The sequence below is a fragment of the Diorhabda carinulata genome, chromosome 1 (genome assembly GCF_026250575.1).
Source record: "Diorhabda carinulata isolate Delta chromosome 1, icDioCari1.1, whole genome shotgun sequence".
NCBI lineage: Eukaryota > Metazoa > Arthropoda > Insecta > Coleoptera > Chrysomelidae > Diorhabda > Diorhabda carinulata.
In genome coordinates this window covers 9936723-10049001 of record NC_079460.1, presented here as the reverse complement: position 1 = coordinate 10049001, position 112279 = coordinate 9936723, and the positions used below count along the sequence as shown (strand labels likewise).

The following is a 112279-nucleotide window of genomic DNA, read 5'->3' as shown; positions in this document are numbered from 1 at the left end:
TCTATGATCCTATATCGTATAGATCACCTATCAACTGATTACTAAATTTTACCCCGAAATAACATATTAATTCCATGCTACAATCTGATTGGTTCGTGAGGTCACGTGGATTGTGAACATTACTTGGATTCTGTGTTGCCAATCCCAGTATAGAGCAAAAAAATAGATATGGAAAAAAAATCAAATAAAAAACAGTAAATTCTATACAAATTTATTATTCATAATGATGGTAATAAATAGAATGAATTTCAGAGGGGGAATTAAAAACAAGAAAAATCGTATAATTATCAAAGTTTTAATCAAATTAATATCAAAAGATATAATATGTCAAAGAAAATTTGTAATATTTAAAATATAGTATTGTAAAACTTATAAAGCTCATAAAGGTCCATCCATAACAATTTAATAGTAGCAGATCAGCTGGTGATGATACGTATAACATAGTATCACTAGCTATTATCTCCTTTTTTAATTTGTAAATCATGATTTTCTGTTTCATCTTTATTCTTGAAATCGTCCATATTTTGATTCAATTTTTAAATGGTCATTTGTTACATTGAACTCAAATCAATGTTTAATTTCTGACTTTGTGCGCAAGGTACCTTTTATTGTGGTCGTAGAGAGTTTATTTCTTAGCTTCGTTTTCATAAGATTAATGGTGCGAAAAAAGCTTTCTACCGTAGCAGTACCGTATGGCAAGTATAGAAGTTTTCTGGTTAGAGTCGATAACATTGGAAACATCGCAATTTCTACAATGGGGGTTTCAGTCTCGTTAAATTTACAGTGGCTTGATAGGAACAGTGTGGCCACATGAGAGTGGGCGTCATGCTTAACTCTAAATCGGCTGATTTAGCATTGATATTTGTTATCATAATAACGCTTATAAAAAAGTAATTTATATTTTAAAATTAAATCAAAAACTTTTCAAGGGCAATAGGAAATTAATTTATTTTGTCTCGTAAACGGTATAAATTAATAAATAACGGCAGTGTACCTAGCTCAATGTTCTTGAAAAAATTCTTGCTATGAACTTTCTCAATAATTAAAAAGTAATTTAATGCTATTTAACTAAAAAAAGGGTTGATTTATTTCATAAAGAGAAAGTACAAAAAATCTTCAAATTTATTTCTTAGTCCAAACAATTTCAGATTTGTCCCAAATCAAAAAAATCTTTAAATTATTTATTAACAAAAAAGTTTTCATGGAATTTTCATTTTGCAACAATAATGTAATATTTATATATGACATTAGTATGATGGGTTTCATAGTTCATAGGTATGCCATAAGCCTTCATATAAACCCGTCGTGCTTCGACGTTACCAAATTCCAACGTCCTTTGAGAGGCCGATCAGCCGCTTTGGCTTGAGCCCCAAGCGAAAAAGATTCGCTTATTTTGGGGTATCCCCCGCAGAAACCTGCCCCGGTCAAGCCATTCCTCCTAGAGTCGTCTGTGTACCAGGTGGCTTAATTATTTAATATAGCGGGCTTGGAATCACCATTCCACTGTTCACGATCAGTGATGTGTGCCTCCAAAACTCTTATTATCACCAGTAGAAGGCGTCATTTGTTCGCTGTCCATCGAAATGATTGGAAATTCACCTTTGGTCTGCGCCCAGATTTTTGCATGGCCAATTGATCCAGCCCGCAATTCTTTGTGGATGTTCAGCCTGTAGGCTCATGGCTTCGAATTGTATCACATGATCCAGGAGTGGAAGGTCTAGTAAGACCTCAAGAGCACTAGTTGGGGCTATACACATAGATCCTGTAATACTGAGGCACGCAAGACGTTGGACTCTGTCCAGTAGCGCTTTTGTTTTTGCTTTCTATGTGCAGGGCCACCAAACGATGGCCCCATATGTGAGAATAGGTTCAACCATTGAGGTATAAATCCAGAGGAGGGTCTGGGGTAAATGACCCCATGTACAGCCAAAGGCCCTTCTGTATGCCCAGAGAGCGTAGGTGGCCTTTTTTATTTTATTGCTCACGTATTCGTGTCAGAGAAGCTTTTTATTCAGAGCTACTCCCAGATATTTTACAGCTCTAGAGTACGTAAGAGTCACACCGCACAAGTTATGTTTGGGGGCGTTCCAATGTTGCGTCTACTCGTGAAGAGGAGGAGCTCAGTTTTCCTTGGGTTAATCCGGACCGGTACCACCTATCCACCATTCGCAGGGCCCTTGTCATGGGGCCCGAGAAGCAGCGGCGTCCTTTCCCAAGCAACGGATGACCAAGTCGTCAGCATAGGCCTGTATGTACAAGCCTGCCTTATTTAGGGCACCGATCAGGTCGTGGACGACCAGACACCACAGGGTTGGAGACAATACACCGCCTTGTAGGCAGCCCCTGGCCACTACGGCTTCGACAATTACGTTGTTTAGTTCAGCCGACACTCGGCTGAGTTCGAAAGGGATGTTGTCGAATGCCCCTTCCATGTCAAGAAATGCTGACATCCCTACTTTACCACTGTCCTATGTGCTCTCCGCATCAGGTGGTGCAGAGTCAGGTCCGTGGACTTGCCAGCCTGGAAGGCGTATTGTTGGGCATTTAATGGTCTTGCTAGTATGATGGAGTAATATTCTTACAACTCTTTTTTCGTGTATTTCGATTAAACACTATATATAAGTACTGAAATATTATAAAATAACATTTAGGGATGTAATTATTTACGGAAATTTTCATTGCTTTCTTCATTCCATGCTTAGTATACTAATCTGGTCAAATTTCACACATTAACACGGTTTCTAAATTGCACACTAAAACTTACAGCAGAAGTATTAACTTAAAATCCACAGTTTTAATATGCAACTGATTTAATGATTGCTGGTGATTTGATTAGTAAACTTGTTTGCATGTTATTTACTTATTTAAAATTAATGGCTAAGCTGATAAATATGTAGATAAGGAAAATCGGCTCTCATTCCTAAAATATAGATATGTTTCAATATATTCATACAGGGTTTGTCTTATTTGTTTATCACAACAGTCCTAAGACTCCCAAAACACATGCAGTATAGACTTTAAAAGTGAAAAATAGTAGGCATGTTTTATATTCTGAAAAAAAAAATAACATTTAATGGGTTTTACTCGTGTAGATTGAATAAAATAGATTTAAGATATGATGAAAAAACGAATTTGCAACACTTTAAAATTCGGTGAGTTATCAATTCAGTGCTGGGTGAAGGACGAGGGCTAGGCCTAATAGAATCAAAAGACTAGTTAAATATATAACAGGTTATAAGACAAGTTATATATAAAAATCTAAAATGTATAAAACTAATACACGAATATTCACATAACAGATATAATACGATATGGTTTACTAAAAATAACAAAAGACTATGAGACCATAAAAAAATTAAGTACATCAAATTCCTAGCATGTAAATTTATTGTTTTACTGCTATATGAATAAATATTACATATTATAACTTTCATTATAATCCCTTATGGCTACATTGGAACAGTCTATCACAGATATGCAATTCGAAAATATTGTTTCCAATTTGAATGTGAAATTGAATGTTTCCTTATTACAAAAAATAGTCATGTCTTTGAATCTTTTCATTTCTGTGAGTTTCTCATTCTCATACTCTAAATTTAAAGGAGTATATCCACCAACATTCCCTAAACAATTGACATACTGTTTTCCTTTTTTTATGCTAGCACACTTCACTGTACCTACAATAGTGGCAGTCGTAGGAGACGGTCGTGTGTGTTTACGTTTCGTGCGTTGTCTCTGCCTGTATTGAATGTTTGTTTTGTTTTGTTTTGTTTGACTTGTTTTTTAATTTTTGTTTCGGTCTGATGAATCAAGGTTTTGTCTGTATTCATCAGATAGGCGTGTACCAGTATATAGGCGACGTGGTGAACGGCACGATCAGGTTAATTTTTGTCAAAGTGAAAGCTTTGGTGGTGGCTCTATCATTGTTTGGGAAAGAATTTATTTCGAGGGTCGCATGGAGTTAGTATCTGTGAATGATGGAAGACTAAATGCTGACAGGTAAATAACCAATATCCTAGAACCCCACGTAGTGCCCTACATGCCTCATATCGGTGTCAACTCTGTGCTAATGCACGATAGTTCTCGTCCACACGCTGCTAGAGTGGTTCGGCAGTACTTAGAAGAGATACCCACCCTGAATTGGCCTGCACGTAGCCCGGACCTTATCCCAATAGAGCATGCCTGGGACCATCTAGGATGGCAAATTCAGCAACATCCGGCACCAATAAGAACACTAGATTATCTTCAAAATGTTCTTTTCAACTCTAACTGGGAAAATATGCCCCAAAGATAAGTCCAGAACCTGTTTAGAAGCCTTCCAAGACGAATGGAAGCTGTAATTAGAGCGGGGAGCGGCAACACACGCTATTAGAAATTCATTGGCTGGTTTTAGTTTAAGCACCGTTCATTTTTTTGTATAGATGTTTCGTACAATTTTTTTGATATTTTCTATGCTTTGGTAAATCAAACTTTTTGTCCTCTGTCGATAAAACTGATACAAAATAAATGTTGCAAAAGCCGTATCTATTGGTGTTTTAATTCGTAATAATAATAAAAATCGAAAAACAGGCCACACATTTTAAATATTTAAAAAATTGGGCATTGGGCACTGCTTGTTTTGTTCGAAGCAAACTAAATAAATTTTTAATGCAATCTTGTGTGAAGCGACCAGTTAACCAAAACTGGTAATTTCGCTATTCTATACATCGTTTTTGTATTTCGAAAACTGATGTTGATATCAAAACACCTGTTTGATAAGTTTTCCAACTTCCTTTTTTTCCCAAAATTTCAAATCTTTGAATAAATTAATATTAATTTGTAGTAATTGAATAACATATTCATAGGCTACACTGTTAATTTTGCTCAAAGCAAAAACTGGATGTCGGGAGGACATAAGTTTGAACCATTTTTCAATTTGGTATAAAAACCAAGCAGTAGTTTAGTACTCTGGCCTTTTCAGTTCAGCTAAATATTTAAGGCCGCTGTTCACCCAGTGGTTAATTACATGGGAAGCCGATGAAACTTTCATCGTAGAAAAATGCACAAACTAATGAACTAAATTAGTTTTTTGAATAATTTCTGGTGGTAATACAATTGTTCGACTATTTAAAAAAGTCAATCTAACGTTTTTAAAGAGATGAACATTCAGTCACATAGCAGTTCCAAGGGTACCAGTCTTAGAATCTAAATGTTAGCCAGGCAATTGATAACTGTAAGATGCTGGTTTAATAAATTTGACTTTGGAGTTCTGAGGAAAAGTTCCTGAAATTCTCTCTCAAAATCTGGATTGATCAATAATAAGAATAATAAATATCAATTTAGACATCAATTTAATAGTAGAAATTGAACAAGAAATTTGTTGGTTAGCATATGCTATAAACGCATATTTTTTAGATTGTATTTGCTATGCATATATATATTTTTTATGAATTGATTAGCTTAAAGCGCTATTAATGTTTCAATTGGCCCACCTAGTGAATTTAAACATGATACATTTGTAAATGTTCATGTTATACTCAACCGAGTTTAGCTGATTATAAGGAAAAATAGGATGAAAGGATTGAGTATGAGAAAAAACATCCCAAGGTTCCAACAAATGTGCTGCCCACGACCATTACAAAGTGAATAAATACCATAATTATACTTTCAATAATGTGTTGCTCACTCAATCCTTTCACTACATAAACACACCTTGGAGGAAGCAAGTGCATTGGGAGTAAATAAAGGAAATTTCCGTATAACTAATAAGTACCCCAAGTAATAATAAATATTCACTTACTTCGCAGAGGTACGAGGAAACTTTAGGTTTCCCATTATCCCTCTCCGCTTTAGTTTCCCACAGCTTTCTTCGTTCAAGATCGTTTGGGAACCTTTTCAGGACGAATCCCTTTGAATCCCCGTTGGATCATCGGAAGGCAACCAGGCATTTCAAATGTAAATATTAAAGAATGACCATATTTTATTATTAAAATTCATCGGTTTCATTGCATATTCACAGGAATAGTTATAAGCGAGGATTGAATAAAACTGGTGATTTTATATAAAAAATATTAATAAAAAAATCTCTTGACGGGACAATGTCTCAATTAATGGATGCTCGACCAATCAAAAAGAAGACACACACACACACACATATTTTCTGGACAAATACTTGGAAAATAATATAATAGTTCAGAAATTGAAATTATATGTTTTTTGCTCAAATTATGACTTAAAATCACTTGTGGTTTCAACATCTGCAAACAAATTAAGTGCCTGATGTTTTTTATTATCGAAAGTAAATCTTTGATTTGGGCTGCTGTCTCAATGTAAAAATTTTTAAATTTCTTGTGAAAATTGACAGTTTATAGTCTTCTAACACTTGAGAGTCACTTTCCAATCAAATTAATTTTGGTACGGTATGAACTTTTTGAGAAACTATTACCGATTTCAACAATCTTTATCACAATACCATTTTGATTTTATGAAGCGCTCCATCAAACTAAAAATACTTACACCTATATATTGTACTAAGTAAATTATAAAAGTATGAGCTACTATTTGAATATTCAAGATTTAATTTTAATAAAATATGCAAGAGAAAATTATCCTTCTTCATCTTTATGGGTACTATTTACTATCAATCCCAAGACAACTTTTTAAGGTGTAAAATGCTTGGCTATCGCCCTTGAGTGAGAAAACTTATTTAATCTGTGTTACATTGTTTTTATAAGATAAATAAAGATAATAGTATACATTTATTTTTGAATTATGAAACAGAACAACTTTGAAATATAAAGCCAAAACCAGATATGGCAAAGATGAACTTGGATTTTTGCTGACAAAAAAATGTCACACCAAAAGGTTTGGCGTAAAATTAAGTGAAATAAGAAAGAAAATATATCTGTTAGATAAATACTTATGAAGAAAGATTTGATATATTAATAATCAGTAAATATACATGAGAACTACTCAAGATGGTTCAACGTTTCCTTATTCAATTTATTAATATGTATGTATTGATTTAAAAATTTTCTGATAAAAATAATACACAATTTTTCTTTGTAATATTTATTTTGTATTTCGACGTATAATTCTAGCTATGGACAATTCTGATTGAATTTTACGATTTCAATTCCTTTACAAATTAACACTAGGTTCTAAAATGCTATCTATATAGTCTGTTCATAACAACTTATTTTGATGTTTGTTGATAACTTAGTATTCGTTATATGAGTAATATATTATACCCATATGGATTAAAAAAATTTAATATAAACTACAGTTATTCAAAAACAAAAAATGACATTGTTCAGTGCCGCCTTTTATTAATTATATTGCTGAGATTATTTCAAAATGTGTCGTTTATAACGAGGTATCGAATCTATCGCAGTTGTTCAATTTCTTATGCTATACTTTTCAATAAACTTTTTTGGATGTCTTGCTTGATTAATTTCCCATCTTATGATTTCTGAGAATGTGGATATCTGTATATATGTTACCGTTAAAACCCGTTTTCAGTTAGTTTTAGTTTAAACTAGGGAAAACTAGTTTAAACCGTTAAAACCAGTTTTTACTACTCAGAACTAAAGGTAACTACATATTTTTATTGGGCAGAGAATACTAGTATAAACTAAAATAAATCTATGTGCCGATCGATACGTTGAACATTTATAATAGATCTTAATTACCAGTTATCATTTGAAGGCTTTTATTTGAAGAAAATATGCGAACATAACAACTGCCATGGTAAATGTTTTTCTCGGAATGTTGTATTAATAGGAAAGAATGAAGAAAAAAAAAATTGAGGTGTGGAACACAGCAGTAATAGGGCATGAAAATAAACAAGGAAAAGACAAAAGTAAAGGTGTTTTGGGAAGAAGTGACCAAGATAAATATAAGAACACTGGAACAAGTTAAATACTACTAATACCTAATACACAAGATACAGATATAAATAACTGAATTGCAAAAACATATTATGCCATGAACAATGAATAATTCATAAATAAAAAAGAAATATCCAGAGACACAAACTAAGAATATTCAAAACAATACATAGACCAATTCTAACATTTGGATGTGAATCTTGGGTATTGACAGAACGACAAAAAAGTAAAATTCGGGTGATAGAGTTGAAATATTTATGAGGAATCGAAGGAATGACAAAAAAAGAAAAAATAAAGAACTAAATATGAAACCTACATTAGACTACATAGAGAAAAGACAATTACAATAGTGAGGGGATAAAGTTTAAAACGGAATATTGAATGACCAAAGGGCTCTGATTAGGCGTTAAAGAAGAAAATTTTCACAAACAAAACCAAATATCCTACACCACTAAGTGGTAGAAGGGCTTACAAATTATATATGGATATATATATATTTTTTGAAGACTGGAATTTCAAGAAAATATGCGTACAGAACAACCGAAATTATAAATGTTTTTCTGGAAATGTGTCAAATTTAGGTATTTCTACCATTTCATGAAGTCTCAAATACTCTCGCAGAGCTGCTTAAAAATGGTCCATTAGCTCAGAGCAATGTAATTAAAATTAACACGAAAGTTTAAGTTGCTCAAAAAAGTGGAACAATATTTTCATTATATTACATTTCAGGTGCAAAATTTTCCTTTTATTCTACTAAAATGAAGTTTTTGAAATAATTCTTTCTAACTAGTAAAATCTAGTATTTCTCAGTCAAAACTAGTATTTTTTAGTCAAAAATGTATTAAAAAATTAGTTTTAACACTAAGGATACTAGAATTTACTGAAACTGGTTATAACTGTAGCATATACATCTCCAAAGTGAACTACAGCTACTTCAAACACAATCATTAAGGCGGATCTGATCATTTCATTTATTTTTACAGGTGGGTCGTACCGTTTTATCTCCTTTCTGTCACTGACGTAAAATGTCGTAAGTATGGAGGGTAGAGGTAAGGAGGACCATCTCGTATGGGGGCTTAGCTTAAAAACTATCCGCTTGTAGACGGTAAATTATAATTCAAAATTTGACCAGAATGACGCTCCTGTCGGACGACATATATGAACTTTGTTATTTTAGATAGAGTGAAGTATGCAGTGTTTTTTTATATTTCAAATGACTAAAGTCGTTAATTAAATATTGGTATACAAAATCTAAACTATTCATGTAGTACAAAATAATTTTGTAAATATAACCTAGAAAAACTACTGTGAGATAACGCTGAATGTTAATTAATTATTGTGAATTTGTAAGAAAGTGTCAATTATCACTTCTTTCTTTCTCTGTCCTTATTCTTATTTCTAGCGCTTTATTTAAAATTTACACTCATGCGATAGTAGCGCTTCCATAACGTAAAGAATTTGATGGACACTTTCTGTAGCACAGAGATGGTTCTCCTTACCTCTACCCTCCATAGTCGTAAGACTAGACTCAATCTTAACTAAAATATTTGCAAAATAATAAATATCTATCAATAATAGGAACCTAAGTTTTTTAATATAAATGCCAGTGTCAGAGCATTATAAACTGAATCCAAACAGGCAATTGGACTAAAATAATATTAAATACGAATTATACAATATCAGCATACAGAGAACCCAGGAAAAAGAAAATTCAAATTTTTTACCTTCACGATTCAGGTAAAATAATAAAAATTATATAATAAAATAAACATAATTTATAAGAAGTGAATGTTGTTTGGTTATTTCAAATAAAACATGTAATATGAAAGTGACAAACATCCAGTAAAGATATTTATAAAGAATAAACAATTTCTGAAACCAATATTCATAATAAGCACACTGCTTACCATTATTATACTTACAATTACAATTACACTACCTGAGGTGCATTTCAATCACCAACCTATCATTTTCAGAGACAGTGTAATTTTGAAAGTTGATGTCGTGGTAGTAAATTATGTTTAGAATGAATTACATACTTAAATTATTGACATTAGGGTGTTATTCTTATAAAACATACCATGTATATTCTATTATTCCATGTCATCAAGTTTCTGTCCTTAATTAAACCATCCAAAATCTCATACTAAACGAAAATAACTTGGAAAACGTGACAAAAATTATGATAATTATACGACGGGTTTCTATTTATGTCTCTAGAATACAAAACGTCCAAAGCTGTCAACGGTGCAGTTAATGATTTTTTAAATTAGAGTTCACACAAAATACATGCAATAAGCGAGTTATCACTTAATGATTTGATTTCACTAATTACAAATGTAATTATAGACTTTTATAGGCCGAAAAAATAATACAAGTCTTCAGAGAGTATGTTTTATAGCTTTCTTATTTAAATGATATTTTACTAGAATATTTTGAACAGCATTTTTTATTAATATTTATTTAGTCGTTTTTTCTATTAATACGTAAATAGAAACCATTATATATAAACTTGATCATATTAACACTTCTAGTATTTTTAAAATAAATTATAAAATGCAATTACCTAATGTTAACTTCACCCACAATTTTCTCAATAAACAGGTCTAAATTTATTTTCTTCAAAATAAAATTATATGACTGAAGTTATGCCTGCACAAATAAATCACATTGAATTGACAAATATCTACATAGAAGAAAAAAAAAGACTTGTTTTCCAAATTATTTGGTTCTATCAGAAATTTGTAGATATTTTGAAATGTTTGTGACATTATTATAATTCTAATCTCATTAAATTATTATTTTTCGACACATCTTGAAATATTTAGTTCTGCCTATTGTTATTTACAAAGCTTGAAATGTAAAATTTCTTGAGTCATAATGCACTGTTATAGATGTATTTCAAAATGTGTTCTTGAAAATATAACTTTATAACTTTCGGGTCCCATATTTCACAACAAATATTATACATAAAAAATCTAAGTCCGATTGCCTATTGGTCAATTATACAACATTATCTAAAATTAGGGTAAACACCCTTACAACAGTCATCATGATTAAAAATGGCAGTGTCATATTTTACACAAATAAAAACCTACACTGCAAAGGCTCCAACTGAAATCACAACTCTTGAAAATAAATGGGTTGACATTGACTCGGTATTTGTGGAACATCATTGAATAATAGTACTTTTTAAAACATTCATGCAACACATACATACATTACATCGTAAGTGACATCCTTTAACTCTCAGTTTTATAAATATATACGCGTTGTTATCCATTTTTCGTTTGTGCATGTTATCACAAGGTACTTTTTTAACGAAGGCAACAAAACATCCACTAAAAATTTTTTATTATATTTTCGAATTTTAATTTATAATCATTTATTTACAATGTTAATATCAACGTTTACACAATAAGCACAATGTAATTCATCACAATACTGGGTCACTTTAACCGCATTCAAAGAATATCGAGTCAATATCTTTTATTTCCGACTCATTTTAAATGACATTCACTCTCCTCAATTTTATATTAAATACAATCATAAATTCAAATAATATTTTATTTGAGATACAAAATCAATAAAATATGCCAACACGGCTGTCTTAGTATTGTCGATATATTTTTATCAATATTTTTAGAATACCATTCCCTACTGAATATTTCAACTAAATGACATTGTCTTTTCTTGTGGAAAATGAAACTATTGATCGAATTCCTTTCACCGAAGTCTGAAAAATTAAGGTTTTTTAAACATTATTTTATAATTCTTTATCGATACTAAGCTGAATTTATAATTAGGTTCAAAGATTATCACCAGTTTATGAAATTAGATACTTTATTATAGCATATGAGAAAATAAGTGTCTTTAATTTTTCTCTTATATTTTATTGGTATGTGGAAAATTGAATTTGCATTTTACATTTAAATCTTGCAAAAGCAAGGGCACTATCCAAAAACAGATTAAGCATCAACGACAGCCGCTACTAATGATAGCTGACATATCACCAAGCCAATGCTGATATTTGGCCCATATAACATGCAAAAACGATCAAAACTCATCAAAAAATTTATCCGAAAATAGAAAGATGCTTTATGTAGAATTTGTAATTTACTACGATTTAATAAAACATATATTCTGAACATCAATTATGTCACAATTGTGAATTATTTCAAAAGTCAGCGCTTTATAAAAAGTAGTTCAGAATTATGAACATCAAATCCTAGAACACTTTTTAAAATCGAATAATAAGAGAGATACAACCCATTGAATGTGTGAATTGAGATTTTTATTTATTATTACAAACTAGGAAGTTCATATTTTCCAATCGGTTATGAGCCGTTAGGGTACTTAATTTCATATCACTACAATAAATGTGGAAAGTTATAAAGAGTAAAGGAGGCTTATCACGTCACATTTATTTTTAAAATGATTTTCTTGAACTCTTCTACTTCAAAAAGATCAACCTTTTTCAATTTATTTAAACCAGAAGGTATACATGTTTTATTGTAATTGAATATGTAACATAAAACCTCAACTTACCTTCCGAAGCTACCCTTACATATGAGGTCGAATCTTTTCAATTATTTTTTTTTTAATTTACTATTAGATCTAGTGATTGATGTATATAGCTATGGACCACCTTATATATTTCATAGTAAATGATATGCTAGTTGATAGCTTTAAAAATTAGAAAAATCTATATCGTAATATATAAAGTAATCTATATATGATAATAATCCTTCAACATAATAATGTAAATATTTTAAACTATGTTACCTTATTTCAATAAATTCATTCTGGACATCAAGCAGATACATCAAACAGAAATGGCATAACTAACATTTTACAAAGCATTATAAAAAGCTCAGTTCAGTGTAATGGTACAGTTACTACCCAACTATTTTACTTTTTCTTACCTTTTTCTTCGACCCATTCAAAAATTCCTTGTACATTTCAGATCGTAAATACCTTGAGTAACTATCACTTTTCATTAAATGATATACGTGGTTCTGAAACAAAAATTATAATATTATGAAAGTACATGGTATAGATACCTATAGGAACATTAAAAATTACTTAGATTAATAAAGCAAGAATCGTGGTTCTAATTTTGTGTAAAATAATTAATTTTCATATTTTTACATTATACTTTGAACAAATTTTCAGTCAGAACACATAGGTATTCGAAGGCTGGGAAAAATATATAAGAAATAATACACTTTGACAAAGACTTCGTTTCTAAATCGTCTTGATTTTAGGTCTCTTCTGTTTCAAAATTAGATTTTTTTATAATTTTTGAAAGACAGATAAAAATTTGACGTTTCGATTACTTTCAGTCTTTATCAAATTATGATTTTGACAGTGACAATTTGCTTATTTATATTAATCAATAGATCACCTACATCATGAACATCAAAATAAGAATAAAATCAAAATAGAAATTTGTTTTAATAATAAAAATGGATTTTTTCTTAGTTCTTACATCTCAAATATGTAGCAATCAATTAAATTATTTGTATTTTTACTAGAATTTATAAAATAGAGCTATAAATTTCACTCAAATTATTTAGGTCTTTTTTATCATTTATAACTTTTCCATTCATATGAATGTGAACCATTTCAAAAAATTCTCTTTTTTTCGTGTATTAGATTCCGTTCCAAGGGTTTTTTTAATCTTTATAATTGAATTTATGTTTTTTTGATATATCGTGGTTCGTTAATGCAGTTTTATTTTTTTATCATATTAATGAATATTTAGTCTATTTTCTAAATACTGAGATGTAAACAGCGTCACAAACAGTACAGATATTTAATATTACTTCTTTTGTTTTTTTGGTGTTTTAGATTTTAATTCAAAATTTAAATTGAAATCAAAGTTTTTGGCCAATGTGAATATTTTCTTGAATGTCATCATCATATCATATCATATGATTTCAAAAAAGGACTTCACACTATATTTCATACATTATTCTTATACTTACTATAAGTGTTTTCCTCTAATCTTTATTATTATTTTTTTGGTGTAACTGAATGATCTAGACTTCTTAGTAATATATATGATATAATCTCAACAAAACGAGTTTGTTGTTATAGGGGATGAAAAATAATAATAATTAAATCAAACAATCATTTAATACTGAAAAGGTATATGATTAAAATTAAAATTAAAGAAATAACAGGCTACACGATGGGCTTGCAACTATCATCATCTAGATTATCTGAAAATTCACTTCCGCTGTCGCCACTTTCCTCTTCAAAGTTTATTATTAAATCCACCACGTTGACTCTAATAATGTATTTGTCTTCAACTTTTGTCACATTCATCCAAATATTTTTCCAATGCTCTACAGTCACCTCATAAAATGTTTTTTCTGTTAATTTCCACACATCATCTAATTTTAAAGTTCCTTTGCAAATAGCTACTTCGTTCTTCACCAACGCCTATATTTTTGGTGGGTTTAGCTCCCGATGATATGGTGGTAAACATAACGTTAATATTTCATGTTCTGCTAAAATTTTATATATTGTATATGTTCTAAAACCTGCCTTGCACATTTTTATAATTGTATATAGTTCAGCTTTGGTTGCTTTCAACTGCAATGCATCCTTTTTCCATGAAGAATTTGGAATGTCTTCTAACAGTGCATTGTGATCAGAATCGTTATTTAATATCAATACGTATTTTTTTGTAGTATCGGGAATGAATTTTAATTCCCTATTTAAAAATTATAAGTGTCTTAGGAATTAATCCTACTTCACCTCCAACATGTAAGATAATAAGCCTTTGACCTTTAGACACAGGTGCTTTTAAGCATTTATTTTTGCCATCATCTCATGTTTTTGGTACTGTATCTGTGAATGTAGATTTCATCAGTATATATAATTTGGCATCCTTCTTTTTTGTATTTCCTCAACTTTCTTAAATATCCAATTCTTTCTGCTTTTATGTCGTATTTCTGCATTAAAACTTTCCTGATATCTTTAGTTTTTTCCATCTTTCCATCTTTTTCCATCCCATTCTTTTAATCAATCTTCTACATGAATCTATTTTATCAGTAAAATTTATCCCAATTGCATTTTATATTGATTCTTTTCATGGTAGGCCTTCTGTTGTATCGCTATGTATTAATAAATAATCTTTCAAATTATTACTTCTTTAAATTCATCAACAGATCCTTTGTAAGTTGATGGTTTGTTGAGAGTTTTCAGATTCATTACACGTTTTGGCTACTCTCTCCTGCAAACTGCTCAGAGGAATGTTTAGGGCATCCTTTTCTTTTTCCATAAATAGATATACACTGAATATGATTTGTCGAGCTTGACTATGAATTATTTTATTCCCAGATTTTGTCTGAAACATAAGATTTCAAAAATTAATGAACTAGCATTTGGAAGTGAATATGAAAATAAAAAAAATACTCTCCCATTATCTTTTTTATTCAAATTTACAAATTCATACACTGAATTTTTAAACCATTCGATAAAGTAATAACTGAAATATTGGTTAAAAATTCTATTATCTGCGCAAATAAGCGCCACTCGAATATAAATCAAACTTCATTTTATCGAAAACTCATTAATACATACCTTACTGTTAAGTAAATTAAACCATTACCTACACCAAATATTTTCCACTAAACAGACAATAGTAACAATTAATAAATATATTAAATACCTACTAAAACTAGAAACTACGAAAAAATTGACCAAAACGAAACAAAAATCTCTGCACTATTAAAATATTTAGAGTCGGAAGAATCCAAGTGAACAAAAGCACAAATGAAATTGAAGTCCCTAAAATTGTTAAGATAAGTAGTAGGTAGGATCTTATTTCAAAAGTAAAATTGTATTCTGCATCGGTATGATTCATAGCTCTACTCAATTTCCACTACCTCTACCATATATTTGTTATCTATCTATTGTACGATTAGAGATGTTGTGAGGGGACTGTATGGATTGTTGACAACTCTTACAATCTCACACTGTTTATAGCTATTATACAATCGAAGGACCACTTGATTTCTCCGAAACAAAAAATAAAAGATTTATATAAAAAACAGTATTAATAAAAATATATAAAAATTTAATATTATCAGTATCACTTATACTAATACTCAACGGTTTGGAAACGCTGCCTACCTCGAAACAAACTGGCAAATATATGTAATAATTATAAAAAGCCCCTGGTAGACTCACCAAGTTATTTTCTATGACTTATCCTAACTATGAACCACAACTAAGTAATGAAGATAACTAACAATCTACAAAATATTGATTATTGGAGAAAATCAATGCAATTTGGTTTCACTTGCCTACCATCTACGAACTACTTTCTATGCCATCTAAACCACACTGTCTGGGAATAAAAATCTGGCGTGATTCAAGACAATTGAAAATCTCCAGCGGAAAGTATAAATTTAAAGTTACTCAAAATTTGATTCTAAAATTAATCAATATACTTCTTTTAAAGACTCCACATTTTCAAAAAAATTAAACTTATTGAACAATTTTATTTCCGTTTTGTTCTATTTATTTAACTACAAAAAAAGAACGAACATGAGTAAGTTTTATCACTTACTTCTTTTAAAAATTTTATAATAAAACTATTATTTTATAACAGAAATTTTATATGGAGAATATACTCACAGCTGCACAATCGAAGCCCCATCTATCAGGTACCTCCATGTTCTTCTTAGTCAATTCATTAGAACGTGAATCAACATTTATAGGACAGCTTGCATCTGGTGCTAGGAATTCTGCCCAAATTTCCATTGCCTTTTCTTGAACCTGACTTTGAGGTAAAGCTTTCAATTCTTGAACTGACTCCCAAAACCTAAATTGAAATTCATACTAAAAACTGATATCATACACATAATGTGATTAAAAATAATATTTTCAGTAGTTACATATGACAATAAACAAAAAAATTTTGATATAAAACTCACCGTAAGTTTTCTCCACTGAATTCCTTATCAAGAAATCGAATGAAATGCTCCCTTCCAATGGGATCATGCAAAAGTTCTTGCAAACTAAATGCCCAACGCTTAACTCGACGTGCTGATATGTCTTTAGCCATTTTATCTTGTTCCCAAAGATCAGGACTGTCAGCTATCCAAGGATTAGGATTTTCAGGAGCTACGAAAAAACTATCGTATTCTAAATATTGCTCATAGTATGCGACAAACCTAAAATACGCCACAATTAGTACATTTATTATTCTACATTATAAACCATTTATATGGTACATATTAATGTTCGGAAAGGTTTCCGCGGTCAGGATTATGAACAAAAGAACTAGGTTCACAGGTTGATGGTAATCCTATTATTTTTATTTTCCATTTTAATCATTTTATATTTTTTGTTTCAGCTTTTCATTTTCTTGTTGGAGGAGTATGCCTTGGAATCAACCAAGGAAAAGGGGTGATTTGTTGTGTGGACTAGGCAGATTGAGACCACGAAATCGGATCACTTTTTACCAATGAAAAAATAACCACCTTATCCCCACCATTCTCTTGATAATGGCTCCAAAGCGGGAGTCGAAACGTCGAGAATTTTCAAAATTCCATTGCAGAACAAGAAAATTTTAATTTTGTGTTTTCCTCGGAAAATTCGCGATATTAGTTTCGTATTATAATCTTAAAATACAAGTAAGTTTTCAACAATTTAGAAAATTATTACTTTATGAACCAGTTTCTTTTGGTATTTATTACAGCATTGAAAATAGATGCAAAGTCGTTCGAAAACTTGGTATAGTATAAAAAAGTTCACAAAATTAAAAAAATTCTTCCATGACTGCTTCCCCATGATTAAAAAATTGTTTTTCGTGATTTTGATACATATATATATATATATATATATATATATATATATATATATATATATATATATATATATATATATATATATATATATATATATATATATATATATATTAATATTTAAGGAACTTACGATTCAGCAGCTTTTGATATTTTAATATTCCTCCTATCAAGTCTACTCTTCAGTAGCTCAATCTGTTTTATCAATTGTTCGGCAGTACTTTTTGGAGCTAAACCAGATGTAGAAGGCGACAATTTGGGAGCTGTATTAACTTTAACACCATGAATTGGTTTGTGCATTTGACATGCCTTTTTTATGTCAATTTCTGTAGTATTCACACAACCTGGCTGGAAAATTAATATAAAATAAACCAAAATAAAATGAAAGCATTTAATTTTTTTAATAAAAATACACTAAAAAAATTAAAAATATATCATTATTCTGAAAAGCTCACATATGATAACACTCACCATTGGTCTATGAACATCCCAAAATGCTCTTTCTTGGCTATCTAAAACCTTTCTTTCCAATTTATCTCTCTTTTTGTCTACTTTACTCTGTGCTTCTGCTTGCATAAATATAAATTCCCATTTCCGAGAGAACATTTTTTGTAATCGTGCCAAATTCTCAGCTTCATAATCTGCTAATTCTAATCTCGTTTTATTTTGCATCGTTCTTTTACAAAGATATACAGCTAAAAAAAATTAAAATGATACTTTTATATTAGAATATATAATAGAGAGTCCAAAATTATATACATTAATTTCTATTTAGTACATATACGAGGATATATTAAAAATTCTTAGCCTACTAAAGAACCAAACCAAATTTCAATGTCAAAATATTTTATTACTCAACATATTTTCCTCTTGATTGGATACATTTATTACAGCGAACCTGCAACGTCTCTAGATCTTTTAAAAAAAAATGTTTCTTCTTGCTCTGCAAACCAGACCTCCACAGCGTTTATTACTTCCTCGTTGGAATAAAATTTACGACCCTTTAAACTTTTTTTCAGTTGAAGAAAGAGATGATATTCGAACGAATTTTTTGCATCGCAGCATGAGATTTGTGTGCAAGGGCGTTGTCCTGCAAAAACAAAACACCTTTCGATAGCTTTCCGCGACTTTTCTCTTTAATTTTTTTCCAGAGTGGTCAGTTCTACCCTCATCCAAAAAATCAATCATGATTACTCCATGGAAATCCCAAAAAACTGAAGCAAGAACTTTTCCAGCAGATTTCTGGATACAAAATTTTTTAGGTCTTGGAGAACCAGAGTTGATTTTGCTTTGTTTCTGGATCATAGAAATGTACTTAAGTCTCATCCATAGTAACAATTCGGTTTAGAAGTTTACATCATTTTCAAATCATGCACAGATCGAACGCGATGCTTCTAGCACGCTTTTGGTCAACATTCAAACATTTGGGGATCCATTTTGTAGCAATTTTTCTCATGTTCAAATTGACGTGAACTGTATGATGAACGCGTTCATATGAAATATTCAGTGCTTCAGATATCCGTTTTAGCCCAATTCGACGATCTCATAAAATCATGTCATGAACTGCATGGATATTTTCAGGGACTGACACAGAAATCTTGCTTTCCCGATCGGTCATCACCTTCAATGGAAAATTTACCTTTTCTGAAGCTTGCAGTCCAATTTTTCACTGTCGTATATGAAGGACATTGATCACCAAGGGTATTAAGCATATCTTCGTAAATCTGCGTACCTTTCAACCCTTTTAAATACAGGTACTTGATGATGGCTCGATACTCTCGATTTCCACAATTTCGGTGGACACCTTTTTTTTTAATTTACTGCATAACTCTGGTTTACTTTTTTGACGTCAAACTTTACACTGACACTTCCTAATAAGTTATTGTTCGTTGCTATGGTAACGCAATATTTTGTTTATGCATGGAACTGGTCTAGGCTAACTAGATATCAATACATCCTCGTAAAAAAGGAGATACCATCCATTAATAGGTTAAACTGAGAAAATATTTAATTAATCAATGTCACCATTTACCCCACTCTATATGAATACAGGATAATACTCATTTTTTTCATAATTTTAAACATTTAAAGAAATTATCTTTTTTTTCCTCAGATTTTCTATGTAAAAAATAGTCTCTTGTAATAGATATCACAGTTTTTGATTTATATAACTCAATTAGTTTGAAGAAATCATGTTGTCTTCAACACATAATTCTTATGCACCATACATACAAGAAATTCAACCATTTCTTACCATAATCAGTATTTTCAGGTTCCCAACAATTTGATGGCCAAAAGTAAGGCGTTTGAAATCTATAAAAAGTATTATCGTTCTTAACTGTGAGCATATGATCATCAATAGGAAAAAAATATCCATGAGATGCCATTAAATGAGCCAAATGTAAAGCTTCTTGTTGATCTTCTACATCTAAATTTTTCATCATCCACATTATCAAATCAGAACCAGTAAAAACAGACGGAATTTTCGACATGAAACTTTTTACTGTACGTACAGGCACACCAGTTGTTTCATCTTGCATCTTTTCAACAATTTTCTCCATCTAAAAAAATATAATACAAATCATACTTAGGTATATTACAAAACTTTGATTTGATTCTGACTTAAACTGTCCATTAACATAAATTATAAAAAGAATAATAGTTTAAGCAAATAAACTAAATTTAAATAGTTTTAGTTTTATAATGCCATAAATTTATTAGTTTCGAGGATTAATACTTCTTATTCTAATATCAATTTTTCCTATAAAGTAATCAGCCCTTTCTTTAGTTGAAGGTATCTGGTTACAATAGTAGTTCTTTGGTAATTTTTTACTACTCTATATCCAAACATTTTTTCAAATAAACCAAGAAAATATTCTGTAACTAATGTGTCTCGTAGTCTTCCTAGCCAGCTCTGTCATGCTTAATCCCAAAATATTATGTTGATTATGAACATATAGATTACTATTTAGTAATATTGACATGTCTTATAATTGATACTAATTGTAGAATTACTAAACAATTTAAACAGGTGAAAAGTGCAAATATAACCACTAACTACATCACCCTTGTATTCCTATATCAATAGGAGAATTCTCTAGTATGGTTAAAAATGATCAAGAATACAAAATTTACACAGCCTTAGCAACATTAATCCTAATATCACCAGATTCACAATCTTACCCCAAAAATTTGTGTGTTTTGTAGCTATTGCACTGATTGGAGACTTTCTCTGAAATACAAGTAGCACAATCGCCTATTTCTGGAGAAATACGAAGAGACCTTGAGGTAAGATCAGGTCAGAGCTGTATCCATGTAACTGATGCAAGTAAGAAATGATTGTTTGCAACTTCTATGACAAACTATGACAAAAGATTTGTTAAAACAACTTCATATTCCTAAGATGTTGTGTGGCACATCAACAAAAAATAGACTACTTCATGGAGTTTAATTTGAAGCCTAAAGTGTCTGCAACTGGAGTTCTGTTAACCATAATATGTAATGTTGTTAGATGAAGCCAAATTTTGCCTTAATGTCAATGACTGACTTGTCTTAGTACACAGAAGAGCAAATGAGAGGTTGACTCAATACTGCTCACAACCAAGGCCTGACCTTTATACTAACGGCCACACTGACATGGTGATCATTGAAAGAGGCCCATAGGTATATTATGAAAATTAACGGTAAAATCACAATTCATATCTTTTCACTTCATTAAGATAATGCTTCAGCTGCACATTGTTAGCATCCAAAAAATCTTGAAGAGATAGAAATCCAAGTGATGGTATAGCCAGCTAACAGCTCTAACCTCAATCCATTAGATCCTATTTAATATGGAATAAAATATTGCTTATGGGTTTCACTATATCCACCTCCCAATTTACATTGTTTCTTTAAATAAAATGTATAAAGCATAATTACCTTTTTGTACAAAAGATGATTAGGTGACTCTTCAGAAGTCTGTGTAGGTTGAACAGTGATTGATTCCTCATTATTTAATTTTGTACAGCCTCCATTATTAGGCTCTGGCTTGCGCTTAGTGGCAGCCTTTTCGGAATTCATAGTGACCATAGTACTATCCCTGGAGGAACACTTTCCTCCTAACCCTTAAAACAAAATATATAAATCACCTTAATTCCTAATAGATTGATTAAACAATTATATTTGTTTATATTGAAGCAAACTAAAATAGAATTATAGCAAATATATAATAATTAGTTTTCACTGCATGTTTCATTCATTTTTCTTATTAAATAATCAACTCACTCCATAAAAAATAGTAACAAAAATTCTCCAAAAGGATATCCAATTTCTTGCATTATAATTAATCTATATTCTTGACACAAGTTACGTTTTTTCGAATTCAAACATATTTATCTCAACTTCTTATTGTGATCAGTGTGTTAGTAATATATGAAGAAAACTTGTTTAAAATGATATAGAAACACCGTGTGACTGTACCATCGACATTTTGTTTGGTTCTGAATTCAGTAGTATTATGTATTAAACTTCATATTTCTTCGGCATTTCTCGGTTTCTTCGACGTTTCTGTCAGATACTTTGGAGGAAATTTCAAATAAACACATTCGGTAATGTTGAATTTTGGGTTTCTGATTAAATGTATTTCTTATTATGAACTAATATTTCCATTGAATAAAAACCTCAAATATTTTTTAATTTTAAACCTAGACAGCAGTGAAATAGAACAGTAAGTTCTGATATATTTCATCTCGTGTCTGTATTGTTTGTAGTTCATGTGCATAAATGAGAAATTTATACTTTTATATCTATGTTTTTATGTAGTGTGTGTATGGTATGTGTGTTTAGTGTGTGTGATGGTGTGAATTTTCAGTTTAAGCACAGTTTAAAATCTATAAAAAGTTAATTCAAAGTATGAGAACATCCTAATTCACTAACTAACGAAGATATAAATAAGATTTGAACAAATGGTTGTAAAGGAGCATATATGATATTGGCAGTTTGATTATTTCACATCCAATATCGCTCACACATCCGTTGTAAGGAAGTCAGAAAAAATTAAACCATATCTATAAAATTTAGTACAAGCAAGAACATACAGAAGATTATCCAGACTCCAGATCTCACTTTTTGAAATATAAATTGAACATGTATAAGTTTTGGTTGGTTGAGATTAATAATAAGATTATTAATGTTTTAAATTTATTTATATAAACTCTCATTGTAATTCATAGAGACACATTGTGTTCATAGCAACATTGGGACGAAGGGGATTATATTTAATAGATCAGTTTAGTAATCAGTTTAATAGTTATCACAGACCAGTGTGGTCTGTGATAGTTATCATTTATCTATAGTCATTAGTGTTGTCAAATGTCATAATAAATAAGAGGCTAGTCAACCAAATGTACGGGTAATATTTTATAAATTCAAAATATCGTAATATTTAACGCCTAATAACATTGAAAATAATCTGTTAACTTTTTTGTTTAAATTATGGAAGTCTTTAAAAAAGATTTATTCATGATTTTCAGGTTGCTTAAATCGTCACTACACTTAGGTTTGGATGTGACTATCCTTTTCATATTTATAGGTTATTGTTACGGATAGCCTTGATTATTTATTTAAATTCATGTTCACTCCAAAACAATCCATATTTCATTCAATAAACAAAATGGCAAATCGTAAAATCAGTGACTTTGCAGGCTTTAAAAAAGTTTTAGATGGAGCGAAAAATATAGCTGTATTAACAGGAGCTGGTGTTTCCGCTGAATCAGGAATTCCAGTATTTAGAGGTGCAGGAGGTTTTTGGAGAACTCACAGATCTCAGGATCTTGCAACTCCTCAAGCTTTTGCTGCTAATCCTGCGCTGGTTTGGGAATTTTATCATTATAGAAGAAATATTGCATTCACTTCACTCCCAAATAATGTGAGCACAATTATTATTAATTTTTTTTCATTTATATATATATATATATATATATATATATATATATATATATATATATATATATATATATATATATACATATACATACATATACATATATATCCATTTTCTTGTCTTAGGCCCATAAGGCACTAGCATTATATGAAGCACAATGTTTGAGAGAAGGTCGGCGTTTTAGCATAATAACACAAAATGTTGATGGTCTCCATCAGAGAGCTGGTTCCATAAATGTTATTGAACTACATGGTGCTCTACATAAAGTTAAATGTACCAATCCAAAATGCAGATTCTTGGATGAAAACTATGATAACCCTATATGTGAAGTCTTTAGAAATAGAGGGTTAGTCAAAATTTTTTATTCACTTGATAAATATTTGCTTTAGATTTTGATTGACTTTATTAATTTTAGTGACCCTGCTGCGGAAGGTTATAATTTACCTGTTATAGATAAAAAAGATTTACCTAAATGTAAGAAGTGTCAAAAACTTGTAAGACCTTATATTGTATGGTTTGGAGAAAACTTGGACTTCAAAGTTATGCAAGCTGCAAGTAAGTACTAATTTCATATATAAGAGCTTAAAACCATTCCATAATCAAATGAAAGTAGTATCATAGTCTTTGAACTTGCTTTTCCTCATGGAAATCCCTTGAGCACCTTTTGAATTTATGACCAACAGCTAGACAGATGCAGCACAGGACTTAATTTCATATGCAGAGAAGCAGTATAATACTATAGTATTATTTATGCATGATTGAATCTTTATATTCCTTGAAATTTTAGAAAATGAAGCTAAATTTTGTTGTCTTTGGAAAATGTATCATGGGTACATGTGAGTTTTTATATCATTTTTTTACTCTATAGGAGAAGTAGTGGAAACTTGTGACTTGTGTCTAGTGATCGGAACATCTTCTGTTGTATATCCAGCAGCCATGTTCGCCCCTAGAGTATTAGAAAGAGGAATGCCAGTTGCAGAATTCAACTTGAATGAAGAACCAGCCGACGAAATGTTTGATTTTCATTTTCCAGGAAAATGTGGTACCACTTTGCCTAAAGCTTTAGGCATTGAATTATAACATTGATATAATTTCATATGAGTTGATTATAACAGACATCTTGGATATAAAGTGAATCAGATATATTTCTCAATGTATGCTTTTTATGAATGAACTGAAATTTATAAATACTGGGAATTGAATAAACTGACATAATGACACTGTAAGACAGGTAACTAGATGGAATAACTAATAGTTGTAATAAGAAACGACATTGCTTTAGTTTCCTAATGTGAGAGTGTGATATAATGTAAATTTGATATGACAGTGTCTAAACAAGTGGACAACTTGAGAGTTTATGAAGAAATTGGCAGTTAATTGAGAGTTGATAAATTTACTCTTGTGAATATTTTTTTACAAAATATACTGAACTTTTGCGAAAAAATGTTGATATAGGACACAAATAATGACATTATAATAGGCTACATAATTTTACTACCAAAAATTGAAGATTAAGTGGATACAAAATTTTAAACATGTGTTTTTGTACACATTTCAATGATCCAAAAAATTAAAAAAAATTAATCAACTATTACAAAGTTTACCTAATCAAAAAGCAATAAACCCAAAATTTTTGTTAATAAGTTTCTTATTGAGGATCCTTCACAAAAGTTGAAAAAAATTTCAAAAAAGTTTAAGAGCTTCTATTTCAAAAAGAATGATGTGCGTCAGCTCTCAAACTTAAGGTTTAAGAATTTTTGTTTCTCAAATATAAATACTTTTATAAAAACTTTTGGTTCATTCCTGTTTAATTAGGTGAACTTTGTAATAGTTAATTAATTTTTTTTTATTTTTTGGGTCTTTGGATCAGAATCGTGAAATATGTGCAAAAACACATGGTTAAAAATTATTTATCCACTTAATCTTCAATTTTTGGTAGTACCATTATGTAGCCTATTATAACGTCATTATATGTATCCTCTATAAACATTTTTTCGAAAAATTTTAGTATATTTTAAAAAAAATATTTGTGGAAAAAATAAGTGGATAACTTTACATGGGTAACAAATTTCCAGATTCCAGTGATAGAATTATTAGTGACAGTCAATATCTGAAATCTCGTCTGCAACTGTAAATATCAAGTTGACCACTTAAAATATCCAAATAATAACTGACTAGTGCAATCCATCAGAGTTCATAAACTTGTAACTTAGTTCAAACATATTCATTTATAACTTGATCCTATTTACAAATTATTTCATTTTTGTTAGAACAAATCACAGAATAATTTATTTTTCTTTTTCAAGTAAACTGTTAATTGGCACCGAACTATCAGGATACATTTTAATTTTTAATCTAACAAGTTGAACTATTCAAAGTTCTATATTGAAATTGAAATTAATGGTTGAAAAAAAAACATTTTTGTACTATATGTTATTATTTGAAGAGATTCCGTTGTTGTCTCTTTTTCTAGGGACGCACTTATATTCACATAATACGGACAATCATTATATCTATTTATTACTCTCTTACATTATAAAATTGAATCTTATATGAATATATAATAGTGATTTGATTTAATATACCTGCAGTGTCAAATAATGTTAGTATGTAATTGTATATGCCAGTATAAACATTTAAATCCAGAGTGTCTTTTAAATTAACATAATTAAATTCAAAGGAAATATAAAGGTAATAGTTTTTTAAATTTAATTGTAGGACTAGATACAAAGCTATTTTTTTATCTTTTTGTTGTTACTGTTGTGATTCTGTTTGAATAGTTGTATTAAACTGTGATATATTTCTATTTAATAAAGGATGATCTAAAGTAACTGTTAGAAACTAATATTAGAACATTGTTGTATAATTTCATTTTTTTTTATTGATGGGATATAAATTTGGGGATTTTGGAGGGTTCTGTTTGGTGGATTTGAATAAATTAACAGACTTAAGTCTTAGAAGTAAATATTTACTAAATAATAAACAGTTCTTTCCTTAAATTACATAAACAAACATTCATAACAAAAAAATATTACAGTAGTCTTAATTTCACCAATTATTTGGCAATAATGAAATGGTAAAATTGCGGCAAATTCATTTAAATTCCAGTAGTTGAGAAAAAATATAAGTTTTTAAAATATTTTTTCAAAAATGGATTTTTAAACAGAATGCCTTTTACATAATATACACTGTTAACTTGTTGGTGTATTGTGCAACAAAATGCTGTTAATACGTATCAGGTACATCTAGATCAATTATAGCTACAATTTAAAACTCTTTGCTAGTTTTGCTAGAAAGAAGAAAATAAAGTGAGCATCTATATCACTTACTCAAATGAAAATTTTCATTTCACTATATTCTGTATAGTCCTATTTTGCAAAAACGTGCGAAAAAAATTGTTGGTTTATAGAAATTGGGTTAAATTCGTTTTATAGATGTTAAAAAATGATGAGTTATAATTTATCTTCAGTATACTGATACATATTACTTTTTTTGCAATAATAGGTCCTAACGAATGCACATTTTTTAAAGTTTCTTAAAATCAGTTCATAAGTAAATACAGTTACCTCAGTTTTTAATCTAATCTAATTTATATATATAACATATTGTTACATATATACATATATTTTTTTTAAAGTAGATATGCTTAATTTCGTCTTCTGCTAAAAATGTAAAGCCAAAGTTATTTCAAATATTTTATTAAATACACAAATTAACTTCATCATTATGTACAAGGTACTGGAAGTAGTTGGGAGTGGGAAAAAACAGAAAAGTTCATACACTTGAGGAGTCACGTTAATCCACAATCAAATGACTCATCTGAGATCTGAATAGCATAGGTAAAAAGTCATCTCATATTTTCTTTGGCATACATATAGCATATAACTGTTTAAATCTATAATTAGGATGATTTACCACTTCATTCACACTTTTAATATTAGAAAATCCATTAATGAAATTTTTAAATATGATTCTGTCTATACCCAGCAAAATATAGAAAGAAAAATGAGAATGAGTGATATTTTGTGAGGGAAAAATTGAATGGTTATTAAAATTCAAAATGTTGGTTGATGATTTTTAGTCAAGAGAAATGAAATCTAATATGTAATATTATTTAAATATACACTTTATTTTACATACTAATAGAATTTATATAGATATATAACTACTTTCAAGCATATCTCAATGGTATCCTAAAAAATAGTCAACAAAAATAGCACTCTAATATTGAGGATTCGGTGAGTGTTGGTGGTGGTAGGAACTAGGATTTGAACCGTTAACTAAAATTTGTGTACTTTGATTGGCTCGACTGTCTGAACTTGTAGCACCACCACCTCCAACACAGGTTCTTCCCGAATATCCTAAAGAATTAGGTTTTTGTGCGTTGTGAAAATTTCCGTTATTATTGCCCCCATAATTGTTTCTAGTACTACTATTGGCAGTGTATGAACTGTAACAGGAATCATCAGATTGAATAGAGGATTGCCCTCTTCTGGTTTGAGATCCTAGTACTCCATACATAGATTCTGGCCGATTACCTCTTGATGGTTTATTTTCTGTTGTTTCTGAAACACTTGGAGCTCCTCTTGTTCCATAAGGGTTTTCTACTATGTGATTTTCCCGTCTTTGTCTCTCAGCTGTAGAATAATTATCACTTCTTTGGCGTTCTGCCGTAGAATAATTTTCTTTTTGGCGTTCTGTTGTTCCGTGGGTTTCAGGTCTGTTAGCAGTGCCAGGAGTTATTCCTCTAACGCCATATACACCTTCCGTTCTTTGTTGCAATTGGTTTTGAACATTTTGGTTATTCACATGGTTATGTTGATTAATACGTAAAGGGTACATTGATTGTGCGGGGACTAAAGGTCCGGCTCTTGGTAACAAATCTTTGTGAATCCCACTGTTTGATTTGGCATAAACAGATTGAGATCGATTCAAGTTAGCTCTTGTTAAGGGAGGCGAGTTACAATAAAGCGATTTGGTGCCTCCATAAATAGATTCTCCACGTTCTATTTTAGTAACAGGAGCTGAATACAAACTACCACAATAATTAGAAGCGGTCGCTCCGATAGGAGCCCTGAAATTATTATAATTAGATCCATGAAACTTTGGCGGTGCTGGTTTATCTATATCGTCGAATGTATCGATATCGTCAGATCGGATACTGGACGATTCTTCGTCTTGAACGTCTTTTATTTTTCGTTGGCGCCTTGGATTAAATATATATTCATAAATTAATCCAGAAACTATACCTCCGCACATGGGACCCAGCCAATACACCCAGTGATTATTCCATTTGTTAAGTACAAATGATGGACCAAGAGACCTCGCTGGATTCAAGTATGGCATCTGAAAATAATAATTCAATTAGCCATAAGTTCGAGCACTGAAATTATTAAATACATGCACGATATTGAAAGTTAAAAATGTCACTTCTTTCACGTACTTATTTATTATACATAAGTTATACCGAGGTAAACGTTTTTCATTCTCACGAAGTCTATGTTTAGGTAAAATTTTTTGGGTTGATTAGATCTTTACCGCCATAGTTTCCCAGGAATAGTTTCGAATATATAAGAAATATATAAGACCTGATATATACTTCAATTTAAGTGCTCTAATCTCAGTTTCCTTGATTTGCTTTGCACAGAAGGGTTCTGATCCGGCAGTTCAAATTGTTGACTGCCCTTATTTACTGGCACCTAGATTAGAACTTTACTAACAACTAATAAAAAGCTACTTTATTTTTATACCATATATAAGTAGAAAATACAAGCGTTCTACATTTTGCCCCAAAGGAATTACGCCTTTATAAACTTCTCAAAATAAACCTTTAGTCTTTGGATGCTGTTACGTTTTCCGTCAAATATTTTTCTATGTTGTTAATTATTTGTTGCGACGCAAATGATATCCACTTCAAAATTCAAAACCAAATTTTTGTGTGATAAAATATAAGTGTCGAGTTTCAATCGTAACACCTTAAAAAGTGATTTTTTGCAGTAGACTGTTTACAAAAAAAATCATTCTTCAAATTTCTTTCATCGTCGAGAAGAGGGAATGTAAGGTATCTTTAATTCACTATTAAGCTGGTAGGTGTTTAGGTAAAGAGACTGTTTAGAACGTGGGACAGATATTTTATTAAACTCTTTAAATTGAGTGGCAAGTCGACAGAAAACTCATTTCTTATTGAACTTGATAGTAGCCAAATAACAGAAATGACTACTGCTTTTCAATAATTAATTAAAGAAATAGGAAAAATAATTAGTTATATATAGAATACCAAAAATATCAACTTACAGATACAAATGAGCAGGCTGAATAGGTCGAACCAATAGTTAATGAGCTGGTTCCAGTCCATTTCCTATATGTGTCCATAGAAATAAAATAGGAAAAGACCACTATGAAAGTCAACATGAATTCTATACCAAATCGTTCCCATGGTGCAATAGCTGCAGAATGTCCAATTGCTGCGGAGAGGTTTCCTTGATATCCAGGCACAGTAACTCTGAAATTTAACAAATTTTACTAAATGGTAGATAGAAAAGCATATCATTGTAAAATATTATTTGTTGTATTAGATTCCCTTGCGTCTATAGTTAACTGTTCAAAGTCATAAAATTGATTGCATCTTTTTCATTTCTTTGACTTCTGAATGTAGTTGGATTCGCTATCTAATAGATCGAGAAATTGTTAGCTTTTTGCTACATTTCATATTTTTTGTTTATAAAAAAATATTCTACTCGGAAAGTAGATAACATCTGGGGGCTACAAAATTTTTAAATTGATTGCAATGTATCTATATAAGTGTGATTTCGTAACTGGTTCTGTACTTCAAAAACAGCAGCCAAATTTTTAATCTTCTGAGTTTCTCCGTTTTTCATATTCAAATTTTATTTTTTCGGATATCAGATATAACTTTTTCAACTTTTTGTCTGATAATGCAATACAAAATCATTAAATTTTTTTTGTGCATGGTAGGGGTAATGGGAACTCCGTGTCAGAGCAAAGGGATCAACAATCTTATGTATGTTTACGCCTAGTTATTTGAAAAATATTTTCATTCGAATAGAATTCTTGATTATCCCAACCTTAAAAGAAATTCTCAAATCATACTTAATCAACAATAAAATTACTTTAGGTGTTTCTTATTTATAGCTTCTAAGAAAAAATAGATAGTAAAATAATATATGCATCCTTAATTAATACTATTACTCCTGTTTATATTATTAATATCTATTATACGGGGGATAATCAGAAAATAATTACAAGCTATAACATTAAAAATTTACATAAAGTCTAAACGTTGTATTTTTTCTGACACGTCGTTTATTTGACAATATTATCTAACATATAGTGTGTTGGCACTCTCTTGGTTTGATGTTGGTGCATTTTGTTGTCATGTGAATTTTTGTCATTATTGCACATTATTTAGCAAATAGTTTGAATTAAAGGCTTATTTATTGTTAAAATCAGTTCTTTTAAGACCTCTATTACCTTTTTACTTAATTTTCATCGACCGCATGACCTTTAAACTCAGTGTAAAATGTTGTGAGACATGTTCATTGCAAATTATTAATATTGTAATATAAATAGATAAAAAAAATAATAATGGAGAATTCACCTTACCATAGTGTACTTTTAGAAAAGCAATCTTCTAATTCTTCAACGAAACTTGACATTTTCATTTGTCTAAGTGCCAATAATATCAATTTTAGTGATAAATTTATAAAACCCGAGTTAATAAAAATTGCTAAAAATAAAGTAAGAGAATGTTCATGTTGTTGATGTGTTTCGAAACTGGCATGAGGCTACCACCTTACCATTGTGAATTAAATACTTTTAAATTTCATTTGGGAAAAATGGAAAATATAATCACATTGGTAGAGAGGCATAAAAAAATTGTGGCACAGAGTTTGGGAATAATTGCGAGAAACAGATAATAAAATACTGGTTTATTGGAAGACACGTGACGTTTGAGATTGATTTTGGCTCAACCCAATTGCTCCCGAGTCGGGTGATGCCCCTGCGAGCTTCTTTTTTTGCTGGGTATCATCGGACCACAGATTCTTTACGAGTCGCCTCAGTTTACCTTCTTCATAAATTGAAATTCTTTTATTCAAATGCGAACAACAACGTTGTTTAGCGACACTTTAAAACGTCCATGGTGTACGCGGATCCTGCCGTCTGCCGCAGGTAGGTTAACTTAACGACGTCCCAAACCCAGTTGATATTTTAGTTACGTCAAACGAATTTATATTTATTTTCCGCAATTATTTAAGAAAGCGTTAAACTCGTGTCGAATTGCCCCCCTTTACAATCAAACTGCCTGCGGAGCGCGGGCCCCACCATCGGAAATACGGAATTAGACAGTCGAGGTGTCTAAAACCGCAAATTGGCAATGAGCGGCCGGCCAGATACGGGCAACGAGAGAAATCAACATGATTTGTTTAAATAATTGTGGGTATCTCATCAGAGCTGTGACTGAGCTATGGTATCGTGCAGTAGGTATATGGTCACCAATGGCAAAGAATGTTGGAATTTATACAATTTCCACCTGATCAATTAATTATCTGAAGCATGGCTGGAGATGTTGAGAGAAAGTGTTTTCCTCCTCCATGAGGCCCCCATGAGTCTGAACCAACGTAGAAATTGTAAAGATCCAGATGGAAAATCTACATCTTAGTTTCGACATCCAGCGATTATTTCCTGTTTGCGGTGCACTTGATATGTACGTAACCGTCTTAATTTTTTTTTTAGTATTTTCTGTCTATTGTATATACGACTTGTATCATTTTTTATCACCCCTCGTAAGTTATTAACAAAATGGTTCAAACAGCATATGTATTTGTTAAAAAATTCTCAAAAGCGTTTTAAATGTTTGAAAACTGCCTTTGTAAAAGAAGTTTAGTACAAGTAACCTCAATGTACCTATTCTCTTGTGTATTATCCAGTTGATTACATAAATTTATTACAATCAGTGCACCGTCTCAAGTACACAAGCACTCTGTTCCTTAATTTGCATGAACTGATATCAAGTTCAAAGTTCATCCTAAAATGTACCAGTCGTTTCAATATATTTTTCATTGTAAGATATCTGGTACAACATTAATAAATTAAGTATTGGAAAACTCTAACTAATGATAATGATCTGCATCATAAGCAAGTCGCAAACTTTGTGTGAGAGTAGGAGCTATCATTTAAGATAAGTATTATAGCGTAATAAATTGTCTGGATATTAATTAATATCTGTGAATTTGTCTGGACAGGAAACAGTGAGAGCGTCGACTCTCCTTTGTTACGGTAACCACATAGGTAGTAGAAAAGGAAGATATTAACGACGATTAATGGGAATAAATAAGATGGTTTATTAAAATGTGTTACTTTTATCCACATATTTTTAGCAAAACTTGCATGATAACACGACATATAAGATAAAATAAAGTTTATAGTGAATTAAATTGTTTCAAACATCTGCTGAGAATGTAGCAGCCGTGTTAGTATTTATTGACTTGGAAATTGTCAACAATGATAGCATTGAAGCATTAGAAATGTGGATACATTTAAGGATGCTTTGAATTATCTGGATAACATACAAAACTTTCTAAAAAGTGTTATGTACAGCCAATAACAGTAGGGAATTATTCAATGTAATGTAAGTATAGGAAAATGTTTTATCTCCGCCATGTGGTGCAGGGAAGTCATTATTTAGTGTTACAGTTTATTATCGATGGGAAAATAGTTGGTGGAAGGGGTTGATGGAAAAAGACAATATTCGAGAATAAACCGAAATGCAGTCAAGTTTTGCACAAAGCAAAGAAACGAGAAGCCAAATAGGCGTATTAATATTTCACATGAAATAATGAATCACTTTCCCACCTTCATTAAAACATGATACCTTATCGGAGTAATTTCTTAGTTTTCATTATTATATTAATGTACCTAATTAAATTTTATATACCGTAGACTTTTAAATTCAAAAAATTGGTACATTAATTTGGTCCAAAGACTATTTTATATTCACTGTATATCAGGGTAAGTATTAAATATCTGCATATAACATGCCGGGCGTGAAAACTTTCATATGTTGGGATTTAAGTAAGCTTCATCTCACATTTCTTTGCTTTGTAACTAACTCCCCTCTACGATTCTAATACTTCGACAGAGAGGAAAGCATTTAATTTAAAGACGTTCTTCTGAGTATTACATAGGACTCAGATATATTAAAAACTTCCCTAGCGATTACGAATACAGTTGGTGAAATACATTCACGATTTTTTCTTACAGCTTCTGATAACTTAATTACGAAAAAAATATATTGAATAATTCATTACTCCAATTCTCTCTTTTGCACTGCCCGAAAAGATTTCGATAACCAAATTATCGTCTTCAGAGACCAAAAGTAAACTTTGTATAATGGCAGTACTGGAGAATATAATAAACGATTCTATAAATTCCAACATAGTTGGGTTCAATATGCTGGGATTTGGCATATCCTTTTTTAAACCTATTAGTTTGCAAATGAACATATTTATGTGAAAATAAAGTATTTTAGTTACGTTATGAATCGAGTCTTTTACTTTCTTGAATATACGAGGTGTGGCCATTAATATACACCCCGCCACTATTCTTATAAACCTCCCATTGATTGAAAGAGTACTGGAAGTTTTGTTCTATCAGCTCCTTTGGACGCCTGTCGATTTCTCTTTCACTGCTTGAACAGTTTTATTTACATTAGGCAAATGGTTTAACACTGGGATGTAGCTGATTAGTTTTTAACTTTCAAAATAAAAAAATCATCATTGCTTCGAATTTTGATTTCAAATTTTTTTGGTTTCCGGTGAAAATTTACCAGGATTGGCGCTTCGTTTGCGAACCATAAATTTTTACAAGTTTTATATTCATTTATATTATTTAATACTCATACTTCTGTTCTTGATTTTACGTCTGCCTGAGTAAAAAACGTATTTTTTGTATAGAAAATATTTTTCAATTTCCATCTAGTTTTGGACTTATTCAAAATATTGACGTTAACATTTTTGATAAATGAATTAATGGATAAAATAGAAATAGAATAAAACCTGTGTTAACTGAACAAACAGATTCCTGTCAATTTTCAGATTTTCAGATATAACTACCAAATCACAAAACCCGACATTAATCTCCGACCAATTGTATCTAGTGTTCAAACCCCTTCTATCCCATTATCTAATTTAAAATAGGTACAATATAAGTACTTATGATTTCTGAAAAATGAAATTATACTTTAAATATTCAATTTTTAATAAAGAACTTCAATTCACAATCAAGATAGGATAAAACAATAGATTAGATTTCTTGGCGTTTCACTATGTATATAAAATCAACGATAATAATAAAACAAAACAAAACCAATTTAATTCTCGAGACATTTAGACTCAAATTAAAAAAAAAGTTCAGTGATTATTAGTTTGGCTAATTGATATATCCAAATATCATTTGCTGAAACTACATTAAGAGAAAGTGATTATACGGAAAAAAGGATAGATAACATATTTAAAACAAAGATAAACAAATATTCAAAATCCATCAACAAACAAAACAAATTCTAAATATCGAAATGTAAAATATCTTTTCTTACTGTATGTACAAGAACTTTCTTAACAATTATTAATTCAATAATTTAGTTTACATAGGGCATACATCTCAATATTTCTAAAATAGATAGATGAGAAGTCATTGATACGATAAAAAATGCTAGCCCAAATAATTGAGAAACTATGAAATAGCAATAAACACAGTTTATAATAGAAATTCAAAAATCATTGAAATATAGTTGAATACAAATGAATAGAATTTTTGGGTATGGTTCATGTATACAAAAAAAAGGAATCTATCAATGATAAGGAAGACCTAAGTAATTTGATTAAAATTAATAATCCTATTTCATAATTATAAATAAGTTGTTAACTGCTTTTTTTAAGAACAAAAAAATCTTGTCCATGTCATTTGATATTTTTAAAATTAGGTGGAAACAATTTCCAGAAAAAAACACCATTTATTAAAATATTCCAGAAATTAACTATAGAAAAGTCTAAGAAGTGAGAAATTTTATTGTTAAATAAGCATCAAAATTTTTGTGTGGGCGGTAAGATCGGTTCTCACGGAATATTTACAAAAATATTGTTATCTTTATTGATAAATATAATTTGTACAATGGTAGAAAATATTCCCACACAATTCACCTGATAATGGTTATCGTCAACACAAAAAAATAGCTTACGGATTATTCGATAGGCTTGACCACTTTAGTACGGAACTCAACAACGTTAAACCAACGGATGTTTTCTAAATATTCAAGATAATGGGCCAGGCCACAACATCACAGGAATATGAAATATGCTCTTCTTGGTAAATAAATACAATTTTATTCAAATCAGTCAAAATAAAATTCAAAAGTAATTGAATCAAAACAATAAATAACATAAATAATTATTTGTTAAAAATAAAGGAACGTGGTTTAATGTGACATGAAACGTGTTTATAATTTATATATATATATATATATATATATATATATATATATATATATATATATATATATATATATATATATATATATATAGATATACGATGTGTAATAAAAAAACGGTGACTGTGACTTTCTTAATGTCAGGAATGGTGCGAAAACGTTTTTTTACCAATTTTTTCATTTTCGGAGGAGCGAGAAGTCGCAAACTACCAAAAACTTGCACATAGCTTCGGAAACATTCTAGTATGATAATTTTCTATTCAAACGAATTGAATTGAAGTAAGCCCCGACCTTTCCTCGCCCTTAACTGACTCTTACAATTTTAATCGCCCATATCATTGTAAATAGTATTCAAAGTTGTACAGATTTTTACATTTCGTGATCTTATTCATTTTTTTTTCAACTTTTGGACAAAATGCATTATTTAAGATCCATTTTCAGGTCTGTTTATTTTCAAAAATTTATTTTTCACTTTTATGCTTTTTTTTGTAGGGTAAGTACAAAATATTTTGCGATCTATATATGACTACGACCTTTTAGATACATTTTCAGGTGTATTTAGTTTCACAACGTTTTGCTAACTTTCCAGTACCCTCTTGTAAAATTCGGAATTTACGGTTGCTTCCCTTAAAACGAATTCTGATCGCCTTGATGATAGACTTTGAGAGGTCGTTTTGGGGCTTAGGAGTCACTGGTTTTCAATAGAGAACGCTGAATTTTCTCTTAACATCTTATACTTATTTTAATATTTTTAACATATTTTGGGATTAGACCTTGTATTTTGTATATCTTCTTACATTACACAAATGGCGATTGAGAAATTTTAGCTGGAATGTTTAATAATATTTAATACTAGCTTTTATCCGCGACTTTGCTCGCATTGAAACCATTAAATACGAGGATATATTGAAAAATTCTGAGTCTACTACAGGACCAAACCAAATTTCAATGTCAAAATATTTTATTACACAACATATTCTCCTCTTAATTGGATACATTTATCACAGCGAACCTGCAACGTCTCTAGACCTTTAAAAAAAATGTTTCTTCTTGCTTTGCAATCTAGACCTCCACAGCTTTTATTACCTCCTCGTTGGAAGAAAATTTACGACCTTTTGAACTTTTTTTCACTTGAGGAAAGAGATGATAATCGGACGGAGGCAAGTCTGGTGAATAAAGGGAGTGTTCTAGCAATTCAAACCCTAAATCACGAATTTTTTGCATAGCAACATGAGATTTGTGTGCAGGGGCGATATCCTGCAAAAACAAAACACCTTTGAATAGCTTTCCGCGACTTTTCTCTTTAACCTTCCATTAGGCGCGCGGGTATTTCTAACGTATTTGGTCGCGTTGTATCTAGCAGATACATATATCAAATACTTTTTTTTTTGTTATTATTATTTTTAATATATTAATACAGCAAATTTTATATGAATACTTCTTTTCTCCATTTTTAATTTAACATTTTTTTAAGTAAAAAAAAATAATTAATTTATATGTAAAATGTGTAAAATTTTAATTAGGTTATCGACAGAACTAGGTTTAAAGTTACATTATTTATTCAAAATATTTTACAAACTTATAAAATTAATCGGAGTAATCACCCTCTTCAATTTGTTTATTACAACATTTATTACAAATCATATTTGTATGAAGTTTTATACATAAATGAATTCCACATTTTTTACAACCATATGCAGACACTGACGTTTTCTTATTTTCTACATAGCATGGTTCGCATCGCTTTCTTTTACTTAGTCCAGGTGTTACCTCTTAAACTTCTTGTTGTGCTTCCAAGGTTTTGTAATTTTTGAGCAAATCTTTGGTTTGTCGTGGAAGACTTTTTATTTGGGCCCTCACTTTTAGTTGTTCGTCTAGCAAGGCTAATCCTAATTGTTTCAAATATTTTCTTGTGACAAACGTATTTTTGTTTCCAAGAAATATCACCTGGCGAGTTGATTCCAGCTACGTTCAGTAAATGGTAAAAAATTACCATTGGCCATCTCTTAGTTGATCTAGCAACATTATAAGTAGCGCAAAGCTTGTCGACCACATCAACGTCGGATTTTGTGTTGTTATAAAATGATATTATTTCTGGCTTTTTTGAAGCATCTTCTTCCACTTCGTTCGACGCCACATGCAAACTGGAACTAAGGACTACGGTTTTTCCTTTTTTCGGGACATATGAAACTAACGTTTCATTTTTTGTATATCCAAATAAACACTTGAAAACAATAAAATTTACGTTTGAATAATTACAAAACGTCGAAATGAACGAGAACTTATCCCAACTAAATCTGAATATAAGCTGCCGCTTTTGGTCGCGCTGTATCTAGCAGATACAAATCCGGCGGTCGGACGGGTTTAGGGTGGCCAGGGGTTGTAAAAGTGAAATCAGCCGATTGTAGTTCTAGGAAAGGCTTCGAGATACATCTGCCGAGAACTACTGCAAATCTACATTTTCTAGAGCTATAACATAAATAAATATTTAGCAAAAAGTTAGCCATGTATCTCGTAGATACACGCGCGACTAATGGAAGGTTACTTTTTTCCGTAGAGTGATCAGTTCTACCCTTATCCAAAAAAGCAATCATGATTACTCCGTGGCAATCACAAAAAACTGAAGCAAGAACTTTTCCAGAAGATTTTTGGACACGAAACTTCTTAGGTCTTGTAGAACCAGAGTGTCGCCATTCCATCGATTGTTGCTTTGTTTGTGGATCGTAGAAATGTACCCTAGTCTTATCCATAGTAACAATTCGGTTTAGATGTCTAATATCTCGTAAAAAATTTAAAGTATCGTATGTTAGTTTTAATACCTCCAAGAATATGTGTACAAAGTGTTATGATGATCGGTTAAATAGTTTTCGCGTGAAAGCATAACCAACAAACATTCACATTCATAATATTAGTAAGGATTATACCAGTACAATGGCCCTTGACTAATTTAAGTTGAGCAGCCTTACGTTTTAATTTTTTCAAAAGAACCGCCATTAAATAGCAACTTGTTATTAATAGTCATTTTGAAATTATGTGTATTAAATTTCGGAGTACAAAAGAATTTTATGGATAAAAACACAAGTAACAAAAAATCATAATACTAAACACATGCTTCCCAAAAAGTACACTCATTTGTTATACATATGTTTACCATGTGTGGTTAGCTAGAACGTTTAGTGTGAGAAATTTATTAATTTGAAATTTTATGATACAAACATCAAATATAACAACATTTATAGATTTAAATATTTATATTTCACGGGTATAAAAATATACAGAGTGTAACTATCATTTTCAAGAAAGTATTCAATTTATTCACAAAACTACAGAAAATTATTAAATATTTCATATTAATTATTCCAATGCAGTTATGGCTCTACAAAATAGAATTTCATAAGAAAATAATATAAAAAAAATTCTAGAGTCAGAAAGAAACGTATTAGATGTCTCTTAAGAGTTTTTTCTCGTTGACTGCCTTCGCGTTTTCCAAAAACTTCTGGGAAGTCCATCAACTCATCTTTAAAGTAAACGTCTATTTGAATATAATACCATTTTCACTTCATTACCTGGAACCTAACCATATGTTTTTTTTGTAAGGTAAAAACAAAATATTTTGTTATTATATATTAAGTTGAAATAAAGAGCTCATAATTAGTTAATAAGATGCATTAGAGAACAAACTAGATCACAATTTGTCAACATGAGAAGATCCTACGCAACAGGAATTTAAAATTGTAATTAACAGTGATACTGATACTATTCAAGTGGTTCATTTTCTCAATACTGTAGTGGTAAAGTCATGGCAAACTTTGTTGAATAGTTGCCTTCAAAATAGTTACCTGATAATGTGCCGAATTGGATCGACATTCTCAAATCAGTTTGTGCTGGAGAGAATAGAAAAAGGGAAAATAGACATACGAATAATAAAAGTAAAACACATACAGAAAAATTACAAAAAATGATAACATATCTCATAATACCAGAGATATTTCAGAAAGAGGTGGATCAAATTGAAGAAATAGTTGGGATCGCCAAGGTTCAATAATATTCAGAAGACTATCTACCGAAAACAAGCGTGTACAAGTCTTAATATGATTTTTTAAATATAAAAACCGATAAACATGATACCAACTAATTCAGCAAATAAATTTTCTTTAATCTGGCTCTAGCGTACTCCCATATAGAGTGATCTTTCAATTTTGATACTTTAAGCTTATTTCACGCGTCTACGCATCATTAGCCTTTCCAGATTAATCATAATCCATGGGAATAGTTTTTCGATTTATAATATTTTTTCGAAAGGGATTTGATCGCCCTTAAATTGTTTGTAAGGTGACAGGACAAAAAACAGGATATTACCCACCCCGTGTTAATTCAATAGAGGATAGTAGAGGGAGGCAATAACTGGCGGATTGAATTTAAGTTCACATTTTCAATGAGCGTGTCACGGTTCATAAGCGAACAAGTGAATTTAAATAGCACGAGGGGATGTGATCAAGTGTAATGTGTAAAATTTTACTTTAGGGAAGGTTAATACTCGGCTCACTACAGAATAGATTGATAATAATCATGAATATACAATTTAAGGGCACTAATCTACTCAATTGATCAATTCATTACATTATTTTTGTGCGTAAACAGTTTGCTGTGAATTTTATCGACATGCGTCGTAATATTTGAGAACGTTCAGTTTGAATAAACAAATAAGTCACAGGAACGTGCCCAGTAGATATAAATCAAACATATATCACTTTTCTAGAAATCCACTAGACTACATGTCATCTATAAACTGGAAATAAGCACCTTAAAATGAAAATAAGTTTTGAAAAGTGAAAAAAGCCATGCCAGGAGTTTAATATAGATAATATTTATTTGTAAAACATTTTCACTACAGCAAACAATGCAAAATTCGAGACGGAATAGTATTTTTACTATGTATTGGGCCAAAATAATTTTAGCGATTAATTAAAGCACGGGTTGTGAATGATCAGTTTTGGTTTGATTGATTCAATATTTCTATCAACGTCACTTTGAATATTGAATTTTGAATCCTACAAATTTAAAATTTTGCACAAGAATTAATACTCAAAACCACCGAAAATCTTAATTAATTTACTATTTATAAATTTGATTATTGTTATATATTTGTACCGCTCATAATATAGCTGACAAAGAGACTTCTATATATATATGATGATTATGAGGAGCGGTTTCTTATTGGGAACGTGTCAATGAAACACCAAAGTATAAATATATATATATATATATATATATATATATATATATATATATATATATTTCTCAGACCTTTTGATATATTAATGGATCTAAATGTTCTTGATTTTAGTCTCTTCTCTTCCTTCCTCTCTTCAAAGAATAATACATTTTGACGTTTCGACTTTTCTTTAAGTCTTTATCAAAATATTTTGAAATGTCAAAAAAACTCTGATTTGCATGTTCTGGGAAAATTTACCATAGTAATGTATATTTTATTTACAACATCAGAAAGTACCTATATATATTTGAACAAACAAAAAACCCACTATTATAAAAAAAGCCAATATTTCGATTGAAAATTAGGGCGCTTTTTCGATATTAATTCAAAATAAGGTGAAAAATAGATATTTCAAATAAAAAAAATCACTTTGTGTTTGGTACATGAAAAGGTAACTTTCAACCAAATATCATAGAACAAATAATTTTTTATAGATAGAAATAAAAAACCAAAAACATGGTTACTTTACTAGTGCAACTGATGAAGTACCACTAACTGTTTCTCAATTTTTGCAAAACGTATAACTGTTATCTATAATCAGCTTTTTCCAAGCATAAATTCCATGATGCATATACCAATAATTAGCATAAGTGAAGAAAATTTTTGATAAGATGGGTAGATACATCCTTAAAGAGTTTGTTAATTGCCTAGTTTGGCTCCAAAAAAATCTTATACCCCCGTTATCAATAAATTTACCTAAGGTTTTTTTCCTAAACTGTTAACTACTAAAGGTTACGAGTATCACTTTCTGAAATCAAAAATTATAACGGCACAAATAATAATATTGAATTAGCTATACTTCACCAAATTTTATTATTTATATTAAATAAAAAAAATCCTTCTCTGCCTGCAAGTTTACTCCGGTGGTTGAATGCATTAAATAAATGAAAAAATAATACTTAGGTTTATGCATATTTTTTGGTAGCCTTGTCGCATGAAATTTCCAGGAATATTTAAACTTATAGATTCAAATAATCTAAATGTTTCACGTAGGCCACTTCCATCTATTTAATTAAGTACAATTGCCACCAGCAGAGTGAGGATCCACAACTTATTTTTATTAGTTGGCAAAATAGCCCATAATTTACGGTCCTCAACATAACAGTATCAGGCGAGGAGCAGTTGTTCGAAGTGAAAATGACAGTGGCTTACAGAAAAAAAGTCAACATTCTTTACACTTATATTTTTATAGGAAGTAGAGCGAGTGTTTAACATCCGCTAAATAAGTATAGATCATGTAACGTCAATAGTTGTCTCAACTTCAAGTTAAAATGAAAAATAAACAAAAAATGTAGTCTTTAAGATATAACTATTAAAAATACTTAACTAAGCATTCCACTGGTGTGCTCGTAAGTTCATAATTCTATCAGTGGTCAAAATGTTTAATAAACTGTATTTATTTTTTGCTGATTACAAATAAACTGACACTGCGAAATTATAATAAAAGATACCAATATATCCAGTGAATTTCAGCGTAACAAATATAATTCAGTATTAATATGACAGATACACTCAAGGAATTTTTATGGCTGGGATAGTAATTTTGAAACGTGTAAGTTGGTAAGAAGCTATCCAACCTACTTCGATTGTCAACCAAATACACTTGCATTGGTAAAGATATCTCATAGCTATTATTTTATCGAATATTTTCCACAGGATGACAGTAGCCTTTTCTCCAGTTGCCCTTTGTTTGCTGATGGCGCCACATATCTCGAAAAGTAAGGACTAGTTCATAACTTTCTCAAAAAAATGAACTATTTGGGCTGTGTTATTCAGTGAAAGTTGTCTCTTCAAATGATGGTGCCAAAGATTTATCGTTCTGCGACGCCCGAGCATTATATATATATATATATATATATATATATATATATATATATATATATATATATATATTCTTTTATATTCAGAAAGAAACATTAAAAGGTCCAAGTTACTCCTTGTATCCAACAAAATTAGATATAGTAGTGGACCATGTACACTATCTTTGGGGACTCCAGATTTGATTGGACGCAGTGCAGTTTGTTCGTCTTAGTTTTCAAAGATAAAATTTTCTTTTTTGGGCATTGATGATTATTCTCAGTACGGGCAGCGCATGGAAGAGGAACCTTTATTAAAAGATATAAGCCGTACAAATTATGTAACCAAAAGAAGAATGAGTAGAAGGACGGCAGTTGTTCAAAGTACCAAGAACCAATTTCTAGATAGAACGAGGAAGTTTGCTAATTTTAAAACTCTTTGAATAAGGTTCGTTATTTTACTATCCATTCCTACTTTGTCATTCTGGGATGTTTATATGCTATTGTATAAATCCGTGACGCAAAAAATGAACATCAAAATATGGAAAATTGTTGAAGCTCTTGTAATAAAAGTGTTCAAGAGTATTCATCAAGAACGCATATAATAGAGAAGTAGTAGTATGCTATTAATAATTCGAAGTACCCCATCTTGAAATATAAGCTATTGCGGTTCACCTTGTTGTCTAAAGGTCAATAAAGATTTAGTACAAAATTCAAAATAAAAAATTTTTTGAAACAACAAAGTAAGATGAATTTGAATCAATAATAATGCTACGCCACTGTAGAGCTTCGAGGATAGACGTAGACCTTATAAGAACTGTAAAGGGCATAGAGGGGAGGAGGTAGAAAGGAAATACCGAACAAGTGGTAGAAAAAACGCCAGGTGATAGATATATTCGAACACACGTGCTTGTATTAGAACCCAAGATTTCAGCTGCAGACTCTTTGCTGGTGGCAAATGTTTTCTAGACATTGTAAAGTACTTTTATAGTGGGTGTAAAATTGATAAGATGTATGCGGGTGTTATTCTTAGATTCATTGTCTCATCAAAAATCGCATTATAACTTTGTACTTAAAAGGGGATTATTTAGGTCCCCTTTAAATTTGTTTACAAGACACACAGTGGTACATAATAAATACTTTTTATGTTAACTACCGAAGTAGTTGCATATAAAATGATAGAAAGTAAAGCGAAAATAAGAATTTTATTAATAACGTGTATTTACAATGTTACACACAGCCTGATTGTTCATAATTGTTCATCACTTTCAATCCTACGGAATGTATGTATGTGGAAGGCCGAATATTCAAATTAACAAAGGAAATCTATAAAGCAACTGCTGAGCATTTATGAGAATTAAAAAAACGTATATGGAGGGAAAAAGTAATAACAGATAGTAAATAAAAAGTAGTTTCAAAAGGGTGTGTAATGTTATTACAAAATACCATGGATATGAAAAGACGAGGAAGGCCAAAAACAAAATGAAAAGAGGGAGGACACAATCAGTATAATTGAGAACGGATATAGAACAGGAAAATTTGGTAACTGGGCTAATGTTTGTATGAATATGTGGTCCAAGCAGTTTAAACTTTTTAATTTTGATAACTCGAGTGATGGATAAAGAACAGTCAGCAAAAATCAGGAATTATTGAAATTGTAAGGTTATGATCAATTTTTAAATAAAATGTCTCAGAAGTATCAACCTACTGATAGAAATTCAGAATTTCAGTTCTCTATATGTGGACTAAAATGATAAAGCGTTGCTGTTAGTTCATATTATAGAATTACCTAAAGTATTTCATAGTTTGGTTCAGTCCTGCTGTTAAATTTGGAACTTAAACAAGATTTCTCGGAATACAAACAGAAATTTTGCAGAGGACCCACAGATTTTTATTAATCGGAATTATAATAGTTGCAAAGTATCGGTATCTGTTATTGTTTGGTGCAAAAAAATTAATTATAGTTTAAGTTTACTTGAATTTCTAGAGTATGTAAGTGTCTCAACAAGCAGATCAAGGACTCTTGCTGAAGAAGAAGAAGAATCGGTCCCAAAGTTTCGTATATATTCTTTTTGTTTGCAATCTAGTGCCCTCAGTCTCAAACTTTTTCAAATAACAGGATTCATCCACCCAAAAGTAAGGAAAGTGGTTTGTTTTGTGAAGCAGAAATACATGGGAAGAGGAAACACATCACCACAGTAAAATTAGGCAGATAATTCTTTCATTCTTATAAAGCGAAATTGTTCTTACTTAATTGGAGTAAATCCTTGACAAAACTCATAAAAAACCCTTTCTTATTTCCACTTTTTTCTTTATTGACATTCACTTTCTCCATTGAACAATCCATTGTAATTTATCCTATGAAAATTATCTACACAGAAATACAGTGAACAATTTTTTTTGTGAATGACTTTGCTACCAATTTTGTTAATAGTCAATGCATAAGGACACAATAATGAATAAAAAACGAAGATTTTAATCTTTGAATTGATTACAAACAAAAACACAATAAATTAGGAATGAGTTACAGGACAAAAATACCCACTCTGAAATCAGTAAATGGACGTAAGCAAATGTACTTGGAATTCAAAATTTACAACGGAAATGTACCGTTTCCTCTTCTTCAAATTTTTATGATCGAAGGGCGTATAGCTTGTCAGAAACCTGAATTGTGAATGAAGGGTATATTTTAGTATATGTTATGTAGAGCTATTTTTGAAAATTAATCGTCCATGACAGGACGCGAATAGCCTTCAGTTGAAAAAGTAAAAACGTTTATGTGATTATTTGCATTGATTTTTTTGTTAAAACAGCATTCAAAATTCACTAATACAGAACTACATTTACATCTCACCGTACTAAATCATACAATTGCGTGTACTGGCATAAATAATTCGCCCGGCGTTTTAAATAATCGAAATTTCTTTAGAAAGTGTCGTTTTCACTGCAACTAATTTATTGTATTACTTCTTTTTTTATTTACGTTTATATTCAATATCAGAGATAAATATGTAGTATACCTATATATTCATTAATAAATCTAGCCAATAAATTGCTCTGCATCTAATAAAATTTATACTATTTATACTGTTTATACAGAAATTTCATTGAGTTTGATCTTTGATGATGATATTTTCCTCTGCAGGGTATGATCTGGGATGTTTTACGCGTTTATATGCATCTGGGTTCCCGTAGGTTTGTTACGTGTGGTATCCCTTAGTCGACTTGAATATAAATCGCTAAAATAAGATATTTTAAGAAGATAAATTCAGTTCAGTTCAGCATTATTTCTATCGTCGGCTATTTGGCTGATGAACAAGTTTACCAAGGAATCCGCAGGAACACCGAAACTTTTAAAAAAACACAGTGTATATGCTGTTCCCCTTTCCCAGGACAATTAGAAAAATTTATGAAATTTTATTGATTTAATAAAATGAAGAGATTCGATATTAGCGTCAGATTTTGAATCAGTGTATATCGCTAGTAAGCTGCGAATCTCATTATCATATGATTGTATCACATTCAATAAATGTATGTGAAAATAAAATATGCTTTTTTAATAGGGAATATTTGTCTAAACATTTTGAAGAAGAGATGTGTATAAATATATATGCATTGTCTTTGCTAACTGTTCTCAAGGACATATCTTCTTGAAGTAATTGAGTGTGTCCAATTCTTCTCCTACAATGATGGTAATTCCCCAATACTAAATTATTTAATAGCTGTTTCAATACTAAGATTATCAGCATCATATCTCGTTTGTTTTATTGTGATATTTTTATTTTCGAGCTTTATTATATTCATTTGACAAAAACTTATTTATCTTGGATGATTGATTGGGTCCGAATTGGCATTTCAGGTATAAACTTTACAGAAAAATATCGTACTACAGGGGTCCGTTCCTTCCCAGTTATGAAATTCAAAGAAGTATTGATAGATATTTACGGTTAATCTTGCATTATAATACGTATGTATGGCTGAACGCTGTCTGGTCACAGTCTTGTATTTCGAGAGCACATGAAAAAATGTTTCAAATAATAATTGTTGAAAATTTCATGTGTAATTTATACAGTAGGTAGGTGTTGCATCATTGGAGTAATAGACACAGAGATAAGACCTTTTTTACCTTTGATCTTCTACAAGCTATGACAATAACAAGAGATTTCGCCCCCCCCTTATTCACCAGATTTGGCTCCGTCTGACTATCATCTCTTTCCTCAACTGAAAAAAGGTTTAAAAGGTCGTAAATTTGCTTCCAACGAGAAAGTAATAAAAGCTGTGGAGGTTTGGTTAGCAGAGCAAGAATAGTAGATATGATAAAGAACGTATAATAAATATGTGGAAACAAGCATTAGAAAATTATGGTGCAGAAATTTGGAATAATTGCATGAGACATATCGAACAGATAACAGAAGATTGGTTCATTCGAGAACAAATTTTGGTCGATATAGATGATGTCGAACCAAGAATAATAAATATAAATTACAACGGCTCAGATTGGGAGAGTTATTAACCCAAAAACAATATTTTTTGGTAGTTTTTTTTCAGTTATTGGTACTATGAAATTTGATATTGTGTAAAGAATAATAAAAATTTTTTGGAGATGTATCTATTGTTCTCTCGGAAAATAAATAACAAAATTTTAATTTGATAATTTAGCAAAAATGAGAAATATTAGTTAAAACGTTTATGTTTCCTGTCATTTTGATTTAATTCGGATGCATATGGTTGATGATGACATCAGTCACATGTGTATTTTCGATGCATCGGTTTTTCAGTTTCCTCATAATTTTAATAAAAACAATGGACAATTGAACAATGCCCGTGTAAAAATGAAAATATACATATAACATCTAGTCGACAATGGGTTTTTAAAAAATTTTAAACACTTAATTGAATTAGGGCCGTGTTTCAACTATAAAATCTCATGGTGAAGAATAACTTTCCGACATGCGGCGATGGACACGTGACTAATTCCCATTAGGAGTGGGAACACCGTTTTAGAGAATGTGGATTTGGGGTTAAGGGTGGGAATTGAGGGCGACTAAGAGGCTACTCGCGAGCGAAATTGAGAGATGATACTTTCCCACACAACCGATGCCATTATTTCCAAGGATAAAGATAACCAATACACACGAATCATTTTGTAAGGTTTCTATGAATTGAAAATGCAATCATGCATTGAAGTAATTTGATATACCTAAATATTATTTGCATAATATAAATCCCAATTACTTTATCGTGTAATTTAGATTTAACTGTAATAATTCACATTATTTGAAGATTGTCAACGCCATTATGCCATTTGTCAACCATGTCATGATATTGATAAGTCGTAATAACTTTTTTCACAAAATTACTCATATTTTTTTGTTGATTTTGTGTATTCAGCACAAATAAAACAAAATAGGTATACCTGGAAAAATAACACAGCCTTGTTGAGCCGTGACTAAGAAATGCGAACACGCTTCATTTTCAAGGCTATACTGAACGTGGTTCTATATTCCACGTGAATTTATTACTCTTACGATTGTTTATTAGGAATGCTGTTTTTGATGGTAAAAGATGTAATAATTCGTAACTATTTTTAATTTTAACCTCATTTATGATAAATTTTTGGAATCCAGTAACACCATATAGGTACGTCAGTTAAATCAATTTAATTAACCTTTTGATGATGATTCTGTATTATTCAACAATCACCTTTCATGGAATCAATCTCCTATCCAATTGAAAACATCATTTAATAATCAGATAAACATAATGGCGCATTCTATATAAATATGATCAGTCTGCTTCGTTATTGATACGTGCTGAAGCGTTTAGCCAAAAAATCCTCGAACGGCGCTGAATGTGTATTAACACGACACCTATATAACTCACTACAAACTAAATTTAAATTTAATAATAACCCGAGAAAATTTAAATTGACAGAATTTGTGACAATCAAATATGAAAAAGTTTCATTTATCATTTAAAGACACGTTACTTATGACATGGGCCCTGAGCGACACACTTTGGGTTAATTTATTTATATAGAAATATATATTCTAGCGAATATTCTTCGTCATGGTAAGAGTAAGTAATATGAAATGGGCCAAAAAAAAAGAAGCAAACTCCATCTCTGTGTACTTTACTGTCCCGACAAATGTCATACCCAGTAAACTAACCAACAACTTTTAAAAATTCGGAGTTACACCAGCGATTGCTAGGGTTTGCCTCTGTCGGCCATTTGCCAATTAGATTCTTGAATCTTGAGTATAGCCATCAGAAATCTGGTTTAAATACACGGCAAAGTCATATTATGTACTTGCAAAATGAACTGACGTAACACTGAACTGTATTAACATTAGAATAATTGAGGAAATGAGAGAAACAAAAAATACATCTATTTTAAGTATTTTTAATTTAGTGAGGATTCGAGTTGTTTAAGTAATTTGTGGGTTAACTTAAAAACTAAAAACAACGAAACAAAGTAAAGAAAGTCACGTAAAAAATTATATGGTACGAAAAAGGTAAGCACATGTTTTTTCGCATAAAATAGAAAATCAGTTCGCCAATTCCCTAAGGTCCCAGTTGAGAAACCTACTCTAGATTAAATTAGAAGGAAGGGAGTAGCAAACTGCAAACTACCCATGCCCTTCATGCATAACTGCGCCAGCCCATGTTACCGAACAAGTTTTTAAGTGGGGTTAAATCATATAACCACACTTTTGTATTCGAATTATTCTTTATTGTCACACGTCGACCGCATTGCTACTTATCATAAAAAGGGCTAACAAACAGGACAGGCTTGAATAATAACAATTAAAAAAATTATAATATTATTATAGTAAGTGTTATAATGGAACTATTTTATTCATTTTTCTAAATTGTTGTTAATAACACGTTTGGTTAACAGACAAATGGTTCTAATTATTATCTTAAATGGGGAGAAAACTTCCGTGAATATTGGGCACTTATTTCTTTGAAATAACAATTCGTGACATAGAGTGGTAAAATACTCAAAAGGGTTCCGTATGAAACCGATATTATGTTCCGTTGAGTTTATGAAATGAATCAAATATATTGTGTAGTAATATTACATTATACTAAAAAACTAAAATAGTTTGTAAGAGTTTTGCATGTGCTAATAGCTATACGCTATTAGCAATTAGCAATTACCATTGCGCAATACGGCGGTTGTGTGTTGTTAATAAGAGTGTGAAAGAATTGAAAGAATTTTTCAATTTCTCCCAAGTTAATAATAATACATGAAATGAAAAGGCTTGTATCTGGTACACGATTCCTTTCTATTGAAAAAGTTACCTTAGGTATAGCTTAACATAAATCTGTGGCTTAATACGAGGGTATACAGTTGAATACGTGAAATTTAGATGTGAAATGAATCAAGCTACACAGATTCTAACTATGGAAAAACCTTGTAATTATGTAAATGCGGAAAAATATTGGCAGATAGTCTGTTATGGGCTGAAGTCTCGTCAGACCGTGCTAAAGCAGTTTCAAAGTTTCAAATTAAAAAAAAATCACGATGTATAGGAACAAAACTTGATTCATTTTATTATTTAAACATTAAGAAAACAATGTATTAAGTGGCAGAAAGAAAATTGAGGCGAAAGCTTGAAAAAGTGAGCTCTAATAAAAGATTTGAAATCGTGCTTAACGCGCTGGATATTTAACTATATATTAATTATTAATATTTAAAAAATTTCGAAATTTCACCATTTTTAGGAAATCATGGTATTTTTTGCTTATTATTGTTGTATAAATCAAATTTTATTTGAACATTTAGTAGTATTCGGCTTCTTCGGCTTGTAACATTTAAAACGAATAGCTCAGAAAATTTTAAAAGTGAAAGTGGGCACGTATCAGATAGAGCGGAGAATTTTATAAAGCTTGTAATCAAATAGTTGTGACGAGAATAGCGTATTTGGTGCGCTCAAGAGATTTTTTTGCAATTTATACAGTTTTAAGTCTATGAATTCTGTCGTAAATAGTGCCCGATTCGAATTATATTCAAGAATTTATAAAGTAAACTACTTAGACGAACCAATCTAGAAAAAAAAATAGAGAATTTTGATGCTTTGGCTTTACTGCCCAGCAGCATTTATTAAGAACAAAATATATTACTACAATTTGGAAAAATGCTTACAAAAACTGCCCAGTACAGTAAAATATGTACTTGACACTGTAATTATTATAGGTAGAATATCATAAAATATTTAAAATTTATTTTTACTTCGATGTGTAATAATCCTATTATATTTCAGGCGAGGAAATTAGATATATTAAATATGATTTTCTATTTGAGATATAGAAACTTCTTGAGCTCTTAGGTTGATTTGTATTTGGATTTTATTTTATCTTGACGTTTCGCTTCTGACTAGAGTCATTATCAAATGAATTATCATTAAAATGGTTAAAACATAATTAAAAATGTGATATAAATTAGATGAAATATGAAATAAAATTTTTGTTTAAATTATTTTTGTTTAAATGCCTCAAAAAGTAATATCAGAATGTGACAAAGAAGAGTAATATTAGATATCAATCTCCCTACCTTGATACTCAACGATATATGTTTTCAAATTTAATTGATTAAATTATAATAGTTTTTTATATCTTGTCTATCATTAACTGATAATTTATTTTATTTTATAAATATCATTTCTTTGATTCTTAATTTTTCATAAGTTTTATGTTGAAGTAAGATTTTGGTGTTTTTGAAATCAAATTAATGTTTTTCATTTTGTTAATATTCACGGAACGCGGTTGATGCATTTTTAGTATATTTGTGCCCATTTATCCTATTTTCTAGATATTGCATAATCATTTCTATATAATTTTTTGAACCCATAAAACATGGTATAGATTAAATAACATGCACTTTTTTGTATTTTTTTAATTTTGATTTTGAATTGGGTGTTATGATAGAATATATTTTAGTTTTTTAGATAATTGATTTAAGTGTAAGTTAAAGCTATTTTTTTCTCCTTGATTGGATTTGTTTACGAATAGGGATTTAAGTTATTATTATATTATCGTCCAGACCACATTTTTTTGTAGATAATTTAGTTTTAATTTTATTATTAGTTTTATTGAGTGTTATATCAAGAAAATTTATATGGTTATCGTTTCATATTTCTATTGTGAATTGGGTTAAATGTATTAAAAGCATCTAGGAAATCATTACATTTACCATATGGAATTGTAGCTAAACAGTCATCAACATAGCGTTTGAAAAATAATACATTGAATTTTATGTTTTGTAATACATTTTTTTCTACATATTCCATCACAATTTATGTAGTAGGAAGAAATTGGAGATCCCAATGTACAATCATTCAGTTTTTGATAGAAATTATCTTTTAATTGAAAATAATTATTTGTTTGGATGAGCATTATGCCTTCTAAATTCATTGTAAGTGAGGGATGTATGTTGTTCAATTGAAATCAATCCATTTTTCTTTCAAAACATGTGCTATTAAATAATTTGGAATATTGATGTACACTGACACGATTTCTCCCTCTCTCTCTCTCTTTCACTCTGGTTTTCTAACAATATATCCACAATATAATAATTCCATATTTATTCCATAATTGAACATCGCTTTGAGTCGAATAAAGAAGTTTAAATGCTAACGCTCGTGTTCAAACTTTCTGCAAAGGCTTTCGTCACCACTTTTTTGTCTATCACTTGAAACATTGTTTTCTCAATGTTTAAATAATAAAATAAAATAGTTCTTGTTCATGAACCTCGTATTTTTTTAAATAAACTTTTACATACCTTTGGCACACTCTAGTGACACTTGACCCCTTGAATCCGTGTACCTTATAATTTTCTTCATACCTGAAATTCACGTCGAACTGCTTTCACCTTCGCGATGGCAGATAGGCAGATTTATATTTAGCTCTACCTAAGGTACCTATTTCAAAAGAAATGAAGCGTATACCAAATACAAGCCTTCTTATGTACCCAGTTCCTCGTCTACAAGGTGTATATGTAATGGTAGAAGATCTTTCAAATTAAAAAAAAAATATAGAAAATATTCGAACCACATACGAATTAATATATGACTAAAAATATTCAGCGAACAAATAATCAATAATAATGTCTAAAAAATATAAAAATTTACGTATCAAAGGATATTTACACGCACGCCGGACCTGTACAAAAGGCCATAGGGATTCAACTTGCCACTTGTTTATCCCACATTGTTAATTTCATCCGTATGGCGGTGCTCGCAACACAAACTCTACTTGTCTTCGCACCATTAAAAAACACACAATACTTGCAATTTGAACAGTTGGTGTAACAGAAATAAATATACATCACATTGAACGTTATATGAGAAAATTCTATTTTGATACGTTTGTTCTTCTGTATCAGAATATTGTATATTATAACCTGCAGCATATTGAAAAATGTCTCATATACTTACATTTGTATTATAATGAATTGAGTCTTTTCATTCGATCCCTAATATAATCTTTCCGTGAGCCGGTTATAAATATAAAAAAATCTAAATTTAAATGTCATCCATTGTTTAAATGATACGCCAATACTGTATTTGCATAATATGTACAATAAAATATTTAGTGTCCTAAATTAAAACCCAGAGTATCATTAAAGATGTCGCCAAGTTTATATTAACAGAGAAAAAACTGTAGATTTGATGGATTTGAAATTCTCTTGCCATATAACGGGTTTTCCAATAAGAGGTGTTATTTTTATATTCAAAGAAAAATGCTATTTTTTGAGATAAATAATCGGATGTTTATTTCATTATAAAGAGGAAGGTATGCCGTTAATAAAGGAACACAACATCAGCCAAATGGCCGCCACGACTGCGCTTACAGGACCATATCCATTTCATGAAATTTTCCGTAACCAAATTGCAAAGTGGCTGCCCTATGTCCTCGATAGCCTCACGAATTCCTCCTTTGAGGTCTTGAATCGATACTGGACTGTTGGCGTAGACCTTATCTTTCACGTGGCCCCAAAGGAAAAAGTGGCAAGGTGTTAAATCACAAGATCTCGGTGGCCAATTGTGATCACCTCTTCGAGAGATAACACAGTCCGGAAATTTTTCCCGTAAAAGATCGATGGTTTCGTTGCTTGTGTGGCACGTAGCGCCGTCTTGTTGAAAGTAAACGTTCTCCAAATCAATACCATCCAATTCCGGCCATAAAAAATCATTAATCATCTCTTTATAGCGCAATCCATTCACCGTAATTGTTGCTCCAGCCTCATTTTCAAAAAGTAAGGTCCAATGACACCGCCGGACCATAAACCGCACCAAACAGTCACGCGTTGAGGATGGAGAGGATTTTCAACAATAACTCTTTCCTGGTTTTCCGAGCCTCAGATTCGACAATTTTGTTTATTGACGTAACCACCAAGGTGGAAATGGGCCTCATCAGTTAAGATGATTTTTCGATGAAATCCCGGATCATTTTCATGTATTTCAAGGACCTAATCAGCAAAGACACGACGTTGTTGATGATCGGCCGGCTTGAGTTATTGTGTTAACTGAACTTCATAGGACTTAAGACCCAAGTCTTTATGCAAAATACGGTGTAATGATGTTTGTGGAATGGCTAACACTTTGGGCTACAGCAGCAATATTCTCAGTTGCACTTGAGCGACCTGCACGGGTTTTATTCTTCACATCACTAACTTGTCCCAACAGCTCAAATTTTTCCACTAATTTCTGTATTGCGGTCCGAGAAGGTGCTTCACGTCGACCCAAAAATGTATTAGTTTTACGAACCGTCTCTGCCAAACTTTCACCATTTTTATAGTGAATTTTAATAATTTCAATGCGTTGTTGAAGCGTGTATCGTTCCATTCTCATTAATGGCATAGTAGTATAACATCATGACGGCTCTCTACGCGGACGACACTGCAATCGCCACCAGAAGCACTCAATCAACAGAAGTAACAAGAAGATTCCAGTGTTTATTAGAAAGAAACTAATATAGGGTAGATGAGAGGTGAAATACCTGAACCGAGAACTGATATCCAGTTTAACGTGGATTTCCTAGTGGACGAAAAAATGAAGGTAAGAAACATCAACCTGAGATAAGCAGTAAACGCTTCTCAGCACATCAGAACTCAGCGTATCTACCAAGAGAGAAGAGATCATGGACGAAACCGCCAGAAGATGCGACAGGAGGGAACTGACGACATATTACATTAGTAGACAGTTTCATCAAGTAGCAAAAAATAGACACCTGAAGAGATTTTTAAACCAGTAAAAATTGATGAAATTAACCGAAATGTGATCTCAATGGCCAAATGACCTCAAATGAATTGACGTGAACCGACATCAATCGTGAATAGACATCATAAGACATCGACCAATATCAAAAAACAATAGACGTTCAATGGCGGTCAATTCATGTCATTTTTCATTTTAAAAACCAATTAATATGAGTATTTTCAAGAAATGATGAGGACAAAATTATTAAATAAATGAAATTATTGATGTTTTTCTTGTTTTATTTTTCATGGAAACTTCGTTTTATAAATTAACGTTTTTTTTAACATTTACTGCTTACTAACGGCCAAAGATGAGATACAGTCTCTTGCGCCGAGAGTGCGAGGACTTTTTTACTTGTTTTTGAATGTATGGGAGCTTAGCATTAACATAAATTGCAAAAAAAATTTTTCTACGACAGTATAAATTTTTACTGAAATACTTATTGTTAATTTGTTATTAAATATATTGAAATTGATATTTTAGGGGACCGGATTTTTCAACTAAAAAAACATCCGGATCCTTTAGTTGAGACACTTGGATTGTTTGTTGAGTGATGTATACTCTTACCATCTGCTAACTCGAAAGCCAAGATGGACTTTCGGTACCACCTGCTCTTTTCAGCTGCTGCGATAAACATTCTTTTACTTCGGGTCGCCCTCATCTCTACGAGGTGATCGAAGGCAAAGTCTAAGTATCGATGTTTTCTTATTTGTTTCAATCAAGTATTATAGTACGGAATCATATATATAAATATTATCATTAATTAATAACCATACCCTTACTGTTTTCTAGGTTTAAAAATTTTGAAAGGACAAAAATAATGAAAAAAACGTGCATTCTAATATATCTCTGCGCTAGGATGTTAAGCAAATAAGTTGGCTCATATAAACAAAATTTATCTTTAGGTGGGTGGAAAAAAATCCGAATTCATAGAAATATCGATTTTATTTATATATAAAAGTGTAAGGCAACTTGACACCACTTTTCCGCTACTCCACCTCATCAAGACCATCTCCAATCCCATCGTGCTGTATGTATTTATAATATATTGATAGATCCTTCAACATTAGGACATAAAGCTGAACGACGAACAGTAATCAAGATATGAAGAAGAATGGCAAGATAAAAAAGGTACCATTTCAGTATTTAACAGAAAGATAAAGAATTGAAGTGTACTATCCTAAAAAGAATAGGATGATAAACCGATAATTCAATTAAACCCATGGAAGTAGAAAGATGAGTGATCAAAAAAGAAGAGGATGCTAGGAAGTTTTTCCTATACTTTGAGGAATGCATTTTGGAAGGGATACTTGTTGTGTGTGACAATAATATTAATAGATATATAACCTCTCAGTTCCTTATAAGATAAAGGTAAATAGAAAAGAAAAAAAAAAGTAATTTTACAAATACCAGATAGCGAAATGAATATTTTTAGTTTGAATATGTAGTGAAAACAAGTCCAAACAATATGTGTTTCATGTTTAATTCGTGTATTCAGCCACAACTACTCTTTCGCCACATTTCCATCAAAATAGAATTAAATTCCTAATAATATTTACAGTGGTGAGACTAATTAAAAAATCGTAGATGTCTGCAGAAAAAAGGTAGCTGTCAGAAAAACTTCCTACAATTTCGAAACATTTTGTTAAAATTAGCTATACGAAAATAAATGTACAGTTGAATGTATCAAAGTATAGTAATCTTTTTCTAATAATGTGCTTTGTACAGGTTGTTGAACGGTTCGAGCATAAATAGATCCATGGCAGTAACTAAAAACGTGTTTAACAGTCATTATAAGTATTTATATTAAGTGAATTGAACGTAAACATCTGGCTGATTTACGGTGAAATTGGAAAATATCTTAACACATCTAGTGAGTTTTCTATTTATTATTTATTTATTAACGTGATTTATTAAGTTCGTTTGATTTTTATTTGAGTTTATGGATAGCTTTGTGCAAACAATAACAAAATCCTCACAAACTACATCTAACTCAGAAACCCTCAAAACTCTTATTTTAAAGAAAATTCGGTGAAAATTATTGATTTATTATTATATATTATATATATTATATAATTATAATAAGGTTAAAGTTGATAGTATTTCTTGTGCAGTTTTTGAACAATATTTAGTAAAACTTTTCTTGGAAGCCACCCGTTGAGTTTTCATCATAGATTTCAACAATCTCTCTGATGAAGAACTAGATTTTCTTTTCTGTGGAAGCGATTGTAACTATGTCTTTAAATGGCTCTATTTTCCGATCCAAATCTTAAAAATTCTTTGCGAAAATGTACTAAATCGTTTTCAAAATATCCATCTTGTAATTTATTTCGTTTCATAATGAAATCCCAGTCTTTATGCATAACTTCCAAGTATGCATTTGAAGTCTATTCGAGAAACTCATATTTTCTTTCTTCGAGGAATGCTTAATACCGCTTCCAAACGGCTTCATATGTTTTGAGCGTGATCAGAGGCATTAATCTTCGTTTGAACGAATCTGTACGATTGTAAGACGTTTTCAATAGATGGTTACCAACAAACATTGCTAGTTCTAGCGAAAAATCGAAGGGATTAAACCACGTCATCAAGCGTATAATCTCTAATCTATATGTTGTAACTTTGAAAGAGTATTAAAGAAGGACAAGAAGAAAAACCGGAACAGGAAGAAGATATACGAGAAGAAATAGAAAATGAGGATCTCGAGGGAGAATCAGATGATAGAGACATCTTTGAACTGATAGGGATCTTTAATAACCTAATAACCATAAGAGTGCAGGAGAGAAAGGGATCTCAGCAGAAATTATTAAATACGGTGAGGAAGATATAAAGAATAATACAGAAAATTTGGAATGAAGAAAAAATGCCTGAGAGAGAGGAATTATCCAATCCAATATCCAATATTGAAGAAGGGAAAATTATAAAGCTGTGTCACTTCTTGTTGGTGTGGTGTACTAAGTTTTGGTTGAAGTCGTGAGAAACAGACTCAACAAGTACCAAGAAAGATTAGTCGGAGAATACCAAGGAGGTTTCAATTAAGGAAGAGGAATAATGGATCAGATATTTACCATTAAGACGATTATGGATAAAAACTATAGGCGAAATCTAGGCCTTCATATTATGTTTATAAATTTTAAGCAGGCTTATGACACAATAGATAGAAATAAAATGTATGCTGCCTTTGACATTAGATAATTCACACAGTAACGACTGATGGAATTGCATCAGAGAAATTTAGGGTTGGAAAGGGATTAAAACAAGTAGATACAATATCGACAGCGGCTTTTAATCTGGTGTTGGAAACAATATTACGAGATAGCAGGATACAAACAACAGTGCTCATTTACCACCATAAACAGCAAATCATGCAGACGATTTAGCTTTAATAACCAGAACAAAAAACGAAATGGAAAGTGCATTATGTAAACTAGAAGAGGCGACTGCAAAATTATAAATTAAGAATAAACCGAGAGAAAACAAAGTATATGCTGTTAAGATAAAATGGGATTAATAGAAAGGAGTATATAGTAAAATTTGTAAATTCGAATACCAGGAGCAACACTATCAAATAAAAATGAAGAGCGCACAGAAATAGATAAGAGAATAGGTAAAGGAAAGGAAGTCGTGGGATCATTAAGTAAACTGATGAAATCAAAGAAGAAGAAATCTATCTAGAGGAGCCAAAATTAGAATATACCGAACAATAATACGACCAATAGTTACACGCAGAAGTGAAACATGAACAACAACAAAGCCCATGAATATGGGAAAGGAAGGCGTTGAGGAAAATTTTTGGGAGAGTAAAAAAGTGAAGGACTATGGAGAAGAAGAATTAACGAAGAACTGAAGGATTTGTATAAATATCCATCAATAACAAAATACATAAAAGCCCAAAGAGTAAAATAGTTTGGGCATACTAAAGATTTGCGAAAAGGGTCATTGAAGAAGGGGAAGGAGATACAAGAAGGAGGGGGAGACCAAAGAGAAAATGATTAGATACATTTTTACAGGAGAGGTAGAACCAAATTGAAGCGCAAAAGTACAAAATCGCAACCCGTGGAGAAAAATTGAGAAATTAGTTGAAGACCGATGAGAAAAGAGAAATAAGTCATAGGCTTTAACGGTCTGTAGTACCTACTGTAAATATATATATATATATATATATATATATATATATATATATATATATATATATGCAGTAATATAGACATGCAGTAATTATAATTTTTCAATTTCTATTGGCTGATTTTATCATGAATTATGTGACCATTATATAAATTTCTTCTGCAGATTTGTATTTTTTTCTTTTGTGCTCGAACTTACACGGTTTATTGCTAAGAAGTGGATCGTTGCAAGTGGATATTTCGCTTACATAGTAATAAAATAGCGTGTTAACTAAACGTGTCATGCAGTTATTTCAGTCTGCGGTTCATTAAAAAAAATAAACCAAGATTTTAATTCCTACTCGTACTTGTAAATAAATCCTCACTAATAATAAAGCAGGTGTCGTCAACTCTAACAAAAGGTTGTACACTTGCAACTTGCGAAGATAATTCAATAGTTCATCATTATTTTATTTTATCTTTTTAAAGTGCTAGTCAAAAGTTATTCACAGTTAAATGTTGAATTCAAGAAATATTCTTTATTACATTAGGTATCTTGTTAATAAAAGTTGAAAAATTGTAGTTTTCTATCGACACAAACATTGTCATCTGACATAAAGGCACTGAAGAGATACATAAGATGAATCAACAGCTAATGTCAGTCAAATCAGATGCAGAAGACATCTGGAATCTTCTCCATATTCATTGGTGTCAAAAACTATTTCTTTTGTATTATTTATCCCTAATTAATATTATTACTAGTGTCCTTGATTCAATGATTTCCTTAAAAAGAATATTAATATTGTAAATAATCATAGAGGTAATGATAATGAGTTTTAATAAATTCAAAAGTTGATTTTATAGTTCTGAAATACTGAGGTGCGCTCCTACTTCAGTCAACGGGCTACTCTATAATTTCTTTAAGGAAAGCTTGATTAAATTTGAAACCTGTTAGAACGATACCGCCTCCAATCTGTCAATAGTGATACTCATTACATAGTAGAATATTGACATTAAATCTAAACAGTTGTTATCCAACAGGTGTGTTAATTTAAGGCACAAACATCTAGTCCAACGTATCGTAGGGATCTACCCCCTAGATGTTTGCGAGAATGTATTCTATTTAAACACATCTTGCGTTTGACAGCATGACGATCTTGGTTTTAAAATCAGTGGCGTACTCTAAAGATAATTTGTATTTCACAAGATGTGAGGCTTTAATCCAAATTTTGCACATTGTTAATAGAATTGATACGAATATCTGGATGTATCGATATAGTTTTCAAAGAAATGCGGCCTGTAAGGAGTTTCCCAAATCGAACTAAGGTTCTCGGCTAATTAACATCTTGCCTCTTTAGTGCAAACATATTAGAAGTTTCATCTAGGTGGGAAAGATAATAAGCTCGTAAAGACCGTCATTTTGGCATTGACTCAAAACTGTCAATGCCAATTGTTCACGTCCGCGTTTTCGAAGTCAAATATAACAAAATTCTCAACCATTTTTGTCTGAAATATATTTTTTCAAATCGAACTGTTTTTAATATGGAGACAGACCGTAGAACAAGATTAGCTATTTACAGCAGAATGTCAACCGTAAATCTCCTTATATGTAACATCTGTGAATCTTGAAAACTATATAGTTTTCAGTAACTTGCATTTGTTATCAATTCGTTAAACAAATAGATATTTCATCAATAACCTGTTAAATAACGTATTAAAGAACTAGTGGGAGTATTCCAATTATGTCCAAGAATAAAGTTCTATATGATTAATCGAATTGATTTCTATAAAAAAAATTTGATAAAAAGAAACCATGAGCGTGAAGTTTCTTTTCTTCTGTAACGACTTCCACTCACTCCAGTTCATTATTATTATTTTTATCGTTAAGAATATTAGTCTCCAGATCTTCAAGGGTTTCGGGTTCAAAACACTGAGCATAATCCGATGAATAATGCAACACCAATTTCCTATATCTACAGCGTGAACCATCACCAGTCTTACAGTTGCAAAATGTTGTGAGAAATAGTTCAAAAGCAACTAATATTGTGGGTTCCAAGAATTTATACTTCAAAATTTGATATCAATCCTGTAGTTCTAAATCATTCATAAAATACACGGTTGATTTGTTGAACCATCATAGTTGTTGGTCATAGATTTGATAGATAACTGCACAGGTTTATTAACCTTTGATAACTTCAGAGAGAATTGAGTGTAGTCACAATTATCAATATTGTTGTATCAGATTTTGGAAATTTAATAAAACGCGTACTCAAGTTTAATGTAATGTGAACATTTCCCTACAAACTGTTTCACTAATACTTAATGTGCTTGAGTATATGAAAAAACGAGCAAATTAATATCTTCTCCTTTTATCACAGCAGTCCTATATAATGTTTTGATTATTCAATAGCTGGTTATACGATTTTGCATTATGCTGCGCATCTTTGCGCTCTATCCCCAAAACAGTTAAATGAATAAACAATGTTTCAGACAAAAGTTGTATAGAATTTTGAATGAAACTTTCAAAATACCAAAATGAAGGTCTACACAAGTTTTCTCTCCCGGGGTCGATTCTTATGTTTGATCTCATGACTGCTTCTCGGGTTATTGAATCAGAATATTCGTTCTGGTACCCTAAAGATAATACGTTTTGATTATACAACGATTATAGAGTTTACATTTAATCCTATCCAACTTTAATGGATAGCTGTCACGCGTATATACTTCAAATTGTGTATTAATGTACATCTCGACTGTTATACCTTTTTTTTTTCAAATTCAATATTCTTCGTTAAAACATTTATTCCTGCTCCGCCACTTTTTTCGGTTTACGAAAAGTTAAGAAAGAAAAAAAGAAGTATGTATTAACTGAACGATTCTTATTACAATACAGCATATTAGTTCTTCATAACAAATACTTAATTACTGATTAGTACTGGGTATTCAGAAATTAAGTGTGGGAAACTGTCAACTAAAATTCTTAAGTACATTTGAAATAGAAGAAGAAAAATAACTTCAGGGTTCACGATAAACGCCGCTTTTTTCAAGAATAACATTATCAAACCCACAAATCAAAATATACATTTAATATATAAATAATCAAAATCGCAAGATTGTTAAAATTATGTACCTACCTCTGTTTTTAAAAACGTTGAAAGACGGATATTTCAATTTGCACGTGTTTAGTATCATCTTTAAATATTTATCTAATATGTTTTTCTTTTCATGTAAGATAACGTTCGCAAATATAAACAAAAACCATTTTTTTGATACCATGTTGATCAAAGATTTGTGAGGTTTCTGACCCCGTTAATATTTCTTGTAGAGCACGACCTTGTATAAAACGACAGCTGGGCTGCTGTTCATTATTTTCATCTTCCTCTACATTTAAACTCAGGTAGTCTCAAGTCTCACAGGTAGAAAAAAATGTTTAGAATCTTTTGTTAAATTATGCTTCGGACATTTGTCCGCTTCCATGTAGTTTTGCACAAATTAACGATAATTTGCCACGTTTTTTATGAACGTTCCAATTTTCATATCAATATTTCAACGTTGAGATGAAAGTTGATGACAAAAAGTTTTTACACTATGAATATCGGCGGAACTTATGAGGTCGGAGTGCGTTATTAAAAACAAAAATTCATCAGTTTTAAATTAAAATTTTACAAATGTAATGTTGCAACGCATCTATAAAATGGAATAAATCATAAATAATAAATGCTATAATCTTTTGAAACAATAGTTTTTTTCTGCTGCAAGGATCGCGGCTATCCTCTGCATCGTTATGGAAGGTGAGGTAACCCGGGCCAGTTTTAATTTTATTCATTCGCCGTTTACATCCATTTTGACCATCATTTCATCGAGAGTTTATTCTTATACAGAAAAGTCGCATCTATCTTATGAGGCGAATAATCCACTAACTAAACTTTCTTTCAATCAAAACAATAGACTATAGGTAGGTACTGCAAGAAGAACTAACCTAAATACAAAAATACTAATGATTGTGAGTTGGTTATCGGTATAAAAAACATTCCATTAGAAATGATGATGCTGACCCTAACTCTTTTCCATTTTATTTGTTACAAACTAACTAAAAAGTACCAATATGTAATCAGAACAACAGAAAAATTAACGTGTAACAAAGGCCAGTTTACACGCTACGTCTTGTAGGACATGACAAATCCTATTCAATGATGACACCAGCGTTGTGTTGAATCGAAATGAGATCCAAAATCAGATTGGAGGACCAACGTTTTGCGAGAATTGATAGGACTAAACTAAACATGTAAACATCTAGCCTCAATTAACGACTAGCTCACCTCCAGTTCGCTTTCTTGTAAAAAGTGGAAAACACGTAGTGTGTGCACATTGAACAAAATTTAGGTACAGTTTGTATTTTCGACAAAAACGTTCAATAACTTGTAGTTTGTAAACCGGTTTTAACACGTAGTTTACTCAATAAAAAATGGAATGACTTTGATTGAAATATTTCTAATGACGATATTATAAATGTCTTTATTTTCAAAACATTTTAATCCTGAGTGTGATTCTGTTGATTTCTTATAAACTTAGGTAGGTTTTTTAATGGAAAGTACTGTTTCCAGTTCAAAGCATTTGCTTTATTGGAAGCACTTTTCTCGGATGAAGTTGTTTAGACTTTATTACTGTTTCTGCGGCATATATTGTGGAATATATACGGAAAAATTCACCTGGATTACATTTAAATATATTTTTAATGCTTCATGAATGTTAACAATCTCAATATGCGGTTTGTTGATAGACAATGTCAAGAAAATTCCATCATCTCCGATTTAGATTATTAAAAAATGGGTGTTCAAAAACCACACATTAAAAAAAATTATGTGGTTTTCAAAAATTCCCTGGACTATTTTGTGATGATGTACTTCCATTCGATTCTGTGCATATTTTTTACATCGGAACAAAATAAAACTAACTTTCATTAGATATAGTAGAACATAATTTATTATTTGTCCAACATTATCGCGGCTATATGCGCCGATACTGTACCAAAACACCGATATTTTTTTCTGTTTCGATCTCGCTTATTATCTATATGCAATATGCAAACTCCATAATATCACTTCCAGTTTATATTTAGAGAAACCATCGTGGAACGTTTGATGAAACGGAGAATTTATTATTTTTGGGCAGTACCAATGGGATAATTACGCCCAATTGAATTTTTGGTAACTGTCGTCGTTATAAATTATGTATCCATGAGAAATTAGAATTACTCTTCTATATGTTAAATATGCGTTACCAATTCAAATAACATTGAAAATGTTCACTTACCCATATAAGAAAGCAGCTCCAGCAATTCCTCCTCCGCACTGAGCAATAATAAACAAAACTGCTCGTAAAATCGATATCCTTTTAATCACACCCATTGCTATAGAAACAGCAGGATTTATATGGGCACCTGCAACAAAATAATTTGTTATATTATAAAATACGAGCTTAAAAAAATAAACATGATTTTACTTTGCATACTAGAAGCATTGATTGGACAAATAACGTATAAATAGTTTGCGATCACCCACACTATACAGGCTTTTTTCTAAAAGCCTGCAAGGTATAACAAACTGAAATTAAATAAAAACATTGGCAAACGCAATCAATTCTTCTCTCTCCTCCAATTTCAATATCAAAATATAAACTTCGATATCAAAACCGTTCGACAGTCCCATTAAGCATCCACTCCTGAAGAATTTCCACATGTGGATGCAAAATAGAACATTTTACCACACCCCATTCCGACAGGAACTCATCGACTTCCTCTCTACATACTTCTATGAAAGATTCTAGGAGATTTTCTCGTTTTTGTGAGTTGTTTGGAGTCCTAGAATCTTTTTTTTTTGTTTTGATTTTTTGTTTTTGTATCTTTTCCGTTTCTGTAATTTCAAACTAATCTAAATAACCTATAGATCAAGTTGTTTCTTCGGTCTCTTATGTTTCCTATAGTTTTCTTTGCTGTAGTAGTTTGTGAGCTCCTCAAGTTCAAAATTTGGATGTGTTTTAAGCTCCTCAATAGCTTTTGCCTTAATTTTTTTTCCGGTACCGTTTCACCATATAGTTCTTCGCAACTTACGTTTAAGTAAAACCCTTTTTGTTGTGTTCTTGTGATGTTTTGTAGAACCTAAGTTTTGAGTCTATCTTCAATTCCTACCGATCATCCCGCCAATTCTTGCGCTCGCTTTTTTCACTTTGTCCATATTCTTTGAAATTGAGTCATTGGTCCAATGTTACCTCTAGATATTTGGCCTTATTTGCCCATTGTCCACTGGATTTCTTTGTCATTTACTTTTATTTTATATTCGTGTCGGTGGCTCGTTCTTTTCTTGTAGACGAAGGTTTGCTTTTGTTAATGTTAACCTCATTTTTCATGTTTTACACCAACCGTCGATTTCATTTGCAACGTTTTGGAATAATTTTTGTTATGCTCTTGATTCTCACGCATCTCGTTGCGTAAATGTTATACAGCGTGGGCGATATAACTATTTCTTAATGTTTTCGCCTCGGATTTCTCGTTTGTCACCTTTACTTGAAATTTTTCCAATTTACCTTTTTAAATACTTGTATCTCCATACTCTATTCAGTTCAAAAAGGAGTGTACATATAATAATATCATTGATGTATAGATGATCTTATCCAAATCCCATGTAATTCATTCTACACGGAGAAACAGTACAACTACATACTTTCACGATCTATTTCCTCAAAATTGATATTGAAAGTCGTTAAATTTTATACATAGTCAAAAACCTGGGTTATAAAATCTTTTTTACAATGCATCCAAAATTACTAACAAATTCATAGAAAACTGTTTCACAGGTAGTTTTCTAAGAATACCTGTAGTAAATTGAACTTTCCTTTTATCTTAAAATCAAAGAGATATTTGTATATTGAATTTTTCTTTAATAAAATTCCATGTTTGTATGTATGTATGTTTACGAATAAAAATAAAAATAGTTCATAATTTAATAATTGATTGTTGTCTATTTAGTGCAAAAGAAGCGAAACAGGAAAATTGAATGGTTCTGGTCGTCGTGCAACGACTGATTGGAGGGCACGGTGTCACCTCGTATTATTTGTGTTTGACAGGCTTCATTTACTTAACCCAATATGTCAACATTTGTCTTATTATGGCCTTGTGCAATAAGATTCTATTTTCTTAGGGGTAGTAAAGATTAGTTCCCAGGCAACTAATTCTCTATTTTCAAGTCAATTTCTAAATTCCTACCACAAGTTCGTTCAATTTTTAAATGAATTCCTAAATCTGTCGAGTGAGATTTCAGATATTTGTGTTTTATTTCCAAATAATATGAGTGTATTTCTTTTTCTGAACGGAGAGGAATATTTGATGTGTTCAATAAATGGTGGTGTTATAGGATCTGAATTCTGATCAAAGGTTAAAAATAGAAGATTTTTTGAAAATTGTCTGCCCTTTGCTACCTAAAATGTTTTATATTAAATTATTTAAAACGAAATAATGTGTTATGTAAGTGAAGACATTTATTCACTTTTTTAAGGGATAATCACCATTTGTGTTTTGATGATTTTCATTGTGCTTTTGTTTTAAAGCGATTTTTCTCTTATTATATTTTAATTACATGTAGGCATTTCGAACAGTCAATTTATATCAATTAAAGCTCATAAACTGATATTGGCGTTTGTGTGTGAAAGCAGATGTTGCACATTATACTTGTTTCGCAAATAATGAAAGTCATTTATAGTTTGAGTTTGTATGTTTATTGTTTCAATTTAAAATATAAATCGGTTTATATGCTAGAAATCTCCATCCTACGTTTGCCGAGCAATGTTTCATTTACTGGCGATATAATATACATATATTAGTTATTTAAATCACTTTGTTTTTATTCATTTTCCACTCTGTAAGAGATGTTCATCCATGTATACTTAGTTATTTTACTAATTTTTATTTTAATTGTTATTTGTAAATACTTCTCTCGTTTCAAACCTACAAGTATCAATTGAAATCTATAAAAATTGTATAATTTACTTCATAAAATTTCAATTACATAAAAGATAGTAGTAAATAATTGTTACTGTACACAAAGAAAATGATTTTACCTATTAAAAAATAAAAAAAGTATCTAGAACAGAAAACTTTAAGGTCAGTCTATCGTTCAGTGTTACTAACACTAAAAGGTTGTAAAAATCATATAAAATATTTGAAAGTATATTATATATATATATATATATATATATATATATATATATATATATATATATATATATATATATATACTACCTCAAACACTTAATTTAAATTTAAAAAATTAATGGAAAAAATATTGCTATTATCACAAATGTAAATTATGTTGAATAAAGATCCAGCTGAAAAAGATGGGGAAGGAAGAGGAGTAAAAAAAGAAGCGAATAATCAACAAATATTTTCGGGTGGTACATTCTTCGCTAATAAACATTGTTTTATCATAACTAACTGAAGATCTATTTCAAACATGAATATATTCAATGAAAAATTATGAAGAAAGCAAATCGCCTCTTTTTCACAAAAAATATCTACTATGAAATGGAAGTTTCTTATAAGAATTAAGATAACCTATTAACCGAAAAAATCGTTATTTTATTTCTACATATAAATAAAAAAATTACCTGAAATGTGCCCAAAACACTGTGTAAGTGAAGTCATTGCAAATCCTGCTGATAAAGCCGTAGCTAATAGGACAGATGAAATAGGAGCTCCGACACCGGACCCTGCAGCAGCCCCGCAAACGACAAAAACATAAATAAATGAAGATAAACACTCAGATATCACGGCCCGCCAAAATTCTAGAGTTCGGATTTCTACTTTAACTGGCAATTTGGAAATTTTTGTAGCTTTCACTGTACCATTTCTAAGATTTTCCAACTTTTCAAACATTGTCACTAAATGATACTCGATGTTTTGATCACTTTGCAAACTTTGTTCATCCATTGTTACGAAAAATTATTAAATGCGGGTGTTTAATAAAAAAGTTATAATATAATCAGCGACTCAACTGTTCATTCTTTGATAAACCAGAGCCCTAACTTTCTAAAGGACACCGACGTAGTGAATCAACAGACATAAACATTTAAAAAGAATCTCATGTGGCGCTTCTCCCACTATTCGCTCGACTATCCAACCACATTCTGCGTGGAAACACAGAAGCGACGAAGTGCATCCCTTTCGAAAAATGCCGTGTTTGATATTACGTTAACGGTACATATATTTAATTTTAAATAGGTTTTTTTCAATTTCCATATTTCCAACATTTCTATTATCAATTGAAATTATTTATGGTTCCATTGAAATTTATATAAAGTGGTGATTACTGCCTGCCAATACTACCCGAAAGAAAATTGAAAGTATAAACTAAACATTCAATTCTTAACATTATTACATAGGCGGTTTATACATTTTTAGATACAAGAAAACTACCAATATTATTAGGAAATTGATTTTATACAGTCTAGATTATTCTCAAATAATTGAACAATTATTTCATCTATCTCCAGAAATCATACATGGTCTAATAATGCAAATAAGGTGGACGTTGAAAGATTTTTACATTAGTTTCATGTAAAAATTCAACTGTTTACAGTGCACTGTGTGAGGATGCATCATCGTAATGTATCACTAACTCGCTAATTTTTATTGACTTAATTAATTAATGCTAAACGTTTTGTTAAGTACCAGTTTTCTACAACGGTAGGTACATTGATTTTCAAGCCCAGTTGATTGCTGTATCTAATCCTGTAATACGAAAGAAAACTCTTACATGGTATATATGATCATTGTATAAAGAATATTCTTTATACGTTTCTGTTTCTGTTTCAGAAAAAATACGATGTCCACCATTATTTCACATTTTTAAAGCTTCCCGCACGATTCTGAATCTGCCTTTGGGAATAGTTAAGCGTATGTGGCACCCAACGAGTAACATTTTTTTTCACATAAAGGTGATCATATTATAATTGAATTCACTGTTTCCTGAATTGCTTGGACCTCTCAATGTTTCCAACACTAACTGTAGAAGAGGGCTTACCAACACGTACCTCATCACCAAGCGATATTTCTCATCTCTTAAATTGGCTATATCTACCAACAAAACGCAGTTGCTTGTGAAGAACTGTCACCACCAAATGCACGTTGTAACCATTCAAGAGTTTTTTGTTCACTTAAACCGACTTTTAAAACATATTAGATCATAGAAAGCACTTGTTCCTTTGACAAATTGATATTTCGATTGCAAATCGAATATAGGTACCAATATTTACTCTGTAATAATAATATTTTGATAAAGACTGAAGTATCAATCTTTCAAGAATTATTAGATAATAAAAACTAATTTTAAAACAGAAGAGACCTAAAATCATATCTCAAATCAATCAACAAATAAAGCAGATCCTTAACATCAAAATGTAGAGCTCCTTTTCTTACCATATGTACCTACGAGGACTAACTAGTTATCAAATTATTTAAGTTAATATGAAATTAGATAGTTTTAGATATGTTATCAAAATTTTTAGTAATCTAAAATATTGAACATAAAAAACGTAAAAATGAGAAATATTTCAATAATAAACAATTTAAAATCTTATTTTTGTGGCGACCATACCATATACACTTTTTCCGACATATTTGAAAATACATAATACAGGTACACATTTTTCATCCTTCGACCGTTTTCCCGTATAATATATATATAAAATAAAATAATAAAATATATAAAATAAAATCAATAAAATAATATTTCTACGCCACCTGGCTGGCCGACGCCTGATCTAGGGAATTCCAAGTTGCCTTTTTTTGGAAATTCCAAATTGTCTTAATTTTCTAACGACACGCAATTACCCTAATCCTCTCCAATAATAATCGTCCACCCAGCATTGCAGCGAACGCATCTTGAACGATGTCTAGTCGACTCTAACCAAGCTATGATGCTCTTTGTATTCAATTCAAAGTTTTACTGCGGCCTTAGTGCGCATTTAACATTATTGTATTAGTTTAACATATGAGTTTCTAAGTAGTTAATTGAACTATGATTATTGGATTACCTCTTCCTCATCCTTGATCCTAATAGTCGCCCCGTATTTCATAAATTTCAACGCATTTATGACCAATTTACATTGGTAATTTCTTCTTTGTCTCTATATCTTTCTTACAGATTTTTTCATATCTTTCTGGGTTTGAGATATTTTCAAACACAATTATTTTTGGGTTGATGTTTAATTATTTTCGGCTTCTCAAATGGAATTCGAATTTTTTTTATTTCAAATTTTCAAAATGTTTTCTAAACTGAACTTACATTGAAAAATTACAAATAAAAACATTTTGAAAACACAATTCAAAAAAATGTTATTGATATTATGAAAAAATTTCCACTAGAAAAATTTCAAAGCTGCCATCTATTGACGAATAGTCTCTTTATGTAACTTATAATAACAGATCCCATTGTTAATAAAATTGAGTTGTCATTAAGCCCCTGTTTGCATTGTTGACGCTGATAAATGTACGTTTATGTTTTTTACTTATAAATAATATTTGAAAATTCAAAGTGAGAACATCTTAACGTATCTCGGAAATAAAGTGAATAGATTTAATTTAACCATTATCATCCAACAAATAAAGATTCTGCATCATGTAAAGACATGGAGCACAAAACATCTGTGAAGAGAACTTGATATTTATGTTTTTAGCAAGAGTAGATGGTGGTTAAAACACGCCCACTGCAGTTAATTTGTTAAAATAATGATTCATTATCTTGTTGAGTCAACTAATCCCCTGTAATAATATTAACATCTTATTCAGTATGAGAAAAATTTTTTTTCACCAGATATTTTTGAATAAGTTTTAGTGAATTGACAGTTCGATTTCTCAGTTTGATTAGTGGAGTAAAGTGACAGCGATAACATCGACATCCACTGCTAGATCCGAGCGAGACGACCGCACCTATCATTGTGCTTCGATTTTGTGTATAATCGTTATGATAAACATTTCATAGATATTTTGGTAAGTTTATCTTTTCGTATCATTTTGTTATCAAAAATAATCTGTATTGTTTCATTAAACGCATAGGGAGTGCTTTACTTATTTATTTATATCTGTTTTTGACACCTAACTGTTCATTCAATTGCTCTAATTTTAACTGTTTTTTTCTCAAACAATGTAAATATCTGCTGAATTGGCCAAATTATTACTTACAATTTAAAATTTGTGGGATGTTTGAGAATAAAACAATTATAAAATTCTTTGGATTGAAAATAAGAATTATATTATGAATTTGAATGATTCATGTAGGCACCAGTTACCTTAATTATATGGGTTGGTTTACCTTTGCGGCGTTATAGTACATTTTTTTATGTGAACCACGAATATATTTTTCTGTTTTTTGGGACCAAAAGTTATTTTTAATATCATCATTGGTAATTATAATTGTAAAATTATACTTTATGAATAATGTTGTCATTTAAACTGTTGAGAAAGAATGAAGTCATATTTATTTTAGTCAACTTATTTCAATTTCACCATCTTTGCACTTCTAATTTGTACTCTATAGGAATGAAAATACTATATACATTTCCAGTTTTGCAGGCTGTCCTAATGTGGTCCATACATTTTTTTTATGAGTAACTCATAAATTCTTTAATAGTAGGTGACTGACCAGTATCTAATTGAGGAACAATACATGTTTATTTAGGTAAATGGTTGAATTGCTATTGGTATATATAGTACATACTGTAAATTACATAATACCTATTAATATTTCATTAAATCACAATTAAATTATTCTTATATTAAGTATTAATTATATTGAAGTATTAATAAAGTCATTACAAAGTTAAGTAAGTGAAATTAATATTCTGATTCTTTTTAACCAATTCTCTGAATACAATAATATATTTGCATTACCGTCCTCCTTTAATATGATGGTTAGGTCTTATATCGATGGGGTTTGTGGCATCTCATATATTTCTATTTTACAGCACAGTAGATATATATGGGTATATTACTTTGAAATTTTTATGCTTCTAAATGTTCTTGATTTTAGATCTTTTCTGATTTAAAATTAGTTTCTTTTATAATTTTACCACTTTTTGTGTAAAATGCGTAACTACCAAATTATTATCAAACATATTCATTGACATTTAAAACTAATTAAATAACTTTCTAAATGTTCAAAAATTCAACGCCAAATACCTATGACTGAACTAGTACAGAGGTGTAAAAATGAATTCACAATGTAGAAAAAACTTATGATTAATAATAGTATAAAAAATACTGAAACTAGTCAAAAATATAATTATATATCTTCTTTTACAAGAGCACAACTAGACCTAGTTGAGATATATATGGGTATATTACTTTGAAATTTTTATGCTTCTAAAAGTTCTTGATTTTAGATCTTTTCTGATTTAAAATTAGTTTCTTTTATAATTTTTTTAAGACTGATAAATATTTGACATTTCAACTTCTTTTAGTTTTTATCAAAATATTACTTTGTAATGAGGTATTAAAAATTCTTAAGCAAAATATTTTCACAATATTTTACCACTTTTTGTGTAAAATGCGTAACTACCAAATTATTATCAAACATATTCATTGACATTTAAAACCAATTAAATAACTTTCTAAATGATCAAAAATTCAACGCCAAATACCTATGACTGAACTAGTACAGAGGTGTAAAAATGAATTTACAATGTAGAAAAAACTTATGATTAATAATAGTATAAAAAATACTGAAACTATTCAAAAATATAATTATATATCTTCTTTTACAAGAGCACAACTAGACCTAGGTTGAGATGAGACCCATTAGTGATAAATGAGACCAAAAAATATGTTATATGTATTAAAAAGTAAAAACCAATAAATAGAAAAGTTTCAAATATAATAGATTTCTTCAACTTGTCATTCTTTTCATTTAGCTTTTCACTTAGTTAAAAGGTTACATAAAATAGTAAGAAGCTGAAGGAAAGTAAAAAATTGCTTAGATTTGTTACTAATTATCACCCATTCCTTATTTGAAATAGAATGTTATGCACAATTGCTTTTAAATCTGTGAAAGACCCTGGTTCATAGGTTACCACATGTATTTTTTAAATGTGTAAAAGTTTTCCATTAATATGAAGAAATAACTAAAATCTAATAGGCCACTGAAATAGACTGGATTTTACTGCTCCCGGTAATTTATATAGTTTAAGAAAATATATTGTTATTAGAACTAAGCAGAATATTTTTAAAACCCTTATGTTGTGCTGATATGTATACTTTTTGAATATAAACATTTGATAAACTGAAATGTGCTGAGACTGTTGGGTATAACTGTCCAAAAGTGGTATTCAGTTTCTGAAACAAGTCACTTTAACTAAGTAGAAGATGTACTGATATTAATTTATGTTTTCTTTTGGATATTTTTATTCTGAAAAATAATATGCATATTACATAATATCTAATTTTAAACTTATCCTATGAATAAAATTGATTATTTTACTAAATTTATGTTTTTAGTTATACTGCATTAGTAATTATACAGTAGTCAAATTGGAAATGAATCATTTATATGATATAATTTTGCATATTTCTATAAATAGTCATGACAAAATAATCTCATGTAATCTTGTATTTATTCAACTTGCCTTCATAGAAAATACTAATTAATTATTACATAGTAAGGGATGAGTCTCTGTGTATATGTAGAATATCCCTACTGTTTCTGATTTACCAATTGTTCCATTTCCAACTTAGTCCTAGTAAAGAATGGCATCAGGCTCTAATAACCTAAACTTAACTTACAAAGGCCACCAGCTAGAAAACTACGAGAAAGCTATTTTAGGCTACCAATGTTGAATTCTGCTTTTGAAGTTGTGTTTAGTATAGATAAGATTATGGTGTTTATGTGGTAATTCCATATTTTTCTAATAGTGACTTACACCTGTGAACGAGCTATATTTCTAAAAATATAGAGTTTAGGTGTTAAGCTTATAATTTCAATAATGTTCATGCCAACAACTTATTAGCAGATCTGAAAAAGATATATCAAAAATTAAAAGTAATTAACACTGAAATCACTCATCAATTCAAAGCCATTAATTTAGTAGTTAAATAATTTGTGTAGGAGTACTATGACTCCTTCTGTTTGGTTAAAATGATGTTTTGGTTATATTAATTACATTTCTATTTTAGTTTTATGAGTGATGCAAATAAAATATGCTATAAAATATTGTCAACATTGTTTACCTATATGGAGATTTTTATTTGTCTATTAATATACATAGATTTTTACATACACATTTAGAAGAGCTATAAAAGCCCATGACTTGAAACTTCATTTACAGTTTTTGTATTCACAGCTATAAACAAATTAGTTCATACTTTCTTGTTGTATTAGAAGTTACATCAACTTAACTGTTTATATCTATATTCTTTACTTGGTTCCAATAATTGTCAGCTATTCTTAGTTCCTATGATTAACCTTCACACCTATTTACTGCTTTCATATATTTATTTGTTTCAGATACATTTAGTAACATATAAACATGAAATATAGTCTAGATTGCTTTCTCATATTGACATTGTACATTAGTTGGACAATAGCTAGGGAAGGTAGTTATGTAATCATTTTTTATTAATTGATAAACTTACATTTTTTAATCTTCAGTACCATCACCTCCATATATTGTGAAGCAACCACCTACTGATGAAGTATTATTTCAAGTTGAAACTAATGGTGAAAATGATAAGCCATTCTACATTGAATGTGAAGCTATAGGGGAACCTGCTCCAAAGTAAATATATTTGTAGATTTTTATTTAAATGATTTTCATTTTTATAACTTTTAAGATACCACTGGATTAAAAATGGTAAACCATTTCAATGGCAATCTTACGATGATAGAATATCACAACAAACAGGACGAGGCACATTATCCATTACCAAGCCATCTGATGTAGATCTAGGTCAGTATCAGTGCTTTGCAGAAAACCAGTATGGTATTGCTACTTCCAATTCAGTATACATGCGCAAAGCAGAGCTCAACTCATTCAAAGCCACTCAACCACTGACTGTAACTGGTAACGAAGGTGAACCATTTAACCTTACTTGCCAACCACCAGATGGTTGGCCAAAACCGATAGTTCACTGGATTTTTTTATACACTAACGGCGGTTTCAAAACTATTAATAGCTCTCGTATGACACTAGATCCAGAGGGAAACTTGTGGTTTTCTAATTTAACAAAGGCTGATGTTACTGATACTTTTATGTATGCTTGTGCTGCAACTTCACCCACAAAGTATGAATATAAATATGGCAACAGAGTATTGCTTAATGTAGTCTCTTCTGGAGTCTCAGCCTCACAAAATAAACATGAACCTGTTAAGCAATATGTTACTAGAAAAAATGAAGTTGCTTACAGAGGAAAACGTGCTGAGCTATTCTGTATATTTGGGGGAACGTAAGTAAACTTAAGGCATGTTTTGATAAAAATATTTCCAAATATGTATATATTTTAGACCACTACCACAAACGGTTTGGAAAAAAGGTGGAAGATTGGTACAGAGTTCAGATCGAATAACACAAGGAAATTATGGAAAATCTTTAATCATAAAAGTTGTGGATTTTGATGATGAAGGAACATACACTTGTGAAGTCAGTAATGGCGTTGGTGATGCAAAATCTTATTCTATTAATTTAAAAGTATTAGGTATTTATACATCTTTGACTATGTTTTGTGTTTTTATAGATTTGAGAATAAAACAAAAACTAACTAACATAATTGATATATTTTTAGCTGTTCCATATTTCAAAATAGAACCAGAGAAGGTTAATGCTGCTGAAGATGAAACTGTTGAGTTCAACTGTGTTGCTGGTGGAGTACCAGAGCCTCGGATCAAGTGGATCCATAATGGAAAACCTATTGAAGAATCCGTTGCTAATCCTAGACGGAAAGTATTCGCCAATAAAATTATAATTGAAAGACTGCAAAAAAATGATACAGGAAATTATGGTTGTAACGCTACCAACAGTTTAGGTTATGTTTATAAAGATGTCTATGTCAATGTTTTGGGTTAGTATGGTTGTTATTGCAATTATTTCAATGTCTCAGTGAGTTTGGTCTATCTACCTAATAAAATGAATGATTCTAGTAACGCAAGCGGAAATTTTTCTTTTATTATTGTTATACTATTTCGATTTGTCTTGATTTATGAAAAAATCAAAAAAACAATGGATGTGACAAAGAAAATTTAAGGGGAGAAAGGATAGCATTAATTAAATTATCAATTATTCAAATGAATCTATATATGAAAGTTTATTAACAATAAAATATATTAAGACAAATTGTCTGAAATTTGAATTGATGAAAACACCTTTGTTAGCAAAATAGAGTTTAATTTTCACTAAACAGTATATTTTACATTTTCAAAGTTATAATCTGCTTGACATTATTCACATAATTGGATTTTTCAAATCTATAGCAGAATTATGTTGCTGGCATGTTTTCTATTTTTGTTTTCTAGTTATCTAAAATGGTCCAGTCAAATCATCTTACACGGTAGAAATTTTAGAAATTGATTTGCTTCTTTCCTCATACTTGAGACTGAGGATTTAGTTACAATGATAACAAAAGTTATTCTGGTACTATATTATCTTGGCAACTATACTACACTACAATTTGTAAAAGAAAATTTGGTTCTAAAGGAATTTGCGAGACAAAAGCTATTTACATTAAAATGAAGAATTCAGCATTCCTAAAAAAATATACATATATATATATATATATATATATATATATATATATATATATATATATATATATATATATATTATTGGACGAAAAAGAATTTTTTCAAAATTCTATTTATAAGTGTAAATAATCTTACATATGTATTGAAAAAATGTAAGAACTACAATGCACATGAATAAAGGTTGAGATACAAACCATTGTACTACATGGTCTTAGTTTCTATTTTTTTATAAGACCATTTGGAACTACTATAGTCTATTTCAAATTCGGCTTAACCATGCGCTGTAAGGGCAATGGTGCCTCACCTAAAATTTTTAGACCTTTACAAGTATATTTGTTTAATTTAACGCATTAGTATTTGCTGTTAAGGCGTAAATAGTGTACTCAGTATTATAAGATTAGTACTAAAATGGCGACATTTACACCAACGAAAAGATGTTCCAATAATAATAATAATAATCGTCCATATTGGAAGCGAAGAGGGATTTTTAAAAGAAGGTTTGCTGACCTTTCAGTCGTGTCATATGGGGGATTACCATGAGGGCATGGATTCGGATGTTTTTGAAGACTATTTTGGTGAAATGATAAAATATCTTCCGGCTGATACAGTAGTAATTATGGATAATGCAAGTTATCATTATCGACGCATAGAGAAGACTCCAACTTTATCTTGGAGAAAACAAGAAATTATTAACTGATTAACCACCCAAAGTATTGAGTTTGAAGGTAATTTGATAAAAAAAGAACTATTAGCTATAGTAAATTTACACAAACGTCGTTTTATGAAATATGCCGTGGAAGATATAGCAGAATAATATGGTGTAACTGTGCTGCGTACACCGCCATATCATTGCGAACTAAATCCTATAGAACTTATATGGGCGCAAGTGAAAGGATTAAACCATTATGGAGGTGAATTGGCGAAAAGCAGTCCAGAATGTCATTAAAGAAGAGGAGAAAATGTGGGACCTTGACTACTTGATCGATCGGACCGTCGCGTCGACCTGTTAATTATAACGTCAAGAAGAGATGACAGTTCCTCAGATGACGAAGAATATTATGATTTTTTATAATTTATAATATACTATGTACATAATGCCTAATTTTTATGTGAATGGATAACAATAGGCTAAACCCATATATTGACCCTAACCCGGGTGGTACTACCTGCACTTGATAAAAAGAAAGAATTTTACAATGAAATCAATGCCAAACTATGAAAGTGGCTTGAATATTCGTTGGTTCACTCTGTGGTCCCTTTGCATACCGAATGAGATTTTATTACTCTATACCTTTCTTAATTAAACTATAGCAAACTGTGAACTTCAACTTCAAGTTTTTACATAATGATGAATATGGAATTACCATACTGATGAAACTTCCTAAAGTTATTCTGAAAATTCACAATCGTAGTACAAGTCTGTAATTGTCAGAAAAGTAAAGATCATAGTAACCAACATCTCTCATGTAGCTTAGTGGTTACAACGAAATTATTATACATCCTCAGGATATATGTATGGAAAATTATTGTGTTGATTTTCTTATTACTTTTAAATTTAATTTGGGTATTTGTGTATTTTCAGCTTTATCTCCAGAAATCATAGAAGCTCCTAGAGATACTCAAGCAGTAGATAATCAGAATGTTACTTTAACTTGTAAAGTTCTGGGAGCACCCAAGCCCAATGTAAAATGGATTCAGAATGGACGAGAACTCACAGGGGGTAAATTTGCTGTTCAACCAAATGGGGACTTGGTTATTGATGATGTTCAGTTTGATGATAGAGGTAACTACACATGTTATGCTGAGAACAAGCTTGGGAATACCACCGCTAGTGCCAGACTAGATATAAGATGTAAGTTAACATAGTTAATATATTTGGGGGGATTAAAATAAGTTCTATTGTAGCTCATACATATATAACGGATGGTCCTGAGGATTATGAAGTAGAAGCAAGAACTCCAGCCACATTTAGATGTAATGCTGTAGCTGATGAGTCTCTTAACTTAGATATAATTTGGTTGAAAAATGACCAACCCATCGATTTTGAAGGCGAACCGAGATTTGTAAAATCATCCGATTATTCTTTAACAATAACGAAAACGCACGAATTAGATTCTGGTACATACACATGTTTAGCAAGAACTGAGCTAGATGAAGCATCAGCAAAGGCTCAACTAACTGTTCAGGATGTTCCAAACACACCACAAATGCTAGGTGTTGAATGTCATAGCAAAGACGCCACTATAAGCTGGAATCCTATGGGTGACAATCGTGCTCCCATTTCATATTATATTTTACAATATAATACCAGTTTTATTCCAGAAGAATGGAAATTTTTCAGCCAAGTTCCTTCTGCCGATACAACCTATAATGTTCCTTTGAAACCATGGGCCAACTACACTTTTAGAGTTATAGCTGTCAATAAAATTGGTCAGTCAAAACCATCGATGCATTCTGACGTTTGCACAACACCTCCCGAGGTAAGCTGAGACAGAACTGTAATTGCACATGATGATTTCATTTAGTAACATTTTCATATCGGGTGTGAATGTTTTACATGGTTTTGCCTTGAATTAATATTAAGTTGATAAATTCATTTTTCATTAATTCACTTTCTTATAAGTAAAATAAATACGGATTTAATAATTCTTTAACTTTATAAGCATTTATAACACAATCTTTTTTCTGATTTATGTTGGTATTCATCTCATTTATCATTGATCATGCTTTGTGTCTAGATATAAAAGAATCTATTTCTCGACAGTGTATCTCATAATTCAAGACATAAGGGGATAAAGGTCATATGTCACATAGTTATTGTTTGTAATTAACATTTGAGAGTTGTTTCTCATCTTTTTTTTTAACATATTTTTCCAAGATAGACTAGAGAAGTAATTTTTTTATACTTAAAATTTAATGGGAAAGAAGTTAAATATTCTGAATTTTGTGAACATATTTCCTATATCCACAGAGATTTTTAAAAAGTGTGACAGAAAAGAGAATAAAAGTGTTTTATGTATATAAAATTTGCATTTATTTTTCACCTTCTGCTTACTTTACCTGTAGAACCAAATATAATTGATATAAATTTTTAAAGGGAAATTCCAAAAATAAATGAAAAACTAGTATGTCTTTTCTTTTTGGAATTTTCCTTATTTTACGAGGCATATTTTTTAAGAAAGTACCGTTTTGGAATTAAAAAAATAAGTGCAAAGATATCGCAATAATTTTATTTTTACATGAAAGCCTGTACCTTAATCTACTTTTCTACATTATATCCGTGAATATTGAGGCACTTGCCATAACATGGCACCAGTTTTTGAATACCCTCCTCATAAAATTCTGCCGCCTGACTTGTTAACCACTGTATCACAACTGTTTTGACTTCGTTATCGTCTCGAAGACGCTGACCGCCCAGGTGTCTTCAAGTGCAGGAACAAATGGTAGTCGCTGGTCGCCAGATCAGGGTTGTAGGGAGGATGATCTAGAGCACCAAATCTTCATTAACGAGTGAAGGACGCCCACGCCGTTCTTCACCATGCACATTTGTGCGGCCATCTTTAAATGCTCTCATCCATTTCCTTACCATTCCATCACTCATAATGTTTTGTCCGTAAACTTGACAGATCTCACGATAAATATCGATCGGTTTTACGCCTTTAGCACTAAGAAATCGTATAACAGCCCGTTCTTCACTATCGGCGGGACTCACGATTGTCGGAGGCATCTTAAACACTCAGTAAACAACGTACACAATGAAGAATCAGACTGTAATGGCGTCAGTGCGTAGACAAGGGATGTAGGTAACCAGCGCGCATGTGCGGAACGCAGACCTTGGGGATGCGGCGGCGGAATCGCAAAACGGTACTTACTTGAAAAATATGCCTCGTAATTTAATGTGCTTTCACAAAAAGACCTGTACTCTTTAGGGACAAAATTGATGTGATGTCTCAAGTTCTCAATCTTTTCCAATTTTAAGGAACCTGTCTTCTTCAGTATCTTAGATCTTTCACAAATCAATTAGCTGGAATTCTTTATAATTATACAATTACTATGCTTAGTACATGGAGACTTAATTATATCTAGATTATAGATTGATATTACCTTAGAACTTTTTATATTTTTCCTATTAGAATCTAAATAGCTACTACCAACAGGAAGTTGGGCTCTATTTTTTCAAAATTTTTAACCACGATAAATTCGATAATTATAGCTTTTATTCGACATTAATCTTACAAAAGCAACAAAATAGTGAATTGAAATTTTTTTAGACCTTCACAGAATCAGAAAAGATAACTTTGCTATTTTATCATTATTAAAGAAGGATTTTGTTCCTAAAGATCAGTGCCGGATTAAGCTTGGGGCTTGGGGGGGCTATAGCCCCGGGCCCCAGGTCCAAGAGGGCCCCATCATTTGGAAATCATTCTGTATTTTTTTATGTGTTGATACCACAAATCTAACGTATTGATATTATTTTGTGAATTTTTCCGGGTTTTCTAATTCCTTAAGGGGGCCCCGTCATTATTTTAGCCCCGGGCCTTATAAATCTTAATCCGGACCTGCTAAAGAGATTATGTAGTCCATTCCGAAATTATACATTAACATTTTACGCAGAAAGAACGCTTTTGATGTTCAAGGCTTTGGCAGAGGTATTGCTTGTTGTAGATTCATTTTGATGTAGCACATATTATATATTGATTTTTGCTTTAGGCCCTTCAGTATATTTCCCAAAATTACACGTGCAGCGAGTATCGTTTTTTTATATAAGAATAATTGGTATAATTTCTTCTTTTTGAGTGATATATTCAGTCTTTGTCAGACTCGCTGATTTATGTTTTCTCTGTTTCTCTAAGGTTGCGTTCCTTCTCATGAGCTTTTTCCTTTTTCTTCTGCGAGGATATGCACCTCAATTGACCGTTGCATATCTTTTTTTTTTCATTTTTTTCTACTTTTCCACAAGCCATTTTTTATAAAAATGTTTCCTCTCAATATGTTCCTTGTTCACGTTTATCCCCGGAAGACGCATATTTGCTCCTAAAATCAAAAGTATAGTTATTTTTCTGTTGGTGGGTAAATGTCTACTCAATCTTATCAGAGGATAAAAAACACACATATATAGAGACATTAGGGCACCACAGTATATTTAATTATATATTCCTACCTTGTTTTAAAATATTTGCTTGTTGCATCTATTCATTCTCGTTCCTTTATTCTTCATATTTTTTTATCATTGAAACTTGACAATCCTAATATGTTTATTGAAACTATATACATACTAGCATTAAATGCTACATGACCTCAAAAGTTACAATTCAAAACACTAAAAACCGGATTATCGAACTGATGAATGTGGATAAAGGTTATGTGTCCTTAAATTTGTACATACGCCATGAATCCACTAGAAAGTGAAAATCTAGTATGACATTATTTTAATTTTTGTAAATATGTTGTTGAAAATGCGTAATTTGAAAAATTTGATAAGCATACTAGTATATTAGAATATTAATAAATGGATGAAAGCATTTTTCCTGAGACGTGCACATACCATCTTTATCAACTTATTTCTTCAATTGTTCTATCTAGTATTATATTTTCAGTTTTTCTTGCTTACTCTCAATTTTTGATGCTCTAGTCTCTTTTTTGCTCTAAATATAATATAAAAAATATTTGTGTTTGAAGGTGCCTCACAAAAATCCGGAAAATGTGAACGGAGAAGGAGATAGACCTGATAATTTGGTAATAAGTTGGACCCCAATGCCCCAAATAGAACATGGCGCACCTGGTTTCAAATATCGTGTAGGTTACAAAAGAGCTATCGACGGTGTTAATTATGAGTATGTTGAAATTAACGATTACAAACAAAGTAAATATGTTGTTCCCAACCAACCTTCCTATCAGCAATATAAGATAGTAGTCCATGCGGTAAATGAATTGGGAGAAGCAAATGTCGCGCCACAAGAAGTAATTGGTTATTCTGGAGAAAGTGAACCCGAAAAAGCTCCCACTAATTTTACATTATTGGCTGTTCAAGGTCCAACAACGGCATTATTAAGCTGGGATCCTGTACCTCTTGAATCTGTGAAGGGTAACTTTCAAGGTTACAAAATAAAAACTTGGAGTGATACATCAAGTATAACCAAAGAAATTCAGGTGCAAGGAGGAAGTTCTAAAGCTTTGGTTTCCAATTTTGATCCGTATACCAAAAATTATGCTGTAGTATATGTATATAATAAAAAATATAATGGACCTCCCAGTGAAACATTGTCATTTGATACCCCAGAAGGAGAGCCAGGTGAAATGCAAGATTTAGAGGCATATCCTCTAGGATCAACAGGATTCATGCTGAAATGGGAGAAGCCTGATAAACCTAATGGAATATTAACTGGTTATAATATTTATTGGTCTAAAGTTGATCCTTTCATGAAAGTTGATGAACCAAATCCCAGAAAACCGCAGATAACTGATCCGAACATTAAGCGAGCCAAATTGGGGAATCTTTTACCTGAGACGAAATATCGGTTGTACATAGCAGCAACCACAAGAGCTGGAGAATCAAAGAGATATTTTATTGAAAGGACAACAAAACCTGCTGGTGCAATAAAACCGTCCAAACCAGACTTTGATTGGGAAATCATTAAGCCTGGTCCACCTGCCACTGTAAGAATTCACTGGCTCCCTGCTGAAGATGGAAAAGGCGGTACAAGTTTCTTTGTAAAATATCGAAAATCAGGGGAAGCCAGTTGGGAACAATCACGTTTAGAAGAAAATGAAAATTGGATAGATATTGCTGGTCTAGACGACTCTACTGTTTACGAGTTTGTAGTTACAGCTTTTGACGGCCAATCTTCAGCACAAATGACTGACAGTGATGTTAAAGAAATTAGCACAAATGATGTCGACGGTCCAATAATTAGAGCTAAAGAAAATGTTGCTACAGCTGGTTGGTTCATAGGAATGATGCTGGCCATTGCTTTCTTACTATTAGTACTTATTATTGTTTGTATAATAAAAAGAAACCGTGGAGGCAAGTATGCAGTTCATGAAAGAGAACAAGCTAATGGAAGACATGATTATCCAGATGAAGGAGGATTCCATGAGTATTCACAACCGTGAGTTAATTTTTCGCATTAATATAAATATAAAATGGCCTTTAGTAATGTAAAAAATAATCTATTATACATTATATTCAATGAAAATTATAGTTTTTTGTTCAACAATTGGCGTTACTGACGAGTGAGATCTTTAAGCATAGTTGTCAAAATTTATTATTAGCGCTTGAAGACCAAGGCTTAACTATAAATAATTTCCTATTAACTTAATAGTGTAATCGTAGAAAATATCGAGGTAAAATTATGTTGAAGTTCCATTTTATTTGGAAAAATGGGATATAATTTTCCGGAAGATAAAGTATCGATTCTAGGGACAAGTACACTCCATTCAAAACATTCGCGTGCTTATAAAATATATGTAAACCCTGAAAATAATGTATTTAAATTCACTAAACAAATAGTCATCATCATTTTGTTAAAGTAAGAAATAATACATGTGGATTGATTATTAAATTATAATATTGAATTTAAATGTAAATCTATACCCCCATATACTGTCAGGATTCCCCGCTTTTATCAATGCCTTTAGTATTACCGTAAATGTATGTTAACCAATGCAGTCAACCAAAATGGTATTTGATCGGATGTTGTCCACCTTTTTATTTAAAACTAGTTTTTGGTTGGAATTCAAAACGCATTTCAACAGTTTCCGCAACTTCTGCTTTTTCAATGTATATATTTACACATTTGCAAAAAACATCTCATATGAAAACTCGATAATAAAGTTTTGTATGAAGCATATACAAATAAAAACAAAAACAATCATTTTTTTTTAATAAAATTGTGAATGTTTTTAAATCAAATTGAAAGAATCGCCCTATATACATGTGAAGATTTTTCTACTACATGTATCTCACATTTAAGAGGAAATGATGGAGCATTGATAAATAATTATATATTCAAATGATTGAACAGTTGATAATGTTAACATTTGATTAGGTTATAGTGAAAATTTCAGATAGATCCCTGATATAAAACTGAGAGATATAGAAAAGTTTTTTTACGTCCTTTACTATTTTCATGAACAATTTTCAAGATTTTCAAATTGCCTCAATTATTCACATTTTTTTATTTTATATACTTAATGAATTTTAATTATTTTAATTCTATCTACTTATTTTTATATAGATTAGACAACAAATCTCATGGCCGCGCTTCAATGAGTAGTGATCCTAAAGTAGGTCCAGAAAGTGATACAGATTCTATGGCTGAGTATGGAGATGGTGACACGGGTGAGTTTACCTACAAAGTTTGTATTAAACTTTTAACCTAAACAAGTAATTATGAATTATGAGTAATTTAAGTTACATATTTTGTATGGGTATCTCCAAATAAATTGAATTTTAATTTTAAAATAGTAATATAACAATAGTAATAGTAATGACATCTTGGGATTATATTTTATAAACAATTTGCAGGGTCTCATTGACTATCAAGTGAAAATACCGCCTTTCATATACGGAGTTATTATAACTTCAATATGAATTATTGATGAATTGCAAGTTTATTACTATTGTGATTTTTATACTTTTGTTCCTTGAATACAACTTTTTGTAAAAAATATGACTAACAACTTATCATTCAAAACATTGTGCTGTCCAAGTATTGTAAAAATTGTTTTTTTTTGACCTCAATTAATCAGAAGTAAATTTTTCATATATATCACTATTATATTGAAATATAAATTAAAATCAATAATTTGGAAATACCTGTTCTTTAACTTCTTAATATATGACAGCATGTGCGAATGTAGTAAAAAAATGGTTGAAATTTCCTTATTTTCTTTATCTTTTTGTTATTTTTTGTTTTATTTTTTTATGAACTCTGTAGAGGGTATGAATGAAGATGGGTCATTTATTGGACAATATGGCCGAAAGAAGGGTCAAGGAGAAACAACGTCACAAGGATTCGCAACACTAGTTTAATGTGTAAGATTTTTTTTCGGCATACAACTAACAAACGTGTGTATTTAGCTTACTAACAATATTAGGTAATTTTAAATATATTAGTAAAAATTTCTGTCATTACGCTTAGATCTGATATATTGCATAGATAGTGCAATGATCCGTTTTTTGCGCATTATATTGTTGAACAGTGCTAGTTTTTGAAACTGTTATTTAAATGTCTCTCTTTTGGTACATAGAAAGTATTTGTATGTCATAAAATAATCTCTATATGGTATATGGTTTTTAAAGCTGGGCTGAATGTAATCTGCATCCTGTAATTTCTTCCCCTCTAAAAATCTTGAATAGAAGAACGAGGAAGATCTCTGTATATTCTAAAGTCCTCCGTCGTGTTTTCGAATAAATCCTAAATTACTGAACGGATTTTCATGCAGTTTTCACCAACACATAAGTGCATAAGGATATTGCTGTAGTTCTACAAAAAAGTCCATGATGGCATTTCTCTTTTGAGGATAGTTTGATATACCCACTTTATTTGGACTATAAAAATGTTCAGCCATACAAACGGTTACAGTATTAATCATATCAACTTGAATTCTTAAGTTGATACCTAGAGCATTTTATTCACATATATTTTCATTCAGTCAACTGTACTTAATAGTAAGTCAGATATGGAAAAAGTAATCGTTATTAATATTCACTTCCTTTCAATGGTAGTATTCAAGCGTATTCAATTTATTTTCGAAAATCTATAAAACATATTTGAAGTTATCATATAAACTGGGAGAGTATTTTGGCGGCTTGAATAAGTTATAAAAGTATTTGATTTAGCATGTTGATATAGAAGAGTGCAACTGTTTCACCTTTTTGGTAAGTTTTAATGCATGTGCGTAAGTTTAGCTATTTAACAGAACAAAACAAAGTCAAAGTGGTTGTTATAAAAAATAGTCTCTCAATCGCTCCAAAAAAGTTTATTTAACAAAAATTAAATTCTTTGAATACCTGTCTTGTGTAATCTGTTTAAAATAAAATTTCACCATATAATATTTTCATAACTTAATAAAAATAGAATATTAATAGAAAAACACTTCAAAAAGAAAGATAAAACAGTAAAAGTAAAATTTTACAATTACGCTATCTAACGCACGTTTCGATAACCATGTTATCGACTTCTGAAAAGTGTGTTCAGTATGAATATCACCAACGGTTCCAGAAATTCCAACTTATAATTTAAGACTATATGGACTGGGCCGAGGTTTTAGTTGTGGCCTTTGATATTTTGCAAGTTACACATCTCTGCTTATAAATTGGATTTGATTGATTGTTTTTCATACCAATTTTTGAAGTACCACCCTTCAAGTACATTTATGGTGTCTTCTAAGAATATAATTCAACATCGATTTTACATCATCCTAATAGTTCAGATTAATCATTTCATATAAAGTAAAGTGAAATTATAGTTGAAAAATATGAATGAAAAAAACGTGACGTGCATTGAGATAGCTAATTGTGATTAGATTTAATAAACTTTGAGAAAATATTCACTTTTCTTTCACGGTATCTAAAACTTTTTGATTATCACCAAACGTGTTAATTGAAATTTGTTTGACTTTCACCAAATCAGTGAACTAATTATTATTTATTTAACTGAAAATTAACACCTTTGACTTTATTTTAAATTCATTATGTGAACCGGAGTGGTTAAAATATTTACTAAAATTTTTTGAACATAGAACTAAATTTGCAATTGTTGACAGGTCGCTTCACAGAGGACGGGTCCTTCATCGGGCAATATGTGCCTAGTAACATGAAGCAGTTAGGTCTTTCTGCGGCTATGCAGGGAACAAATAATAATGCAATGGGCACTTATGTTTAGATAATATCGTGATTGTGGAATAGCTTTATGTGTCGTATCTCAACTGAAATTTTCTTGATTATCCAATGAATGCCAATAGAATGTGTTCTTTTCGCAAAGACCGTGATTGTTTTACATTCATTTCGTCCATATCAATAATTTCTAGTTATCATAATCAAAATAACTAAATAATAATGTAGTAGTGTAAGAGAATTTTTGTTAAATAATTAATGAATCGAAGACACTTTTGTAGTGTTGCGTAGAAACTGATTTATTTTTAAATTTTGTATTTTTGCTCAGCTCTCTGTAGCAACATTAAGTACTCAATCGAATCTCATTATATTGGTGCAAATTCTTCTCTATATTACTTAAAAATGCGTCTATATTTAAAAATTTTTCCATTGAAATTTTCTCTTGGTACAATCTGATCAATATGTAATTGAAGATAATCATATTATAATCAATAATAATCCATAACATCATATTTTAATGCCTATTCGGATTTTATCGAGCCAAGTTTGATAATTATCTCCTTTTTTGAAGTTATTACCATTTAAAGTGTTGATAAGAAGAAGAAGAAATTCTTTTTTTAATCATTTACTGACACTGCCTTATTTATCAAATTTATTTAGAGGTTAACTGTTTTCGAAGTTTTATTAACTGACTAGATTTTTTATTTAAAGTGAGAACAATTGAGTTCTAGAGCAATTCACTCCGTGAACTTATACAAGAGAACAGAGTTCTTTTAAATATTTAGTACTCTTATAAAACAGATAAATAGTTGATGGTTTATAATATAAGCTAGAATGAATTGCTCAAAGACATATTGTTGAAAAGTTGCCATTTATTGGACGTGATTTATCTCACTTTTTTCAGTTAATCTTGACACTTCATCAGGGTATTTTTAAATAAAATGTTTCTGAAGAAACAGTATAACACACCATAGCCCATCTTGTTTTTGTTTTCAAATTCTAATTATTCAAGACAGTTTAGAAGTGAAGTAAAGCTGATTAAGAAATATTTAATGCGATTCTGATACTGGAAACAAAGTACACTAAATACTCACATTTTTCAAATTTCAAACAAAAATATTATATTCTCTTGGTTTCCTTTCAAAAACGATTTTATTAATCAAATTTGAGAAAGAAGTATGAATTTGATTGTTCCTATCTTTACTTTATGGAATGTACCCCCTCACTCCGGCTTTGTTGTAAACTGGTTTTTATAGAATAAATATTCGTTATAATTACTAGTTCAATAAAGAAATCGGTTTCGTTATATCTAAATAAACTTCTTGTTGACTTGCTCTAGTTAATTTGGCTGTACTTGTACTTCTTAACTGTTATTTAATTATAACTAACTTTAAGTATTGTTTTTTAATATTTAATAATTTTAGTACAGGATAATATTTCACAAAATAAAATATATTCTTCCAAACTTTCTATTTGGAATAAGCTTGATGCTTCCTGCTCTTCTAACCTACACTTTTTTGCTATTTTCTGATATATTATCTGAACTGTACGCTGGTACATTTCTCAACAGGGTTTTTGATTATTGTTAGGCTGATCTGACATTTGTTAAGACGAGCAATTTATTCGTACGGTGTGTGTTTTAACTGGTGAATTCGTGCTTAGTGATATGACTAAATAATTACAGTGGCGATATTAAATATGTATTTTACATTATAATCGAATAAATATCTATATATATATGCATCTAAATGTTCTTGATTTTAGGTCTCTTCTGTTTTAAAATTAGTTTTTTTAATAATTTTTGGAAGATAAAATTTGACGTTTCAACATATCTTTGTCTTTATCATATTGGCACTGACAATTTGCGTATTTATATTAATCAATTGTCAGTGTCAATATCATATTTTGATAAAGACTTAAGGAAATGTCGAAACGTCAAATTTTATTATATATAGTCAAGAATATTTAGAAACATAAATGTATATATATTTATATGAATTGTTAAGAAGTCTTTGCCAGCTATATTATGAGCGGTTTTTATTGGGAACGTGGCAAGAAAACACCAAAGTGGACTAACTTCAATATATTTTCCGAACTTAAATGTTTGGTATTTTATTGTCATAACCTGACAACAATCACATTTATCACCAAGTTGGCAACGACTCTTCTCAAAACATTCAGTTTAAAGTTGAAAGATATGATAACTGCTGTTGTAATTAGTTGAGTTGTAGAACTAGATTCTCCAGTAGTTTGTGTATATTTCTTGAAATATTTAGCAAAAGTCTGATTAGTCCTTATTGAAGATCCTGTACATATATAAATATATATCATAATATGTAAGTATGTATGTGAGAATGGGGAAGTTGACTAAAGATTTATTAATCTTGACTATTTTGCCAATGCCTTGTGGCAGTCTCTGCTATCAATTTTAACTATTCTAGCTTTACATTTCATAATAAAATAGATTCTAGAAATAAAAGTATAATCTAAGGAACTCCTGGTTTGTGAACTAAATGTCTCTCAGATCAACTTGAAGAATAATTTATGGTATGCAGTGGCAGCTGTATCTCTGCTATAATGGCAGCCTAATTTCCAATACTGGCCAGTATTATTGAGCTTTCGTATTAACTTTTATATAATATTGTCTTAGAGCACATGAGTGAAAATTTTTATAGCAATAAGTAACTAGTATGCAGCTAAACTCATTACTAATTATTATACCAAAGTGTTCCTTTCGAATTAACTTATTTTGATTCAAATAAGTTTTCAGTTCATTGCTATTTTTTTACTTAAAATATAATTTTTGAGACTGAATTTTATAAAGTAATGATTTGTGGAGCTAGAATTGGCAATAATAGATCTATAAGGAGTATAGTAAAATAATTTGTCTTTATTTCAGATAATTCAACTGTTTTATTCTTTTGTTATTGATAAAATGTCAATTACAAACAAAATTCGTAAGGTGTGGTTGTGAATATGAACTTTTAGAACTCGATTTTGAATATTTTGAAATGAGACAAATTGTACCAGTTGTGTCACTGTGCACTGAAAATTACAAAAAAAAATTTCACACTTCTATTAATAGATGGCTAAATTACTATTTGAAACAAGTAAAAATACAAAAATGTCAAAAGAAATATGAATAATTTTATTTGGATGTGTGACAGATTTAATAATTATGCGAGTCAAAGCTATAAAGTTTTTGAACAATTGACACATCGTAAATTAGTATCGTCTATAAAACATTTATACCGAAAACCTTACTATTTTAAAAACTGTGTGGACAATGCTTACACTTAATTCACATTGAATCAAAGTTACCTCCTGTGTCTTGTCCTGTTTTTATAGACAATTTTTACAGACCGTTACTTTTTATTTGCAGAAATTGTTAGTTATTTTCATTCAGATTTCTTAAAAAAATATTGTTTGTCTTATTTATCATTTACCAGTTTCCCTTTCTTAAAGTGGTAAATTTTATTCTCGAAATCAATCTTTGCAACTCGAATTCAACTCTCCACCAAAGATTACTGCAATATCTCTACTGTCATTTTATCTTAATACTATAGTGTACTAGTGATGCAATTGGTCGTTTGAATGTGCAGACTAACAGAAAGGCGGTGCTAAAAATGTTGTTATTATTTCGGTAGCATATTTATTGCTGTTATGTTTAACATCCTATGTCACAAACGTAACTTGGTGCACAAAGCAAATGCAAAGTCATATATATTTCACTATAACATATTTAGATTTTCTATACTCTTTACATGTTTGGTAATGGAAATTTTATTCTAAGGCATTCCCACAGTGAAGTGCTTTTCATGAGAATTATAATGTCTCTTATTGATGCTTGATACATTCCATTTAGGTACTTTCTTCTCGTTGTTTTCTATAATCTAGCCATCCAAATTGATTATGCTTCTTGATTTTTTGGTGTACAGAATATTTCCTGAGGATTTAGTTTATAGAATTCAGTTTACTTTTACTCTAGGTATTGGGTACTATTACCAAAACAAATATTTAGCCAAAGTGCTCATATTCCAGTGATTGTCTAATGCGTTTCCAACTTGATGCACATAAGATTACGTTTGCTATATGCCGGATGATAAAAGCTTTCGTAAGAATGATTTAACTTGGGCCAACTTTACTGGTTAATTTTTATTTTAAATTCTTATATTCTTAGAACTGCTTTCCGTATGTGTGAGGTATAAGGAAATATTTTCTAAGCACTATATACGATTTTTTATATGTATGTATTTGCAAAATTGCAGAACTATTGCTTTGCACTATTGTTGGTTAGGTAATATATTTTAATATATTTGTAATTATTACTATATATTATTATAACTGCGTTACTAGTTATTTGCGAAAATTAATTATATTTTTTGTACAAATAAAGTTACTAGAACTGTATCAAACACAGCTGAAAGTTGTATGTATGTATATATATATAGCGTGTTTCTAAAGGTCTCTAAAAATTATCCTGGATTTTGATATAAAATATAGTATCAATTGGTTTTTATTAAATAAAATACTCAGAGTGGAATATTGGTGCGTAGAGAATGACCTAAATAATTGAATCAATACTCGGTTGGTACTTTTAGTCATTTTGTAAATTGTAATTTGGAAGCTAAATGAAGAAAGTTGAATATCCGTGAAAGTTAATTAAAAATGTTGTAAAATTGATTATCTCTTTATAACAAAAAATTATACTATGATATCTATGTCCCCATCTCTTTCTTTCTCTAAATACTTTTTCACTACTTGTTTTTCTAGTCAAAAGACCCATTTATATGAAAAAATCCACCCTCATTAGAAAATACGAAGTTGTAATCTGGCCTTAATGTGTGGGTAAGGGAAAATATATTTTTATAGATTAAATAAAGACTTTTGGAAACACATCTGTATATTGTAATTATATTTTTTTATTTTTTTTTTGCTTTATAGTATAACATTTAGGATTTTTGTTTACCAAGGTATAAAGTATAGTGATTTAGGAAACTTTTTTTCTCACCATATTAATGTATATGGTTAATGTTTAGTTGTAGATTTTTTATACAAAAACTTATTTAAAAAGTAATGAAATTGTCATATTTTTTGCACAATAAAATATTATTATTAAATTAGTTTTTACTTCATGTCGATGCTTATCTTCAATATGATGCATAATTTTCTTCCTATTAAAATTACAATATGCGCTGACCCACACCTAACCTAACCTAACTTAACCAACTTTCTATGTCACACTAATGTGCTTATATTTGACGCAAATTATATATGGAAACAGAAATACAGGCTCGATAAATAGAAGTAATGGGAAAATAAACTGTAATGATATGTAGCTTTTAATTTTATTTTGTTATATGCTACAAATATTGGATGGAATCTTATGAGACCTTCTTCAAGTCATACATTCGTGCAAGATATTTTTTATTATTAGTTTTTATGTCTCACAATCTTTGAAGTATTAATGTAAAAATACCGATAGAAGCCAGCACTAATGGATTCGGGATCTGTCTGAAATACGTTCAAAATTCAGGTTACATGAAATTTGAAATTCGAAAATAACTCAGATATAGAATTTGTGTCATGTTAATAAGCCTATTATGTGTTTCGTCAAATATTCCTATTTCGTTTATTATTTTAGCTTAAGAGTACTTCCATAAGTTGAATTAATTTGTTGATTTTCAGTTTGAGTATTTAGACAAATTTCATTTCTAGTTTTTTACCTTCTACCACATCCAATGTAATCAAATCCTTTTATGGTGATATTATTTTATAACCGGCTTCTTCACCTTTTTCTTTATTCGTTAGAGATCTGGTGGCGTCGGACTCGATATTATTTCCTCACTGTATCAAAGTATTAGTTGTAAATACTTTCACTGAGACTGATTTCCTGAGTTTCCAACCAGGGACTTGTAGTTATCCTGCGTGTAAAATATTGTTGACGTTGCAGAAAAATACTAACAGAAATGAAAGAAGGTGAAGCGAAAATCTTTAGCATAAAAGTCAAACGTATGAAAAATCAACTTTTATTATAGGAATATTATGATCATATAGAAAACTTAGATGTAGACGTAGATTGTCTCAGAATGTTACCGTTTGGTGACCAACTATGTATGATTTCAGTTTGTAAATGAGAAAGTAATAATCCCAAAACAAAAATCTTGATTGTTCTTCGAAAGAAAACTACTTTTCTCACTTCATGCCCACGACTCAACAATATTAAATTACATTGCCTCCAAACAACGTATCGTCCATAGGCCCTTTTGCTAATATGACATCTATGATAGCTCGAAATTGCAAAGGGTATAAGCTGTTGACCTGTTTTGATCCTGTGTTGACCCTCTTTTATTCGCTGGCGCTACAGCCACTTGTGGGTCATGGCCTGTTTAATAGTTTACAATATCTCCGGTCTTAAGTTACCATTGGCTAATTTCTCATCCACGCGATCTTGCGTCCAATATTACTCAATCGATAATTCTTGTCTTAAGTTGGCCGCCTCCAAGTTCGCTTCGTAATAATAATGATGGGGCTCTATCAGTATTCATACGTTCCAGGTGACCTGCCTTCCTCCATTTTTGCACTTTCACCATTGCTACGATATTAGGTCCACCAAAATCTTTTGCCAGGTGAAAATTGTATCGACACCTCCGTCTTCTACTATCACCAGGTTGGTACGTCGAACTTTGAGAGAGAGAGAAATGCTTTATTCTCAAAAAATTGTTACAATTTGTAGACAATAGCTTGTCAAAACTAAAAAACAAACACAAAAATAACTAAAGATAAAACAAATGAAATAAAATTTCAATATATTGAAGAATATATTGACAATTATAGGTAATAATTAATAATTATAGGTAATAATTAGTCCATAGCAAAAATTAAACCAGTATATTGAGCCCTTAATTAATTCTGAACTTGGAGTAGGTAGGTAAAGGTCTTGCTTCCCGTTTCTAAGTGGATAGCCGTGGTAACCGATCTTTTTGAAATTGGAGAAGCGTGCTTCCGAATTAGGCAAACTGATTCAAAGATGAATAAGGAAGGAAGAGTAAGAATTTTCAATCTTTTAAAGAAGTCCCAGCAGTGAGCCCTGCTGTTAAGTCCGAGTAAATATCTTAACAGCTCTTTTTTGCAGTTTGAAGATTCACACAAATAGAGACGCACCACACGTACCTCAGAAAGGAAGGGCATACCATAGATGCGACTCAATACGGGCATAATGAACTGTGGATAAGTTCAGAACAAAACAGGAGAAACTTATTTTTTTAGATAAGGTGGCAATATGTAACTCCCATTTCGAGGAATTGTCCACAACAAGCCCTAAAAATTTCACAGGTTCATGGACGTCAATGTGGTTATATTTAATGAAAAAAGGCAGCAATGTATTTTTATAAATTAAAACTATAGTTTTAGAAACGTTGAGACACAGAAGATTAGAATTGCACCATGATTTAATGGGTGATTAGTACACTAAATATGGTCCTATGAAGTGCTGTGAGTTCAGGACTGCTCCGAGAAAAACTAGTTTCGACAAATAGACATATTTTACCACTGACGTCTAGATAGGCGATGTCGTTTATAAATAGAAGAAACAAAATAGGACCTAGTACTGAGCCTTGGGGCACTTCACATTCTTTTGACATCGTTGTATGAACCCTTACAAGCTGACTTCTGTTTGTAAGGTATGGTTTAAACCACACGAGAGGTGTTCCCCCTAAAACCGTAGTACTGCAATTTGTTGATTAAAATATTATGATTAACAATATCGCACAAGCCTCAGAAACATCACAAAAAGTACTTAAAAACCCAAATTATGGGTAGTAAGTATTTTATATTTAAACAGAAATTATAAATTTTTGACCAATCTTGCTATGATCTTAGATAACGTGGGAAGGAGTGCAATTGGGCGATAATTCGACGCTTGATTTTTAACTTCTTTGCGTTCGAAGTTGAGCAGTAGGTTTTTAGGGTGGATGGGTGTTTTTGTTAACATTTTTTGTTCGGCAACAGTTTCGAGCGTGGATGTCTAAATAAGCCATAATAGCAGACTTATTTCGGGTATTGTAGTACTGTCGAGTCATGTCAGTACTTCAAGATAAACAAATATGTTAACAATATCTAAGAAATGACCTCCAATGTTTACCGTATTTTTTTGTTGATTATTTCAAAATAGATTCGAATCCTATAGTTTTATACCTATGTATATAATTTCAGCTTGTTTTGTTTCCATTATAGTTTTCCTGTTGTTCCATATGTTGATATGAAAAACACAACTTTAAGCTCGAGGAGGAAATTTCAACCAACTTTTTTCTCATTCCGAGACTCTGAAACTAGGTGCTGTTGTAGTTGCAGTAAGACATGTTAAGATGGGGTTAAAACAAAATCTAATAGAAAAAATAATAGTTTACATTAAGCACATTTTTTGATAAGAAGAATAGGAGATATTAGAGAGACAAAATTGGAATGCACTTAAGGATAAGAAAATAAACTTAACAGCTTTTCGGAAAATATGATCTTGGATCAGATAGATCGTCCAACAGACGATTGCAGATCCTAAGCCAGAACAAGAATTTCAACTGAGGTTCTAAACGCATCACGTTTTCGGTGGAAATTTCAAATTTAAACTCAATCTACAAAAATTTTATTAAGCCAGAACGAGATTTTTAACTGAGTTTCTGAACGTATTTCGTTTTCGGTGGAAATTTCAAATTTAAACTCAATCTGCATAAATTTTTATTTTTATTACTTTAATTTCGAGCGTTAATTCATAATTTTTTAGTTGTTTTATTCTTTTCAGTCGTGTTATAGATTTTAAATAGTTCGATAATAATTATTAATCGATTATTACTAATTTCCTAACATTTCAATACCTATAAGCTATTTTTATGTTAAAAAAGGAGTACAAAGATCACAAGCCTTAAATTAATAACTTAATGTTTAAAAGAGGAACAAACAAAACAACCACTCAGGTGCTCTCATTTACCTATGATGTACTAGAGTAGAAAAGAGCCCATATGGCTATGACCCGATAACTTTTTCGTTCTCGAACCGTATTGACTTGATCAGTTTCAGAATATACAGATCACGATCGGGTTAACCCAAGGGCGGATACAGGATCTTGACAAAGGGGGGTCATTAGTAGTCCTCGCCCAAAAACTTGGCATTTTAAGCTTTTTACCCACAACATATAAGTTAATTGTGTTGTTTTTGACAGTATAATGACGATTTTTATGCAATTTTTACTTTAGACATTAATTCCTCATCAACTTTGAAACAAAAAAAATAATTCTATTCTCAGTAGTCGAATGGACTGGAGCTCCATTAATATTTTTCTGTTCGTTTTCACCTTCCTCCATCGAAATCCGAGTTTATGAATGTTTTTTCTCAAAGACTCTTTGCATCCCTGATAGTCCATATCTGCTACACGTTCTTGAACCTTCGCTGATAAAAAATAATTATTAGTACATTTTGACTTATTTCTAAAATTACTTCTTATCTTCGCAAGAGGAATCCTTATTCCATCTGCCTGTATAAATCTTAAAACATTGTTGACAATTTTTCTGCTTTATCCACTCACAACCTTGTTTTTCACTTTACTGTTCAAAGGCATTTTCAAAGTAACGAACACAGAATTATCACAACAGTTCACTAAATAATTTCTGCACCCACTGTACTAACCGATGTTGACTGCACGAGATTCTCGGCATTAATGAACTCTAGCCCCACTCCGCCGACTTGTCTACTGCGCATCCAATTCTCAGAGGCAAAGCTATGTTGGTCGATCTGTATATAAATTTCAAATACTAGATACATATATGTATGTATTTAAAAAAAATTTAATACAAACTGAAAATTTACCTTTTTGCGCGATAAGGATCTACAGTTTAGCTGATTGTCATTGGCCATATTTGTTCGTTAAATACGTTCCCGCTTATTATTATATTTTTTGAATAAATATCTAAAAGTACTCCGTGAACAATAACTATGAGTGGACCTTATGACGCAAAGTAAGGAAAAAATTGACTCCAAACTTATAAGAGGGATGACAATAATTCTTCGAAGACAGCTAAACTTACTTTCATGCCTTCTATATCTAATTTTTTACCTTCTCCGGTGTTACTCGACCTCTTTCAATTTGTACTTAGTTTCTATTCTTTTTAATACTAGCTATCCTCAAAATAATGACAATATCTTCCACGATGATTATTAAAAAGTGCAATAATCAATTCAAAATGCCGGCAAGATTCCAAATGCGTTTACTCATCCATTAAAATAATGAAGTTAATCGCTGGTTATGTATTTAGGCATATTTCCGCTAGAAAATGCGATTGAAGGAGTTTGCTTATAAATGTCGGATTAAAGCATCAACACTGATGAACAAGTTCAATGGAGAGATGAAACGCGTGTGTGATTTTGTACATTCGTCACTCTTATATATTCAATGGTGGTGTTGTTCTGTTCTGCTTTCTGCTTTATCATGAGCTTGTTTTATACTAAAGCGCCATACCGTAACAATTACTTGAACGCTCCACTTATTTTAGTCTAATCATAAACGGATTAGTAAGGATAATCTGATTTTACTATTTTTAGACTGTTTATATTTTCTGTCCATTATTTTGGAACAATAAATAGTACATATTAACCGCATATCTTCAAATATTTGTTGCACTATTAATATTAGATACAGTATATGACCGCAATCTATTAATACCACAGAAAGAGGCTAGCTAGATATAAATCTACTTATATATCCATCATAGAAATTTCCGACTTTTTTAAAAATCTAAATAGTTTTGAAAATATTTTAATTCCCGAATACAATATTTTCTATTCATGAATATGTACATTATTTAATTGGATCAATTAAAATGTGTAACAAAATGGAGAAAAACGACTTATGGAAGATATTAAAATGAAGGAGGGACGGAAACACGATTACCGAAATCTAAGAACTGTATAAGAATAATGCTATAAGAACAAGATACAGAATGTAGAAACATCCGAGAGGAGGAGGAGGAAATAGATAGGGATGTATACTAAACCCACTGCTTTTTCCGGTTTTTTTTTTGATGAAGTATGGAAGAAAAAACAAACAAACAATACACTTCGAGCGGAAAATTGAAGAGATCAAAGTATCGCTATAACGACGACAAAACTTTGAGAACATTAACATAAAGAGAGATGAAAAAAAAGGAAGACAGTGCTTACAAAAAAGGTGCATGAAATGAAACAAAACAAGAACTGGTGAATAGCTTTAAATATCTAGAATCATACATAACGGGAGATAGAAGAGGATGAAATAAAGGAGAGAATAGAGGAAGCAGGAAGACCCTTTGGAACTAGTAAAAATACTTATTTGGCAAAGAAAGATTATACCGAGAGAAACTAAAACAAAAAACCAGAGAAATCGAAGATTCAAAGTATGGAGATGAGATATCTAAGGAAGATAGGAGATCAAACAAGGTAATAATTTATGATTTGAAATATACGAACAGGAAAAATCTAGGAACAAAACTTATAGATACTAAAATATAAGTAGTGGAGTTTAGATATTTTGAGCATGTTATAAGAATGGGAAAATATCGAATAGTTGATATATAGAGTATACGAAGCAAGAAAAAAAAGATACGACTAGGAAGACTAAGAAAAACATGGAATGAGTTAAGATAGCGGCAGAAAAAAGAAACACTGAATGGAATGGGATAAGACGGAAAGTAATGGATAGAAAAGATTGGAGAATCGTTTGGAGAAATGATATTACACCGCAACTTGACTCCACATACACCTCACACTCGCAACGTTAGAAACGCTTAGGATTAAGTAGCTAAGGAAGTAATTCAAAAGTATTTTATTATTGTATGTCTATCATGTTATTTAGATATAGTTTTAATACTCTTACCAAATCATATACTCGTGTAGGCCTAATGTATTTGTCTAATGTCGAATTTCAAATTTTGGCGGTTATACGAGGAAACATCTATATTGAACTTCACTTTATAAATACTGCACAGTTGGAACATTATTGATAAAGAACGACATTGTACAAGCCCTCGAATCGCGAATAGTAATAATAAATTAGTGAATAGTGGATTTAGTATTTACAATTTTAATTTAGGTGTGGTGTGGTGAGTGTGAATAATAATAAAAATTTAACAATTATTTTGGAAATAAGTAAACCGCTTTCATCACGGTGAATTGAATTTAAAAAGTATTCTATCTCTTACTACCTTTAAGATGATTTCACATAGTAAGCAAATTCAAAAAATATTGTAGAGCTTTTATTGGCTGGATCTCTTAGTGATATTACTTGTTTTATTGGCTTGAGATTTGTGCAGTGTCAAAAACTTTCGGTTTATATTGTCAAAAAAAATGCGCAGCAGGATATTATCTGGCTTAAAGGGCCTTAGTACAACTGGTTGGTTGTACATTTTTAAGGCCTAATGTGAGAAAAATTTTGTGCTTTGTGAATCTCAAGCTAGAGAATAAGGTAGTACTTAATGATGTAATTACATCTAAAAACTTTGAGCCCTCAGTAAATTTCTAAATAAAAAACATATCAAAATCCTGACTGGACGGGTCAATTACGACACTGAACTCGAATCAGGATAAAGAAGGTAGAAATAACGAGGATCAACCCAGTCTATTAAAAAGTGTCCGTTGGAAAAGAACCAATTAAGGTGGCGCCATAGTTGAAAGAATTAAAAAATATCGCCATAAACTATTAGAGAAGGATGAATGTTACATCAATAGTTTTATAGATTATCTTTACTAAACTACATTTGACTACGTAGACACGAAAATTATCATCTGCACTAGCGCTATTTTGATTGGATTTAGAACAATAATTTGCCGTTTATACTTTTTCACCTTGTCCCCCATACCAGACCGTATCCCTAAATTCCACCATCAATAATTCGGAAAAGACTTTCTACTTTACAAGAAAAAATTCATGTTGACCTGAATCAATGCAAAAAGTTTGATAACTTCACTATATATTTCATGTTCTCGTGAGCCTTTCTATATCACATTCTATAACCTCACCAAATTGTAGAATAATAAGCCCCGGTAATTCCCAGATGTGAATCCATTGGTTATAAATCACATTTTATGTGACTTCTAATAAGTGGGTTCAAGCTACTTTTGTTGCATTTGATGACAGTAAATTGATGCTCTAACTTGTTAGATAATATATTCTCTAATGTTCGTGATTTAGCTCTAGTCTAATTTGCAACAGAAATATTTGCTCTATAGAACAAATGCTTTGAATTAAATTCTTGTGGTGAACGTTATTATTTCAATTGAAACTGGGACTGGGGAATAATCCCAGATGTAGTTTACTGAGTACGTATAGCTTTTTATTAGCCTGTTAAATAATGAAAAAAATAAAAATTATGTTTCAAAATTGCATGAATAATATTTGTTAGTTATTTCCTATTCTGATATGTATTTATTTATGTATTACACGGCACTGGTAATTATTATTTGTCGCAAATGACCAATGACCACCTCTTAACGTTGACATAGGGCCATCTGTGCCCACAGATCGTCTCATAAATTATTAAAGTTGTTAGGGATGCTACAGTCGATGACTCGATTTATGTACGACAATCCTTTTGCAATTCTGTTACGTGTTTGTATAGAAAGCATTTTTAGTAGATTTGATGAATTTATTAAGTGCCGGACTTCATGAGTTATTATTTTTCATACAAAAGTCATATTTATGAATCAGGTTCATAATTATACGATAGGCATTCAGTGTCTAAAAGTTCATCAAAAATTAACTATTTTTTGAGATGCATGAATTTGAAACCTTTTCATTAAGAAACAAATGGATTGAATATCAGTGAGCATAATAAATGAAAAATAGTTTCCTTGGATCCAAAACGGGGTTTATGATGCTTACATTGCAAAAAAATACAATAAAGTAATAAAAATAATTAATTAAAAACTATTGACATCGAAACAGTATATAATATTGTGACAGAACCGTAGTGATGGGACATAAACAACTGAGTATTTCTTTGTATAATTGAACTTTGACATTGTTTATACAATGTATACAAAGATTGCATTTATTCTAATTATATTCAGGCTATCAAGTTCTATGTATTTTAAAAAAATTCTGTCTCACTTTCTAAAATCATTTGCAAATCGTTCTGTTTACTTATATATCGTATTTCTTATTGAACAGGTGGCAGTAAAAGTGTCTCCAGACTTTAACCACATTTAAGGATGTGAATTTTTTGTTTTCCGAAAATATCCCCAGACATTTCGGGACAAATATGACATATGACTTATAAATAGGAAATAGGAAATGATTTGAAGATTGAAAATAAACCGTGAGAACAGGGAAGTCGTTCTAAGGCTCATGTGTTCCTTTCGAAACAAAATCTGGTTTGCGTATTTTAAATGGGAAATTTTTCAAATTTATAATTTGTTGTCTAGTTAGTACATTAGACTGAAGACAATGAAACATTTGATAACTTTTTCACTAGAAATAATAATCACACACTATTTCCATTTTATAAATTTTTATAATACCAACCACAATAATCTACATCACGTTTCTCAAACTATTTAGTTCAAATATTTATTTGAATACTCTTAATACGCCTAGATAATAACTGCTCCTTGACGAGTGATCGATATATCCTTGAGTCCTTCTCTAAAAATTTGGAGCGGTACTGTTTGGTTGAAACCATATATCAGTTGAAGCTTCACACATGATTAACATCCATTGAACGGTAGTCTATTCAGTTCTAGGTTGTAGTGTATACTTTTATCGTGGTATCCGTGATGCTCGCGATGCTGATATTGAACAGAAACGATACAAGGGGATAAAAAAATTGTTATGAGCTCCCGTAACAATACGTCAATTTAACTCTAAAATTTACATATTTTCGCCAAGGTTAGAATCATCTTCATTGATTGATCCTCAGGGCGATCTCTTGTTGGCAGTTTTTGATCGCAATACCTATAAAAATGTATCGGTGAAACTTTCACTTATCAATCTATTCTACAATATAACAAAATGGCTGTAACAATATTAGTCGAATAGTGTCACAAGAATTAACCGAGTTTCAAGGGAAACAGCTCCTTGCTTTGCCGAAAGACGATTATTTTGTGTCTCATACACATTGTTTCTTGCAATGAAAAATGTATTTATCTAATCAACCCCAGCATGAAAAATCAGTAGTTAAACAAAGGACACTTACCAGATTCCGTCGCAAAAAGAGGTCGATCGAGAAAGTCTTGTTGTATGACTGCTTGGATTATGAAGACTTAGTGTACTTCGAATCCTTCCAGAAGCCCGAGCTATCAATACCGAGGTATATAGTGGACATCTGATGTGAATGTATGAAGTTCTATCGGAGACATCTCCAAGTTTATTAAACCGAAAGTGGATTCCCTTACAACCACATACTGCGTAAGTTACGCAAAATAAGATTGAAAAACTTGGTGTTATTGAACATCTACCAAATCCAACATTTAGTGCGGACCCTGGACTGTCAGATTACTATTTCTTCAGATCCATGACGCAATTCTTGTGTGGGAAAAAATTTGGGACCAAAGGAACCGTTGAAAATGTAGTGTGACAATTTTTTTGTTTCCAAGTCCTAAGAATGGTTTTACCAAAGTCTCAAAGAACTATACTGTTGAAAATTACTACTGCGAATAGGGGGAATAACGACTCCGTGGGTCTATAGCCAACCAAAGGCATAGCGTAGAGAAAAACTATTTGAAGAAAATAAAAGTTTGCTAAAGAAAAATTGGTCTCTTTATATTTTTCACACACGTTTATGAATTCCCTAGAAAAAAGAATAGACTTGTGTATTTGTTAAAAAAGAAAACAATTTGAACACCTACTATAATTGAATTCTATTTTATGTTATTAGTCTTTTTTTTAAATTTTCATCTTGTGATTTTTTATTTTATTAATACATTTATCATTTCAAATCAAAATATTCTGAAAACGGTACGCAGTATCGAGTTATATCAAAAGTACCTTTTTTGTGTAAAATTAAATGATGTTCAAGTTCACTTGAAATTTTGCTTAATAAATCTAATATTGAAAAAGTTATGTTCAGCATTACTTGGTACTAACGGTATAACTAGCGCCCTTTATTAGAGTCAGACATAATACAAATTCATTGGATGTTTCAGCTTCCAAAACATATTCGTATAAAATTTCAATACAACGTTGCCAGTAGTTGCGGCAAAATAGTAAAAATTGTATATTTTTTTTCTTCAACGCCCTTTATCTTGAATACGGATTGCGTTTCGAAAAATTTTTACTCAGCAAATCCTAAATATTTTTCAGTTTTATATCTAGTCTAGAGACGGGAGCACCTTTTTTAAAACACCCTGTATATATATATATATATATATATATATATATATATATATATATATGTATATATAGTATATGTGTGTAAATATCAAATTTCAGCAAAACTTAACCAACTATGAAAATTCACCCTATAAAATATATCAACATCAATATGTTCGTAAATATTATTTAAATATGGAATTTGTTTTGTTATTTATCAAACTGAAACAAAAAAAATTACTAACTGAAAGCTCTGATTTATTACTAATTTTTGCGAATGTATTTTAGAATGCGCTATAAACTCACTCAACCGTGTAGATCTGGATAAATCGTAAATAAAATCACCAAGAGAAACCCATCCGCTTTATTCGTTTAATAGGGAGAAGTATAAAATAATAGTATTTCTACGACATTTCTTAAAAACACAAGAATACATTTAGGAAAAGCACATTCGTTTCGTATCATTTATTTTATAAAATTGCTACAAAAAATGAAATTTCGGATTTTTATAACCCTGGGTGGTAGTTTAAAAACATGTGTGTCTACTAAAGAAGGGAAATAAACATAAATGTCCTACTGAGAGGCAACTCCCTTTTCTCTCACACAGGATATTTACCTCAGTATTATAGTTATATTAACATATAGACATTTATATGATTTATGGCAATATAATCATGTGATATTACATAAACCAAATTAAAAAAATGTTAAATTAAAATTCACTTATTGACGGCTTTTCAATACACCGCGATTTTTAATTTGGTGTATAGGCTTTAAAAAATACTTAAGACTAACAAATTATTTCAATTATTAAGAAAACCTCAAAGAAATTACAAAAACTACTTTAAATTTCTTATATCAACCGATCTATGCTTACGGAGAGTAAAGCTTTGTTTATGCAGTAAATTAAGGATAATTATAAATTACTGGTAAACCAACAGAAATTCCCAGAAATCAGTTGTCAATTGAGAACTAGGTTAGGATGTGTTGTTTATATTAGTTTTATTTCTTCTTGTTAAATTTCTTTTTTATTGCCTTGAAAAATTAGTAAAGTAAAAAAATTGACAACAATGAGTGCTCAATGCTTCTGTTAATTTATCTTGCATGTACCCACACATTTCGGGGAAGGAGACGGACGTTGGGCAGTTAGACCTATAAATCAAGTTCGTTCTCAGGCCTTTTTGATAATTTAACAAGCAAGATGCCTTTAAAAAATCATGATAGCTTTTTTCAATGCATAAGAATGATGCCATATCTATTTTTTTTCACTGCTTAAATTGTCGGAGATTCGTCTACAGAAGGACCCAACCAAGAATCTTTTGCCACCAGCTTATTGATCAATAATAACATTGCAGTAAGTTTTTACTTAATTCAAAGATCATAAATTAATTTTTTTTCAGTTATCTATCAGAAGGATGTTCAATACAGGAGCTGGTTTGGGGTCACTATTTAGGAAAGTCGACAGTAAGCGTAGTTATCGAGAAGACCACCAAGGTTATTTAGGATGTGCTAAAACCTAAATACTTTGCTGTACCAGATGCTGGAACTATTCAAAAGCAATTTTATATGAAATGGAATATGAGAACTTCACCATTCAGTGGACTAAGAACACAGACTCATAAAATTTCAATTATAAGAAGAGTTACAGCCTTGTGTTAATGGCAGCGTGCGATGCTGATCACAAATTTACTTTAGTGGACATTGGTACTACAGGCGGAAACCATGATTCAAAAGTATTCCAGGAATCAGGATTCGGTAATGCAATATTGAAAAACAAATTGACTTTTGGTAACAAGTCTCGATTGCCAAATACACAAGTAATTTTGCCCAAACTCTTTGTAGCAGACTCTGCATTTCCACCACATGAAAACATCATGCCACTTTATCCAGGGTTACGCTTAAGTGAATAACAGAAAATTTTTAATTATCGCTTATATAGGGCTAGATGTACAATTGAAATTACATTTGGTATTTGTGCAGCAAGATGGAGAATTCTAAGAAGGCATATTGTGTCAAAATTAGAAACTTATGAGCAAATAGCACAAGCTTGAGTTGTTCTGCACAACTTTTTGCAATCTAGTGACGAGAAGGTGGACCTTGCACAAAGGAGATATTGCTCAACCGGAAGAACCTTTTCTTTTATTATAAATTTAGTTTTTCTGTTCTTAATTTTTAATATGCCAAGGCGGATGCTTCTGCCAAATGCAGTGTTTTCATCTTTTTTAACACTTTTCTCCTATTTCTGTTTCATAAGGTTTGTTAATGTTGAAAAAGCATTTTTAATACAATCAGCCATATCTTGAACTTCCTTTCTTTTTTTCTTGAACCCAGGGATTGTTAACTGGTTATTTTTAAGTATATTGACAACAGTTGTTTTCGGTCTCTCCTCGCATGTCTTGGTTGATGTGGGTTTTGGAGAGTTTATGTTTTCAACACTTTTTAAGTCGTGCTCTTCTATTTCTCTTCTATTTCCTGGCTGCACTACTTTGTCAGCAGGAGGTTAAGGGTAAGGTTAATTTTCTACATGGACTACAAGTTCCATTTTAGTGTCTTTCAACTAGTAATTTAATTTGTTAGTTTAATGTTAATTTTCAATTTAAACCAAGCTTAAGTGTGGTTTTGAAAACCATGCTATGCATAATTAATACAACGAGATCAATTATGTTCAAGATATTCGTTTTATGTGTAATTTGAACTAAATAAAAGTCTACTCTTCAATTTCATTGATACAAGGTATATCCATAAAATAAGCTCCGTTTGGTTATATGAAAAAGTATACTTATAAAGGAACAGCTTCCGAAATTTTGTAGACACTTATAACAGCGTGGCGTGGTATTTGTATGCCTTCTTCATAACAGGTTGCTGCCTGTTTTTCAACCATGTGGTGACATGTTTGTCATCATCGTTGAAGGGTTGACCGCCAAGGAAATATTTTAGGTGTAAGAAGAGATGAAATTCGCTATGAGCGAGGTCCGAACTATATGAAGGATGATCAAACATCCTATCCAAATTCCTGTATTAGTTTTTTTGTCGTGTTCACAATGTCTGGTCTGTTGTTATCATGATAAAAACAACACCTTTTGTCGGTAATCCTTGGTTCTATATTGCGCGTTCAACTTATACTACATAATCTCGCAGTCAACATGTGTAATGATTGTTAGGCCGTGTGGTAAGGAATCAATCAGCAAAATATATTGCTTAGGCTCAACTTTCGCTATAGAGAGGAAGTGTGCAGGAACTGCGATTGCAGCCCTGCTCATAGAAATAGAGAAGAAACTTACATTGTAGATATACCTTGTAGTTGAAGACCTCTTCGAACGAAGCACAACAGAAATTTATGTGTTTTTTTATTTATCACTATCAACGATGCCTTATAGTTTCCTGTCGCATTCAAAATTTTAGCTGGTTTCTGATCTCAGGTGTATTCATCAATTTTTCCTCCAGCATTAATATTTTATTGGAATCTGCTGGTTTAAGAACAACTATATCAAACAAGTCCATTTTTTTAATAACTTTCGCAAGGTTTTTCTTTGAAAGCTGCCGATTTATTCTTACCAAACAGTCTTACCTCAATACAGGTGCTTCTTTTTGGAGCGGAATTATGAATACATCATAAAATACATACGCAAATATAATTACTCTAATATGTATTCAAGAAATAAACATAAAATATAGAGAATAACTGAACATGGTGAAGCAGGTTGATATAAAAATTCCAAATTCATAACATTTTTCTGCTTCTCATATTTGAGAATTGGGTTTAGACTGATTCGATATCAATTCTTTTTTTGTCCCTTATAAGTGGAGAGAAAGTTTTTTCTGAAGAGACCACCTTTACTGGAATGGTGAAATGGTTATACATGGTTATATATATATATAAAATAAATCTAGTAAATATTTTCTAATTCAATTTGTGTAAGAAAGAATTAATTTCTAGGGGGGGAATATAATTACCCCTTTTACCACCTCAATGTTTAAGCGCCATATCTGTTTATTTACGAATGATTACTCAGCTTCATTAAACAACATACTGAGAAAGCAAACTGGGACACCTTATGTACTAAGTGAGTTTTGGTTTTGAGACGGTGCGTGGTCGATACCTTCTTGGAGTATATAATTCCAAGTTACCCCAACTTCTAAAATCTGTGTAGGAAGCTACAAATTAATCAACTTGCAACCAATCTTGCCTCAGACATGTTCAATAAGAGACAAATTCTGCGATGTTTATGGCCACGGTAAACGGTTATCCAATCTATGTACTCCAACTTCTTGAGTCCAAGCTCGTCGATACTGCAGTATAGTGCGTTGGTACTATTGGAAACTTATCTTATCGATAGACCAGCTTTACCTAAACCAAAAATCTGATTTCTCTCATCCACTGTTTTGGAATAAACAGTTATAAAAAATCAATACTTTTTTAATCTTTTCGACTCATTTCTTGATAATATTCACATAAGTTTTTGCAGAATCCTTCATTTTATTGTTCTGCTCTCTAAATTTTTCTGCTCAAAAACGCAAAATCAATTTTTTATTAAACCATTTTAGAATCAAATGCGGAACACTAAAAATAAAATACTCACATGTTGTGGTTCTCCTAACGCACATTCTAAATAAAAATATGTTCGTGAGAAACTTTATTAAGGGAAACGAGCTAGACAAGTCTAGATTGTTATAACTTCCGGGATTTCCCATGTAATCCCAACGAGTCACTCTCACTTTCTGTTAAGCCGCAAGTGGCGGTGAAATCTAGTTTGTCTCATTAAGTTTGCTTGCTGCGTATATTAGTACATATCTATTTAGAAACGTGTATGAATGTATATAAGGCATAGGTAATTATGAATAATAAACACACATTTTTACTTTGTACTTACATAGTTAGAATTAGACATTGGTAATGATAGGTTTAAGTTGAAACAAATATTATTTAATCCATTCTACTTGATAATTTTCTCATTTTTGATAATAATTATGATTCAAAAAACGACAAGAATTTCTTGAGAAAAGGATAGACAAGATGATGTTATACTTTAACAAAAACCAATATTTTGTTTGAAGGTCCTAGCGCTAACACTGTAATTGATCTCGACGTCCGAAAATGGTAGTATTAAAATGCTTGGGATGGGAGACCTAATTTTTCAATTATATTTTAAAATTTCTGCGCTTTTAACAAGGATAAGCTCTATCTTCCGTCAAAGCTAATTCTGATACGTGAATGAAATTAAACTTTCAGTTTCCTATTTAAAAAGATTTGTTCAGATTTGCACGTATTTATGATGTAACCCGTAGTAAAATGAATGAAAAGGATATAAGGAATTCTTCTGTGAAGTATGAACTCAATGCGTCAGATTTTGTAGTAGCTTTGTGTTCGGTTGAACCTTTGGGTGCATTTCATGCTCGAAGAAGAAGTTAACAGTTTAAGACCACTTTGGAAGCAGAGATCAAGAATTCTGAATACGAATATACCTCGATGATTTTTAGACTCCCTTTTATATAAAGGTAGTATTGTAGCTATTGTAGTTTTCGGGTATCTTTTTCTGTTTTCAAGCAAATCCTAGTACTTTTAGAGTCTTGTATTGTATCCTCTGCATGGGATATTATCTGTCGCTTTACCGGGCTTAATTTTTCTGATTGCTCATCGAATGTTATCATATCTCTTAAATAATACAACTATAGGTTTTATTATCGTTTTTATTTGAATTGGAGTGCTACTCCAATAGCTAGATAATCCTCCAAGTATTTTTTCCATTTTTTTCCGTTGTAAGTATATTCAATACTACACTGATTTATATTTTTATATTACTTGATTCCCCCAATTTCGCAATGGCTGAAGCTTTGGATTGAAAAATGAAAAACAAGCAAATTACGTTCACATTCCACAAACCCCAAGACGAGATAATTAAAAGCACTAGTAGATATTTCAAATTTTGGTAAAGAGATAAATTTGAATAATTAGGTGCATAACGAGTTTGTAAGCAAAGAAGTTTCTAACTAAAATCTCCCTTTGGATATGTTGACAGCCGTAATGATTTATAATTTGTACCTAATTAAACAAGACGGTGTCTCCAAGTCGCTTGTTCGCAATTAAATGGGTAATTTATATTAAGTGAATGTAAACATTAAGACATTTATACATCTAAGTCCTGCTTCCTCCTTTTGTGTGATTGTTGTGGGGACTCACAATGCAATCTGGCAATTAGGATAACTCATTATCTAATTCAAGCTTTGTGTTTGTCCAGTAACTACAGGGTGTTACAAAGTTTAAGTATTCATATTAGTAATTAGTCAGAAATGTGTGAAGGAGTCAATAAATACTTTTCTGTAGATTCAAAATCATGATATACAAAAATTTTTGTATATCATGATTGTATAATGGTAATAAATTAAGAGAAATCAGTTTCTATGTAAATTTCAAACAATGTGTAATGTTTTCGCATCAGTTTAAATGTTTGCTATAGTTTTGAGGAACAACCAGGAATTTACGATAGTACTATGGTACTATGGAGTTGTTTTCCCATCTAATTTTAATAGTGTACAGTATAACTATTAACATTGTACTATACCTGTATTTAATAACGTCACTTTATATGAATTCGATGTAGTAATGATTTTTTTTATTGAGAATATGAGATTTCAATAATTTAGAAAAATATTGTGTCAACAATATGACGTTTTCTGACCCTTAGTTTGTTTCTAATCTTAATAAATGTAAGTTTTATAACAAATATGTACATTGAAATATAGATTTCAATTTCACTCGTTCTTAATTATTACTTTAAGATTAACTATTATAAAGGTTCAAAGATTTCGATGCAAATGAATTTCGAAAATTAATTAAAAAATGAATATAGCCATTCTTAAACATTCTAAGATGAAGTAATTAAGAACATGTGTCCAATAAAGTTATTTAATGTCATACAATTACGTTTCGGAGGCTCGACGCCCAAATTTCCCTCAACCCTAAATATATAAATTTCGTCAGATAACGAACTTTTGAATAATTTAACTTCTAAGTTGTTTGTCTCAATTTGCTAGTATAACTTTATACCTTTGAATTACTAAACTATCTTCAAATTTTGAGCCTTTCAAGGTTTTTATTTATTAGAAAATATTTCTTGTTGTTGTTGTTGCTCTAAAAGTATACTTGCACACAAAGGCCACAAATTCCCAGCAAGAGAATATTACTTTATTTCAATTTTTTGAGCTTTCTAAGAAGTTCAATACTCCTATGATCCACTCTTTATTTTAGAGGAACATTCAACAAAATATGGACAAATTCCTAATGTAAAACACTATCTTTTTTAAATAAAGCACCTTAAACGATTATTCTTGCGTCTACCAATGTTATTTGTCAGTTCAATTTTCATTACAGGTAGGTACTTACTCAAATTTAAAACAAAATTTCTCATCGTTATATTACATTTCGTTTTAATGTCATTTATTCTAAAATAAAAATCAAGTAGCTGTTTTGTTTAATATTAGACATTAGTGCCGGTAAACAAGTTTTTTAGCTAAATTTTGATTTATTTATCAAGATAGTTTCCTTTGAGTGATAGGATCAGTCCACTGCTTTCCTATCATTTCTGTACTATTTGTAGACTACTATTTCTATAGATAGAATAGAATAGAATATAGAAGATGCCTCCATTCAAGTGATATTTCCGCAATTTTGGCCCATGAAGCCCAATCATTTATCTGGTCCTTGAGAGCGAGGGGAAAACCCGACTTTGTTTGGCGCACAGATTTCAAAAACGGCAATTTGAAAAATGCTTTTG

At 30.8% G+C, this 112279-nt stretch overlaps 4 protein-coding genes across 6 annotated transcripts; 2 read left to right on the top strand and 2 right to left on the bottom strand.

The window, feature by feature from the left end:
- Nucleotides 1-7034: 7034 nt before the first annotated feature.
- LOC130900559 (regulator of G-protein signaling 7) lies at nt 7035-22377 on the bottom strand. Of its 2 annotated transcripts, XM_057811267.1 has the most exons (9): nt 21962-22374; nt 21617-21801; nt 19950-20256; nt 18167-18390; nt 17829-18043; nt 16823-17062; nt 16524-16710; nt 12794-12886; nt 7035-11604 (listed from the first exon to the last, which is right to left on the bottom strand). In XM_057811267.1, exons 2-9 carry the CDS (start codon nt 21764-21766, stop codon nt 11542-11544), a joined length of 1479 nt encoding a protein of 492 aa, XP_057667250.1. In that variant the 5' UTR covers nt 21767-21801; nt 21962-22374; the 3' UTR covers nt 7035-11541. The 2 variants fall into 2 exon arrangements, with proteins under 2 accessions (XP_057667250.1, XP_057667243.1); XM_057811260.1 differs by lacking the exons at nt 7035-11604; nt 12794-12886 and adding an exon at nt 13991-15228 and having other exon boundaries at nt 21962-22377.
- Nucleotides 22378-22472: 95 nt separating this feature from the next.
- On the top strand, nt 22473-26471 carry LOC130900575 (NAD-dependent protein deacylase-like). The gene is made up of 4 exons (XM_057811276.1): nt 22473-23603; nt 23744-23964; nt 24034-24173; nt 24487-26471. The coding sequence occupies exons 1-4, from the start codon at nt 23307-23309 to the stop codon at nt 24696-24698; spliced, it is 870 nt and encodes a 289-aa protein (XP_057667259.1). The 5' UTR covers nt 22473-23306; the 3' UTR covers nt 24699-26471.
- A 99-nt stretch (nt 26472-26570) lies between these two features.
- LOC130900553 (neurogenic protein big brain) lies at nt 26571-68723 on the bottom strand. Its single transcript, XM_057811252.1, has 4 exons — nt 68219-68723; nt 64874-65000; nt 29913-30120; nt 26571-28964 (listed from the first exon to the last, which is right to left on the bottom strand). Exons 1-4 carry the CDS (start codon nt 68538-68540, stop codon nt 27840-27842), a joined length of 1782 nt encoding a protein of 593 aa, XP_057667235.1. The 5' UTR covers nt 68541-68723; the 3' UTR covers nt 26571-27839.
- Nucleotides 68724-71279: 2556 nt separating this feature from the next.
- LOC130900530 (neuroglian) lies at nt 71280-93297 on the top strand. Of its 2 annotated transcripts, XM_057811228.1 has the most exons (12): nt 71296-71600; nt 75109-75197; nt 75253-75379; nt 75435-76046; nt 76105-76295; nt 76383-76658; nt 78920-79189; nt 79243-79817; nt 83017-84446; nt 85575-85678; nt 86277-86374; nt 88108-93297. In XM_057811228.1, exons 2-11 carry the CDS (start codon nt 75131-75133, stop codon nt 86369-86371), a joined length of 3747 nt encoding a protein of 1248 aa, XP_057667211.1. In that variant the 5' UTR covers nt 71296-71600; nt 75109-75130; the 3' UTR covers nt 86372-86374; nt 88108-93297. The 2 variants fall into 2 exon arrangements, with proteins under 2 accessions (XP_057667208.1, XP_057667211.1); XM_057811225.1 differs by lacking the exon at nt 86277-86374 and having other exon boundaries at nt 71280-71600.
- Nucleotides 93298-112279: the final 18982 nt, after the last annotated feature.

What these genes read in the sequence shown, in the direction of transcription:
- LOC130900559 (XM_057811260.1), bottom strand. Translation starts at nt 21,766, where the DNA reads ATGGTCACTATGAATTCCGAAAAGGCTGCCACTAAGCGCAAGCCAGAG. An exon ending in GGGATGTTCATAGACCAATG is followed by an intron (nt 18,044 to 18,166) that starts GTGAGTGTTATC and finishes TTAATTTTCCAG; the next exon opens with CCAGGTTGTGTGAATACTAC. An exon ending in TTCAGTGGAGAAAACTTACG is followed by an intron (nt 16,711 to 16,822) that starts GTGAGTTTTATA and finishes ATTTCAATTTAG; the next exon opens with GTTTTGGGAGTCAGTTCAAG.
- LOC130900575 (XM_057811276.1), top strand. Translation starts at nt 23,307, where the DNA reads ATGTTCACTCCAAAACAATCCATATTTCATTCAATAAACAAAATGGCA. An exon ending in TCACTTCACTCCCAAATAAT is followed by an intron (nt 23,604 to 23,743) that starts GTGAGCACAATT and finishes TTCTTGTCTTAG; the next exon opens with GCCCATAAGGCACTAGCATT. An exon ending in CAAAGTTATGCAAGCTGCAA is followed by an intron (nt 24,174 to 24,486) that starts GTAAGTACTAAT and finishes TTTACTCTATAG; the next exon opens with GAGAAGTAGTGGAAACTTGT.
- LOC130900553 (XM_057811252.1), bottom strand. Translation starts at nt 68,540, where the DNA reads ATGGATGAACAAAGTTTGCAAAGTGATCAAAACATCGAGTATCATTTA. An exon ending in GTGTTTTGGGCACATTTCAG is followed by an intron (nt 65,001 to 68,218) that starts GTAATTTTTTTA and finishes ATTTTGTTGCAG; the next exon opens with GTGCCCATATAAATCCTGCT. An exon ending in GGAGCTGCTTTCTTATATGG is followed by an intron (nt 30,121 to 64,873) that starts GTAAGTGAACAT and finishes GTTAAATTTCAG; the next exon opens with AGTTACTGTGCCTGGATATC.
- LOC130900530 (XM_057811225.1), top strand. Translation starts at nt 75,131, where the DNA reads ATGAAATATAGTCTAGATTGCTTTCTCATATTGACATTGTACATTAGT. An exon ending in TGTCTATGTCAATGTTTTGG is followed by an intron (nt 76,659 to 78,919) that starts GTTAGTATGGTT and finishes GTGTATTTTCAG; the next exon opens with CTTTATCTCCAGAAATCATA. An exon ending in TTCCATGAGTATTCACAACC is followed by an intron (nt 84,447 to 85,574) that starts GTGAGTTAATTT and finishes ATTTTTATATAG; the next exon opens with ATTAGACAACAAATCTCATG.